The sequence below is a fragment of the Vigna umbellata genome, chromosome 7 (genome assembly GCF_029865625.1).
Source record: "Vigna umbellata cultivar VRB3 chromosome 7, Vumbellata_1.0, whole genome shotgun sequence".
Taxonomy (NCBI): Eukaryota; Viridiplantae; Streptophyta; class Magnoliopsida; order Fabales; family Fabaceae; genus Vigna; species Vigna umbellata.
Genome location: NC_142171.1, coordinates 31519177 through 31663355, shown reverse-complemented (window position 1 = coordinate 31663355; position 144179 = coordinate 31519177). Strand labels below are relative to the sequence as shown.

The 144179-nt window shown below is 35.5% G+C and overlaps 4 protein-coding genes across 4 annotated transcripts in view; 2 read left to right on the top strand and 2 right to left on the bottom strand.

Moving 5' to 3' along the window:
- Positions 1 to 20811, bottom strand: part of LOC124822038 (Glyceraldehyde-3-phosphate dehydrogenase-like family protein) — a 22818-nt gene extending 2007 nt beyond the window's left edge. The window contains exons 1-8 of the mRNA XM_047293995.2: positions 20527 to 20811; positions 20069 to 20219; positions 19906 to 19983; positions 19328 to 19443; positions 18112 to 18165; positions 8355 to 8442; positions 8150 to 8242; positions 2742 to 2782 (exon numbers count right to left, since the gene is read on the bottom strand). Of these exons, the coding sequence (XP_047149951.1) occupies positions 2742 to 2782; positions 8150 to 8242; positions 8355 to 8442; positions 18112 to 18165; positions 19328 to 19443; positions 19906 to 19983; positions 20069 to 20219; positions 20527 to 20622 (717 nt within the window). The 5' untranslated portion in view covers positions 20623 to 20811. The remainder of the gene's footprint in view (positions 1 to 2741; positions 2783 to 8149; positions 8243 to 8354; positions 8443 to 18111; positions 18166 to 19327; positions 19444 to 19905; positions 19984 to 20068; positions 20220 to 20526) is intronic.
- Positions 20812 to 33061: 12250 nt separating this feature from the next.
- LOC124828863 (uncharacterized) lies at positions 33062 to 54263 on the top strand. The gene is made up of 11 exons (XM_047302248.2): positions 33062 to 33270; positions 33382 to 33564; positions 35013 to 35130; positions 35873 to 35969; positions 42609 to 42715; positions 43056 to 43178; positions 43315 to 43468; positions 48869 to 48929; positions 49021 to 49382; positions 51000 to 52845; positions 53705 to 54263. Exons 2-11 carry the CDS (start codon positions 33437 to 33439, stop codon positions 53949 to 53951), a joined length of 3243 nt encoding a protein of 1080 aa, XP_047158204.2. The 5' UTR covers positions 33062 to 33270; positions 33382 to 33436; the 3' UTR covers positions 53952 to 54263.
- Positions 54264 to 65613: 11350 nt separating this feature from the next.
- LOC124847881 (Major facilitator superfamily protein) lies at positions 65614 to 113988 on the top strand. Its single transcript, XM_088094635.1, has 12 exons — positions 65614 to 65734; positions 65798 to 66121; positions 66639 to 66839; positions 84475 to 84574; positions 90535 to 90647; positions 102854 to 102947; positions 103021 to 103177; positions 103455 to 103601; positions 103692 to 103765; positions 104837 to 104925; positions 113334 to 113448; positions 113554 to 113988. The coding sequence occupies exons 2-12, from the start codon at positions 65799 to 65801 to the stop codon at positions 113734 to 113736; spliced, it is 1596 nt and encodes a 531-aa protein (XP_087950761.1). The 5' UTR covers positions 65614 to 65734; position 65798; the 3' UTR covers positions 113737 to 113988.
- Positions 113989 to 129590: 15602 nt separating this feature from the next.
- Positions 129591 to 141775, bottom strand: LOC124838227 (golgin family A protein (DUF1664)). Its single transcript, XM_047313777.2, has 11 exons — positions 141639 to 141775; positions 141434 to 141567; positions 141255 to 141336; positions 139988 to 140058; positions 139781 to 139882; positions 139597 to 139686; positions 130745 to 130819; positions 130609 to 130641; positions 130449 to 130523; positions 130175 to 130231; positions 129591 to 130092 (listed from the first exon to the last, which is right to left on the bottom strand). The coding sequence occupies exons 1-11, from the start codon at positions 141691 to 141693 to the stop codon at positions 129913 to 129915; spliced, it is 954 nt and encodes a 317-aa protein (XP_047169733.2). The 5' UTR covers positions 141694 to 141775; the 3' UTR covers positions 129591 to 129912.
- Between the last annotated feature and the right edge of the window lie 2404 nt (positions 141776 to 144179).

Here is a 144179-nt window from a genome sequence, read left to right as displayed (position 1 = left end):
TATAAAGATATGTTAGCACTTATTGATATACATGAAATTTTTCAGCTTCACCAACAATTGCATGCGGCTGTTCACCTATTAAACCCTTATGTCAACCTAAAATTAAATTACGATTTGGAGGTTATTAATGGATGTCTTGTAGATCCCACATCGATTAGGGATATAGTCAAATTATAGACTTAAGACTAAAAATATGAGAAAAATAGCTTAAGAGGTTGATTATCTCTCAGCTGAACATGTTATTTATAGAAGAAAATTACATAGTGACTATCTAGGTAATTAATGCTAACATCTCTAGGTAATTAATGCTAACAGTCAGTGTTCTCAAATTTCGGCCATGGCAAAAACCGGTAGCGGTTTTCTGACCTGCTGCCATAACAAGGTGGTGGCAAAAAGGATTTCCCCGGTCCATGGCGGAATGGCAATGGCAGAAGAAGCAAGGGTGGAGAAGAAAGACGATAGCTGCATGGAGAAAAGTAACAGCAAAGTGGGAGAAGATAGGGGCTCCACTGCACATGATACGAAACCCTAATTGCACCAACCTTATTTGTTATCTATGTTTAAAACCTAGTTAAAAATTAGGCCAGGCCCAATAAAAATTTAACACCCACTCCAATAAACTTTAAAACATTTTTTCTTTTATTCCACTAGGATTAAGTTAAGCTTAAAGTCCACTTCTTAACAGATAACACTACTAACCATTCAAAAGTACAACTACTAGCCACTTACATTAAATACCTATTTTTACAACTAACTATATTTAATACATATTCTAACACCCCCTCTAGAGTATACAAATTGAATGTACCGAGCATGGAACAAATAGATTCAATCCAAGGTTCCCTTAAGGATTTTGTTAATACATCTATGAGTTGATCATTAGATCCGACAAACTCAATACAAATTTCCTTGGACAACAACTTTTCTTGAACAAAGTATCAATCAATCTTTGTGTTTAGTCCTTTTATCGAAAACTGGATTGGAAATAATGTGGAGAGCAACTTGGTTATCACAATATATCTTCATTGGTTGAATCTCACATAAATCTAATTCTTGGAGGAATTGTTTTACCCATACAAGCTCACAAGTGAGGGATGTCATTGTCTTATACTCAGCTTTAGCAATTGATTGTGCCACAACATTTTGTTCCTTACTCTCCCAACTGATAATATTTCCTCCAAAGAAACACTATCCTATAGTAGAGCATATGTCCATAGGAGAGCTAGCTCAATCAACATCACAATATCCAAAGACTTAGGTATTTCCTTTATTTTCATAAAGTAATCCTTGTCTTGGAGCCTTTTTAAGATATATTAGAAGCTATATGACAGTATTCCGATGATCAATACAAGGATTTTGCATTATTTGACTCACAACTCCCATTGCAAAAGACAAATCTGGTCTAATAATGGTAAGATAAATAAGTTTTCCAACTACTCTTCTATATCTTTCTGGGTCAAAGAAAGCTTCGCCTAGTTTTGCCATTAATTTTTGATTTGGATCCATAGGAAAATCCACTGGTTTACAATCAATCATGCCCTCTCTTAAGATGTCAAGAGCATAATTCTTTTGACAAATTAAAACCCTTTCCTTTGATTAAGCTACTTCTATGCCCAAGAAATATTTGTTACATATTGATAAGATATTGTTATTTACAATATCTTTGAGAGTTACAATACTATGTGTATTTAGGCTTGGCCTATATTTTTCCTATATGATTCTTCATTACAAATACATTGTCCTATGTGTATGTTCTATACAATGGAATTAATCATATACCTAGTTCTTAATTACTTTTGTTGAATATAGTGAAAATTATGTATGAGATTAATCTTCTTTGTGTTGAATATACACATGAGGTTCTCTATTTATAATAGAAGAAATATGGACTAAACCCAAAATACAAATAAGAAATAATAACAAACTAACTAAAGATAAAGATAAGATAAAGATAATATATCTAACACTCCCCCTTAAGCTAGTGCATACAAATCGTATGTACCAAGCTTGTCTAATATAATCCATAAAGACTAAGTGAAAATATATGTTTTTACACTCGAGTGACAACAAATTGTTAATGATTTTTTGACATAGAAGACAAAATACTAACTCAGAAGACTCTCCCGAGGAACAAATCTGGAAGAGTAGTGTGCTAGTCTAGTATCTAGTGTAGCATCTAGGTCTGCACCTAGGTGTATGAGATAAAAACAGAAATTAAAAAATAAAACAGTAAAGAATCCTAGAACGAATAAGTCCCTATAATTATGGAACTTTATTCTTGTTACAATCTCCTAATATTAAATTCAGAATCAAATCTGACCAAACAAACAGAATAAAAGATAAATATAAGTTTTCCTAAATAAAAAGATAAATATAATTTTTCCTAAATAAAACCTAAATTCACGGTGTGCTTCTTGACAAAAATAATATTGTATTTGTTTTTAGCATGCCAATGCCTTCCACCATAATTGGCAATGGCATCTGCTATATTTGTACGGTGTACTTTTTGGCATGCTGCTATAAATCAGCAATCTGATATTGATAACACTGCCTATTAAAAAAGAATGGACATCATTCATTGGAGACCAAAATGGACATTATTTATATGCAGGCTGCAGTAATGTACAGTACCGTTGCGAGTCCCAAAACCATTTTTTGTTGATTGTAAGACATTATAAGCTTTTACACAGATCAGAAATAGCTACAAAATTAATCTTCAAGGTAAAGCAAACTACAAGAACCTTTCTAGCAACATCCATTCCACCAAGGTCATCACGTGGATCTGCAACAAGATAGCATGTATAGATAAATAATTATTAACTATTTAAAACAATGAAAGTCAAATTATTATTAACTAACTATTTTGAAATTACCAAACAGAGCCCAGGAGGGAAGGAGCAAAAACATGAAGATTAATCATGACAATAACCTAAGAATATACTTCATAATGTCGATAGATATTTTCACAAAAACGATGTTAAAAACCTAAAACTTGAAAAGAGAATGGCTTTCATTCATATCAATTACATTCTCTTTATACCTCTATTTGTAGCAATCTAATCTCCTAAAAAAGGAAAATAAGAAAACAATATATTGAAAAATAATCTAAAAGATCCTACAAATATTTTCTCTAATTGAGAAGATTCTATAGATATTTTCTCTAATTAAAAAGATTCTATAGATATTTCCTCTAATTACAATACTCCCCCTCAAGTTAGTAAATGAATATCAATCATTCCCAACTTGCCTACAAGATCTTGAAATCTACCCGGAGGGAGCCCTTTTGTAAAAATACATGCTATCTGAAGTTCTGTAAGAACATAAGTTGTAATCACAATGCCTCTATCTAGATTATCTTTGATGAAATGTCTATCAATCTCAATGTGTTTGGTCATACCATGTTGTACTGGATTATGGGCTATGTGCATGCTAGACTTATTGTCAGTGTGTAGTTGCACAGGGTTGTCCACCGTGACTTTAAGGTCATCCAAAATGGTTTTCATCCAAAGTCTTTCACACATTGCTGTCATCCAAAATGGTTTTCATCCAAAGTCTTTCACACATTCCTTGAGCAAGAGCTTAGAATTCAGCTTCTACACTAGAACAAGATACTCTATCTTGTTTTTTGCTCCTCCATGATACCAGACTATCTCTAAGAAACACACAATACCCAGAAGTAGATTTTTTGTCAGTGATAGAACCTGTATAGTTAGTATCAGTATATATTTTCATAGTTAATGTGTCTTCCCTCTTGAATAATAGCCCTTTCCTGGACGACTTCAAGTATTGGACAATTTTATCAACTACTTGCATGTCTCTCTCTCTTGAATCATGCATAAATTGGCTCACTACACTAATTGTATAAGCAATGTCTGGTCTTGTGTGTGATAGATAAATCAATTTTCATACCAATATGTGATATTGGGCCTTCTCTACAGGAGCACTTTTCTCACTTCCAATTTTGTGATTTTGTTCTATAGGAACGGTTGAGGTTCTACATCCCAGTTTTTCTTGTTTCATTAAGGAGAACAAGTACATATTTCCTTTGGAAGATAGAAATTCCGTTCTTGGAGTAAGAAACCTCTATTCGAAGGAAATATTTGAGTTTTCCTAAATGTTTCATTTCAAATTGGGCTGCCAATTTTCTTTTAATGTCAATTTTTCTATTTCATCATCTCCTACAATAATCATATCATCCACATAAACAAGCAATAAAGTGAGTTTGCATGTAGAAGAGTGCTTTATGAATAGAGTATAATCTCCTTGGCTTTGTCTATATCTCAAGGAAACCATTGCTTTTGTAAACCTTCCAAACCAAGCTCTAAGGGATTACTTAAGACCATACAATGCTTTCTTTAGGAGACATACCTTGTTTCTTTCATTTTTTACTTCAAAACCTAGGAGAATCTCCATGTACACTTCCTCTTCTAGATTTCCACGAAGAAAGGCATTCTTCACATCCAACTGGTGTAAGTCTCATCCAAAATGAGCAGCCAAAGCAAGAACAACTCGAACTGTATTCATCTTTGCCACTGGGGAAAATGTCTCCTCATAGGCAATCTCATAAGTTTAGGCATATCCTTTTGCCACCAATCTAGCTTTATATCTTTCTATTTTTCCATTTGCCTTATCTTTCACCGTGAATATTCATCTACATCCTACTGCCTTCTTGTCTCTTGGCTTATCAACAATCTTCCAAGTTGAATTTTTTTTCTAATGCATTCATCTCTTCTTTCATGGCTTGATTTCAATGTTCAAGTTTTATGGCCTTTAGGATTGAGGTAGGAATTTTTGCGGCATTAATGGCAGCAATAAAGCTTTTGTGCTTATCAAAGAGATTGTTAGTGCAAACATAGTGAGAAATAGGATATTTAGCACATGATCTTCTTTCCTTTCTCAATGCAATGGGTAAATTCTCAATACGTACTTCCTCACTGTTATCTTCAAGGATCCTCGCCTTCGAATTAGACAATTTTTCTTGCTCGAGAGTCGAAGTGGGTTGTTTTATTGTTTCATACTTTTTGCCAAAACATTTGTCTTCTTCCTCTTCTTCCTCACTATGGACTATGATAGCTTCATTGCTCAGATCTTTGGTATCCTGCAAAGATAACATGGTAATGACAAGAAGGAGAGCTCATCCACTTCAAGTGCTTTTTCCCCTAAAGTGGTGGACTGACATAAAAGGATTGTGTTTCATGAAAGGTCACATCCATGGTGATAAAAACGCGACAACTCTGAGGATCATAACATTTGTATCCTTTTTTTATTAAAAGGATACCCAATAAAGAAACATTTAAGAGCTCTAGGATCTAATTTACTATGGTTAAGATGATGAGAGTGAACAAAAACAATACATCAAATGACTCGACTAGGTAGACTCGTTATTAGGGGGGAAGAAGGAACAAAAGACAATAGAGACTCTATAGGACTAATGTAATTTAAGATACGAGTGGAAAAACTGTTGATGAGATATGTGGTGGTTAACATAGCTTCTCCCCAATAATTTTTTGGAACAAACATTTGGAAAAGAAGAGCTCTAGTTACTTCAAGAAGATGACGACTCTTTCCTTCTGCAACCCCATTTTGTTGAGGGGTGTTTACACATGTTAGTTCATGAACAATACCATTATGAGACAAAAAATTGAGAAATTCATTATTCACATATTCAGTACCATTATCAAATGTGATTCTTTTGATATTTTTTCCAAATTGATTTTGGAGAAGACGGAAAAAATTAACAAAGATTTGAAAAACTTCTGACTTATTTTTCATGAGGTATGTCCTCGTGACACAGTTAAAATCGTCAATAAAGGTAACAAACCATTTTGCTTCTGAAATAGATTCTATACAGGTCTCCAAACGTCAAGTGAATTAAATCAAATGAAGAAATACTCTTTTTATTACTAATAGGATAAGATGCACGATGGTGCTTTGACATCTGACAAATATCACAATTAAAAGACTCCAAACACTCCTTGGTAAACAAATGGGAAAGGGAGTCCTATTTTGTATTAAATATCTTGCTTTCAATGTCATAGCATGCAGCAAAATCCTTTTTTAATATAAAAGTACTATGTAAATCATCTCATATCTCTTTGGTAGAAGAATGAAACATATAATTTTGACTTATCTCAAGAATCATGGAATACCACATCTAGCATGGCCTGACAGTAATGGGACAAGCTCCCAAGTTTCACTATTATGAAGAGCACATAATTCATCTAGCATAGCCTGGCGCCAACCAGGATGGGCTAAGGCATCCCTGACAGATTTAGGAATGGACACAGATTAAATAAACGAAAGGCATGTATAAAATGGTGAAGACAATCTATTGTAACTCAAAGCAATACAATGTGGAGAGGGATTCCAAGTAGAACGTATATCTTTACAGAGGGTAATTGGAAGGTCAGACTCAATTGTCAGAGTCAGAGGAAACAAAATAGTTGACAGTTGAATTGAGTCACTTGGTGGTTGTTGGGAACGATGTCTTCGACTATAAACTTCAAGCAGAGGTGGTAGGAAAAACTGGAGGATCACAGACAACAGGAATATTAACTATAGTAGACGAAGACGACATACAAATCCAGAAGACTCCCCCTAAACAACAAATCTGGGAGGTTGCTTCATATAAATTTCTTCCTGCAAATCTCCATTGAGAAAAACATTTTTGACACCGAGTTGACAAAGAGGTCATGGTATCAGAGTCATGGTTAGAGCTTATTCTAGCAAGATTTATAGTTTGTTGGGCATATTGTTCCACTTGCTATTGTGCCGCTATCAAACCATTCATTAATGTCTAGTCTCACGCACGAGATTTATATACCTCGACATGACGGGGTGTGTTGGATGTCTCACATCGACTAAAGGTAAGGTCAATTTAGAATATATAAGTGGGTAAAAACCTCACCTTACAAGATGGTTTTATGGGGTTGAGTTAAGCTTAAAGTTCATATCCCACCGGTCCCAGGATCAGAACCTGGCTTTGATACCATATTAAATATAGTAAAACTAGGTATAGAATTAATCTCTCTTATGTCTAAAACACACATAGGGTAATATATTTATAATGAAGAATGATAAAAGTATATATGGCAACCAAACATAAATATGGTAAATGAAAGATATTGTTAAAAACAATATCAACAATATCTACCAATATTTAACAATAGCAAAAAGTCTATGTTTCCCTAATTAACATAAAACGCAATATATATAACAACTAGTTTCCAAGTATTGTTCTTCTTCAATGCCTCCATTTCTAAATCTTGGCTTTTCCATTTTTTGTCAATTAATGCCTTCAATATAGAAGAAAGAATAGTTGTGGTATCTAGGCTTATGAGAAAGGTTCTATGGGTAGATGAGAATTTTTCATAGATAGTTTGCTAGAGGGTAATGTGGTTTAGTGTAGGTTGTGGTTCCTTTTCTAGTGGCAATTGGGAGATCTAAATTATGATCTACTCGTGCAAATGGTTCTACGGAAGGAATTAGTTCATCTAAATTAGTAGAATCAGAATTTATAGGTCAGACACATTTACCTTGTGTCAAAATATAGGGCTGAACTCTAGAACTTGAGTAGATTTTGGAATGTCCTTTCTTCAGCTGTACACCAGATTTTTCCCAAATTTAGTATCATCATGTGGTCTAATAACAGGTCTAGCATTTATTTTTTGTGTTCATTGACATATTCTAGTAAGTTTCCATTTTCTGTTGAATTTAATATATCAAATACACTCTTTACTCACTATTGGATTTTAGACTTTGGAGATTTAAACCATATGACAATCCTCCCTATGTACTTTTCCACATATTCCCTATGTTCGGGCAGCAAGAAAATTTCTCTAGCTGATGGAAACATGATACATTCAAATGTTATAAAAGCATTGGAATTATAAGATTTAGGTGGGGAAAAAGAAATGTGAGAATAATATTTAGATTGATATGGTGTGTTGATGATTCAATACAAAAAATTCGGACCCAAGTCCTATTTATATTAATAATTTGGTCAAACACTAGTATAGTGTTACAAGTACAAGCCAAAGCAAGTAATAATACTGACAACATCCCCATATTCATATGGTTCACGGGTAGAAATTAACTATTACATAGATTAACCAATTTCACATATCAATGACAATTTCAAAGCACTAACCTGGTTCAGTATACCCCAGACTTTTAGCATCTTTAACAACTTGGCTGAGTGGCTTTCCATCTTCAACCTCACTCATTACATACCCCAATGTCCCTAATAAGAGCAAGTAACATAGAATGTATCAAAAAAGTTAATTTTGTACTAAGAATGCATGTTGGAAAACCAAAAAATAATATGTAACTATAGGATCGTAAAAGATATATACCACTCAAACTACCAATAATTTGATGAACAGGATCACCAGAACAGATTATGCGATTCAAGGATGCTATTACAGGAAGACCAGCTCCTACCTTTAAAAACATAATTACCAGTTTAGTAGTAATTCATCAATATAATTCAATTGCATCAAATAAGAATATGACATGCACCCTCCAAATCTATGTTGTGTCGACTTAAGGGATTAATTTGAAAGAAAGAAGATTCTTATTTTTGTTAATTGATTTGGAACAGTACATCAACTCATATATATATACATATATATATATATATATATATATATATATATATAGAACTCAAACCCTAAAGTAAAAATTACAAGAGATCTAAAGAATCTTCTAACAGCCTGCATAAGAGATCATGAAATAGCTTAGTGGGAAGACCTTTGGTGAACAGGTCTACTAATTGAAGTCCAGATGGAATGTAGGAAGTAGTGATAAGACCCCTATCCAACTTCTTTAAAGCAAAGTGTAGACCTTGCAACAACATTTTGTTTCTTACTACTCAAAGTACAAAATTTCCACCCAGGGACAAGCAACATCCTGAAGTGGATTTCCTATCTATGATAGACACTGCATAATCTGCATCAGTATACACTCCTATTTTTAATTTTTCATTCCTCTTACACAGTAATCCCCTTTCTGGACTTGTCTTCGAATAATAAAAGATCTTGTTTACAGCTTGTAAATGTCTCTCCCTTGGATAAGCATGAATTGACTAACGACACTCACATCATAGGCTATGTTTGGTCTACTGTGAGCTAAGTAGATGAATTTCCCAACAAGATATTGGCCTTTATTTACAGTGGAACTTCAGTGGTCTTGTAACCAATCATACTTGTTTCTTTGAAGAGATCAATAACATACTTTCATTGAGAGATAAAGATGCCTTTCTTCAAGTAAGCTACTTTTATCCCAAGAAAGTAGTTCAATTTTCTTAAATCCTTCAATTCAAATTCAGTAGCAAGCTTTTCTTTCAAGATTTGTTTCTCATGTTCATCATCTCCTACAACAATCATATCATTAACATAGACTAAGTAGTGTAAGTCTACTGTTAGGAGGTTAAGAGTGTATGAAAGAAGAAAGAAACATTAGCTGGCCTAACTGCCTTGGCAGTTAGGAAAGGCGGTAGGGGTAGTATAAATAAACATTGTATGTTGTTTAGAAGGGACGGTTGTTGAGAATTGTTGTTCTATAGGAATTCTTTAATTCCTGTAAGGGGGGAGGTTAAGCTCTCATCACTAGTATACTTTGTATTCTTGATTGTTGATAATACAAAGAGAGATTATACAGCATTATTTGAAGTCTTTTGGGAGTGTGTAGTGTGCGTTTCAATAGGTTTCTACACCAGAAACCTATCATCTACCTTCTAAGCAATGATTGATAAACAGGGTAAGGTCACCTTGACTCTGTCATACCCCATGGAGATCATAGCCTAAGTGAATCTACCAAACCAAGCACGAGGTGACTGCTTGAGCCCATACAAATTTTTCTTCAACCTGCACACTTTGTTCCCTCCTTCAATAGACCCAAAACCTGGAGGAATTTCTATGTATACTTCTTCCTCTAAATGTCCAGACAGAAAAGCATTTTTTACATCAAATAGTTGCAATTCCCCACCAAAATAATCTACCAATTGAGAGAATGATTCTAACTGTATTCATCTTTGCCACAGGAGCAAATGTTTCCTCATAATCAACACCATAAGTCTGAGTATATCCTTTGGCAACTAACCTTGCTTTGTAACGGTCTAATGCGCCATCAGATTTATACTTTAGACTATAAACCCATTTGCATCCTACTGACTTTTTATCTAGTGGCTTGTCAACAATTTACCATGTTCGGTTCTTTTCTAAGGCACTCATCTCTTCATTCATGGCTTGAATCCAATTATCATCCTTCAATGCTTCTTGAACTGATGTAGGGGCTCTAATTGCATCAATGGCAAAGAGTAAACTCCAGTGTTGCACAAAAAGGTGTTTAGCGGTCACAAAATGAGAAAAAGGATACCTAGTACAAGACCGAGTTCCTCTTCTCAAAGCAATGGGTAGGTCATCAAGGTCAGGTTCACAGGTATTATTCAAAGGTTCAAGGGTGTCGATAGAAGGAGTATTGACCTTGGCTCAGATGATTGGAGTTGTTCTTGGATCAAGTTAGGTTGCTTTTGTTATATCATATATGGAAAAAACTCTCTAAACGGCCAGATTTTGTAGTTGACCCTGTGAAGAAATGGACTTTAAGGTGAGGTTTGCACCCACTTATATACTCTAAATTTGCCTTATCTCTAGTCGATGTGAGACTTCCAACACACCCCATCACGCCGAGGTATATACATCTCGAGCGTGAGACTAGACATTAATGGGTGGTCCGATAGCAATCCAATAGCGGGTGGAACAATATGCCCAGCAAACAAGAAATATCGCTAGGATAGGCTCTAACTATAGCTCTGATACCATGTTAAGAAGTGGACTTTAAGCCTAACTCAACCCCACAAAACCGGCTTGTAAGGTGAGGTTTGCACTCACTTATATAATCTAAATTTTACTTATCTCTAGTTGATGTGGGACTTCCAATAGACCCTAACTCAGGATTTTTATGAGCAACTTTAGAGACATCCATACAAGATGTTTCTGGAGAAGTATTAGAAGTGCCAAGAAAAGTATCAAAATGAGATGGTTCCTATATGAAAGGTACAAAACATGACTCAAGAGATTCAAAAGACTCAGCTTCAAAAGAACTCTCCCCTTGAAGCTGAGGCGTGTAAAAAGATTTAGTTTCATCAAAAGTAACATTCATGGAGGTAAAAAACTTTTGACTTGGAGAATGGTAACAATGATATCCCTTTTTATTAGATGCATAACCAATGAATATGCATTTAACAGTTATAGGATCTATATTTCCACGGAATTGACTATAAATATGAACAAACACAACACATCCAAACACCCGACTATGAAGACTAGAAAGAAAAGGAAGGGATGGATAGAAGGAAGAGATGGACCCAGTGGGACTCAGACCATCTATAAACCTATGAGGATAGTTTGTTAATAAGATAGGCAACAGTGAGGACAACCTCTCCCCAATAAGATTTAAGGACATACATTTGCAAAAGAAGTGTCTCTGTGACCTCAAGAAGATACCTATTTTTTCTTTCAACAATATCATTTTGTTGTTGTGTCTCCACACATGTGAATTCATGAACAGCACCATTATTAGAAAGGAATGTACACATGTCATGATTTACATATTCCCTATCATTATCAGAACGCAAACATTTGATCGACTTTCTAAATTGTGTTTCTATCATACGGAAGAATCTATAACTTAGGTACAATCATCAATAAAAGCGACAAGATATACTAGAGCTTGATGCAGGCCCCCAAACATTAGAATGAACCAAATCAAAAGGATGAAAACTCTTTGTATTACTAGAAGGATATGTGGCACGATGGTGCTTTGCAATTTGACATACATCACATTTAAATGACTCAACAAACTCTTTGGTAAACAAGGAAGGGAACATAGACTATAAAACAGAAAAGGATGGATGTCCTAGACAATGATGGAGAAGCCAAATTTGAGACGACTCAAAAGAAGTGCAAGATTGGAAAAAAGAGGTAGTTGTTTTCCTACCGATACTATTTTCAGTTTCCAAGTTGTTAAAGAAATACAACCCTCCCTGTTCCTTAACAACTCCAATCGTCTTCTCTGTGGCAAGATCCTGAAAAACACAATGAGTGCAAAAGAAGGTTATAGAACAATTTAGGTCATGAGTAAGTGTTGTAATTTGAGATAATATCTTTAGAATTTTCCTAATTAGAGGAAATAGATACATAATCTTTTATTTTATTTTATTTTTCCTAGTTTTCCTAGTTTCCCTATTTCCCTATTTCCCTTTTTAGGAGAACTAGATTATTACAAATAGAGGGTATGAGAATGTATTTTTCATGATTTAGAATAATAAAATAAGTCTTATTTTCTACTTGGTATCAAGAGCTTCCGATCTTGGGGCTCCGTTCCGCTGCACAGTCGCGCCACCGCCGCTGTCCGACCACCACTGCTGTCACCATCGCCAGCTGGGGTCGTTGATAGGGCAGAAAGGTGCGCCCAACACCGGTGACCATAAACGCCGCTGCACAGTCGCGCCGCCGCCGCTGTCCTACCACCGCCGTTGCCGCCGTCGTCGGTTGGGGTCGTTGATAAGGCAGAAAGGTGCGCCTAACTCCGACGACCACAACGCCGGAAGTCGCTCCGTGAGAGGAGCCGCCACGCGCCTCCACCGTCACCTACACGCGCCCACCTCCGGCGAGACCCACTCGCCGCCACCGCCACAGAAAGGGTCGCATGAGACTCCTGAGTCTATTCCTAGGGTCGGTGACGACCCGTTTGGCCTATATTTGAGTAGATCTGAGTTTTTAGTTCTGCTCTTTTTTTTCTCAGTGTGACCCACTCGCCGCCGCCGCCACACCTGAGTCTGTTCCTAGGGTTTGTGACGACCCGTTTGACCTTTTCTTGAGTAGATATGAGCTTTTAAGTTCTGCTCCTTTTTTTCTTGGTTAAAAATCATTCCTTGGAAAGCAATGGATGAATCAATGAGTAAGCCCTTTGGATCATGTACTCTGTCCATAAAAGGTAAGATTTGCCTCAATACTGTTGATCATGTGTCTCAAGGTATTTGGATCCTTGATTCGGGTGCAACTGATCATATGACACCTTTCAGTGTGTCCTTTGACTCATGGTAAAAGAAATAAAGAACAACTTATTATAGTTGCGAATGGTCAGGGTATACCTATATGCGGCTCTGGGAATATAATTTTGGACTCATCTATTGTATTGAAGGATGTTTTACATGTTCCTCAATTAGCTAAGAGTCTTATCTCTTTACAAAAACTCACAAAGGATTCAAATTGTTCAGTAACATTTTTTCCAACATATTGTGATTTTAGGACCTTGCCACGGGGAAGACAATTTTAACTGCTAAGGAGCAGAGTGGATTGTATTTTCTAGTGTTTAATGACCAAAGCAACACAAAAATCATGAGTCAACAAGCTACATCTGAGATGTGGGCAAAATCTCAAATATGGTTACATCATCAAAGGCTTGGGCATCCTTCATTTAGTCTTATCAAGTCCTTGTTTCCCCACTTGTTTACCAAAGAGTCTGTTGAGTCTTTTAAATGTGATATTTGTCAATTGTCAAAACATCATCGTGCATCTTATCCTATTAGTCACAAAAGGAGTATTTCTCCATTTGATTTAATTCACTCTGATGTTTGGGATCCTGTCATAGATTCTATTTCTGGAGCCAAATGGTTCGTTACCTTTATTGACGATTGTACCCATGTCACGTGGACATACCTTATGAAAAATAAATCCGAAGTTTTTCAAAATTTTGTTAATTTTTTCCATCCTGTCCAAAATCAATTTGGAAAAAATATCAAAAGAACCACCAGGTCTGAGAATGGTATTGAATATGTGAATCATGAATTTCTCAATTTTTTGTCTCATAATGGTCTTGTTCGGGAACTAACTTGTGTTAACACCCCTCAACAAAATGGGGTTGCAGAAAGAAAGAATCGTCATCTTCTTGAAGTAACTAGTGCTCTTCTTTTTCAAATGTTTGTTCCAAAAAATTACTGGGGAGAAGTTGTGTTAGCTGCCACATATCTCATCAAAAGGTTACCCACTCGTATCTTAAATGGCATTAGTCCTATAGAGTCTCTATTTTCTTTTCTTCCTTCTTGTTCCCTACTAATGAGTCTACCTAGTCGAGTCTTTGGATGTGTTGTTTTTTGTTCACTCTCCTCATCCTAACCGTGGTAAATTGGATCCAGAGCTCTTAAATGTATCTTTATTGGGTATCCTTCTAATAAAAAAGGGCACAAATGTTATCATCCTCAGAGTCGTCGCGTCTTTATCACCATGGATGTCACCTTTCATGAAACACAATCCTTTTATGTCAGTCCACAACTTCAGGGGGAGAAAGCACTTGAAGTGGATGAGCTCTCCTTCTTGTCATTACCATGTTTGTCTTTGCAGGATGCCCAAGACTTGAGCAATGAAGCTACCATAGTCCACGGTGAGGAAGAAGAGGAAGATAGATTTTTTGGCAAAAAATATGAAAGAAGAGAACAACCCACTTCGACTCTCGAGCAAGAAAAATTGTCTAATCCAGAGGTGAGGATCCCTGAAGTTATCAATGAGGAGGAGGTAAGTATTACTGAGGATTTACCCATTGCATTGAGAAAGGGAAGAAGATCATGTGCTAAATATCCTATTTCTCAGTATGTTTGCACTAACAATCTCTCTGATAAGCACAAAAGTTTTATTGCTGCCATTGATGCCACAAAAATTCCTACCGCAATCCAGGAGGCCATGAAACTTGAACATTGGAATCAAGCCATGAAAGAAGAGATGAATGCATTAGAAAGAAATTCAACTTGGGAGATTGTTGATAAGCCAAGAGACAAGAAGGCAGTAGGGTGTAGATGGATATTCACAGTGAAACATAAGGCAGATGGGACAATAGAAAGATATGGGATTGATTATGAGGAGACATTTGCTCCAGTGGCAAAGATGAATACAGTTCGAGTTATTCTCGCTTTGGCTGCCCATTTTGGATGGGACTTACACCAGCTGAATGTGAAGAATGTCTTTCTTCATGGAAATCTAGATGAGGAAGTATACATGGAGATTCCCCTAGGTTTTGAAGTGAAAACTGAAAGAAACAAGGTATACCTCTTGAAGAAAGCATTGTATGGTCTTAAGCAATCCCCTAGAGCATGGTTTGGAAGATTTACAAAAGCAATGGTTTCCTTGGGATATAGACAAAGCCAAGGAGATCATACTCTATTCATAAAGCACTCCAAGAACGGAATTTTCATCTCCCAAAGGAAATATGTACTTGATCTCCTCAAAGAAACAGGAAAGATGGGATGTAGAACCTCAACAGTTCCTATAGAACAGAATCACATAATTGGAAGTGAAGAAAGTGCTCCGATAGAGAAGGCCCAATATCAGAGATTGGTGGGAAAATTGATTTATCTATCACACACAAGACCAGACATTGCTTATGCAGTTAGTGTAGTGAGTCAATTTATGCATGATCCAAGAGAGAGACACATGCAAGCAGTTGACAAAATTCTCCAATACTTGAAGTCAAGTCCAGGAAAGGAGCTATTATTCAAAAGAGAAGACACATTGATTATAAAGATATATACTGATGCTGACTATGCAGGTTCTATTACTGACAGAAAATCTACTTCTGGGTATTGTGTATTTCTTGGAGATAGTCTGGTAACATGGAGAAGCAAAAAGCAAGATAGAGTATCCGTTCTAGTGCAGAAGCTGAATTTTGAGCCCTTGCTCAAGGAATGTGTGAAGGACTCTGGATGAAAATCATTTTGGATGATCTTAGGCTTAATACCCTATTTTGTCCCCAGTTTCGCTCGAAAATGTCAAATTAGTCCATCCTTTAAAAAATGCGTCAATTACGTCCTCACTTAATAAAATTTGCATCAATGAAATCCCTTCCGTTAAATCCGTACAAACGGCGTTACTTAATAAGAGAGAAAAATAATTAACGCCGTTTGTACGGATTTAACGGAAGGATTTCATTGATGCAAATTTTATTAAGTGAGGACGTAATTGACGCATTTTTTAAAGGATGGACTAATTTGACATTTTCGAGCGAAACTGGGGACAAAATAGGGTATTCAGCCATGATCTTAAAGTCAAAGTGGAGAACCTGGTGCAACTACACTGTGACAATAAGTCTGCTATGAGCATAGCCCATAACCCAGTACAGCATGACAGAACCAAACACATTGAAATTGACAAACATTTCATCAAAGATAATCTTGACAGAGGCTTTGTGATTACAACTCATGTTCCTACAGAACTTCAAATAGCAGATATTTTTACAAAAGGGCTTCCTCCAGGTAGATTTCAAGATCTTGTAGGCAAGTTGGGAATGATTGATATTCATTTACCAACTTGAGGGGGAGTGTTGTAATTTGAGATAATATCTTTAGAATCTTCCTACTTAGAGGAAATAGATACATAATCTTTTATTTTATTTTATTTTTCCTATTTTTCCTAGTTTCCCTATTTCCCTTTTTAGGAGAACTAGATTATTACAAATAGAGGGTATGAGAATGTATTTTTCATGATTGAGAATAATAAAATAAGTCTTATTTTCTACTGTAAGCTTTCAAATGGAAATAAGGTTATGAGATAGTTTTGGAACATAAAGAACATCTTTAAGGTTAAGGAATGGCAAAAGAGAAACATTTCCATGTCCATTTATTGGGATATGGCTCCCATTGGCAATAACAATGTGGTTATCAAAAAGAGAAACACATGATGTTAAAAGAGATGAATGAGGGGTCATATGATATGTTGAACCAGAGTCTACAACCCAAGAGTCCTTACATAAAGTCTTAGAAACATTAAAAGAAGAATTAGAGTTCTTAACAATCGTGGTTGTTAGAATACTTACCCTATTTATTATCATTATATTGTGTCTAGGATCACTCTATTTATCATGTACTTTGTATCAAACTTTCATACATATAGAATGAGAGTGAGAGGGATCTTTCAAGCCCTCGAGAATTACTTTACAGTTTCAATCTCAAGTTCGTATCAGAGCAAATACTAGAAGGTGGTTTACATATACACTCCATAAGAGATTTTAGATGTTCAATCTCGACACATAGTGCAGGCATTCCTTCCTCATGTGAAGAGGAAGAAAGTGTTTTTCCAGGATTTTCAAAATCTAAAGATGCCTGATAAGCTTTCATTGAGGGTTGTCCTTTTAATTCAGCTAGACGATTGAGAACTTTCTCCTTTCCATGTAGCTTGAAGCAATTGTCCTGTCACATGGAATAAGTAGTTGCAAGGTCCTCCCAACTTAGTAGAACATATAGTTTCTACTTATTTTTGTAGTCATGGATCCTGATAACCATGTAATGATTCATGAATCATCATTATCCCAAATCTGAAAATTAGGGTCATATGGGGAAATGGCCTTTCCTTCAATATGATTGAGTCTACCCGTACCCTTTAACATTCGTCTAAATAATTGATCCCATTGGAGATAATTCCTACCATTAAGGCAATTGTCATTAGGCAAGTGCAGAAGATCAACATTGCTTAGTGGAGTTGTAATGCCAAGAATAAATCATAAGAATTCCTTAGCCCTCACGTAAATGAAAATGAAAGGTAAGACAGAAACTCTATTGGTGGCAGCAGCACGATGGTAGCGGTGATGCAGCAGTGATGATGACAGAAACTTCAGGCAACCCTATAATTAAAAGAAATGGCAGCAGTTCAGGCAACACTACTACTGGCAACCCAGTTTCCCTTAATATAATGGAGAGGATGAATCGTCAATCTACTGCTAGCAAACACATCATGTGGCTTTTCCCCTGGATTTAATTTTCCTTTCTTATCAAGGTAAATTTTGCTTAAATATGTAGGCAAAGCATCATCCTGTACATTGTTGATCCATACAAGTCATTCAGAACTTCTAAAGGCTTGGATTTGATTACTGTAAGACCAGTGTTCAAAACAATAAAGCATAACCAAGCAAAGAAATTAAAGCAGCAATGCTGCATTTTATATTACACATGGTGGAAAATACACATTTCAGTAAATATTTTCAATGTTGTCACGAATGTCATAATGGTGCTACGTGCTCCTAGAGAGATATGTGTAGTTAAGGAAAGAAATAAGTATCACTTACGGTTGACTCATGCCGAATATGACGTGGACACTTGAAAAGTTTCTTAAAATCCTCCTGTTACATAAAAGAGGTAATTGTTAGATGAAGCATGCACAACTACCATAAATACGTACTACTGAGAAGGAACAAACCAAAATCTTTTGAAACCTTAATATGAAAAAGTAAAATATTGCCCCGTCCAATTAGGATTTTCAGAAACTTTGAACATGCACTAATTAAAACTATAACCTCATACTATTTAAACATTTCTAGTACCATGTTGATTCTGAAAATGTAAATACAGTCGTGAATGATGATAATTGGGACATTTAAGGAGTTATGGGACAAGCTTATAATGGAGTTTCCAAAACCATGTAACCTTGCATTATATTTTTCAAAAGTCACACTTTACCCCAATTTGTTACAAAATTACCATTTGAACCCTAAATTTCAAAAAGTTGTTACACTTTTACCCTTTAAACCAATAATAACCCACAAAATACAAAAGAGACAAAGACCTAATAATGAAATTGAGATGGAGGAAATGAGATGCCAAATTCAACATGTTCAAGCCACTGTTGAACTTCAACAAGCTTTAATAGAACAAACAAAACGTTTGGGTGAAGAATCTGATGAGTAATTCCTCATACAATAGCAATGTTGCTCTGGAAGACAGAAATTTCAAGTAATGATATTATGGTGGAGCTTCCACATTTTGAAGGCAAGTTACAACCTAAAGAATTTGTTGATTGGCTCCAAACTGTAGAAGAAGTGTTCGAATTTAAAGAAATCTATGAAGATCCAAAAGTCAAGATAGTCGCAATTATTCTAAAAAGCATGCTTCCACAAGGTGGAGAACCTAAAGAAGTATGGGAGAAGATGCGATGTGCACATAAATGTAAGTTCTTACTTGAGCATTAGTATCAAGATAAAAAGAAGGTCCATGAGCACTAATGTCCTGAAGGATGAAAAATGTGATTTAAGAATGACAAATTCAGTTCGAATTTGACAGAAACCAAACAAAAGGATAAGAATACAAAAATTATAGTGTTTAAGGATCACATAGAATGTTTATTAAGCTTTATGACCACGTACAAGGCCATAACTGGGAGCCAGTAAACTGGATATTTTCTTTCTTATTATGTGTACATCAGTACCAAGGGTTACATAGAGAAGCAAAAGAAAATCGAAATAAATAGTCTTTCTTGACTTGATAAAATAATGAAGATGATTGTACCAGTGAAGATGTAAGAGGCTTCTTATTTGCCAAAACAGCACAACAACCCATATGCATTGCTTGCTTTAGCACCGCAACAGTGTCAAAGCTAGCAGAGCAATCCACAAGCACCAAACCTATAATCAAAAAAATAGCTGTTCAGTGATTTAATGCATGAAGCTGTGAAGGTTCACTCTCATTTCAAATTTATTTTAAAATCCATAACAGTTAGCAAGCAACGCAGTCCACAATAAAAATTCAAGGCTTAAATATGTTGGGGGTATGGGGCGTTGCAGGATACAACAGCAGAAGAGGTTTCATGGGTACTGCCATAACCAGATAATGGTGGTGAATGATTGCTTACATAGATATAAGTTAATGGCTAAGTGGATGTTCTTCTTTGATGCGGATCAGTGCATATATAGCCCACCAAAGATAACTATTAAGTTTGTTCTTGATTCACTCACCGACTACTCTCAGTTCACCATTGAACAGATGCCAATATGTTCAAGGACTAAAATAATCATTTCAAACAATGTAAAGGTTAAAAACTGAAATTTTTTAAAAGAAAGACAAACAAGACAGTGCCCCGGATATACCTGTTTTTCTACCAAGTTGAGATGCAATCTCTAGAATCTTTCCTTCTGACTCCGGATGCCCAAACGCCCGGCATTCCCCTTTAAATAACACACAACAAGTAAATATTCTAAAAACTACAAATTTTCATATCACCATCAAGACAAATTAGGAATAGATATCAACCAAAATCACAAAGTTTTGATAGAGATTCGCCAGCGCTCTTGACCCGGCAAAGTTGTAACAAAACGGTATCGTCCAACCCCTTATGCAGCAAATCATCCGACACCAACAAAGATGTACTATCACCAACTCCTACAACTCTCAAGCACAGTCCCTGCATAAAAACTCCCAAACAAAATAAATAAATTGAAACATCAATCAACTAAACAGAAAGTGCACATTCTGCTATACCCATTCTCAATCAATGTCAAAAAAAAAATCACGGAGCGCAATCACTGGATTCATTTGGCAGAGAAGCAAAAAGCCCGCACAAATAACCCCAGAAAGAAAAAAAGTTCAAAAAACAAATGGGATGTCAGAAACCCAAATAAGATGCCATTTTTCAGCTTAAAGCCATGACATAAAAATAGGAAACTGAAACACAATTTGAAAACATAAGAATCCATCTAAAGGGACATTACCTGTGTGGAGTGAAGAGAACGGCACGAGACAATGTGTTGGAGAAGTTGACGACCAACTCCTCCACAACCCATTAGAATCAGAGGAATATTCTTCATTTTTCCTTTCAATCTTTCAATTTTTTTTAGAAAAAAGTTGTCAGTTGAATTAATTAGGGTTGTGTGTATGATGGAAGAAGTAGTAGCTTAAGTACGAGGGGACTGTGAAATGTGACCCCTGATTCCAATTCTGCAGCATACAACATAGGCGGAAAGTTAGTCATCAATAGGACAACATACGCTGATAGTACTCATCAAATATGTTAGTCATCAATAGGACAACATACGCTGATAGTACTCATCAAATATGACACAGTTCAACATTATAACTCTATTAAGTACATTAGTACATTGTTATATGAAATTCTAATTCGACTAAAAGATAGCATCAATATATAATTTTATTAAATGCATTATATATTAAAGTAACAACGTGAAGAATCCAATCCTAAATAAGTGCTGTACATGCCTCAATAAAAGTCATTCAATATTGATATAAAATGATTGAAGATATTTATTGGTTATTTATTAAATATTATTAGATCCTACACTATAATATATTTTAATGTCATATATCAAAATAATAGGTTGTTAAGCATGTAAAATATTATATTATTGTTATTATTTTAGTAATTTAATATATAAACGAGAAATTATTATATTTATTGATATTTTATTATAATATTAGTTTTTATTAATAAATTTTATAAGGTTTAGAAATCATATAAACACAAATAATATTTCACCAGTAAATATACTCTCAATTCTCTCTTACAGTTATATACATTTAAGCTCATTTGAACATCAAATAATCTTTTGTAAATTAATTTTTTTTATAGATAACAAGCAATTCAATTCCAACTATTAAGAATCTATGTTTCAGATCGCGATAACAACTTATATAATATAAACAACCATAAGTAATTTTAATTTCTTTCAAAGAAGTAATAACTTATTATGTTTACGACAAACAAACTCTAATAAAATTCATAAGTATTTTGAGTTATAAATATATACAAGTTTATGCAATAAAAGAGACTAATATATTAAAAAAATCTTACATTATACTCTACATGTACAATTGAGTATTGTTTCCCATGAAATTTGATATTTCCCTTTAATAACATGTAATTCACTACATAGAATGATAATTCATTGTTTTTTTTTATGTAAGTAAGCTTACAAAATCAATATTTTCAATTCTTACTAATTCTTCTTTAAGAGAATGTTCATTTCTAATCTTTTGGTTATGTTAAATGTGTTCTCTTAATCTTCTCATTTAAGAAGTGTGTATGGGAAGACATTTTGATGATAAAGTGAATGATATAAATCCCCTGAGTAATAAATGAGTAATGTACAATTAGGAATGTTCACTTAGTTAAAATACTTTTAATGGATCTTTTATGAGTGGTATAAGTTAATTATCCAACTTGTCCTATTATAAACACTTAGATTGTGAAATAAACTATTAATATGAATGTGGACGAAAATAAAAGTTATATTTCTTTGGATGAGGTGTCCTTAGCTTCATTTGTATACTAACCCTTAAGCTCAAGGAGTTTTGTTGATGAAAAGCAAGTAAAGGTGGTACAAATTTTCCATTTCTTTGGTCAAGACTTCCTTGGCTTCATCATATACTAAATTGCCAAACTCGAGGGTGTTTTTATGATAAAGACCTTTAAGGTAAGTGTGAAAATATGGCAAATATACAAGAAGAGGAATTGAATTATGTATAAAAAGATTTTGCAAACGTTCACAATTATCATCTGATTATGCACATTCAGACTATATATTTTGACTTGACAAATGATTTGTCAAAGATCTTAGTTTGAAAAGTCTACTTATTAAGTTAGCACATATTTAATAATGTTCATGTTTAATAGATAAGGAAAGAAAAATGAACTCTCTTATTTTTATATTGGTTTGTCTAATAGTGCATAAGAAGTTTTCAATAAACTAATTGAGTTTCACTATTCTAACTTGATAGAATAATTGGTTGGAGAAGGGGTTGAACAGAGTCTTAGACACTTTTACACATAACACTAAATTAGATAATCTAATACCAAATAAATCAAGAACACAAAAGATTTTTATACTAGTTCACCTTAAACCTTAAGCTACATCTACACTACAAGAAAAATGGTCATTACCTATCGATATTTACATATGGATTTTGATCCATAGATAACATAGGTATTACATATGGATTTTACATACAGATATTGAAAAACGAGTTACATACGGATTTTTCCTACCAATGTTTTTGTATGTAAAATTCGTATGTAATGTTGACGTATTTGGGCGAAAATTTTACCTAAGGATATTTTCAGTATGTAAGAGATTAAAATTTGTATATAATCAAAAAAAACATTATCTACTTATATTACATATGAATATTTATAATTAATTATTAAAAAAATTAAAAAATAAAAGTAAAAGTTCTATTTTCATTTTCTCCCTCCATCACATTTTCATTATCCCGCACTCATATATGCGTTCTGCTAACCTCACATTTTCACAGTCTCAATCCCTGTTGCTTAAGTTTGTTCTCACCGTCAGCTTGTTTTTTGTCGTTTGTCCTTGTCGTTGTCTCGCCGTGAGTCCCTCTAGTTGTCACTCGATACCCTGTTGTTGAAGTTATCAAATAAATACTACTTTTCAAGACATTTTCAGTATTATCAAGTCGTATTCAAGAAAGTAGATAGGGTTAAAGTAACCCTGAGTTGTCTCCCAACGAATACATAATTATTTTTCAATATTTGACTCTTCTGAATGTTATGCAATGCTCAAGAATAATAGTTCGAAACTATGCTAATGGAATTAATGTTTGAAAAATGTTTGAGTTTAAGTGAAGAACGAGTATAAAACTTATAAACAATTATAACGAAATAGGCTAATTCCACTACTTTTCCAAGATAGATTCATCATTGGTTATCCACAAATCATTGTTCAATTGATTATCGTTCGAGTTTCAAATTAATTAAAGTACATTCTCAATTAACTTGAGGGCGATCATACAATCAACCAAAGTATATTCTCAATCAAATGCAAGACATTTCTAGATTATTCACAACAAAATTCAACCAAAGTACATTCTCAATTAAATGATATTGTGTTTAATCATGTTTATTCTTAAATCTCTGAACCAAATTAAAAGTCAATTAATCAAAGTAAATTATCAATTAATTATAGTTGAAATTCTTACCATCAATCAAAGTACATTCTCAATTAGTAGCAAAAATCCACTTAATCATATGAAAGTTCCTAAATTCAATCAAATTATACTCTCAATCAAACTATACTCTCAATCAAACCTAGAAACTTTTAAACTCATATGATTAATATGCATGTAGATTCAAACACCTTATGATGCAAAAATCATTGCTTTTAATATGATTGAGAGATGAAAGACATAAAAGAAGAATAACTAAAATCAATAATCAAAATAAACAAATTCATTAATTCAACTTAACCTTAGAATCCATAATGAAATTACATTGGAATAACCCTATAAGCTTAAGTGTCCATGAATGGAGTGAAACACATAGTAAAATAAAAGTGAGAGAAGTGGTGGATGATGGCTTCTAGTGGAGGAGTCTGAGAATGAATGAGTTCCCTTTTATGCTTCCCCTATGTCTCTTTATATAGGCTTGATCGAGTTTGGACTTTGAACATTCTGTTGATCAAATATTCACTATTGATATATTTCCATATTAAATCAATTACCTTAAAAATATCAATTGAATTATTACTTAAATTCCATTTTATGTCCTTCATAATTTTCAAAAATTACTGAACAACCCCTCAAAGTTTCTCTAATTTCACTTTAGCCCCTTCTGAATTTCTCCAAAATGCACCAGAGCCCCTAACCAGAATTAATTTGTTTGACCAGTTTTGAATTAAGGAGTGATGCAGCCAACGAGTGTTTGCCACGTCGCAACCCTCATTCTCACCCAAAAATTAGGGTTTCCAACCCCTTGCATTCTCCTGCGCTACAACAACAACTAGTGAAACGGAGTTCTAGGTTTGCAATGGTGCCCATGGAGATTGGTTCTAGTTTTTGTGAGTGCAAGTTTGGTTGGAGATGAAGAAAGGGCTTCGCGATTGACGCAGCCTCGTCCATGACTTTCACAGGTTGCGATTTTGGGTTAGTACGAGGATGACATTGTTCGTGCTTTGGTTCGATGCTTGATGACGGTGAGGTGCGGCACATGGTGGCGATTTTGCCCTCTTACTAGCGACGCGATTTAAGGTTTGTTGTGGTTGACGGCTAGGCCGCCATGGTGATGGTCCATTGCGAGAATGGTTGTTGAGGGAGGAGAACTCGCAGTTTTGCGATTTGATCCGAAAAGGGTTTTGTTATGGGTTTTGTCTTGTAGGGTTTCTGTGGAGGCTTCAATGGTGTTTGGATAATCATTGATACGAAGAAGATGATAAAGTGTGTTGTATGTGGCTGCGCGAGGTTGATAGAGGTGTGTCGCGGTAGCGCTCACGAGAGATTTAAACTCACTCGCGACAATGGTGGAGTAAGATAGAGCCCTTGCGGTGGTCATGGTGGCGACCTCTTGTGGAGGAGATGGCGATTTAGGGTTTAAGGCGGCAACGATTTGAGGAAGCGCGACATGGTTCATGGCGGCGACGACCTAAGGCGATTCTGGGTGGTTGCAGAACTTACGAAGATGGTGGCTGGCCGTGGAGTGTGGTTGTGGTGGCGCTAGGGTTAGGTTTATGGTTTCTATTTAAAGAAGATGATGATGATGTGACAACTGATGTGAAAGGGGTGATGATGTATCAGTATTTAACTAGTTCATCATGGTTTATTAGGATATGGGACATGTGGCATAATCTGGTTTAGAATAATTTAGGAGGGCATAGGGGAATTCTAGGGTTGTAGGAGAAAAGGCTAGTGTTTGGGCTTACTTGTTGGGCCTGTGTAGAATCTTTATAAAAACAGGGGTGCATTCAGCCCCTTCTCTTGAATAAACTAATTTTAATTTTGGGCATCATTTTTGCATCTTTGGATCAATAAAATTGTAACTTCAGTTGCACAAATAAACGTAAGAATATCCAAAAATAATTTATGCAACTAAAAATCACTTTTTAAGTTCCTTTTATTCCCAAACCCGATGAATCCAACCATTATAAATTCACTTTAAATAAATTATTTAAGGATAAGAATCTCATTAAAATTTTGAATTTTAAAGCATAAATGCGGGCATAAATATACACTCATCACTTGGTCTCGCCATTAGTCCTTTTGTTCATCAATCTGTCTTGGCATCACTCCCTCTCGACTTGGCATTGTACGCTCACGGTCACAAAGTTGCTTCATCTGGTAAGTAATAGTCTCTCACATCGTTCATTCATAAAACCCTAAAATTGAAAAACCAGAAAACCCTAATTTAATATATATACTTTCTTCTTTCTTGTCATTGGCATGTAAGGATATGTGGTGTGGTTTGGAAGATGTGGTTGCTTTGTTAGCAGATATCAATTGAGGCTATAGTAGTGATAGTAAGATAGTTGGCATAAGTGTTGTTGAATGGATAGACCAAGGGTCTATGTGTGTGATGTTAGTGATGACATCGAGGATCCATGATCGAGTAATTAAAAATAGTATATTCATTTATGTTTAGAGGATTAGGAATCTTATGGATAATACCTTTATGTGTGGGGTAGTTTTGATATGGTTGATATAATTAGTATGTGTTGAAATAGTTAGGCCAATAAACTCAACCAAGAAGGGGGTGAATTGGTTTTCCTCATTAAAAGATTGTTCTTTCAAAAGTTTTTTAAAATCTGAGGTTTTCTTGAAATCAATATAACAATATGAACAATGATAAAAGAGAAGGGATAGAAAGATTAACACATAGATTTATATTGGTTTGGCCAAGCCTACATCCAGTCTTCCTTCAACAACCTTAGTTGAAGGGAACCACTATAATAATAGATTTGACAAGCAAAAATACAAAGACTCCCTCTCAATGCACTCTCCTTCCCCACTCAATATCACTTATAGAAAACAAGAGGTGAACACACTCACACTCTTACAACATAGAGAACAATCACAACTCTCTATACACCTTGAGAGCAATCCCAACCACAATTCTCTCCCCCTGGAACAACCGCACAGGGACTCAATCCACTAATTGAAAATGATCCACCTGATCTTCGCAGCAACCACTCCACTACTGCAGATATGATCAGCAAACTTTAAGCACAATTTTTGATAGAATCTTGATGTATAAACTCAAATTTGATCCTTGATTGTTCAAGATGGTTCTTGGACGCTCCTTTAATCAAAACTCAATCAAAATGTTAGTTATGAAATTGAATGTACAAAAGATTAGTTTGAAACAATGCGCAAGATAGTTATTTATAGGGATTTTAAAATCCTTACGCAATTTAATCGATTATGCAATTTATCTAATCTGTTATGTTTTTCCTTCTAGTTTAACAAATTTTGACAGAATTTCAAATTCGACTTTTAACAGATTATAAGGTGCATGTAATCGATTAAACAATTCTCAATAGCCAACAATAAATGCAATATGTCCGTTATAACTGTATTAAATTGAAAGAAATTGAATTTATCATCTGAAAATGACTTAACCAATTATACAACTTATGTAATCAGTTATGTCCTATAAGCAAAATTTCAATTTCAATCTTCATTCAAATAAGATTTTCACTCTTTTGAAAACATGATTTGGCTAACTTTCTCACTTAATCAGTTATACATATTGTTTAACAGATTATGTTAGAATAGTTGGCCTCCATTAAAGCATACAAGAGTTATGAAACAATTTAACAGATTAAGTTATATCAGAAATACACTTTCAATCTGTTTAAACATGTAAACCTTTTTCCAATCAATAATACATGTATCAAGCACACATATCAATAATATCAAACATTTGTTATGCCATTTTGTACAAGATAGCTATAAAACAGATCCTTAATGTCCATCAACAAAATGTCCATCATACAATGTTCATCCTCATATACATCATCAAAAACAAGATATTCAAAGGAGTCAACGCTCCCTTATCAACAAGAAACTTGTTTTCCAGTTAGTCTCCCCCTTTGGACATTAGCAAAAAATGGCAGAACAAATAACATGGAAATAAAGTACTGAAAGAGTAATTAATGCTTGATTTTGTCATGAAAACAATTTTGATATCAAATTTGTGTTACACTATTCATGTATCATGTGCAATGTGTGTCTAACAAAAAGTATTATGCACTAAGAATAAGATACTATGCAACAAAAAATATGATTCCAGTTTAATCAAAGTAGTATCATAACATTATGGTTCACAAATATGCATAGAAAAGTAATGATGATTTTCAAATCAATTTTGAGCTCTATGCATCCTATGAAGTGAAACTTGTGCTAAACATGTGTATTAAAACATTTGAAACTTGTTTAGCATTTCGGAAATTAGTTGAAAGCAAGTAAAAACATGTAAAACAGGTGTTTCATGCTTTAACAAATTACATTAGAAATATGATAGAAAATGCAAACTGTAGTGAGAATTATCTAATTGATTATGTAATTTGTTTAATCTGTTAAATTTCGCATATTTTGTTTTTAACAGAGTATATAATCTTAGAACCAGTTTTGATTGCTCCAACACCTATAAAAAAACTTTCTCAACATTTCAACATGTAGATATCATAAGAAATTTGATATATGCAGTAATTGAATGTCAAGATGTATGATTTATGGATGATATAATATGATCAATTTATGTGTCAGATTATGGAAACTGCAGTTCAAATTATTAAATAGATTATGTGATTTGTTTTATCTGTTAAAATTCGCAGATATGATCAAGAATCAGAGTTCATGAATATAGACCTGGTTTGCTCAGATACCTGCAAAAACATCTTTCTCAACATTTTGCAATGTTAGTATCCAATAATCATGATAAGAACACACAGTTTTATAATGTATGAGCAATGAAAGACTATGATCATTAAATTATGTCACCAAGTGAAATATTAGTTTTAACAATTGGAACATGATCAATACAATCATTCAATGTGCCCATCCAATCACAAATCATTTTATCCAATCATTCAAGATAGTCATTGTTAATTGCTTTCAAGCATTTGACATACGTGAATAACAGTTTCAGACAATCAAAGAAAGCAATGAGAAAAATCCAACATATTAGATTACTAACATAATTTGTTAAAACACGCAGAAATGGATATTTTGCAGATTTTCACCCAATGTTTTCATGCCAAGCAACAAACATACATCACACACATTCAAATGATTACGTAGAACACAAATGATGCACATCTTATTAAATTTACAACTTGTTACCACTTTTGATGACTCTCAAGATGACATGATCACTTTAAATTATGAGATTTGCTTCAGCTTTATGCATCATCTTGAGTCTAGTCCTTTTCCATTTCTCTCAATGTCCTGCAAAACAATTTAAGGGTTTTGATGCAGGTACCCATTTGAATTTGGTTCCTTTCTTGTAAGGAGATTTCAATGGTTCCTTAGGAATCCATTTAAATTTACCTTTAGGAACTCCAAAATATTTGTAATAACATGAATTTGATGCATGACCTAACTGTTTACAGTAAAGACAAACAATTGAAGAGGGTTTGTTGATTTCAATAAACCTTTTGGTTCTTAATCTATTATTTTTACCAACATACCCTATTCCTTCTCTATTCATCACAATCCTTTGTGAACCAAGAAGAGCATCATGATTTGAACTGCCTAGTGTGAATTTTGATAGAGTTTTCATAAGATATTTGATTCTTTCCAACTGTCTTGGGCAATTTTCACGCTCTTGATCACATTTCTTGTTCACATGCATAGTGTTTTGACATATGTTCTCTAGAGATTCTAGTTTTGATTTCAAAGTTTCATTTTCATTATCAAGAACCTTTATTCTATTTTCCAGCCTCTTGTTTTCACTTTTAAACTTGTTGATTAAGTGCTGGAGTTTCATAGCTCCCTCATACAATTCTTGAAAAGCATCGAGTAGTTGATAGTACCTATTTTCGGTGCTTTTAGATTCAACAAAACTCACACTACTTACGGATGTTGTAGATCTTGCCATTAAGCATAAGTTTGTTTCCTCGTGCTCTCCTTCTTTTTCTTCACTGCAATCATCTCCATTTTCTTCTTCCTTAACCTCATCATCTACTGCTACTCTTTCATCATCCATATTTTGATTCCCCGTTAGCTTCTGGAGTGCAACAATCTCTTGATCCAGTTTGTCAAGCCTAGAGGTGTAGGTGGAATGATGGTTACCAGTTTTTTCATTTTCTTGACCATATGTCTTTCAAAGTCATTCTTTGTTGCGATAAACATTTCCAAATTTAATGGGTTGACATCTTTTCCTTGAGTGGGCTGATGTTCATCTCTGCCTTCATCTTCTTTTTCCAGTCTTTGCTTCAATTTTAGTGAAGGACATTTCAGTTTGGTGTCTCCTTCTCTTTCATATACAATATTGGAAGAAGCAACACATTCATCTTGCTTTCTAGAATGCTCTTTATTCCCTGCAAAATTCAAGTTAGTTTTTCTTTTATATAACAAGAATTTAGAAAACCTTTCAGCCATTAGATCAATTTCTCCATCTTCTAGGCTTTCTGCAGTTTCAGCAGTAGGTTTCAAGATGTTGATGACTCTTTCCTCCTCTTGAGATGATCTCCTTGATATTCTTGTCTCAATAAGCTCATGAGAGTTTTTAATCACATAATACCATATATCTTTGTCTATTGAATTCAAGAAACCATCATCAATTACATCTTTGCTCATGGTCTAAGACATGTTGGCCATCCATATCGATTTAACATGTTAATCAAATAACCTAACAGATTAAAATTCGAGTAACTTTCGAAAAATCAGCTCTAGTGCCAATTGTTGAAAATGTTAGGCCAATAAACTTAACCAAGAGGGGGGTGAATTAGTTTTCCTCTTTAAAAGATTGTCCTGTCAAAAGCTTTTTAAAATCTTTGACTTGAAAGAAATTGAATCTATCATTTGAAAATGACTTAATCGATGATACTACTTATGTAATTGGTTATGTCCTATACTTAAGCAAAATTTCTATCTCAATCTTCACTCAAATCAGATTTTCACTCTTTTGAAAACATGATTTGGCTAACTTTTTTACTTAATCCATTATAGACATTGTTTAACAAATTATGTTAGAATAGTTTACCTCCATTAAAGCATACAAGAGTTCTGAAACAATTTAACAGATTAAATAGATTGTTTAATAGATTAAATTATACTAGAAATACATTTTCAATCTGTTTAAACATGTAAACCTTTTTCCAATCAATAATACATGTATCAAGTGCACATATCAATAATATCAAACATTTGTTATGCCATTTTGTGTAAGATAATTATAAAAAAGATCCTTAATGTCCATCATACAATGTTCATCATCATGTACATCATCAAAAACATGATATTCAAAGGAGTAAAGGCTCCCCTTATCAACAATATGTATGTATTTTGTTGTTATGGTTTGTCTTATCGGTAGCTTACCCCATACGTGTGTTTATGAATGAAATTATCAGTTATGATCGTATAATTTGTTATACTTAAGCAAATGATGTTACAGATGTTCCATAAGCATGATAAACTCGAGAGATGACGGGGATAAATTTGGGATTTCTTTGAAAGTTCTTGTATTTAGACTTTTGAGACAATGTAATTGGAGTTGTTTTATTTCCTTAGTCATTTTCATATATTATAATTAGACAAGGCTTTTGGAACTATTAAGTTTTAAATTAATTATACATGTTTAAATATTGAGGTTTTCGAGAAATACGTTTTTGCGTTATAAGAAAAATTTGAAATATACAGTTTTCTTAATAACTCGTAATACACTGATTTTTGGGCCGTTACATTTTGATATTAGAGCCAGATTTTCGAAAAATTTTTGGAGTCTTGGAGAGTGAGCTTGTCAAGCTTTTTGTTGCGTGATTGTAATGCATGCATATGTGTATGATTGTGTGGATTGCATGTGTATGTATGACTGTGTAGATTACATGCGCATGTGTGTGAATGTGTGGATTGTTGTTCAGTCTTTTGTGAAGGAGTCTAATGTTTCTATTGGTATAGGGTTTGATAATCTATGTGTAAATTGTTCTATAGTTGATTTAGTTTTTATAATGAATCTTTGTAGTTTATCGTTTGCATGATGGAAATATATGTAGAGTCTTTCTTGCTATTTATAGTTGTGAATAAATTGTGGTTTTTGTTTTGTATGATTTAGAATACATTAAGCAGTTTGTTGTGATGTTCTTTTGATTTGTTTGAGAATTGTTGTTGTTATTGTATTATGAAAATTTATGTGTTTATGGTTTATGTAATTTTTGGGGGAGTATATGAAATTATGCATGGGTATACTTCCTTATGAGTTAAGTTAATTTTTTGATATTATTTATATTTTTGTTTAGAGGTAAAAAGGTTCTTTACCTTTTATTAATTAGGTGTAAAAATTAAAATAATGAGTGTGGAAAGAAAAAGCATGAAAAATAATAGATTACATGAATCTTGTAGAGGATTGGGATGCTATCATTTTAAAAGTTTGTTAGAAAAGATGTAAGATATAATTTTAGTGGATTTAAAGATTAAAATAAATATTATTATTAAAAAAAATATTATTAAATATTGTTAAATATTTTAAAAGATATATTAAGACATTGTTAATTAAAAGATATATTGAAATATTATTATATATTTAAATATTATTATTAAATAATAATAATAAAATATAATGCAGTATTTAGGACTTATCAATACATTATTATACATTTTATTAACGGACATAAATTTACAATAAAATAATCTATATAAATTAAACTTTTTTTAATAAATTTTAAAATTATAATAATATTTATGATAAATTTTATACCATTTTGTAAGTTTTAAATCTCTCATAAATTTATATATTTTCAGTTAAATTATTATTTTTTTTTTGTTGACTTAACTTTTTTATACTTTTTAATTTAGTTCATATGATTTAATTTTAATTTTATCCTTGAATGAGTGATTATATATTTTTTTTTATCTCCACACATATTAAACAGTATGAAATTTTATAATAATAATTTTTTTTAATAAAAGTCATTTATTGTATACAAAAACAATATTGTATATACAAAATCTCATATTTCTTAAAAAATAAAAATAAAAAATTAACATAATGAAACCTGATAATCCAATTCACAAAAAGATTAAATAACAAATATTCAATTAAAAGATATAAAAAAATTGAATATGCAACTGAAACTTAATTAAAAATATATAAATTCACGAAAAATTTGAAATTTAATTAAACCACATTTTTATCATAAAATATAAATATTTTTATAAAATAAAAACTATAAATTATAAATTATGTAATAAATTTATATTTCAGTAAAGTAGTTTTAAATCTAATTAAAAAATATAAAAAAAGCGGTATTTTCTTTTATGCAATAATGTATTTTCCCAAACTTGTCGAGTAGGTCAGAAACTCAATGGAATGTAGTAATTGTCATGATGGTTAAGGAAAACCATGATATCTGTCTAAATACTCTCAATTTCCAGCAAATTAACAAATGACTTCTCTTGTGTCCGATCTCGCGCAAAAGAAAAAAAAAAAAAAACTCAACGGTGTCTGCCCGAGAACTTCAATTAACTAAACGCACTTGCATTCAATCATTCAGGTTCTGATCATTCGCTTTGGCTTTCACAGTAAACCTGAATACTCGTTTCGGATCTTGTTTGATCTTTGTTTTGTGTTGAATGATTTGCTTTAATTGGTCTCAATTTTGCAGTTTCACCCGTCTGTGCGTGTTCTGTTGACTTTTGTGGCGTCTGGGAAGTGAAAAAATGCAGCGTGCTCCCGTGACAGTTGAGGAACAATTATTGCAAAAAGCGATTAAGGAAGAGTGTACGTGGGAGAACCTTCCAAAGAGGATTCAAGCTATTCTTTCTTCTAAAGAAGAATGGCACAGAAGGTTAGAATGACTTTTCTTGTGATTCCCGGAGTTGGTCATTATATTTTAAAGCAGTTTAAAGGCTTAGAAAACACACATAGTAATCGTGAAGCTAAATTGCACACTTTCTGTAATAATTTACTAGAAATAACTACGACCTTGTATTACACAGTATTTTCTGCAAGCTTGTTAAATAGAAATACATGATTCAAACTGTACGGTTAATTATTTGATTCTTTTCATCCTTTATACGCCATGTGTGAGGTGGGGCTACTCATTCGAAGTTGCATCGTTATAGTGAATGTATTGAGCTAACCTCTCTATAAAACTTTTGTATGTATACCATTCTGTTGAGTTAGTATGCTATTCAGGACCCTTTAATTTTCAAGTATATCTTATGCCCTTTTAGATAATGAGGACTTAGTTGTTTGAGCGGGATAATCAATCTGTTGAAGGACATCATTATATCAACCCAGTACATCTTAAATAACTGTAGAGTAGAATAAAATAAGTATTTTTTCGTTGTAATGAGGGGCATTTTATTTTGTTTGGCTAGTGTGCCTTTAGTGTTAAAACCATGATCTATGCTTAACGATAAATTTTGAGGGTTAAAATTCTCATTTAGAAATAGTATTTTTAGTAGATAAACATATGCTAAACTCTATTTATTTCAAGGGTCATGTCTCCATTGAAATACATAATCTTTGTGGAGAGGAAAACAAATAAGGCTATGTTGTTAGTACTAAAATTATACACAAGGATATACAATTATCCTAGTGACATAATACTATATAACAACAAAGAAAGTCTTATACTCATCAAACTAGGTGAGAATGATTGGTTTGAATGCAATATTGATGGGGTGACTAAAGGTTTCCTGATGTTTTTGGTTTTGGGGTATTTATCATGCTTCCATTGTGGGTTGTTTCTCTTCATATCTTGGTGCTTATTATGCCTTATATACTGAGGAGTGGGTGTGATTCTGGCTATAGAAGTTGCTGTCTCCAAAGATTTGACTAATCTTTGGATTGTGAGACTTGCAGTTTGTTATTCAAGCTTGATCCCATACTTCTATTATTCCTTGGAATTTTGTAGTAGATGGCTGAATTGTTTTTGTAAACAGTAATACTATGTTTATTCATTTTTCCATATTTTTTAGAGAGGGTAATCAATGTGCTGATAAACTTGTTATGTTTGGCACTGGATCCCAAGATTATGCCTGGTGGGACATGTTCCTAACTTCATTTGTTAACTTCAAGATTCTTTTTAACAGTGTTCTCCTATACCATTTTTGGTCTCCTTCTACCTCTTTTACAGCTTTAAAAATCTCCTCACTGGTGTTATTGGTGGTCTTCTTTGTGCATGTCCAAACCACAAGGATAGTAGTGTATAAGTAATTATTTGTTTTCAATATGACAATTATAATATTGCCTTTTCTATTTTTTGTTGGCCATCCAAATTTTGTGCAGGATAATCGAAAGTTGCATAAAGAAGAGAATCCAATGGAATAGTTGTTTTGCTCGTAAAGTTTGTAAAGAAAGCGAATATTATGAAGAGATGATGCGATACTTGCGGAAGAATCTTGCTGTATGTCTTGCACTAAATGCTGCCTGATTCTGATACTGTCTATCAAATACTACCGTGTTTACATGATCAATGATCAGAAAACTTTGTTGTTAAGATGTTGATGAGAGAAAATTGAAATTTTAGTACTTTAAAATAAAAATTGTGACATTTTAATTAAAAACTGGATTTTGTTTCTCTTTTGTTTTAGAATCAATTTTTTTTTTACAATAATAAATAGTTTAATCATACTTGTCCTTTTGTAAACAAAAGATCTCATCTGTATAGTTGGATTCCAGATATAACTACTACATACCACTTCTTGGATGTTGGGCATTTGTTTTATAAGCAAGTTTTTTTAAAATAGAGTAAAAGGGGTAATAACCGTACACAAACAAGACAAGAAATTCATAACCTGGATATTAAGCATTGAGCTCATGCTTACTTTCTTTTTTTGCAATGTATTGTAGTTCTTTTAGGTTGTTTCTTTTTGTTTACTCTTTGTACAAGAATAGTATAGTAGCTGTTTCCATATCATCTGTAGTTTACACTTAAACAGCAGTAGACTCTAACTAATTCTCAGTTAGTTCGAGCTTGACAGCTGTGGACTCTAATTCCCACTTGGTTAGACTACAGTGTATGAACATGCATGTATAACTGATTTCAGTTGGATTGAAAAATAATTTCTGAATAGAAATTCTCTCTCAACTATTCTCTATCTTACACTATTCATCTGCATATAATATTCTTGGTTTTCCACTTGCAGCTATTTCCGTATCATCTGGCAGAATATATTTGCCGTGTAATGAGACTATCACCTTTCAGATATTATTGTGATATGATTTTTGAAGTTATGAGAAATGGTAACTTTATACTTATTTCCATTCTCTAATGCATCATCTTTTAAAATGAGACCTGATTAATATTTACTGCATGTAGCTTGCAATTGAGTGTTTTGTTTTGGAAGTCACGCCATCTTAACCAAATTCTTGACTACCATATGAATAGTATCTTTAAGAATGTTTTTTTACAGTGGGTTCTTCTGTAACTTGAATGGTTGGAACTGGAAGAGTTGTGCATTTACTTTTATCTTTGTTAGGATATAAGGAGGAGAGATTAGTTAGAATCTTAATTAGTTAGGATATTTAGAATATTAATCAGCTAATTAGAGGTTGTTGATAAGATATAAATAGGGAAAGAAGGATAGGAAAGGCCCTTTGTAAGGGAAACCCTTGGTGGAGTGTTTTCTCATCCTCCGTGTGCTCCTACCCTTGTGGTGGCAGATCTATAGGAGTTCATTTGGTGGTTTGATCTATTTTTCCATCGTAGTTTTTTTTTTTCTCATCAACTTTCTCCTAGCTTTCCAAAAAACAAATATTTTCCAATACCACATCTACCATCTTATCTAGCCATATTGTTAGTATTGAGATGGGTGAGTCTAACTATTTCACTTGGACTTCGAAAATATGGTTATGGTTAAGTGGGTGGAGCTGTAAATCCCGTCACACTACTACTTCTAAATCTTTTCCTCCAACACACCATTAACAATGGATAAAGATTGATGCTCAACTGTGTAGTGTTATTAAATCCACTATTCACACCTCACTCAAACCTATTTTCCAAATGAGTAATAAAAAATGAAGGATAAATTATGGGTGTATGTTAATAATTGGTGTTCGAACAAATACAAAATTAGACCCAAAAGATTATGGATTAGAGATGGATGATGTGTATGTGGACAATTGAGTCTATGATTAATACCATGACTGGCCAAAAAATTTGTAAAAGGTCAATATTCTCCACCCCAATCTGACTAGACATTTTCTATTTTTGAATGAAGTTGTAATTCAACTAATGATTTAATCGTTTGAAAACATGCAATGTTTCAACTTTAGACTTTATAGGAAATATCCAAGTGAACCGTGAATAGGCATCAATGAAAGACACCTAATATGTGTATCCTACATAAGAGATAATGTGAGGAGATCCCCAAAGATCATTGAAAATCAATTCTAAAGGAGAATAGACAGAATCAGAGACATAAGAAGAACAAAATAAACATTGCAATGATTCATGGCAATTTTCATTACATGAGTGTTTTAATGACCCAACCTAGTGTACTGGCATTACTAGATTTTATCGGAATAGAACAAGAATTTACAATATTAGCTTTATTTCATTAGCTCTAACTACAAAGAGCTATGGGTGGCTGAACCGTAAGAGGATTTGGAAGATTACAATAACACAAAGGAGTTATGTTGAAGCTTGAGATTATGAAATGAATAAAGTTCATCAACACAACAATTCCTTGAAGAAGGCCTTTATATGTTGTCCCTTGAGATTTTATACAACACACATCAGGATGAAATTCGAAGAACACAAAGTTGTTTGTGGCAAATTAACTAACATTTGACAAATTTTTAGCAATTGATGGAAGCCAAATATTTGTGTTGTTGGCACACCAAGCAAGTTGCCACAAACTCTATCATGTTGTTCTTCATACCAATCCAGTATAAGGATTGGCCAATCCTCCTATACGTTCGAAAGACACTGGAATGTCCCCCTGTAGGAGTTGTATGATATTGTGCTAGCAATTTCAGGAATCCAGGGATATGTTGCTGAAGTTACTATCCTGCCTTTATGGTGTAGTCCACCATGCTCCAGGGTATAATGGCCATGAGATCCTGGGTTATCCATTAAGTCTGTAACAATCTTCTACAAAAGAATCGCATCATTGTTGACCTCCTCTATATTGAATGAAATCCTGCCACGAAGGTTTTGATAAGACACATAACTCCTTGTCCTCCTTAGATATATCCTCCCACCTTTTGGATAGTGCATTAGCCATCTTGTTGGATGACCTTGCCTTGTAGACACTATCAAACTTCTATCCCAGCAATTTGGCCATCTAGTTTTGTTGGTTTTGCTTCGTTATCCGCTGCTCCAAGAGATACCTTAGGCCTTTTTTATTTGTACAAACTGTAAATATTTTCCCTAGCAAGTATGACCACCAATGTTGTATGGCCAAAACCAAAGCCACAGACTCCTTCTTATAGATGGATTTCATGGAAGAGGATTCAGACAAACCGTTGCTATAAAATGCGATAGGCTTCCTGTTTGGGATAACACAACCCCTATCCCATTCCTTGGTGCGTCACATTCAATAGGAAAAGGTTGGATGAAATTCGGCAACACTAGCATAGGCATAGTTGTCACTTCCTTCTTTAGGTTTTCTAAGGCCTCACCACTCTCCTTATTCTACTAAAAGTTTCCCTTCTTTAGTAACTTTGTTAGGGGTCTACCTATCTTCACATAATTCTGTATGAAACGCCTACAGTATCCCATAAGGGCAAGAAAACCTTTTAAGGCCTTGATTGTTTTAGGCGTGGGCCACTGTTATATTACTACCAGCTTCTTAGGGTCCATCTCAACTCCTTTGAGCGAAATCACATGTCCTAAGTACCTCACTTCCTGCTACAAAGGTGGGTAATTCCACCCTCTTCATCCAATGCCTTTGCACCTCTTCCTCTTCTTCTTCAAAGTCATCATTTTGTTCAATGCCTCCTTTTCTCCCTCCATTGATAGAATTTTCACACTTCTCTGAACTTCTTTCGCCCCACTTGATTGTCCTTAATATATTTTTTTTCTTGAGTGTTGTCTTTGACTTCGGCATTCACCTTCTCCTGATCGCTAGCCCACTTCTCAGTTCATGTCTCTGACGCTCCTATTAAACCTTCATGTCTCCTCCTTGTATCTGGCAGGTTGGACCAATCAAGAGAAACCTGGTTATCATAATTCACACACCTCCAAGAACTTAGAATGCATCAGTTCATACACTGAATACACCTCGTTTATTGCGTACAATCACACGATTACAAGACTTGTACTTGGCAAAGCCAATGTTCTTCTCCATCACAGGACAAACTTGGTCCTGTCTACCTTCTCTATAAATTTTCAACAATCCCCCAAATGAGCCTCAACCACCTATCTATAGCCTTCCTTTTAGAAAGGTTGTACTCCTCCTAACCTCCTAAGGAACAAGTAGTTTCTTTATTCTTCCTTAAGCACCGATGAAAGGAAATGAAGTGACGAGTTTGAATAGAACAAAAGTAGTCAAGCTCGAATCAACGCAAGTGAAGAAACCGTGACTAACAAAGACAAGCGAAGACAAATGCGAACAAACCGAATGAACAAGACGAACGCAGTTGGTGAACGCAATCAACAAAGGCAATCAAACTGAACTAGTGAACTAATTCAACAAACTCAAACAAACGAAACTAGTTAATGGAATCGAACTGAGTTGGTGAACTGATTTGATGAACTGAATCAAATTGAACTGTCGAACATAAACGAAGTGAACTTGCAAACGCAATCAACGAACTGAAACAACGAATGCAAATAATGAACAACTTCTCATCATACTGATGAACTCGAACGACGAACACAATTGATGAATGAAACTCGTGCACAAAACAAATGCAGAAGCAGAATAAGCAAATCAATAATCATCAAGGATTTAGGATCGACGAAGGCAAAGCTCTAGATACCATCTTAGATAATTGGAGTAGAGAGAGAAGATGAACAATGAATATTGATTTATTGATCTCAAAATGGTTTAAGTCTAGTACAAAGAAACTATTTATTGGAGACTGGTTTCTGTTAGTAATAACAAAATCTTACAACTGTCACTTATGAAACTATACATGACAGTAGAGAAAATACAATGCTGTACATAATACAAACAACTATCAACTCTAGTACTCTAACACATAACCATAGTTTTCACCATACTATATGTTCAAAAATATTTTTCAATAAAAATCATAAACTTAAACAACATACCATGCAAATACATACAAAACAGGTTGTCTCTCACATCAGTTAAAAGAAAACATATTATCATATCAACAATCCAACCACTAGTGATCTCAACGTCAAGAAGCTGAGTTGTAACTCTTGCATGCAGCTTACCAATAACCGATCCACTTGCCCTGCTTCATAGGAGTCTTATGGGAGAAGCTTGTTGGTGCCACTTCCTACCACTCTCCCCAAGAGTGACCCAGGTGAAGTTCACCTCCGTTACAACTATGCAGAGTTACTGATAGATTTCTTTCGTCAAGAAATCAGTCTAACTCTCCCCATAGTACTCACTCACACAAAAGAGAGAAAAAGTATGTATATTCCTTCTGTAAACAAGTATACAATGTACACAATCAACACTCACAAGGGAGCATTCTCCCTCCACAGGATATAGAAGTCCTGTCTATACAAAGGAATTAACAAACGCTACTCTTTTTCTAGAGTCCCCCATCCTTCTTATAAATTCTCCCCTACTACTAACCAAATGTTAACATAATTGCTAACAGTTACAACCATTACAACACCCCCTAACCTCCTAACTACTTTATAAATTCCTTTTTCTCCTCCCATAGACTCTTAATATCCTATCAGTTACCCTTCACCACCTTTCGCTGAGTCATTGCACACACAAACATGTCGGCAATCATCCCATGCCCATACAAGTTTCTCACACTACATCAATTCACGACCAAAACTCATTATATATTCACAAATAAGATAGAAAAACAAGTTTAAACAAGTTAAAACATGTTGAAACAATTAAATCAGCTAAAGAAGTTAGCTCCTTCACTTAGATACTACAAAGTTTAATCTTACCCTTTTTAATCTACAACTGACTCACTTCCCTCCTTCAAAGAACTCCTCACGTTTCACTTTCTAAACCACTTGAAAATTCTAGATTTGAATATTGAATTATTTAAATGCTTCAACTCCAAGTGTCATACTCGAGAGTTTACGTAAACTCATGAGAGTCCAATAAACTCGTAAGAGTTTACTTTACATGAAAAAAAAATTTAATTTATATAAATAACATTTGAATTCAAATAAGTCCACAAATTTATATAACTTAAAAGTACTTTAAATAAATAAGTTCTTACAAATATTCCAAAACATAAATTCAAAGGTCAAGTGTATGTTTCTTGGAACATTTTTACTTCTACTTTTAATAGATGAAGATGCACTTAGGTTCCTTTCAAGTGAATTTGAACGATCCCCAAACATCCTGTTTCAATTTCAGTTCACTGTAAAATTCCCTAATAAAAAATTATCTAATTGTCAAGACCCTTATTTGTCACAAGGGGAGAAAAGGGCTTAAAAATTTAGTCATGGTACTAATAAAATTTAAACCAAGGGTGGATATAAAATTAGAACTAGCACACATGAGGTGTTAGCTTTGCAAAAGGAAAAACAAAACAGAGCGAGGAGCTGCAAAGTCAGAGCTAATCCGACCCACGATAAGCAACAACGACCTCGGCGAGCGACAATGAGCAATTACGACTTTGGCCACAAGGACCATGACTGTGATGGCGGCTAATAGCGATGGCGAGCAAGTTACGTGAAATTGAGAGACAAAGCACAAGAGCGAGAGTTGGAAGAAGATGGGCTTAAGTCTGAAAGATGATCACAAAACCTTAATCTGGTGAGTCACCCCTAAAATTTACTTTGTTTTACCTAAAAAAAGAAATTTTGTCGAACTCGTCAAATTGGAAGCACACTCGTGAGTTTGACCAAGCCTACCATTATGTGATTCTACTCCAAAATCGAGTTTGCTTCGGAGTTAACTCGAAAGCTATGAGTAAACACGTAAACTCATCTGAGGTAACGAGTTAACTTGCGAGTTTGATAACCATGTTCAACTCTCATCCAATTCACTCTACTTATGTGTAACATTTAACCTAGGAAACCAATTTTACCTCATACGAGATTTAAGGCACAAAATGCTACGTTAACTAATTAAGATTTTAGTATAAAATCTTATCCCATATCTCACCCAAATAAGTCATCAGAAACTTCATTATATTATATCTATATAAATATATATTTATATTATCAATATATTATATATATTATCTCTATTATATATTATATTTTAAAATATTCTACTAAATATTATTTTAACTATGCATATCACAAAATATTCCATTATCCATTATAATATTCTAATAAATCTTTTAAATTATAAATAATAAATTGTTTTATCTTTTACTTAAAATATTTAACCATATTTGTATATTTTTCTAATTATTATAATTTATAGGATCTCACTTTAGATACCATGTAAAATGAACTGAACAAGAGGAGCTGTTTAGCAAACTGAATGGTATTCATTTTATCAATATATTGAATATAGAAGCATACATTAGTATTTTTAGCTAACTTCTTACAACATAAGAGATAACTAACAGCCTTTACTCGAAAGGTTGCAAGAGGTAACTGTTACGAATAGCTAACTGCTCTGACTACGTAGTACAATTTTTACATTTTGCAGTGTAGCTAAGTACATACTCTAATAATCAAAGAACTCCATCTGGTATTGTTCACTTTTTTGATTGTGCTATAGCTTAATTAATGTGCAAAATAATAAATATTTGCTTGCAAGTGAGCTGACATAAAAGTTTCCTGCATGTTTTAATTATGTGCAGAGCAACCTTATGACAGCATCCCGAATTTTAGTGCCGCTGATGCTTTAAGGCTTACAGGAATTGGGAGGAATGAATTTATTGATATAATGAACAAGTGCAGATCTAAGGTACTAGATAGATTTTTCAATATGGTATACAGAAATATACTTTTGATTCTTGTATCAAATTGTATGCATTCTGTGATTACTTTAGTACCTGTTTCAATAGCGGTGCTGATATTAGCTTTAAAGACTTGGTGTAAGCAGGGAAGGTGTTGATTCTAGAGATGTCAAACTGAATAATATACCTTATCCTCATCTGACACTTCTCACTTATATGCCTTTGATTAGAGACTTTAAATTTTTTCCTCATGTCATATCCAAGATCTTGTTGCCCCTTGCCTTAAACTGGATAATGATTTCATTACATTCTTTCCTTACTTGTTAATGCCTCTTTTGGGGTATTCAGAAAATCATGTGGAAGCTGAACAAGTCAATTGCCAAAGAACTTTTACCTACACAGCCTGTGGATTTTCCTATTGAACCTTGGTGGGGAGTTTGTTTGGTGAACTTTACTTTGGAAGAATTTAAGGTACGGTCTGCATTTTCACCCTTGTTAATGGAGGAGGGTTCATTTGCAATAATGTTGTCCATTGAGTTTATTGGAAATAACACGTAGTTTAGGTATTCACTTTATTTTTTTCATGTGTTTTCTTTTGTCTTCATAGAAACTTTCAGAAGAGGAAATGGCCATGATAGATAAACTTTGTAAGGAGGAAGCAAATTCATTTATCTTGTTTGATCCTGATGTTGTAAAAGGTCTTTATGGTCGAGGATTGATCTATTTTGATGTTCCTGTGTATCCTGATGATCGCTTTAAAGGTCTGTCTTGAGTTCAAGTTTGATTCTATTTTTATTTTTTGCTTTCTAGGCTTTTCATATTGTGAAAATAGAGAAAAACTAGATATAGGATTAATTCCTTTGTGTAGAACATACATATAGGGCAATATATTTATACTAAAGAATCGTACTGGAAAATTTGGACTAAGCCTATATACACATAATATTGTAACTAACACAAGATATTGTAACTGTTAGATATATTATCTTTATCTTTTATCTTTTGTTAGTTTGTTATTATTTTTTATTTGTATTTTGGGCTTAGTCCATATTTCTTCTATTATAAATAGAGGACCCTGTGTGTATATTCAACACAAGGGAGATTAATCCCTGTTAGGAACCCAAAATTGAAGAGACAAAAGTGTAATATTCTTTCTTGTGTAGACTTTATAGAACACAAAGAATAGGAGAGCACTCTCTCCTCCAAAGGTCTCCCCTTCACAAAGAGCCAAAGCTCAATCTACAAGATTTTCCAAAAGTTAACCCCCATTCCAAGACCCTCTAACTATATAAAGGAAACCAACCTCACTCACCCTAACAACCTAACTAACACTATTTCTTAATCTGTCTCCTTCTATTAGACCCACATTATATCCTAACATTACACCCTACTGCAAAACAACCTTGTCCTCAAGGTTGGAACCGTGAAGCTTGATCTCATGGCTCCTCTTCATCATCATGTTATCATATGAAGCGAACCCACTGGCTACTGGCCTCCAATTCAGGTCTGGAGGCTTGGGTAGTGGCAAATCCTCCTCCAATGACTTCCACTCTTCCTGGATTCTTTTAGCCCAATTTTGTGAAATCCTCAAAATCTCATCTCTGTCCTCATCGGCTCTTGTAGCAACAACACTTTCAGTAGTCGCTCCATCTACTTGCAAACTCTCATGTAAAATTTCCACACTCCCAATATGTGTTACTGCTGCCCAACTCTCACATAGCATGCTTCTCATGTTCCCTTCAACTCTCTTTTGTAGATTTTTCCAAGAAAGGTTCTTGGATTTTTGGTGCCAGGTCTTGAACCCTTGGACTACATTTTCTTTGCTGTTTGGGTGTCCTTTTGTTGATCCTTTGGTGTTCTGAACTTCAGAAGCATTTGCTGCCCCTGTTGTTTGACCTTGGGTGTCAGTCCCTTCATTAGTGGTCAACTCTTCTCTTTTCACCCACGGAAAACAGGTTTTTCCTCACCCTTCCTAGCTCCAATATTGTCAATGGCATCCTCTTCTCCTTTTTTTTCCCAATTGATTGAATTGTCTCCTTCACCTGAGTGTTTCTTTGCTTTCTTGATGTCTTGCAGAAGTTCCTCTCTTCTTTCCTCTCTTGCATTGTAATCAAACTCAACTAGGTTGCTCCCTGACATCACTGTTTTAACCCCAGGCCTCAACAATTTTCCCCCCTTCTTCACTGTTTTGACATACACACCACAACCTACCACACTATCTCCACTAAAAACAACAGTTTTTGCAACTTTCTCAGCAGCAGCCACACCAATGTCTCCATCACATTTTCGTCATTGCCTTCCTCTTCACATATATTTTCTTCTCTCCTATCCTGCCCTCTAATTTTTGCAAAACCATCAACACTAAAAACAACAGCTTCTGTTTCTCTTTTCCTCTCCCTATTGGTTGAATATTCTTCTCCATATGAGGGTTTCTTGGCTTTCTTGATGTCTAGGAGACTATCTTTCAGAACATACCTACTCGTTTTTCCCTCGTTCTTTCCTTTCATGACAAATTTCTCACTTCTTTCTAAGTACTTTATGAGAATCCTGATTTCTTGCTGCATTTCTTGCATATTTCTTCTCCATTCTGCCATGCTCATTTTTGGTTCTGCCCTGCTCATTTTCTGTTCACTGGTCCTCCTCTCCAAGGTATTGTCTCTTCCTTCCATGCTTCCACCCTTTATTGATCACTTCTTGATCTGCAACCTTTGATCCGGCGGGTCAGACCAATAGTTAGGAACCCAAAATTGAAAAGAGACAAAAGGGTAATATTCTTTCTTGTATAGACTGTATAGAACACAGAGAATAGGAGAACACTCTCTCCTCCAATAGTCTCCCCTTCACAAAGACCCAAAGCTCAATCTTCAAGATTTTCCAAAAGTTAACCCTCATTCCAGGACCCTCTAACTATGTAAAGGAAACCAACCTCACTCACCCTAACAACCTAACTAACACTATTTCTTAATTTGTTTCCTTCTATTATAGCCACATTATATCCTAACAATCCCATACATAGTCTACAAAAGACACCTGGCTCTAGATACCACTTGTTAGGTTTATCAAGAAGGAGGTTCATTGGAGAATACAACACCAAGGAGATCTGAGCCTAACCACATAAGGAATTGACACCACTATCTACACAAAACCTTAAGATAATGGGTTAATGGATATTCAACCTTATATGGTGGTCTATTTTCTCATTTCTATCCAATGTGGGACTTAGAATCACACTTGGAAACAATGAATATGTTCAAAAATCATCCAAGGAACCAACCTCCATTCACACAGAATGTAACAAATCTTGTTAGCTATCATAGATACAAAACAATGTGTCTGTCTCAGGACACCTTCCCCCTTTATATAGCTAATCCCCCAAGGGACACTACACAACCTGACAACCCCCGCCTAACAACCCCTACACCTCTTAACAAACTCTATTTTGTGTTTTATTTCTTTTTCTCCTAATGTAGACCCTCATGGTCCTACCAGCATACTTCCCTTGAGATAATACTTCCCTTGAGATATAACAATACCATTGTTGGATTATCCTATCTCAATCCTCAAGAAATATTGAGTTTTCCAAGATCTTTGGTCTAAAAGTGGTGACAAAGGTGTTGTTTCATTTAGGAGATGCCATGTTGGTCACTGCCTGTGAGAACGATATCATGAACAGATATTGTTAAATAGATACACCAAACACTTGAGTGATGGTAAAAGACTAAGTGATTTTCCTCATTGTGAGTCATACTAAATTGTTGAACAAGATTGCTAAAACTTCCAAACCATGCCCTAGGAGACTGTTTCAGGCCATATAAAGTTTTGTAGAGATAAAATACCAATCCAAAAAACTCGCTTTAAGCAACAAAACCTGGTGGTTGCTCCATTTAAATTTCTTACTTTAAATCTCTAGTTGGTAAAGAAGCCATTGTTGAAAATAAGCCATAGTTATAAATAAGTGAACAAAAGATTATTCAAACAAAATTTTTTTGTAACCTTTCGCCACAAGGTGAGCATTGAGATGACAAATAGTAACATTAAGACCAACTTTGATAGCAAAAATCCACCTAAACCCAACAACCAATTTCCTAGATGGTAATGGGACGAGCTTCCAAGTTTCACTATTCTTAAGAGCATTGCTTTCATGAAGCATGGTTTGATGCCAATCAAGATGGGCTTAAGCATCATCTATAGATTTTGGAATTGACACAAAAGAAATAGACTAAAGGCAAGTATAAAAAGATGGAGTAATCTAGGGTAACTCAAAGCAGTGTGTTAAGAAATGAACTTTAAGCCTAATTTAACATTACAAAATTGACTTGTAAAGTGAGATTTGCACCTACTTATATACTCTAAACTAGCCTTATCACTAGTGATTCGAAACTTCCAACACCCCTCCTCACGCCGAGGTATATACATATTGTGCATGGGACTAGACACTAACGAGTGGTCTGATAGCAACCTAATAGCGGGTGGAACAATATGCCTAACAAACAACAAATTTTGCTATGATAAGCTCTAAACTATGAGTCTGATACCATGTTAAGAAATGAACTTTAAGCCTAACACAACCCTACAAAACAGACTTATAAGGTGAGGTTTCCACCTACTTATATACCCTAAACTAGCCTTATTAGTAGTCAATGTGAAACTTCCAACACAATGTAATGAGGAGAGATATTACGTGTATAGCGTATACCTTTATGAAGGACAATTAGAAGTGTAGACACTTCATCAAAGATAATCTTGGCAAGATGTTTTCACAAAAAGCTTCCTCAAGGTAGATTTGAGGATCTTGTAGGCAAGTTGAGAATGATTGATATTCATTTACCAACTTGAAAGCAAATTATTTGGATAAAATTTTTCATAATATTTCCATATTGATTAGGAAAAATGTCTTTATAATCATCCTATTCATTTCGGCATATTTTTATTTTCTTATTTTAAAGGTTTTGATTATTACAAAATAGAGATTATGAGAATGTAATTTGTGTGATTGTTATCAATAAATAATTCTCATTTATTTCTTCTAAAATAACTCCTTACCTCATTAGTGTAGCCAATATATCCAAAGTTGCATTCTAAGGAATCAGTCAAGTTCCTTTTTCTTTAAATCTTAATTTTGTGTTATAATTTAATCTCCAAACTTTTAAATTTTTCTGTAGTCTTTGATGGTAATACTTGAACTGTGTAAGGAAATAAAAAATCATTTTATTTATTAACAATCTCACATAAGGAAATCAGACTTACTTTCATTTATTTTGAGATATGATCAAGATGATTTTAAATATTTTATTGTACTCTGACATAGTCAATAATTTGGAAGGATGAGGCTTGAAAGTTAAATTTGAGGTATGGATTAGTGGCTTATTGGTTTTCTTCTCTTACTTTTTTTTTTGTTGTGGTGGGTGAGTCATAAAGGTACAGTATAAACATAATGATTTTTATTTAGACATACAAAAGACATGTGGCCAAATGTAAGTCAAAAAGTTGTGATCACCAGAAATATTCCGAAATCCCACTAAACTAGGAACAATAACTAAAACTAAGTAATTGACTACACCCCTATGTAATCAGAGTGCCTTGTATCTTATGATTGTGGGGACTGTTTTTTCTCTCCTTTATTTGATTGTTAGAATTATGAGATGTATCCGATTTCATCTTTAGAATAGTTTACAGTTAGATGATCTATTAAGATTTATTCTTTTATATTTCATTATTTGTTTCATTATTTAATTTGAATTTTTATAATTATATGTATATCTTATTAGAATCAGATATATTAGAATGATTTATTGGTGTATATCATATCATGTGTTAGGATTCTAAGTGTGAGTTTGGTCTCACATTGAGTAGGAATAAGTCAAAAGAGTAGTGTATAAGAAAGAAAACCGACACACTCATTGTCTTAAGGTTTTGAGTTGGATGTGATATCTTGGTTATATAGTATGCTCACGGCTCATTGGTGCCAAATCTCCCTAGTGTTTCCCCTTGGAAGAACCCTACATCATGCATATAGAATAAAATATCCATTAATTCTTTTTATTGTAATAAACTTATGTAAAACAGACTCTATAGTGTAGTCCATACAAACAGTTTTCAACTGTTGCATCCATCTATTTTTCTCTCTTTCAACAATTTTTATACTTTTGGCGGTGATTCAGTTTCCAGGCTCGAAGGTTTCGTTTCCAACAGGGAGCAGTCTTATGAAGATCCTATAGAAGAGTAATGCCTTCTTTCCTGTCTTGCCATCCTTTTGTTTTTAGGTGATGTTTCCATAAAGTGGAATAAGTAACACCATATCCTTTTCATCTAGGCTACTATATGCAGTGTTTGTTGTTTCAAATGAAAATGCATCTGTTGCTGAATTGGCAGCAACCCTACAGGCTGACTTGTCACAACTGCAGGCTGCTGCGTCTTTTGTATGTAGATTGGGATGGGCAACGAAAGTAATTGATCCAGCATCTATTCTCCAGGATGCAAACATACCTGGGTCTCCTAAAAGTGCAGGCAGTGATGAAGATGCTTCTATGGGTAGTCATGGTTTTCATAATATGCTCACTGATAGTAATAACAATCAAGGTGATGCTTATGGTCCTCATTCTTCCTATACACGTGTTGCTTTCATAGTTGATGCTACTATAACATCATATCTTATGATGGGTTCTGTTTCGCCAGGTATATTCCTTCATCATTTTCTAAAGCTTAAATTCATTTAATGGAACTTTTTGAATTGTTTTTCTTATTGTTATTGTCCTACTGATGTTTGTTAGAGTGTATGCACAGGCTGTTATTCTGAGCATTGTTATATTATATACTTTTTCCTCGGGTTAGTTTGTCTGCTAGTTTAAGTTAGTTTTCAGTTACAAGTTGCTGTAACTTCCATATCTACTTATATAAATATCATGTATATTTGCAGCTGATTAAGGAAATAATTATACAAATTACTTCTATTTTTTACTCAAACTCATTACTTTTGGTGGTTTTTGGGACTGATGGGGAACAAAAGAAGATACATATATAGGCAGCATTGTTCAGTTACATAATACATGCAGAAAGGAAAGTAAATAGAGGGTGATCAAATCAAATTAGAGAGATTTGGTTTGCACACAAAACAGCAATCAAATAGGATAAAATCAGAATATTTTGATCTTGAAAAGTAATTCCAAAGTAAACATACAACTGTCAAGTCCCCACTCCCAAAGTTGGTGCATAGATAATAAATTATCAATTTAATGAGCTAAGATATTCTAAAGGATAATAATACAAAATATCTTGAACATAATATATAATATAATAAGCTAACTAATTTTTCTTTTTGAGCGGGAAAGTATAACTATTTATATATATATATATATATATATATATATTGGAGCACTTGGGGTGTCCCAACCATATACAAAAGTTGTGAAGGGGAAACCATTGGAGGAGAGAGTGTTCTCCTAATTTTGTGTTCTTTTTAGTAGTTTCTACAAAGAAATATTACTCTTCTTTCTTTTGTCAGTTCTGAGTTCCTAACAATTGGTCCGACCAGTGAGCGAGGTAGAGCCATAGTCAAATTAAGGGAGGAAAGCAGGGAAGGTTTCCAAGAATTGAAAGAAATGATACGGGAATACCATAATCAAGAAAGGAACTCAAAAGGAAGGGAGAAATATGTTGATAGAGCAAGAAAGGGAGGGAGCAAGGAATTTCTTCATGACATCATGCAAAGAAGGAAAGAGGTAAAGAAGGGTATGGTTGTTGGGAAAGATAGTTTGCAAAACATCAAGAAAGCAAAGAAACCCTTAGATGGAGGAGAAAATTCAATCAATTGGGAGAAGAAAAGAGAAAAGAATATGTGTGAAGAGGAAGGCAAAGACGAAAACTATGATGGAGACATTGTTGTTGTGGCTACAGAGAAAGTTATAGAAGTTGCTGCTGTAAACGTGGATAATGTGATCAATGTTGGGGAAAATACATCAAGTGAAGACTATGATGGGAATGTTGTGACTCTTGCCTCTAATTACAACATAATCTTTATTTTTGAGAAAACAAAATATCCTTTGTTCATGCATAATAAATATAATGAGTCCATATAAACTTAGATCCGTTGTATTCAAACACAGTATTCCGTGCAATGTTTCTGTGTTCTCTAATTTAAGAATGTGATAACAATCCATGTGTTCAGTTTATCTCTAAGATGTGAATTTTTTTTAGTCTATTCATTTTTAGCATGTTTGGCTTGTCTCCTGTGGCTGAGAATTTTATTTTTGTATATTGCTATTAACCAAAATCATTCTTCCTGAACTGTATCAGGCCTGAAATCTCATGCTGTTACACTCTATGAAGCGGGGAAATTGGATCACGCCGTCATTGCTGACCTTTGCAAGGATCTTAGCACTCTGGAAGGTGCCAAATTTGAGGGAGAGCTACAGGAATTTGCAAATCATGCATTTAGCTTGCGTTGTGTGTTAGAATGTCTACAATCTGGTGGAGTTGCTTGTGATGCAAAAGTTGGTGAAGATAAGATGAACCCGGCTACATTAGAAAATAATAAGTCTAGTTCTCCATTATCGGAAATATCTCCGACTAACAAATATGGAGACTCTGGTATTACGGAAGCTGGGAAGAATGATTGTGATATATTGAGTTCAGTTTTAGAGAATTCAGTACAGCCTGCTTCCACTGAAGCTACTCCTAGTAATATGGTTAGTGAAACCTGTTCTATTGCTTTTGATGATGATGATAGTCATGTACAGGACGAAGCCACGTTAGAAAATGATGAGTCTAGTTCTCCATTATCAGATATATCTCCGACTAACAAATATGGAGACTCTGGTATTACGGAAGCTGGGAAGGATGATTGTGATATATTGAGTTCAGTTTTAGAGAATTCAGTGCAGCCTACTTCCACTGAAGCTACTCCTAGTAATATGGTTAGTGAAACCTGTTCTATTCCTTTTGATGATGATGATGATGATAGTCATGTACAGGACGAAGCCAGTAAAGATGGAAATCTTCGGAATGATGAGAAACTAATGGTTGAAGAGGCCGATGTTGGAAAAGAAATGTCGAAAAAAATTAAGAAATATCGTGTAGACATTCTCCGTTGTGAAAGCTTGGCTTCACTTGCTCCAGCAACCCTTGATCGATTGTTTGTTCGTGACTATGATGTAGTTGTGTCCATAGTGCCTCTTCCTCATTCGTCAGTTCTTCCTGGATCCACGGGTCTAGTTCATTTTGGTCCCCTCTCGTATTCTTTTATGACTCCTTGGATGAAATTGGTATTATATTCAACTGTAGCTAGTGGCCCTATATCAGTTGTTCTGATGAAAGGACAATGTTTGCGCTTTCTTCCTGCTCCATTGGCTGGTTGTGAGAAAGCTCTCATATGGTCTTGGGATGGCTCCACAATAGGAGGGTTGGGAGGGAAGCATGAAGGAAATTTAGTAAAGGGAAGTATACTACTCCATTGTTTAAATTCACTTCTTAAACATTCAGCTGTGCTGGTACAGCCTCTAAGTAGGTTTGACCTTGATGAATTTGGAAAGATGACTACAATGGATATCCCTCTGCCCTTAAAGAACGTTGATGGATCAATTACGTCTGTTGGAAAAGAGGTAGGAATATGTGAAGGGGAATGTTCAAAACTGAATTCTCTCTTGACTGATTTGGCTGAAAAGATGGAACTATGGACAATTGGGTATATTCGCCTGCTGAAATTATTTATTGGACAAGAATCAGGCCAGCTCACGCCTGAAGAAGAGAAATATGAATGGGTCCCATTGAGTGTTGAATTTGGGATTCCGTTATTCAGTCCAAAGTTGTGTAGTAATATATGTCAAAGGGTTGTTTCATCTGAATTACTTCAATGTGACTCATTTGAAGAACACCATCATGCAATGCAAAGCTTAAGGAAAAACCTGCTTGACATGTGTGCTGAGTACGAAGCAACAGGTCCTGCTGCGGAAGTTCTTTACCAGAAGCAGAAAGCCAAGGGATCCCCACGGAAACTAATGAATTATGCTAGTGGAAAGTGGAATCCACTCATGGACCCTTCTTCTCCAATTTCAGGGGCCTCGAGTCAGCATCAAAGGCTAAAACTGGCTAATCGACAACGCTGCCGAACTGAAGTTTTAAGCTTTGATGGCAGTATTCTTAGGTTTGTTAACTTCTAAAACATTGAGTTCTTTCTAAACCCTAAATGACAAATATGAGATTAAAAAACATGGTTTACCAAAAAACCTTTTTCAAGAATAAGAATGCTAAAGCATCACTCTATAACGCTATCCTACCAAATCGTTTGATGGCATGGCTAGTCATTGAACTGCCAATGTTGTTATTGCTTGACAGTATGGACTAAAAGTATTATAGGAGAAAAACTTTGGGACTTTGAGCAGTTAAAATTTAGATTAGAGAATAAATGTAGGAATCCTAGAAAGTTTATGAACCAAAAGACAGCCTTTCTTATTAGATTAATGAATGAATTTTTCTATCCTTTTTGGATTGAAATAAAATCAGTTTTTTCATCATAAATAATCATCAAGCTTTTAATCTAGCGCAATGACTGTAAAATTTTGTTGATATATTCTAAATTAAAAACACAAATTTTCAGCTGTGGTGGTGTGTATGAAGGTGAATAAAGTATCTTAGATGTTTGTGTACATGCATTGCAATGGTAGGGACTATATACAATTTTATCCCTAATCTGAGACCGTTCTCACTTTTTCTACCATGCTAACCAATATACGTTTTTGTATTTATAACTCTTCAGTGGCATTATGTTGCATTGGTATCCGCTAGTTTTCTATCTCTATCTTTTTAGTATGTGTAGTGTGTGAGGGTATACGGCCGGAATAGTTTAAAATTAGAATGATGAAGTTTTATAAAATCCTCCCCAAGACACTGAGATACTAAGAAAGCTGGTATAATCTCCCTTCCATCTGTTGATCTTTGTCATAATTTCGGTTCCCTTATGATTCAAATTCTCAGAAACTAGTGTTTTTGGATGGTGCTTGCAGATCTTATGCCTTAGCTCCTGTTTACGAAGCTGCCACAAGGCCCTTTGAAGATGGTACTCAAGCCAACCCATTAAAAGCTGAAACAGATGAAAGTGATAGTAAAGAAGCAATCCTTCCTGGAGTAAATCTTATTTTTGATGGTTCTGAGTTGCTTCCATTTGATATAGGTGCCTGCCTCGGGGCACGTCAACCTATTTCCTTAATAGCAGAAGCAGCAGCTGCCTCGGCATCTTTACCTATCAAATAGTTCTGCAGTTAACATAGATTACAGTGCATTGAAAAGCATGACCGCTGGCCAATCATGTTGTTACCATCTTCGACATTGTTGACTATCCACGTAGTTGGGTTCAGATTGAAGCCAAGTTTCATATTTTCTTGTTGTAAAACTATAGTTGTTAAAAACTATATTCAATGCTCGACCTCTGTGGCAGTACCAGCAGCCTTAAGTTTTACTGACCTGGTTTTCTATTTGAAACAAGGATGTATAAAACGATGCGAAACAGATTTTGAAACTTGTAGACTGATTGTTCTTTCTAAAACATTTCTCCTCGTGTCCCAACTTTTTTTCCATGTTTTCATGTATACCTTTCTACTTGCTCAACCTTTTAGTCTTTGTTATTAAGGTAATCAACAAAATCAAAATCTTACTCAAGATCGGAAATGGAAGTATGGGAAATATGGATCGTTCATTGGTAGATCGTTACCAGGATTGTAAGATCCTATAAAATTTATGAAATTCATATACGCGAATACAAAATCGTTATATATCTTGCTTGAAACACATAATTTCACTGCAATTCAAAATGACTAACAAAATATAATATAATATATAAATAGCTACATATGAACAATTCCTTCTTGTAATGTCAGAACTGGTTCATGAAAGCTTCCTCTTCATTTTAATCTGAGTTGCTTGTTGTTCATCTTTTTCTCAGCTCGATTATTCTTGTAATAGCCATTCTATCGTGCGTTTCTGATTTACGAAGTTCATCTTGCTTAAGCTGGTATTAATTCAACTGTACATCAACGTATTTTTGCTGGTTCGTTCTCGCTTCAGTGTTTTTCTCCTTCGCGTGGCGATTTTCATTTGTTGGCTTACTATGGGTTCTACTTCATTTCCTACATCATTGCTGAAAAATTGGATGATTCTAATTACTTACATTGGCCTCAATATGTAGAACTAGTGATTAAGTCACAAGCTGCGCTTTGTTGTCAATTCTGTCGTTCCACCTAGATATCTTAATGACACTGACTGTGCTAATGGTATAGTTAATCATAAGTATGAGACTTGGAGGTTCAAGATCAAACTCTATTGGTATGGCTTCAATCTATTCTGTCCAAATCTGTTTTATCCATATCTCTTGGATGTAGTCGCTCTTATGATGTTTGGGAGAAGATTCTTAAGTATTTTAGCCTTCAAACTAAGCCTGGTGCTAAACAATTGATAGCAACTTCCTTAGTTTGGTTGGGCCAAAGCTAGGAAATGTGTATGGAGGGATGTTTCCTTGGATGGATGGTGAGAAAATATGGTGGTAAATGGTCCAAGGATGATGAGCTAAGGTGTGGAAAGTGTAATAGCTCATGGCCTCTAGGAGATACGATGATGATGGTATAGTGTTTGGTGGCTCCAAGAGAGGTGAGGTCAACTCAAGGAGGAAGGTGACTAGAAGGACCTTCTTGATCTAGGAAATGTATGGCCAAATTTGGGCAGCATAACATTAATAAACTTCCAAGATTATTACTAGAGAGAAGACACCTCTATATATAAGCAAAGGTGTCTCCTAAAAACCCTAAAAGCATGATCTCCCACCTTTTCACTCATTGGCCAAAAATATTATCCTTCTAGGATGGAGACAAGTGTCACAAATCCTCTGCAATGGTGGAGGGACATGTGGTCACTACCAAAAAGAAAACCTCTTCAATCCTAGAGTGTCATGTGACCACTACAAAAGGCAAATCATCTCCAATAGAAGCATGAAACATGGCACACACATTTCACTTGGTTTGGATGTCTAACTTAAAGAAAATCTTATGCTAATTAGGCCTTAATACAAGCCTTAAGCAAACATACACTACATGGTCTAATACAATGGCCTAAACAACCTACACTACTCTTCAAGTTATGCTCCATGATGGTTCCAAAGGTGGTTCATAAGATAGAGTTGATACCATCTTCAAGGATGACTTTCACTCTTCTTGAAAGTGTTTGACCATGGGTAGAGGATTTGCCATCATTATCTCCCTATTGAAAAGATTTGCCCTCAAATCTTCAACATGGGCTAAAGCAACTTCCTCTTCTTCATTATCTTCAATTCTTCCTTACTTTTCTGTCGGGGTCAAATACCCATTTTATAACACAAGTTAGAACAAGTGTTATAATAGTGAGTATGTGAAGGATATAACTCCCAAGAAGGATACACCTTAAATCAGATGAATGATTAAGGTCTAGGAAAGTAGGAGCATGATTCTTGAAGATTTTATTTCCGACACAAGAATCCTTTGGGTCTTTTCTTACCATGATTCTATAGAAAGATGGTAAGGAGACCTTTTCGTATTTACATAAACCTTTGGCCCTTAACATCATAATTTTCTTGTTGGGGCATTCTTGAGACTTGTGCATCATGCTTTAACACTTAGAACAAAATGTGTCTTTGACACTAACACAACATACGATCGCTTGACCGAACCGTTGGTTCCCAACAATGGTGCCAAATTTGATCGAGGTTGTACCCAAATAAAATTAAAGTGCAGTATATACTAGGAAATGACTCTTAGGTCGTTTCTCAAGGATCAACATTTGGTTCACTCATTAGATGAAACACGTAGTAGGGCGAAGTTTGGACAAATTTTTGTGAACAAAAATTAACTAATTAAAACACGAATTCAAATAATTATCCTAGAGTATTTTTACTGGAAACAATGCGTTTTGATGAAGAATGAACATGGATCAAGCTTGAGGAGCTGTGGAATGTGATGATAATCAGAGAATAAGATTAGTGGTTATGTTTCAGGTCAGTTTTGACTTGTGGTTGAGATTGGAGCATGAGTGAGTGTTAGGGTGTACTTGAATATGTGGTTGATGAGCATAAGAGTGGAGAATAAGTCTACTAGTTGTACCTAGTAAATCCTGGTTCTATCTATAAATAGGTGCTTCCTTTTTCCTTATGTGCAAAGGAAGGGTTGTTCGGGTATTGAACCTTCCTTGTCTGGGGGTGATGGTGTCTTCCTTGCCCTTGTGTGGCAGAATTACATATTCATTAGCTGGATTGCGGGACTACTCGAGTGTATCTATAGGGGAAGCTACAAATTGGTCAGTACGATCGGCTACATGCGGGTGAGATAGGGTATAAGAGTGTGACCGATTCTTTTCACTATGGTGTACATGGTACGGTGATGCTCATGATGTTGTTCATGACTGAGGTAGTCACGATAGTGGTGTATCCATGATGATGATCATGGTATTGTGGATGCTCCATGTGATGTTATGTTGATAGTGGGGTTACTATAATGGTTATAGTAAGTAGTTGGCGTAGGTGCTAATGAATGGATAGACAATGGTCTATGCGTGAGATGTTAGTGGTGACATCAAGTTTCAAGGGTCAAGGATAAGATAAAGGATCAAAAATTGAGTAATTCATTATGATTAAGTTGATATGCTAGAGGATTAGGAATCTTATTGTTATTACCATTGGGCATGGGGTGGTTTATGGTTGATATATTCAATGTGTTTATATCTTATTATTATTATGATTGTTTTATCAGTAGCTTACCCCATACGTATTTGTGTTTGTGTGTTGTGAATGATATTATCGATAATGATCGTATAATATATAATACGTAAACAAATGATGTTGCACATGGTGCTGAGGCATGATAGATTCGAAAGATAATGGGGGATAGACTTGGGATTTTATCTAAAATTATTTCGTTTAAATTCGAAGAGAATTTAATTGGAGTTGTTTTATTTACTTCGTTATTTTCATTAAACAAGTGTTTTGAAACTATTATGTTTGAATAGATTATGCACATTAAATGTTGAAGTTTTGAAAATATGTTTTCACGCTATGATAAAGTTTTGAAATTTCTCGATTTTTGAATAACTCGTGACACCCTGAAAAAGTGAGGCATTAGAAACTCTAAATCAAAGAGAGAAGCAAAGGAGAAAGACGTTTGGGAGAGAAGAGAAAAAGCAACAGAAACCTTTATAGCAAAGGGAAGATTTGTGGTGTTTTCGAGTTGTAGATGAAGTCCTAACATCGGCCAAGATGTCTCGTAGATCACAATCCCCTAACAATACCGTTGAGGATATTGCTCATGCTCTCGAGCAGATGGTGCACGCACTCTACGGACAACAAGCAGGACATATCCCTAGGTACCGTGCCCGTATGAATAATTATCTACGTCATAATCCATTAAAGTTCAATTGGGAAAGATTCTAATTAGGGTTCTTGAATTCTATTGTAATGTACCCTTTGGGATATGGAACTAAAAAAAAGAATTTACTTAAGGGAAAATATGGGAATTTAATTTGGGTCCAATTAATTAGAAATTGATATTTAATAAAAGGAAACCTCAACCCCAATCATTTCTTAATTATAATTAGAAGAAAAACCTAATCTCTAATATAATTCTAATTATAATTAAATTGAAATCTCTAGTGCTACGGTTATGTTCTCTCACAATTTCCTCTTTTCATATTTGATTAAAGTTAATCCATTGAATACATTGTCACATTGAATCCACCAAAATTCTCATTTATTCTTACGACTTATTAACATTCCATTAAATCGACGTCCAACTAGTCAGGGAGAGGGAGCAGTTGGAAGCCTTAATAGCAGTGCACTTACCAAGGATGGTTTGATGTTGAAAATAGTGCTATGCTCGACGTCTTATTGTTGTTTACTAATACTATTCCACTTCCATACTTTGATTCAGAACTGTTTCGTTATTGAAAATATTATGATCCATTTTTATGTTGTCATGAAGATCTTTCTTTCCTTCAGATTTCAAAACATTTGTCATCTTCAAATACTTATTTGATGTCTGGAATTTCAAAGTGCATATGCATTCAGAACTCATTTATGTATCAATGAAGGTGCACTTTGAAATCCGAAGATAGGAAAATGCATTTTGGGAGATGCAAATGTGATGAAATCTTACTGAGAAAATTTAAACCATGGTTTAAAATATGTTTAAAAGTGAAACAATTTTAAGAAATATTAGTATCATATTTGGATGATTCATTTTTTAAGTTTTCTTGGAGTTGTTTTTTATGATTAGATTTCAGAGTAAACTCATTCATTATGTGAAAAATAACTTCATAAAACTTAAAAAATGAATAATCCAAATATACAAAATGTCATTGAATGTTGGCACTGGCCGACGTCAATATCTAATATGACGTTGAATGTTGGCATAGGTCGACGTCATGTACTTTAGAGGATTTCAAAAAGAAGTCCACTTTTTCAAAACATAGGGTAAAAAATGAAAACCAAACCACCAAAAGAACCACAGGTTATGTAAAATGGAGAAGGTTTTTTAAATCCATAAATGATAACTTTTTTCTCTAGATTTCTATCATACCTTCAAGTTCCACAAAAAATTTTCATAATGATGATGAAACAACAACAAAGAGATTCCTTGATTTTGTGAACTTGAAAGAGTTAATAGAAATCCAAAGAAAAAAGGTTAACACAATGATGGTTGGTTACGAAAGCTCTGTAGGAAAGAAAAGTTTGGTGAATGGAGGTGTAGGGTTTTCAAAGGATTTGAAACTCTATTTAAAGTGAAATTGTGGTGAAGCAAAGGAGCATTTCATATTCATTTATTCTAGTATGGACATCTGTTGTTGCCTAAGCAGACATTATATGTTTACTCAAAATGCAATTTAACGCCATTTATGGGTATGGTCAGACATCATTAATTAATTAACGTTGAATGGTAGTCCTAACAGAAGTTTAGGTTATTGCATTTATTTATAACAATGTCACTAATCATTTTTAACGTTGGCTATTCAGTGATTGGACATTGAACGCGTGACGTTATATGTTGTTTTTGTACTAGTGACAATTAATTCCATGTATGCTCGAAAACAAGAAACCATTTAGAACAATACTTTATGGTTACAAATACTTCTAAAATTCATGAATCACCCAAATAAAACACAAACATCCAACCATCTTTCAAGGCATTCAAAATTACGACTACAAAGATAAATAATTAAATAAGGTTAGCTTCCAATACCTTGGCTAATTCTAAGACTTTATCTAACACAAGGTCACAACCAAACCAAAGTCTCCCACGTTTCTATTATCTATGTAGGAATTCTTTTCTCCCCTTTAAAATTTCAGCCTCTTTGCTTCACAGGGCTCTCTTTCTACTTTTTTTTTTAATTTCTAATTCAATAAAATCCCTTCATATTTTTTAAAATTAAAATCTATTATAACTAAAAGAAACCACAAAGATAATGCTTCCCATAATATCTCAATTATTTTTATTTTAACATAACTACTAGATTCCACATTCTATTTTTATAATTTTTAGCTTATATTATTTAAAGTGCATGCCTTTACTTCTCCATCTAGGATTTGAACTCACATCCATTCCATCATAAAATATCATCTCTACCAACAAGCCAACACATTGCATTGGAATATTAAACATCACAAATTTAACAACTATACACTAACATACACTAACATGTGTTGTGTTGCACTTATATCAATAAAATAAATAACATAAAAATTTATGTTCTAAATAAAACTTGAACACGTGATCACTTAGTCCATAAAAAAACTTTTACCAACTAAACTACAAAACACCCCGTGAACTCATGCAAATTTTAATAAAACATACTCAAGTCATTACAATATTATATATAAGTTCTATGCTCGGATTTTACAATGAATATTATTCATTCTTCTTAGGATTGTAAATCAATCAAACAAATGGACAAATTTACATTCAAAAGACAAAGTATGTAAAGGAGTTGTTGAAAAGGTTGAAGCTACATGTCACAAAGGAGAAGAATACATCTGCATCCAATATCATCTTTTGGTATAGAAAAAAGAGTCGAATCTAGTGGACAACACAATGTCTAGGTTTGATATCCTTTTGTATCTCATAACGTCTAAGTTTGATATCATGTACAATTATTACTTTTGTGTGCTCAACCTGATCCAAAGGAAGTTCACTTAAGTGTTGTTAAACAAATTTTTAAATATTTAAAGTGCACTGCTAACTTTGGTCTATGTTTCAAAAATTAAGAATGTTTTAATTTATTTATGGAAAATGGTATGTCGACAACGATTTTTTGCCAACAATTTGACAACGCCAGGTGGCGTCTTTGCATTGGCCAAATTTAATAAAAAGAAAATAGAGAGAAGTTATCAGACTAAGGACAAAATTGGAAGAAAAGTTTACAAGTTTAACATTTTTGGTTTCGCGATTTTTGTTTTCGTTTTTTCGCTCTCACCTCTACACTTCTTTCATCCCTTTTATCTTCTCTCTTGATCTAACCTCTATCTTCTCTGTCGTTCTAACCCTATTCTTGTATCTTTTTTCTGATTCGAAGTCTGGTGGCGGTTTGGGTGTCATGAATTTAATTCTTTTTACGTTGTATGTGTTATAATGAATAAAGGTGTTATATTGAAAAAAGAACGCAAAATATTAATAAGTATTTAAAATGTAGGCAATGGTTTCAGAAATGAATATAAGTTGTGGAATTTGTTGACCAAAAAACCATACAAGTGAATTTAAGGGTCATTACCGGTTGGGAGGTTATGTTTGGTGACTCCAAGAAGTGGGAAAGAAGCCATTCTTACTGAGGGGACCAAGTTGGACAAATGCAGAGCTAATCTGCAGAAAAAACATTGTCGTAATCGTTTATAGTGGCCTCGTAAACGATTACACGAGAGAAATCACTGTTTTGTACAGAAAGTTGAACTGAAGTAGTTAGTTGTGGTGTCCTGGGTGATCATTGGCAAAAACTGTTAATTTAAAGCACAAGTCCACTTGTATTTACTTGGTGTTGGTGTTTGACTGGTGGTAGAGGGTGGTAGGTGATGGGAGGTGACCCCAAGAAGTGGGGAAGAAGCCATTCTTACTGAAGGGACCAAGTTGGAGAAGTGCATGGATAATCTACAGAAAAAACACTGTGGTAATCGTTTACAGTGGCCTGGTAAACGATTACACGAGAAAAATCACTATTTTGTACAAAAAGTTGAACTGAAGTAGTCAGCTGTGGTGTCATGGGTGATCATTGGCAAAAATTGTTACTTTCAGGCACAAGTCCACTTGTATTTACTTGGTGTTGGTGTTTCAGTGGTGGTAGAGAGTGGTAAGTGATGGGAGGTGACCCCAAGAAGTGGAGAAGAAGCCATTCTTACTTAGGGGACCAAGTTGGACAAGTGCAGAGCTAATCTGCAGAAAAAACACTGTGGTAATCGTTTGCAGGGTCCTTGTAATCGATTACAATGGCAAAAAAGGCCTAAACTTGATTACCATGACATAATTTGAAAGGTCTTTGAGTATAGATTCCAAGAAAACAAGAATCAACTCATTTGGAGTTCGGTGGAGAAAGTTATGAGCAAAAGAACAAGCAAAGGTCAGAGTTGGCAAGAATATATGAAACACTAACTTGAAAGAATAAACTGTACCAACTCAGATGTCCAAAAATTACAAATTAGTAGTCATTGGAAAGCTTTTTGAGTCTAGTTTCTAATAAAGAAAGAATCACATCATTTAGAGGTCGGTGAGAAAAGTTATCATTAAAATAGCCAGCAAAGGTCAAAGTTGACAACATGTTATCTAACTCAAATTGCCTTTGGCTACTTATGTGCGCACAGGTGGCTCCTGCAGCACAAGTTTTTGTACAAAACTAGACTTTTGTTCGTGTAATCATTTACAAGGCTCTTGTAATCGATTACAAGACACAAAAATGGCCTGCACTTGTTTCAGCACTTGAACCAACTTGGCCTTGACACCAACATTGGGTCTTTCCTTCACCATGGACTGCCCAAACCCTAGTTTCCTCCCTCTACTCACACTTAAACACTAAAACAAACTCTCATCAACTGAAGAAATATGGAAAAATAACGTAAAATGTCTTTGGCTACTTGTGTGCCCACAACTAGCTCCTACCGCACAAGTTTTTGTACAAAACCAGATTTTTTTTCGTGTAATCGTTTACAGTGTCCTTGTAATCGATTACAGTGTCAAAAAAGGTGTAAACTTGATTTCAAGGGCATAATTTGAAAGGTCTTTGAGTCTAGATTCCAACAAAACAAGAATCAACTCATTTGGAGTTAAGTGAAGAAAGTTATGAGCAAAAGAACAAACAAAGGTTAGAGTTGGCAAGAGTATATGAAACGCTAACTTGAAAGAATAAACTGTACCAACTCAGATGTCCAACAATTACAAATTAGTAGTCATTGGAAATATTTTTGAGTCTAGTTTCTCATAAAAAAAGAATCACATCATTTGGAGGTCGGTGGGAAAAGTTATCAGTAAAATAGCTAGCAAAGGTTAAAGTTGACAGCATGTTATCTCACCCAAGTTGCTCATCTCATAAACATTGTTTCTTTCCTCCATCATGGGGTGCCAAAACATGACTTTTGAACAAAAAAATCGACTATAAAACATTATTACTTTTGTGAATACTGGGTGCCCAAACATGACTTTCCAGCCTATACTCACACTCAAACACTAAAATCAAGTGAAAACCAGTTGATTTATGCCAAAAAATTAAAAACTTTGACTATGGTCACCTAGGTTACCACAACTGACTCCTCCAGTACAAGTTTTTGTACAAATCCTGGATTTTGTTCGTGTAATCGTTTACCAAGCATCTGTAAACGATTACAAGTGTATTTTTTGGTGCAGAAGTTTCAAGACTTCATCTAAGTTGTTCATCTCATAAACATTGTTCATTTCCTCAATCATGGGGTGCCCAAACAGGACTTTCCAGCCTATACTCACACTCAAACACTAAAATCAAGTGAAAACCAGTTGATTTATGCCAAAAAATTAAAAACTTTGACTATGGTCACCTAGGTTACCACAACTGACTCCTCTAGTACAAGTTTCTGTACAAATCCTGGATTTTGTTCGTGTAATCGTTTACCAAGCATCTGTAAACGATTACAAGTGTATTTTTTGGCGCAGAAGTTTCAAGACTTCATCTAAGTTGTTCATCTCATAAACATTGTTCATTTCCTCAATCATGGGGTGCCCAAACATGACTTTCCAGCCTATACTCACACGCAAACACTAAAATCAAGTGAAAACCAGTTGATTTATGCCAAAAAATTAAAAATTTTGACTATGGTCACCTAGGTTACCACAGCTGACTCCTCCAGTACAAGTTTCTGTACAAATCCTGGATTTTGTTCGTGTAATCGTTTACCAAGCATATGTAAACGATTACAAGTGTATTTTTTGGTGCAGAAGTTTCAAGACTTCATCTAAGTTGTTCATGTCACAAGCATTGTTTCATTCCTCCATCAAATATATCAGTACTAATCAAAGTGGCCACTTTATTCATTAACAATTCAATCAAAACCATATTTCACAATGACAATAACAAAGGAAATTCAATTAACATTAATAATATGTACAATTTTGTATTACTTTCTCTTAACATTGAACAAAATATATTCCAAATTACAAACATTTGTTCATCTATGTACAATTTTGTATTACTTTCTCTTAAGAAATCTATGCAAATATCACTCATATTTTATTCTAAGAAATCGAGTGTAAGGAATCCTAAGCACTCTGCTCTTGTAACGCCTTCGTGACCCTATCCTCACGTAAGTCTTCATTGGAGGTGGATTGGTGGACATGCCTCCCGGGGGAAAAAAATCCAATGTTCATGGATGGTTCTTCACATAAAACACTTTGTCCACCATCTCCGCAATCAGTGACCAGTGCTCCTCTGTCAAATGCTCGTTCAAAGTAGAAATATACTTTGTTAAAAAGGAGTGACTAACCCTCAACTGCATCAACAACAAACAAAATAACCAAAACATAAAAGCCCTAAAACAAAAACAACAAAAAATTTAACAAGGAAAACCCAAAATCCAAACCAAAAACGCAATGTACAAAATGAAGGAAGAATGCATTTACCTTACTCGTCGAAGGACCATGGTTACCGAAACTTGCCATTTTGCACAATACACTCAACAAAGAGGACGACATTGACCAAAACGAAGAGATGTACCAAAAACGTAGAAGGAGAACGACAAGGAAGAGCGACAACCACAAGGAAGAGGGAGACCGAAAACCAAAAGAGAGAGCTAGAACGAAGATGATGAACGAGAAGGAAGAAAGAGAATGGTGATTTCTAATGAAATAGGACAAAGGGTATATTTGGAATTCCAAATTTTCTGAAGCTCTCATCAATTTCGATGTCACAATTTCAGAAATAAAAGTAAAAAAATTGGACCAATGCACTACTGACACCTAGCGCTGTTAAAAATATGTTAAAATTTTGTTGTTGGAATATCACGTTCCTTTATTTATATACTGTGATTTATACTACACTAGTGATAAAGTAGAAAGAAAGAGCATTAGTGAAGACTATCATTTTCATATGTGGGAATTTAGTCTCTTTGGACAACTTTTTTTTTCCATTGAATATTGCAAGAAAGTTTAAATCATTATAATTGTTTTTTTTTGTACAGCTGAGAATCATATCATTCTCCTCCTACCTTTTTCAATCCGAGTAATTAGACTAATGATTTCTCTTCACTCAGATCTTCTCTTCCTCAACGTCTCCAAAGAGGACTTTCATTCTTACTTTAGGTTTTGAGAGTACCTAATAATTTTTCATTTGTTGAGTTTTCACTGTACTACTTCTCACTAAAAGTAAAAAAACAATGAAAAAGTTCATGTATATACAAATCGTGGATGTACCTGTATCACCCATATTTATAAAGAGGAGTAGTATGATATTTTCCTACAACTACAGGTGTATGAAAAAAACTATTCGTGTATAAAGAAGCATAAACCTTACAATATATAATCGAGGTAAAGAGTTCCTTCGCGTCCTTTCAATTTATATAATTATTAACTTTTCATTTCAATTTGAAGGATGAATTCCCTTCGTTCGGTTTCAGCAGCGATTGTCTATACACAATGCGACCCAATTCGCAAACCCCTTTCCTTCTACAAAGCCAAAACCAAACCTCACAATCTCAGTTGCTCCTTTCGCCACCCTTCTAATAAGCTCAGAGTTTCAGCCCTCAAAAGCGACCCCCCCGAGTCGCATCACACTCGTAACTTTGCCGATGACGAAAGAGCAGAGAAACTCCCATTGCGTCAAAAAGATGCAAATTTTGATTCGGGATGGTTGCCTGCTTTTCCCCACGTTCTTGTTGCTTCCATGTCCAATTTTATATTTGGGTATCACATTGGGTCAGTTTTTGCTTCTATTTTTCTCTCATTTTTTTTTGTTTAACTACCGCCTTACTGCAACTTCACCTTTCATTCTGTGCTGGGAGGATTGATAAATACCTAACATCTGTGCTGTGATGAGAATGTAACTGGTGTGATTTCTATCAACAAAATAATTCTTTATTTCCTTACATAGTTCAATTGTTTTTAAACATAGTCATGTGAGATAAAAAAATCTTACGGTGAAGTTACAAGACATGATTTGATGAGCAAAGAGCGGAGTGTGGATTTGAACTAAATAGTTCAGTAGTTATAATCAAAATTCAAAAAAGCTGGTTGAATGTGTTTCATTGAGGTTGTGAAAGTAAAAGCCAGGATGATATTCATTCTTTTATCATTGTGGATTTGAACTTATCATCTTTTATGTGATAAGTTCAGAATAGCATGATTAGTTTTTAAAACTACATGGTGACTGGATTTGAGTTTCTAGCTTCTTGTAAAGTTTGAATCATTTCAAACTTGATTGCATATTTTGCAGAGTCATGAATGGTCCTATTGTTTCCATTGCTCGGGAGCTTGGTTTTGAAGGAAACTCTTTGATCGAGGGACTCGTGGTCAGTATATTTATTGCTGGTGCATTTATAGGGAGCATAAGTTCTGGTTCGTTGGTGGATAGACTTGGTTGTCGGCTCACATTTCAGATTGATAGCATACCCTTAATCCTTGGGGCAATAATAAGGTAGTGTACATGGTTGATGATATCTTTAATAACTTCATTTCTTCTTGTGGATCTTGACATTGTCCTGCTTTTATATAAAGATTTTGAGAATGAATCCTTTTAACTGAGTAACACTCTAGACAACAAAAGCATCTTATAATTTTCAAAACTAATTAATTATTTGCATGGTTTTAAGATGCATAGTTGTTTTTACGTAGATGTCCTGTGCTTCATAAAGTAACGACTGTTGTTTAATAGGATTTAAACTATTTTCCCAAACTATCAAAAGTCCTACTTAGTGCTTGGTAAGGGCCAGTTTTATAGGGATATAATTGCATTTTCATTTTATGTTTCAAAAGCTGTCTCCCTTAGCTTTTGATTACAAGGTTGTTGTCCCCAAAACAAGTTATTTTAAGCATTAACTTACAACATTGTTGTGGCACCTTCTGTTTTGTATATTCGATCAAATTCAAAAATTTTCATGTGCAGAAGTATGTGACTAAACAACATTGCTAGCTTTATAGAAAATTAAAATAAATTTGTTGGCATGTTTGAAAAAGATTTAGAGTTCCAAATCAATCTCTTCTCATTTTTTGTAATTTCCTACTAAATTTTAACCACTTTTGTTAGATTTCTCCTAACAGAGCTGCTATTTCTTGGTTTAATTCATCTCAATGAAAGTGGTAGACTTTAGTTGTTTGACAATCACTATCTTGTTGGTTGTTGGCTTTATGCATTTCTAAAATTTCTCATAATTAAACTTTCTTCAGCTATCTTAAATGGGGAAAGATTGAAATTTACTTAATGCGACACAAGCTTTTTTTTTTTTCCAAATCCAATGTATTGATAAGTTAAATGAGTACACTGCTTCTTTTTATCTATTTTAATTATAGAAACAAGGAGCGTTCCTATCTAATAAAGAATATCTAAATTATATATGAATTATTAGAAACATTTTTATTTATTCCTGTACCTATCTTTATTATTATAGGAAATCAAATCTCCTATATTGATTGTATTGATTCAATTATCTCGTATAAATAAAACATGTGTTGTCTTAGAAGTACAAGGTTTCAGCTCAATGTCTTTCTCTTCCCTACAGTTTAACATGGTAGATTTTTCAAAAGTGTCTTGGCCAGGTAGATCCACTGTCTTTTGAAGGACTTTTTTTCTCTGTTTTTTTGGTGAAGTTTTCTCAGGTTCACATTGTTCTAGTGCTGCCTCTGGCAAGAGGTTTTGGCAGGGTTTGGATCACGCTGCACTAATATATCCAACCATCAAATGCTGACATGAAAAACCCATCCACGTGCCTTCACATGCATCTTCTGTCCCGTTCCAAATGTAACTCTGATCAGTGTGTAGCTGTGCGTGCAACACTTGACAACTGACCAACCTACATTCGGGCCGCCTCCTCCATGCGTTTCTACCCATTTCATGGTGGCTCCATAAGAGTTTGTTTGACAGTCTGATATGCTTTTCTCTCTCGGATTATTTTGTTAATATTATTTTTCTAGATCTAAAAAAACTGTCTTCCAACATTATATTAATATCTTGAACAAAGTAAGGTCACATCACTCAAGATATCAAGCAAACCATGAAATCACATATAAAGGGGTATTATTGCTAATGATCACACATCATGCAACAATCATATTCTTTGAAGTCTATACATGAACCAAAGTACCAAAGCTCATCATTGAAATATACAACGAAATAAAGATTTGAAAAAGATAAAACTGTATGAGAGTATGAGAAATAGAGAAGATTGGGAGAGAATATCCCTTGTGTGTGTTGCATACACATAGGGTAATTTATTTATATTGTAAGATATGGGCCAATGCCCTTAATACATAATAGACTAAGCCCAAATAACAGAAACACACATCTTAACATCTAACACTCCCCCTCAAGCTGGAGCATATAAATCATATGTTCCAAGCTTGTTACAAAGATAATCAATTCTAGGTCCTCGTAAGGACTTAGTGAATATGTCTGCCAACTGGTTGCTTGAGTTAACAAACTCAGTCTTGATATCTCCGGATATGATTTTTTCTCGAATGAAATGACAATCAACTTCAATGTGTTTGGTTCTCTCATGGAAGACAGGGTTAGAGCTAATATGGAGAGCAGCTTGATTATCACATATAAGTATCATGTGAGTGACATCTCCAAATTTCAATTCACTAAGCAATTGTTTAAGCCACACAAGCTCGCAAGTAGCTGATGCCATAGCTCTATATTCTGCTTCTGCACTAGACCTTGCCACAACACTTTGCTTCTTACTTTTCCAAGATATCAGGTTGCTACCAATAGAGACACAATATCCAGAAGTAGACCTCCTATCAGAAGGGGAACCAGCCCAATCAGCATCTGAATAACAAACAATTTTTGTATCGTTGTTAGGGCCATATAGCAAACCTTTTCCAGGTGATCTTTTAATATACTTCAGTATGCGAACAACTGCATCCCAATGGTCTTCACATGGGGAGTTTAGAAATTGACTCACCACACTAACTGCGAAAGAAATGTCAGGACGCGTAACAGTAAGATAGTTTAATTTACCAACTAGTCTTTTGTACTGTTCAGGATCTGAGAAAGGCTCCCCCTGATTTGGTAGGAGTTTGATGTTAGGGTCCATAGGTGTCTCAACAGATTTACAGTTCATTAACCCTGTTTCCTCCAAGATGTCTAACGCATACTTCCTCTGAGATATGACAATACCATCATTGGATTGTGCTACTTCAATACCCAAAAAGTACCGGAGTTTGCCAAGATCTTTGGTTTGAAAATGATGACAAAGGTGTTGTTTCATCTGAGAGATGCCAAGATAGTCGCTTCCTGTGAGAACAATATCATCAACATACACTATTAAGTAGATACATCCAGCACTCGAGTGGCGATAGAACACTGAATGATCCGCTTCACTGCGAGACATACCAAATTGTTGAACAACACAACTGAATTTACCAAACCAAGCCCGAGGAGACTGTTCTAGGCCATATAAGGATTTGCGAAGACGACATACCAATCCAGATGACTCCCCCTGAGCAACAAAGCCAGGCGGTTGCTCCATATAAATTTCTTCATGCAAATCACCATTGAGGAAAGCATTTTTGACATCAAGTTGGTAAAGAGGCCATTGGCGAAGAGCGGCCATGGCAATGAAGAGGCGAACAGAGGTCATTTTTGCCACTGGAGAAAAAGTATCACCATAATCCAAACCAAAAATCTGTGTGTAGCCTTTGGCAACCAGTCGAGCTTTCAGACGATCAATCGTGCCATCAGGACCAACCTTGATAGCATACACCCACCTGCAACCAACAACAGACTTTCCAGATGGTAATTGGACCAGCTCCCAAGTTCCACTTTCCTGTAAAGCACTTAATTCATCCATCATAGCTTGACGCCAACCAAGATGAGCTAAGGCATCACTCACAGATTTGGGAATTGACACAGAAGAAATGGATGAGAGACAAGTATAAAAAGATGGAGATAATCTGTTGTAATTAAGAACAGTATAATGGGGTGAAGGGTTACGGGTAGAGCGTATACCTTTACGGAGGGCAAAAGGCAAGTCAGACTCAGTTGCTGGAGCCGGAGGAGACACATGAGGCGGCACCGGAAGTGAGTCATGAGGGAGACGATTACGGCGACTATAAACCTGAAGGGGTGGAGGTGAAGGATGATCCTGTGGTGAAGGAGGGTCTAAAGAAGGAGAAGACAAAATGGGTGGAGCATCACCAGGAGGATCACATATAAGAGGAATATCAACAGTAACAGGGAGAGGTACAGAACTAGAAGATAGATGTGAAAAGTAAAAAGAAGACTCATCAAAAGTGACATCAGCAGAGATAAAATGACGATTGAGGGAAGGGGAAAAACACTTATAGCCCTTTTGTGACCGTGGAAATCCTAAGAAGACACATTTGTGAGACCTAGGAGATAACTTATCAAGACCAGGACTAAAATCATGAACAAAACATGTAGACCCAAAAACTCGAAGAGGTAATGGATGCAGAGGGTCTTGAGGAAATAAGATAGAATGAGGGATTTTGTTATCTAGGACGGAAGATGGCATGCGGTTGATAAGATAACATGCTGTGAGAAGTGCATCACCCCAAAAACGGGAGGGTACTTGACCATGAATAAGAAGTGTACGAGTTGTTTCAATAAGGTGTCTATTCTTGCGCTCAGCCACCCCATTTTGTTGAGGGGTATAAGCACATGAGGTTTGGTGAAGAATGCCATGAGAAGCCATAAACTGTTTAAGCGGTTGAGAAAGGTATTCACGGCCATTATCACTACGTAAATTTCGAATAGAAACCCCAAATTGTGTTTTTATTTCATTGAAAAAAGATTGAAAAATAGAAAACAACTCAGAACGATTCTTCATTAAAAACAACCAAGTACATCTGGAATAGTCATCAATAAAGGTAACAAAATACTGAAAACCTAAAATGGACTTAACACGACTAGGTCCCCAAATGTCAGAATGAACCAATGAAAAAGGAGACGACGCCCGTTGTGAGACACTACGAGGAAAGGAACTACGAATATGCTTCCCTAACTGACAAGACTCACACGACAAACTTGATAATGTGGACAACCTCGGGACAAGTTGTTGTAGTTTGGCAAGACTGGGATGACCGAACTGAGCATGAAGAAGGGATGGTGACTCCATGACAACGCCAACATGTGGAGAAGGGCGGAGATGATAAAGGCCATGAGACTCACATCCTGTGCCAATCATGTGTTTCGAACTCCGGTCCTGCAACCAAACAGAATCTTTAGTAAATGAAATAACACAATTAAGAGTACGAGTTAAACGACTAATGGACAATAAGTTGAAGGGAGACCCAGGGACATAAAGTACATGATCAATGGATATGGATGGAAAAATATTAACAGTACCAATACCATGAGATGAGACTCTAGACCCATCAGCCATTGTTACTGAGGGTAAATTATTCGGACATGACAAGGAAGAAAACAAGGACTTGTTACCAGTAATATGATCGGTGGCGCCTGAGTCAAGGACCCAAGGTCCAAGGGAGTGAGTTAGACCAACAAAAGGTGTACCTGTACGTGCAACAGATGCAGATGTAGTGGAACCAGAGTGCTGATGATCCTCATACCATTTGAGAAATTCGTTAAAGATTGCAGGTTTGTCTACGATATTAGATGAAGTAGGATGGTCTGCAGACGGTGATCGGGGAGGTGGATCAGAATTTGCCATTGCTACAGGTCGAGGAGGACGTCCATGGAGAGCATAACATCTATCAATTTTGTGGCCTAACTTGCCACAATGGTCACATTTTGGACGTCCTTTACTTGGCTTGCGAGACCGACTTCGATCATCACGTTGAGCAGCCATAACAGAGGAATCATCAGTATGAGGGGATGTCTCAGTGACTGGTTTGCTCGGTATACGCAAAAGAGCAGAACAAGTAGAAGTAAAGTTGGGTATGACAGGAGAACCCAAAATCTGATCACGGACATGAGAAACATCATCAGAGAGTCCGTATAATGCCAACAACATGAAGAACTTTGATCGCTGTTCCAATTCTTCAGCAGGAGTGGAAGCAGGAGGTAATATATCATTAAAGTCATGAAGAAGGGCATGAATTTTACCCAAATATTCTGCCATAGGACCAGGATTGCGCGGACCAATAACAGTTAATAGGTCCTGACAAACACCATAAAGACGCTGAGTGTCATTGGTGTATAACAACTTCGCTTGTGCCCATACTTCTGAACATGTTTCATAGGATCGAAACATTTGTTTCAGTGAGGAGTGAATGGTGGACTTTATAACAATGCACAACTGAGCATCAATTTTCATCCAGCGGGAAGTGTCATCTATGGGAGCAGTAGTCACATTTTGAGTAAGATGATCTAAGTACCCTTGACTCTTCAACCAAAGTTTGATGTCGGACGCCCATGTTGCATAATTTGTGCCATCTAACTTGTCAATGGACAAGTGTACATTCACATAATTGGTATATATTGAAGGATCAGAAGATGAGCCACCAATAGAGGTGTTTGTAGACGAGGAAGACGCCATAGGGAAGGAGAAACCCTAAAAATTCAAAGTGCTCCGATTGACGCAACGACCACAGATCCAGAAAGAGGGCGAGGAGGCGATCACGGCGGTGCTGATCGGCGGCGGAAAGCTCCGGCGACGCGCCGGCACACGCGGCGGCAGCGGCGACTCTTGCGGCGGCGCGTGGAGGCGCGTGGGAGGTCCGTTCGCCGCGATCTTCGTACGACGGTGGTCGCCCGGCCGAGACGATTCCGATGGTGTGGTCGCCGGTCGATTCTGGAACTCCGGCGACGGCGGCGGCGGCGGCGGCGACGGCGGCGGCGGCAGCGGCGACAGCGACGGCGGCAGCGACAGCGGCAGTGAGGGGTGCCGGAGACCGTGGAGTTGACTGGAACTATTCCTGTGCTCTAGATACCATATGAGAAATAGAGAAGATTGGGAGAGAATATCCCTTGTGTGTGTTGCATACACATAGGGTAATTTATTTATATTGTAAGATATGGGCCAATGCCCTTAATACATAATAGACTAAGCCCAAATAACAGAAACACACATCTTAACATCTAACAGAGAGAAAAAAGTTTTATTGAATTATTCATTGAAAAAGAACTTAAACCTCCATATATAGAGAACTCTAACCCTAAAGTAATGAGTACAGAGGGATCTTTAGAATCTTCCAACAACATAATTGTAATTATAACAATGCCTTATTGTAATCTATCAAAATATTTTCTACTGAATCAACATATAGTATTCTAATCTTGAGTATGATTTGTTCTTTGCGGGAAGTGTGAAAACTCTGTGCTCTTCATTATGTGAAGTTACCCACCTGGGAGAAATATTACTATATCCTCCCTTTGAGAGTAGTCTTATTTATCATCTATCATTTACTCAAGTTCTTAGTCTCAAGTGGAGATTGAGAAGAGATAACAAGGAGTGGTCTATGTACTCAATTTTAATCAAGTTTTTATTAGTGGAATCCTTTGAGCAGTTTCTTATAGGAGAGCAGGCGTAGCATAAAGTAGTATAATCTGTTGTTTTGCTTCTGTTTATCTGTTAGATGTTTCACTAGCACGTGAAAAGGAGTATCAAACTTTATTCAAGCTCCCTTTTAGAGCTAACTTGTCTTCACATGGAGGCGTATACTTTGTCTGCAAGGAAAAAAAAAATACTACTTTTTCATCATATAGTAATAACTCAAGATGCTTTCGCATAGGTAGTTCTAAAAGTCGTCCAAAATGCGAACATTGCCATTGTATTTGACATATCATTGATGGGTGTTGGAAGCTGCATGGGAAACCCCTTTGTTCACCATATTGCCCAAACATCTACTGTTGGAACAAATGGTGTGCGACATGCCTATCTACTAGTGACACTACTTTGGTGGCACACATTGGTCATTTATTTGTTTGTCTCTCTCAATCCACTTCTCTTGGACCTTGGGTCATTGACTTTGGTGCTGATAAGTGTTTATGTGTGCATTAAGTTGAAATCCTCTAAGAACTTCATAAGTGTTTACGTGTGCATTAACTTGAAATCCTCTAAGAACTTAATAAGTGTTTATGTGTGCTGATTAGTTTGAGGAATTAAAAAAGACAAAGAAACTCAAAGATTCTCACCACTAAACATGAATTTTATCCATGAGATTATGAAGAACAAAAAAACTTGAAGACAAGAAAGTAAAAGATATTGGCAGAAATAGAAATGAGAAAACAGAAAGAAAAGATGAGAAGACTTAGGAGATGGAAAACGGTGCACAGCTTGAAGAAGAGGAAGATGACTCCATGCTTCTCCAACATAAGCTCCAAGTGAATAATCACCACTTGACTTCTCAGAATCAAGATAAGATCCAACAGAACTTCCTTTACACTCAACGTGATGAGAATTCTCTCTCAAAATTCAATGTCAAAAGTATTTTATAGGAGAGGAAGCATGGCTAATTATAGGAAAAGACATCTTCTATTGCAAATGTGAATGTAAGAAATTAAATGCAAATCTTAGTCTAATGATCCTTGGATGAAATGGAAGGAGGGAAATTTGAATTTTAAAAATTCAAACTCCTTTGGTTTAATATATCTCTCCATCACCATTAGTATGTGCATCAATGGTGTTCCTATGTTGATGATTCATACACAACTAAGAAATCCTGTTTTGCAAAATTGAAGAATATAGTACTACATTTAAAACATTTGTGTAGTTTAAAGTGAGTTAGGAAAACATATTCGTTAGTGTTTCCTAATACGCTTAATAAACAAGCTTTGACTCTTTGGTTCACTTTGATATTTGGGATCCTCCCTCCATTATTATTCTTTGTTTCAAATATTTGTTACCGTTATTGATGATTATATTATATTACCTTAATGTAACTTGTTTTGAAATCACCTTTGTAGTAAGTGTAGTAAGTTAAGTTTTAAACATCCCTTGTCAAGACCATTTGGATATAGTTGTATGAATCTTAAAGTATACTATTAAGAATGCTCTTGGCAAAGACATTATTTAGGAGGATAAGACTTGAAAAAGAGAATGACTTCATTATTTTGATTCATATCAATTACATTCTCCTTACCTCTGTGTGTAGCAATCCAATCTTCTAAAAAAGGGAAATAAGGAAACAATATACTGAAAAATAATCTAGAAGATCCTACAAATATTTTCTCTGATTAGGAAAATTCTATAGATATTTTCTCTAATTAAGAAAATTCTATTGATATTTTCTCTAATTACAACACTCCCCCTCAAGTTGGTACATGAACATCAATCATTCTCAACTTTTCTACAAGATCTTGAATCTACCTAGAGGGGACCCTTTCATAAAAATAGCTGCTATCTGAAGTTCTGTAGGAACATGAGTTGTAATTACAAAGCTTCTATCTAGATTATCTTTGATGAAATGTCTGTCAATCTCAACGTGTTTGGTCCTGTCATGTTGTACTGGATTATGGGCAATGTTCATGGCAGACTTGTTGTACAATGTAGTTGCACAGGGTTTTCCACCTTGACTTTGAGGTCATCCAAAATGATTTTCATCTAGAGTTTTTCACAGATTCCTTGAGCAAGAGCTCGGAATTCAGCTTCTGCACTAGAACGAGATACTCTATCTTGCTTTTTGGTCCTTTACGTTACTAGACTATCTCCAAGAAACACACAATACCCAGAAGTAGATTTTGTGTTAGTAATAGAACCTGCATTGTCAACATCAGTATATATTTTCATAGTCAATGTATCTTCCCTTTTGAATAATAGCCCATTTCCTGGACTTGACTTCAAGTATTGGTGAATTTTGTCAACTGCATAAATTGGATCATGTATAAATTGGCTCACTACACTAACTGCATAAGCAATGTTTAGTCTTGTGTGAGATAGATAAATCAATTTTCCTACGAATCTTTTTTTCCTAAAACTCTAAAACACACCTATATATACAAGCTTCCCAACAACATAACTACTTACAAATTTTACAGATGTTTTAATTAAAACAATTAGCTCTATTTTCCTTTTCCTTTGTTTTTTCTTTAATAGACCTTCATAATATGAGGTTGTCCTAACAATACCCGACCCATGAAGATTGACCTTGTTCTCAAGGTAGAATTATGGGAAAAGTTCAGCAATTACAAAAAGTTCCTCCATTTTTGTGCTCGTTTTCTTCCTCATGCCCTTCTATTAACATCAGTTAGTTGAGTTGTTTGTTCTTGCAAAGAAGATTCTGCTATATTTTTAATCACAGAGAAAACATCCTCTTTTTTTGATCTTTTCTTGAAGCTCTGATTGTGTCAACCTTTTAAAGTTGCCTTTGTTGTGGCCATCACTGGTAGCCTTTACCTCATTACTGCCCTAGCTGGACCAGATTGAGAAAAAGAATTTGCTTCTGCTACTATATTGGTTGTGCTGAATTAGCCTCTGCCATTGATCTTGGAGGTTCTTGTTAAGAAGTGGACTTTAAGCCTAACTCAACCCCACAAAACCGGCTTGTATGGTGAGGTTTGCACCCCACTTATATATTATAATTTGGTCTTATCTCTAGTCGATGTGGGACTTCCAACACACCCCCTTCACGCCGAGGTATAGACATCTCGAGCGTGAGAGTAGAATTAATGGGTGGTTCAATAGTAGCCCGACAACGGGTGGCATAGAATGCCCACATAGATCTCGCTAGGAAAGGCTCCAACCTGGCTCTGATACCATGTTAAAAAGTGGATTTTAAGCCTAACTCAACCCCACAAAACCGGCATGTATGGTGAGGTTTGCACCCCACTTATATATTATAATTTGACCTTATCTTTAGTCGATGTGGGACTTCCAACACACCCCTTTTACGCCGAGGTATAGACATCTCGAGCGTGATAGTAGAATTAATGGGTGGTCCGATAGTGTCCCGACAACGGGTGGAACAGAAGAAACAGAATGCCCACACAGATCTCCCTAGGATAGGCTCTAAACATGGCTCTGATACCATGTTAAGAAGTGGACTTTAAGCCTAACTTAACCCCACAGAACTGACTTGTAAAGTGAGGTTTGCACCCACTTATATACTTTAAATTGACCTTATCTCTAGTCGATGTGGGACTTCCAACACACCCCCCTCACGCTGAGGTATATACATCTTGAATGTGAGACTAGACATTAATGGGTGGTCCGATAACGGCCCGATAGTGGGTAGAACAATATGTCTAACAAACAACAAATATCACTTGGATAAGCTCTTAACCATAGCTCTGATACCATTTTAAGAAGTGGACTTCAAGCCCAACTCAACCCCACAAAACCGGCTTGTATGGTGAGGTTTGCACCCTACTTATATATTATAATTTGGCCTTATCTCTAGTCGATGTGGGACTTCCAACACATCCCCTTCACGCCGAGGTATAGACATCTCGAGCGTGAGAGTAGAATTAATGGGTGGTCCGATAGTAGCCCGAGAACGGGTGGAATAGAATACCCACGTAGATCTCGCTAGGAAAGGCTCACACCTGACTCTGATACCATGTTAAGAAGTGGATTTTAAGCCTAACTCAACCCCACAAAACCGACTTGTATGGTGAGGGTTGCACCCCACTTATATATTATAATTTGGCCTTGTCTCTAGTCGATGTGGGACTTCCAACGGTTTTGTTATCCATTCCTTTGTTCCTCTTTGAATAAGAAAGATCCTACCCACTCTTATGTCTCTATAATCTCCTACTGCCTTTGCTACAACTATATTCTTCCCTTCAATAGTGTAGGATTTGTTCATCATTTCCAAGAGATGTTTAGTTTTGTACAACCTCAGTTCTCCTCTAATCTCTTTTCATAACCCTGTTGAAATATATTGTATTGTATAATGGGCTTTTAGGGCTGGTCCATTGTTCCTTATATAGGACTTTTTTGTGTAATAGAAACTTTAACACAGTAATAATATTTTTACCATCTTTCAAACTTTCACATGGTATCTAGAGCTGGTTAGGGTTCGCCGCTGCTCACTGCCCGCGCCGTCGTTCTCCGTCGCTTTCCGCGCCGCTGTCGCCGTCCGCCACCGCCGTCCGCCGCCGTCCGCCGCCGCCGTCGCTGCCTTTTCTCCGGCGAAGTTAAGGGTTCGGTTCGCCTCGACGAGCGCGACCCATCCCTGGTGGTCGCCGCCTCATTCTTCTCTCGACGCGCCGTCACGCGCCGTTTCTCTCTGACCACTCTCGGGCGCGTGGGCTTCACGCGCCGCCTCTCCCGTGCCGGATCTTCACCGCGCCACTGCCGGTCGTTTCGCCGCCGTCTCCTGAGTGTATTGTGGTCTCTGATTTGCTGTTCCGTTGAGGGTTGCTCCGTTTAGGGTTTCTTCCCACACCTTTTTCCCCTCTTTTCTTGTTTGGCTTTATAATGGCTGGTCTTGGAACACCGTCTCTCTCTGCTACTCCGACCATTACTTCTGCAAAACTCAATTGGAAAAACTATCTATCTTGGTCTTCTTCCGTGGAGTTATGGTTTCTTGGTCAAGGACACCATGATCATCTTGAACAAGATGTTTCCACCGTTCCTGAAGAAGAGAAATCTCAATGGCAAAAACTTGATTTTCAACTATGTGCTGTCCTATGGCAATCTGTTGAACCAGAAGTGTTAGAAATTTTAAGACCTTACAAATCGTGCTCTTCATTTTGGAGAAAAGCTCAAGATATCTTTGCTAACGATGTGCAACGTCTCTTTGATGCAACTCAAAGAGTGACTTCCCTTAAACAAAACAATCATGATATGGTTACTTACATAGGAACGGCCCGTGCTGCTGTAGAAGAATTGAAGAATTTCTTTGTGGCTGATTCTTTAGAAGGCCTAAACAAGAAGCTTGATAAGTTTTATATGGTCTTAATTTTGAGAGGTCTACATTCAGATTTTGACCATGTTCGTGATCAAATGTTAGCTGGTGATCAAGTTCCATCAATGGACAGCTTAGTTACTCGACTTCTTCGGGTACCTTCATTAGTTAAAGACGAAAGTTCAATTGGTGGTATTGAAACATCAGCTATGGTAGCACCACAAGGAAGAGGAGGAGGCAGAGGCAACCGAGGAGGACGTGGTGGCCGTGGTATGCGTCCTCAGTGCACATATTGTAAGAGGATAGGCCATACTCGAGAGAAATGTTATGCCTTACATGGATATCCTGACAAAGTCGCTCATGTTTCGAAATCTGATGATCTCGAACCCAAAATTTCAAATGAAGAATACCAAGAATTTTTGAAGTATAAGTCTGGAAAATCTTCTCATCCTGACCAATCCTCTTCCATGTCCAATGTGTCAACTGCCTGCATATCTCAATCTATGGAAGGTCACAATCCATGGATCCTTGACTCAGGTGCCTCAGACCATATCTCTGGTACTATTTCTTCATTTTCTTCCATGTCCTCTCAGAAAATTCCTCATTTAATTACTGTTGCCAATGGATCCAAAGTTGCATCTCAGGGAATTGGCAGAATTTCCTTATCTCCTTCACTAAATTTAAATTCTGTTTTGTATATTCCTCATTGTCCTTACAATTTAATCTCCTTGAGCCAATTGACTCGTTCCTTAAATTGTTCTGTAACCTTTACTGCTAATTCCTTTGTTATACAGGAACATGGTACGGGTCGCCTGATTGGAGAAGGACATGAGTCTCGAGGACTTTATTTTTTGAAACATAGCTCTTCAGTTTCCTGTTTTACCACTTCATCTCCAAAACTTTTGCATGATCGGTTGGGCCATCCAAGTTTATCCAAGTTGAAGATGATGGTTCCAAGTCTCAAGAACATTCAAGTCTTAGATTGTGAGTCGTGTCAATTAGGAAAACATGTTAGATCTTCTCATCCTAAAAAGTCTGAGACACTATGTAATTCTCCTTTCTCAACTATTCACTCTGATATTTGGGGACCAAGTCGTGTTACTTCTTTTGGTTTTAATTATTTTGTAACCTTCATTGATGAATTCTCTCGATGTACTTGGGTTTATTTAATGAAAGAGAGATCTGAACTTTTGTCCATATTTGTGTCTTTTATTAGTGAAATTAAGAACCAATTTGGGAAGACAATTAAAATCCTTCGTAGTGATAATGCTAAGGAATATTTTTCTTTAGCGTTTTCTTCATTTTTATCTTCCCAAGGAATTTTACATCAGTCAACATGTCCTCACACTCCACAACAAAATGGTATTGCAGAGAGGAAGAATAGACATCTCATTGAAACTGCACGCTCCTTGATGTTGAATACTAATATCCCTGTACATCACTGGGGCGATGCAGTCCTCACTGCCTGTTTTCTAATCAATAGGATGCCTTCTTCCTCTCTTGAAAATAAAATTCCTCATTCTGTCATTTTTCCAAATGACACTCTATATCATATCTCCCCACGTGTATTTGGGTGTACATGTTTTGTCCATAATGTTTCTCCAGGTCTTGATAAGCTATCCGCAAAGGCTATTAAGTGTGTCTTCTTGGGATATTCTCGTCTTCAGAAAGGGTATAAATGTTATTCTCCCTCCACCAAGAGATATTATATGTCTGCTGATGTCACATTCTTTGAGGATACACCGTTTTTCTCGTCCTCTGTGGAGGATCGTTCATCTGTTCAACAAATGTTTCCTCTACCATCGTGTGATCCCTTGGTTATTCCTGCTTCTATACCTCAAACTCAAAATGTGAATGACATTGTTCCTCCACCTCTTATCACATATCAGCGTCGGAGACAATCTCAAGCTCAGAACAATGAAGATCCTCTCGACTCATCTCCTCCTCCCTCAGCTCACCAGACCATGGATCCTTCATCTTCCTCGTCTTCTACTGACTCAGATGATAATTTGCCCATTGCCCTTCGAAAAGGTATTCGTTCTACTCGTAATCCATATCCTGTTTATAATTTTTTGAGTTATCATCGTTTGTCTTCTACCTATTTCTCTTTTGTTTCTTCCTTATCCTCCCTTAAGACTCCTAATAATATTTATGAGGCACTTGATCATCCTGGATGGCGTCAAGCCATGATTGATGAAATGCAGGCCCTTGACCACAATGGTACTTGGGACCTTGTTCCTCTTCCTCCTGGTAAGAAGCCTGTTGGTTGCCGATGGGTTTATGCTATTAAGGTTGGTCCTACTGGTGAAATTGATCGTCTAAAAGCTCGTCTAGTAGCTAAGGGATATACTCAAGTTTATGGCATTGATTATTGTGATACTTTTTCTCCTGTGGCTAAAACCAGTACAGTTCGTATTTTACTTGCTATGGCTGCCATTCGTCATTGGCCACTTTACCAGTTGGACATTAAAAATGCCTTTCTTCATGGTGATCTGGAAGAGGAGATATACATGGAGCAACCTCCTGGGTTTGTTGCTCAGGGGGAGTCTGGGTTAGTTTGTAAATTACATCGTTCCCTCTATGGCTTGAAACAATCACCCCGTGCTTGGTTTGGTAAATTTAGTCGGGTTGTGCAAAATTTTGGATTGAAACGATGTGAGGCGGATCACTCAGTGTTTTATGGTCATTTTTCTCCTGACAAATGTGTTTATCTCATGGTGTATGTTGATGATATTGTTATTACAGGGAATGACAACACTAAAATTACTCAATTAAAGAATCATTTGTTCAACCACTTTCAGACTAAAGATCTGGGTCGTCTAAAATACTTCCTTGGTATTGAAGTAGCACAGTCAAAAGAAGGTGTCATCATTTCACAAAGGAAATATGCTCTTGATATTTTAGAGGAAACAGGCTTGACAAATTGCAAGCCTATTGATAGTCCTATGGACTCAAATCAAAAGCTAATGAGAGATCAAGGTGAACCTTTCTCAGATCCAGAGAGATATAGAAGGCTGGTTGGAAAACTCATATATCTTACAATAACAAGACCTGATCTTTCTTATCCAGTGGGAGTTGTGAGTCAATTTATGCAAAATCCACATGTTGACCATTGGAATGCAGTGATTCGAATTCTCAGATACATAAAAGGAAATCCAGGACAGGGATTGTTGTATGAGGACAAGGGAAGCACTCAGATTGAAGGATATTGTGATGCAGATTGGGCTGGTTCTCCAATTGATCGAAGATCTACTACAGGATATTGTGTTCTACTTGGAGGGAACCTTATATCTTGGAGAAGTAAGAAACAAAGTGTTGTTGCTAGATCTAGTGCTGAAGCTGAATACCGATCTATGGCTTTGACTACATGCGAACTTGTGTGGATCAAGCAACTTCTCCAAGAGTTGAAATTTTGTGGAAATGAGTCTTTGAAACTGTACTGTGACAACCAAGCAGCCCTTCATATTGCCTCCAATCCAGTGTTTCATGAGAGAACAAAACATATAGAAATTGATTGTCATTTTATTAGAGAGAAGTTGTTGACTAAGGAACTTGTTACTGAGTTTGTCAATTCTAATGAACAACTCGGAGACATTATGACCAAATCTCTAAGGGGGCCTAGGATTCAATGTATATGTTCCAAGCTTGGTGCATATGATCTATATGCTCCAGCTTGAGGGGGAGTGTTGAAATATATTGTATTGTATAATGGGCTTTTAGGGCTGGTCCATTGTTCCTTATATAGGACTTTTTTGTGTAATAGAAACTTTAACACAGTAATAATATTTTTACCATCTTTCAAACTTTCACAAACCCATTGGAAAAAGCCTCACCAAATATTGTTCATTCAACCCTTTAATAACTCTAGCGAATCTTTCAAACTGGGTGATAAATTCGGTCATTGAATTCTTTTGCTTTTGGGCCAACAACTATTTGAAACGGTTTCCCATAAAAACAGGTTGGAACCTTTTAATAAGAGCATTATTGAGACCAAACCAAGACTGATTTGGTTGCATGCTTTCCATCATTGAAACCAAGATAGTGCGTTACCCTCCATAACCACTTCCATTTTCACCTCTTTGTGTACCTCTCTCAAGCGGAAATAGTGCTAATTCTTCTTGTGTAGCTTCTTCATTGACTCTGATTCATAAAATTTGCTTCACTAGAACCTTTCCCATAATCCTTTCCAACCGTGGCATGTGTGAATTCTGTTACGCAAGATGGGATTCCAAATTCACTTCCATTTGGGTCAACCATGCATCTAATCTTGCTTTAAAACCCTATGGTAACCAAAGCCCATTTGCGAAAGACTTCTTCGGTGCTTCCACTCGTGATTCCATCATTCTTGAAGTCACCACGTGTAACAAACCACCTCTAATACCAGGATTGTTACAGAAATACCACTAGCACTTCGAGGGTCCAAAATCCTCCCACTGCTCACTTATTTTCCAATCCTTTTTTGTTCCAGAACCCCAAAAGACACATATATACAAGCTTCCCAACAACATAACTACTAACATATTTTACAGCTGGGTTAATGAAAACAATAAGCTGTACTTTCCTTTTCCTTTGTTTTTTCTTTAATAGACCTTCATAATAAGAGGTCATGCCCTAACATAAATATTCTAGTCCTGGTCTTTCATGTGATGACCGATCATATGGAGGTGGATTGTTATCAGCACTAAATTTGTCAACTTTAACAAACAATTGACTGATATATTCACCAAGTCTCTAAGATAACCAAGAATCGATAATACCTGTATCAAGTTTGGCATATGACTTATATGCTGCAACTTGAGGGGAGTGTTATAATTATAGAAATGAGGAGCATATGTTATATAATGAAATACATCTAGATCATACATGTATTGTTAGGACGATTTTATTTATTCTCGTATTATATCTTTATTATTAGAGGATATTAAATCCTTCCTATTTTTTTATTGTTTCCATTTTCTTAATATAAATAAAGCCTTCATGATGTCTCAAAAATACATGGTATTTGCCCATTGGCATATGGGGTCAATGCCTTTTCAATATCAAACATGTTTCTCATAATTAAACTTTCTCGAGCTAACTTAAATGCCAAACTTATTTCTCGTGTTGAAAAACAGCTAGTGTATAAAATTACTCTACTATAGCATTGTTAGCTTCTATTTTTAACTGCTTGTTCAAAAACATGATTTATTAAGTATATGTAATTTATGATTATAACATGATTGACTTTTCCAATATTTTCATCATCAATGCATATTGCCCACAAATTGCAAGCTTTTTGATGTGAAGTTGTAGGTCCTTTGCTATAAGTCATATTGTTAACATGTTCTAATTTTTTACAGTGCACAAGCTCACTCCTTGAATGAGATAATTGGGGGAAGACTTCTTGTTGGTTTTGGTATAGGTGTTAATACGGTTCTTGTTCCAATATATATCTCCGAGGTACATGCTAATATCAAATTTAGCTTTGTACATAATCATTTTCTTGTCCGACTTACCTCATCTGTACAGTTTACACTTTACTCCTAATACCTTGATGTTACTCATAATGGAAGAGCTATTATTCAACTGTCTCTTACGGGAATTAGTTCTTAACAAAGTAGTAAGTCAGTTACATACATGACTATATGTTGTCAATATTTTCAGTTATACAACCGTCACTATGATAGTTGTACTGAGACTATAAATACTTCAGGGTAAACTTTGATCTGATTGTTAAGAAATAAGAATAGATTACTTTTCTTCCTCAAATCTCTCTTTATTTATTTTTAAATAAAACTCATACTAGGCATCAATATGTACTTTGGCATCTTAGTTATGATGACACCCAAAAGGGCATCTGATAGGATATAATGTGTGTAGGATGGAAGGAAACATATTAGGAATTAGTTGCTTGTTGAGTAGTTAGAAGTTGGTTAGCTGATTGGGTTGCCTTTATAAGAAGGCAGGAGTGTCACGTGGCAAGAGAGCTTTTGTTAATTCTTTTGTGTAGACAGTACCTTGTATCCTGTGGAGGGAAAGTGTTGCCTTGAGAGTTTTGGACGTGTACATTGTATTCTTTGATTGCAAGAATAATATACAGTGTTTTTTCCAGTAATCTGGGTGTGTTTGAGTGTTGTGTTTCAAGATTGATTTCTTACCTAAAGAAATCTATCAAATTGGTCCGACGTGCCGGATACTTGGGAGAGGAGTGTGATGGAAGGAATAGTCAATGCCTTGGAGGGGAGAGTGAATTCACTGGAGACCACCATGGAGGCACTGAAGTCGGAAATCAGGGAGATGCACAAAGAACTTAAAGAAATCTATCAGCATCTCATTTGCTATCAATAGAAATAATATTTTTAGTAAAAATTAAGAAATCTCTCTTTGTTACCGTGAAAATAGGAAAAACTAGGTATATGATTAATTCCCTTGTGTAGAAAATACACATAGGGTAATGTATTTATAATGAATAATAATACTGTAACAAACATAAGATATTGTAACTAACATTATCTTCATAAAGACTTAGTGAAAATATTTGTAAACTGATAACTTGAGTGAACAAATTTAGTCTTGATGTATCTGGATACAATCTTTTATCGAATAAAGTAATAGTCAATCTCAACTTGCCTTGTGTAACATCCCATTTTTAGTAGCTTACAACTCACAAAATAAGACATTATAAGAATGATAAAACAAAGCAAATTGTTTCAAAATATATATAGTATTAATGCAGTTTTATAAAAGTTAAATAAATAACTGTAGTAATAAAATATATGAAATGGCTAAGGATAACTTAGAGTTTTTGAAAACTCCTATATAGGATAACTACTAGAAACCAAAGAAGACTACTTTGCATCCGTACCATCGCCGCCTTCAACCAAACGCTGATCAAAACCTACCTTTCATCTGCATACCAATAAAGTGATCATCGCAAAAGAAACAAACAAAACACAAGAAACACAAAAGAAACAATAGGGTAATTTAGTGTGCACAACGATTATGCTAAGATATTTAAATTATATCAATTATAAACTAAGCATGTATAAAATACAATAAATCCATATATATATATATATATATATATATATATATATATATATATATATATATATATATATTAAAACAAATAGTTGACACTAGATTTAATTATCTGGATACATGCCTTTGACAATGAGCTTCACTGTAGGCATGCACTTGTAGTAGTATTTATATTTTACAGCGTCATAAACAAAGGGGTTATCACCCTACTACTCACAAAGTTGGTCCCCTTCATGCCTAGGACCAAATGGTTTAGTGGCTAGGACCTCTTGCTATTCTCCCCCCTCAACCATTTCTCTTTATATGAGTTGAATAACCATTTCTCTTTATATTAGTTGAATGGTTAGTAGAATATTAAGAGGTATGAGACTCCCATATGTCAATGCATACACTAAGATCATCACCACAGAATTCTCCTTGAAATTATTTCAACACCATCACCATACATGTGCATAACCATATCATCACCTCAATTAATAATAAACAATATTATAAACATACATCAGTTCCATCACAAATCTATTTCAACCAAAGAAGAAAACAAATACAATCATACAAATTGGCGCTTAGCACCAAATCTTTCGCAAAGAGTGGTGCTCAGCAACAATTCTGACACTCAGCATCCTGAATTTATATTGCTCCAGCCTTATAGTACAAAGAAGACGGTCAAGGGTGCCCTGCTGCTGCTTAGCACTACAACATTAGCAAAAGATGGTGCTCAGTGGTTCAGTCTGTCGCTTAGTGCTTTGGAGTAAAATACGTCCAGACCTTCGACAAAAACTGCCTCTCAACGTCACTCTAATATCACTTAGTGCCATAACGATTGACAACAAATGGATTTTGTGATTTTAAGTGAACTTTGACATGAACAATTGCTTAAATTGGTACTTTTTTCTCAGTGCAGTGATTCAAAATAGTTTTAAACATGAAAACACATAATAATCTGCTCAATTGCTCATATTCTAAATTCTCTATCACACAAACCCAAACCCAAACAAACTCAAAAATCATGAACCAATCATTGAATTTAAAGCAATCATACACACCAATCAAATCCATCAACCTGCAAAACATTAAATTATCAAACTCACTCACACCAAAACAACTAACTTCTCTTACCTGACCAACAACTGACAAGATCCTAACCAGCGAAACTCTTCCCAAGTTGCAGGATGCTCTATCTAGACATAGAAACATCACAAGAATGATGAGGATATATCGTTATAATCATTGATCAGCAGAGACTCATATAGTTGACTAAAAAGACACATGCAAGGATCAATCCTACAGTCTCGGTTTTTAAATCAAACGAGCGGTGAGAAAGAACTGTTAGAGAGAAGTCAGAGAACTCCAGAAAAATTGTTTCTAGAGAAATAGTGTGTTTTAAAATAACGAAACTCATTCATAACAAAACTATTTATATTAAAATAATTGAGTTTTACTATTTTTGAACCACTATGACTTCTAAAAAGTCATTTTCTTGGTCTTTACACCTTGTCCTTTCATGAAAGATAGGATTAGAGCTAATATGAAGAGTAGCATTATTATCAACATATAAGTATCATTTGAGTGACATCTGCAAATTGAAATTCACTTAGTAATTGTTTAAGCCAAACAAATTCACAAGTTTAAGCCATAGTTATAGATTCTTCTTTTGCACAAGATTTTGTCCTAACACTTTGTTTCTTACTCTTCCAAGAAATCAAGTTATCTCCCATGGAAACACAATATCCGAAAGTAGATCTAGATCTGATCCTGTCTAGGGAAGAATACAATCGCTTCTGAATTTGGATCCTCAAGAGACACGACGAACACAAATCAAAAAAGAATGCAAAATAAGTCAAGTGAAGATTCGCCACAAAGATGTTAATCTTTGATAAGAATCAAAGTTCTAATCCAAAAACTAAGAATTCTCTCTCAATGAATGCAAATGCATATTATATGACTTAAAAGTGTTTACATAAACTTTTGGTACCTCTATATATAGGTACATAAGTTAAAGAAAACATAGAAACCGTAAAATAAAGCCCAAAACAAAACAAAACAAAAAAAGAAAACGAAAATTATAGATCCGGTTTTTATCCTAGCGAGGCCCGCTCACCCAAAAAGCACAAATTGGCTCTTCGATCAAATTTAACATTCTGTAAAATTGAAATAAATTACAATTTGTTTAATTTCCTAAATTATTCTTCAATTGTGCTCATGATCTTTGTGTTCTTTAAGTTCCCTTCTTCATAGAAAATTATAAGATTTAAGGAGACATGTTTTTATCTTTGACTTTGTCATAAATCCTTTGAATTGCAATTGCTCTTCCTCAAGTTCTTGTATATATTTAGGAGATAGTCCTCTATCAGATCTTTTACCAGAAGGAGGTCCTGCCTAGTCAGCATCTGAATAATAGACGACTTTAGTATGGTTATTATGACCATATAGCAAACTCTTTCCAGGGACCCTTTAATGTACTTTAAGATACTACATTTCAATGATCTCCACATAGGGAATTAAGAAATTGACTCAGCGCATTGACTACAAAGGAAAGTTTAGGACGAGAAATAGTTAGATAGTTCATTTTTTCAACTAATCTTCTGTACTTCTTAGGATCTGAGAAAGACACCCCCTGATTATGTAGGTGTCGGTAGATTTTGAGTTAGAATAAAGGAAAACATGGGTTAAGCCCAAATACCCATAATATTGCAACTAACATATGATATGGTAACTAATTTTTAAAATGTAATCAATTGTTATAGATTTGTAGGAAATTAACAGTTACATAATTTAGGACATAGAAGGATTGATTCCTAATTATTAGGTGGTTATTATAATTAATTCTATAAAATAGTATAAATGCATATTGTGTGGTCTGCATTAGACACACATTACATTCAAAACATAATTCTATGTAGTATTAGAACTTGGTTAGAGCCTCTTCCTGATGCGTTGGTCTCCGATGCCTGTCTCCACGTACTTTTTTCTTTTTGTCTCGGCACAACCCATTTGCCGGTTCACCTATGGCCTCCTTCATCATACCCAAGCACCCCTTTTTTAGACCATTTCAGGTACTTTTCCTATGGCTTCCAAAAGCTTATACACAAGTCCCCCCGCTTTAGTTATTTTTACTACTGTTTTGCTGATTCCATGTGAAAAATTGACTGGGATGAGCAATTGTAACTCTTGGGCTGCTGCTGTCCAGATATGGTTTCAAGGTCAAGGACGTGCCAACCACTTGACCAAACAGGCCAAAGATATTCCTCGTAATGATCAAGCCCAATGGATGCAAATTGATGCCTCCTTGTGTAGCGTTCTTTGGTTCAACGTTGATGTCAAATTGTAGCCTAGATGCCTCACTTTTACTACTTGTTATGATGTGTGGAACAAAGCCAAGAGACTATACTCCAATAATGTTCATTGCCTTTATAATGTTGTCTCCAACCTTATAACTGTGAAGCTGGAAAATCATGATATACAAACATATCTTGGTAAGCTCGATCACTTAGTAGTTGATTTTGAGTCACTCATGCTTTTCACTAATGTGCATACAAACATGTTGAACGTAACAAGTTTTTATGGTTCTTACACTTGTTGGACTTCCTCTTAACTTTGACTCTATCCGCAATCAAATCTTATTTGACACGGTCATTCCATCTTATGACACTGTTAGTGAACAATTACTTCGCTACTCAATTCCTCACATGTTTGGTCATTCTCCTGTACCTCTAACTAATTCCTTTGCTTTTTACTTCCAATCTTCTTACCGAGGTGGACGAAGTGGAAATCATGGTGGATATCATGGTCAACACCCTTGTTACATTTTTTGTAAGCAATACGGCCATATCGAGGCAAAATTCCATAGAAAGGAACGACAACAACACAAGACAACTAATCTTGCTCAAGTCAATTCTCCTAAATCATCAAATGAGGTTTCAATTTCTGTTGATGCCTATAGTGAGTTTCTCCACACGAGATATATATACCTTAGTGTGATGCAGGTGTGTTGGAAGTCTCACATCAACGTGAGACGGGTGTGTTACAAACCTTCCTTTACAAACTGATTTTATGAGGTTGAGTTAGGTTTAAAGTCTCATTCTTAATAATTTGTTTAAATTATGCTTTTTATTTTTCTAGGCACACTGTAATAAACATTATTTATTTGTTATAATGAAAATAAAGCAAGCCAATTTCTAATTGTTATTATTTATTTCTATTGTGGTAATACTTTACAGTTCCCCTTCCATGTTGAAGGTATATTCATATTTCTAATGAAGATGGTCTGTACTTATTTTTTTTCTATCCTTTTGTTTATGTTATGTGGAGGAAAGATATTCTAAAATAGAAATAACAAGCCTTTCTCACTCATGTCTCTTTGCTGTGATGTGGTGTAGGTAGCTCCAACAAAATATAGGGGTGCCTTGGGGTCTTTATGTCAAATTGGCACTTGCCTTGGCATTATTACTTCACTAATTCTTGGAATACCCTCTAAGAATGATCCACACTGGTGAGTTTCTTTGTATGTTTCCTCATAGATTCATGTGTTTGGCGTTTAAATCACAATTTTGACTTGCATTTTTCACATAGATAAGACTATTGGCTAATTGTGGAACATGTAAAACATCCTTTAATATAATAGATGAGTCTAAAGTTATATTCTCAGAGTGACATATAGGTATACTCTAACCATTTGCAACTATAGTAAGTTGTTCTCTATTTGTTTTACCATGAGTCGAAGGACACATGAAAATATGTCATATCTTTAGTTGCTCCTGAATCAAGAATCCAGATACCTTGAGACACATGACCATTAATATTGAGACAAATCTTACCTTTCATGGACAAAGTACATGATCTAAAAGGCTTACTCATTGATTCAACCATTGCTTTCAAGCGCTCGAGTTCCTCCTTATAAGCTTTCATATCAAGAGTTATAAATGATAGGATATTGGATAGCAGTGACGGTGAGTACTATTGTAGCGGAAACGGAGCTCCCAAGATAGGGAGCTCTGATATCAACTTGAAAAAGAGTGACTTTATTATTTTCATTCATATCAATTACATTCTCCTTACTTCTATTTGTAGCAATCTAATATTCTAAAAAGGGGAAATAAGGAAACAATATACTGAAAAATAATCTAGAAAATCCTAAAAATATTTTCTCTAATTAGGAAGATTCTATAGATATTTTCTCTAATTAAGAAGATTCTATAGACATTTTTTCTCTAATTACAACACTAGGCCATAGGAGATTATTTTAGGCGTTATAAAGATTTGTAAAGACGACATATCAATCTAGAAAGATACCCTTTAAGCAACAAATCCGCAAGGTTACTCCTTATAAATTTCTTCCTGAAATCTTCATTGTGGAAAGCAATTTTGACATCTAGTTGATAAAAAGGTGATTGCTAAAGAGCAACCATGACTAAAAATAAAGAAGGTTTAAACCCTCAGATCACCCTCATATTTGTTGGAGAATCTCAAGTGGGTCCTCTAGTTTTCAATTGTCTCAATTGGGTCCAAATTTTTGAAAAATTGAGCCAATTAAGCCCTGTTCGTTAATTTTTCACAGACGGCGTTAACAGATGTTGACGTGGTGCACACTTAATATGTTGATGTGTATTGTTTGATTACGTGGAATTTTTATTTAAATTAAGAGATTATGACATGACAAAATTTAATTGGTTTATGTTAAAATTTAGGGATTATTTTTTCTGAGTTAGGAGAGCCGTATCGGGGGAGTGACAAACAAGTGGTGCGAAAGAGGGAAAGGTTCCCTAGAGCAGGTTGAGGCGGGACTAACCGGCGATTTTTGTTGCATCGGGTATTGCTTGCTACTATGGGTTAGTGAAACGAAACCCTATCTTCCAAATCGCAAGAATCAAATATCGAAACAAAAAACCCCTAAGAACCCAATCGCAACCAGAAGAGGAGAAGGAGAAAGGAAGCTTGCGCCGCGAATCAGAATGTAGGAACCTTCATTGCGCTGTCGCTGCCATCACGACATTGTTCGCACTCAACTCGCGTCCACCTTCGCGAGTTGCTTCGAGAGCCGCTACGAGAACCTCCACGAGACCGCGGAGAGCCACCAACACAGCACACACCTCCACGAAGGGAACGCCGTGCCTGGTTCATTGGACCTGAGCCCCTCCTCCTTGTGACCACCGCACCAGAACCCAAGAAAGAGAAAGGGAAAACAGAGCCTTCTCTTGCGAAACGAAGCAAGGCCAATACGATTGGGGAAGAAGAGAACTCCACTGTTACTTGCGCGAAGGAAGAACCTTTCCCTACAATTGGGGTTGTCTGCGAAACCGAAAGAGATATGGGGAAGAAGATAGGTGCTCCCCTAGAAGTCCTCTTGCACGAGATCAAAGATCCCTCAAGCTAGGTTTTATTTTTCGAGAATTAGGAGCACAAGTCTTATCCTTTGTTCAGAGTTCACAGGATAGATTAAAACAAAATCCCTAACGTATTTAGAAGAGGAAGAGGGACTTCCTAGATTGGGTTTTCAAATTAAAGAGAGGAAAGCAATATTTGGAGTTTAATTTAGGTTTTCTGGGTTCAATTAGGATTAAATTGGTTTAATTACAATCCCTATTTCTTCCATTTCACAAGGAAGGTTGAGGGTCAATGTAGTTTTTAATTTTCTTTGTAATTTTTATCTTTTTAATTAGCCAAGCAATGGTATGCTCTACTAATGACTAGTGTCGACGAAGCTCAACGATCGGCGATAGGCGACAAGGTCCATGGGGAAGTGAGCTGAGAGGAGTGGGTGGTGGAGGGAGTCCGACCAGATCTGGATGAGCCTTTGTAAGGTTCGATTAGGAACAAATTTTTTGGTTTGATTAGGAATAAATTTTGCCACGTCAAAAACTCTTAATTTTAAAAGAAATTCTACATAATAAAACACTTTTATATCAGCGTGCACCACGTCAGCATCTGTTAACGCCGTATGTGAAAACATAACGCAGAGAGGGCTTAATGGGCTCAATTTTGCTAGAGAATGCAACAAGAAGCGATAAATTGTTTAAAAGAATATGAAAGTTATTCAAGGCCATTATCACTTTGCAATGTTCGAATAAAAATACCAAATTGAGTTTTAATTTCATTATAAAAGGTTTGAAAGATATAAAATAAATCAGAACGATTTTCATTAAAATTAACCTAGTACATCTAGAATAATCATTAATAAAAGTAACAAAATATTGAAAACATAAATTAAACTTAACACGATTAGGTCCCCAAACAAAGTGAACTAAGTGAAACGCGGACGAAACACGTGAGATACTACGACAAAAGGATCTACGACTATGTTTTCCTCGTTGACACGATTCACACCAAAGTAGACAACTTGGACAAGTTGGGAACAAGCTATAGTAATTTGGCTAGATTGGGATGACCTAGTTGAGCATGAAGGAGAGATGGAGACTCCATAACTATGCCAATATGTGTAGAAGGATGGAGATGATAAAGACCATAAGACTCCCATCCAGTGCCAATCAGTTGTCTCAAACTTTGGTCTTGTAAACAAACATAATTTTTGGTAAAAGAAAGAACACAGTCAAGACAATAGGTTAGACAACTAATGGATAATAAGTTAAAAGGAGACCTAGGGATATAAAAAACATTATCAATGGATAAAAAAGGAAAAACGATTAAAAGTCCCAACACCATGAGCTAAAACCCTAGACCCATTAGCCATTGTACCAGAAGGTAAATGATTCGAAAAGGATAAAGAAGAAAACAAAGATTTGTTACCAGTAATTTGATTTGTTGCTCCTGAGTTGAGAAACTAAGGACCAATAGAAGAAGATTCAGTTAGACCAACAAAATATGTACATGTGCGTGCAATAAAAGCATTGAGACTAGAGGTCTAACGATTCTCCCACCATTTAAAAAATTTATTGAAGAGAGCAAATTTGTTGGCGTTATCAGATGAAGGAGGATTCACAGTAGATGATTGTGAGGGAGGATCAGTTTATGCAACAATAGATCGAGGATGACAACCATGTAATGCATAACACTTGTCAAACTTGTGGCCTAGTTTGTGTTAGGGATGGAGAGTTTACGAGTGAAGGAATAAAACATTAAATGCCTAACTGCCTTAACAGTTAGGAAGAGCGGGGTTATTGGTTGTATAAATAGCAAATAATCAATTGTAGTGGGGTGGTCGATTGTTTTGATTATAGTCTAACAGGGTTTGTCATCCTGAGGAGGGAGGTTAGGCTCTCTAGAGGGAGGTTATGCTCCCAAACTCAGTCCTTGTAAAGAGATTCGTTTACGGTGAATAATAGCTGTTAGATATATTATATCTTTTAGTTAGTTAGTTATTATTTCTCATTTGTATTTTGGGCTTAGCCCATATTTCTTCTATTATAAATAGATAACCCTATGTGTGTATTTAACACAAGGGGATATTCTCTCCCAATCTTCTCTATTTCTCATATGGTATCTAGAGCACAGGAATAGTTCCAGTCAACTCCACGGTCTCCGGCACCCATCACTGCCGCTGTCGCTGCCGTTGCCGCTGCCACTGCCACTGCCGCCGCCGCCGTCGCCGCCGCCGCCGCCGCCGTCGCCGGAGTTCCAGAATCGACCGGCGACCACACCATCGGAATCGTCTCGGCCGGGTGACCACCGTCGTACGAAGATCGCGGCGAACGGACCTCCCACGCGCCTCCACGCGCCGCCGCAAGAGTCGCCGCTGCCGCCGCGCGTGCCGGCGCGTCGCCGGAGCTTTCCGCCGCTGATCAGCACCGCCGTGATCGCCTCCTCGCCCTCTTTCTGGATCTGTGGTCGTTGCGTCAATCGGAGCACTTTGAATTTTTAGGGTTTCTCTTTCTCTATGGCGTCTTCCTCGTCTACAAACACTTCTATTGGTGGCTCATCTTCTGATCCTTCAATATATACCAATTATGTGAATGTACACTTGTCCATTGACAAGTTAGATGGCACAAATTATGCAACATGGGCGTCCGACATCAAACTTTGGTTGAAGAGTCAAGGGTACTTAGATCATCTTACTCAAAATGTGACTACTGCTCCATAGATGACACTTCCCGCTGGATGAAAATTGATGCTCAGTTATGCATTGTTATAAAGTCCACCATTCACTCCTCACTGAAACAAATGTTTCGATCCTATGAAACATGTTCAGAAGTATGGGCACAAGCGAAGTTGTTATACACAAATGACACTCAGCGTCTTTATGGTGTTTGTCAGGACCTATTAACTGTTATTGGTCCGCGCAATCCTGGTCCTATGGCAGAATATTTGGGTAAAATTCATGCCCTTCTTCATGACTTTAATGATATATTACCTCCTGCTTCCACTCCTGCTGAAGAATTGGAACAACGATCAAAGTTCTTCATGTTGTTGGCATTATACGGACTCTCTGATGATGTTTCTCATGTCCGTGATCAGATTTTGGGTTCTCCTGTCATACCCAACTTTACTTCTACTTGTTCTGCTCTTTTGCGTATACCGAGCAAACCCGTCACTGAGACATCCCTTCATACTGATGATTCCTCTGTTATGGCTGCTCAACGTGATGATCGAAGTCGGTCTCGCAAGCCAAGTAAAGGACGTCCAAAATATGACCATTGTGGCAAGTTAGGCCACAAAATTGATAGATGTTATGCTCTCCATGGACGTCCTCCTCGACCTGTAGCAATGGCAAATTCTGATCCACCTCCCCGATCACCGTCTACAGACCATCCTTCTTCATCTAATATCGTAGACAAACCTGCAATCTTCAACGAATTTCTCAAATGGTATGAGGATCATCAGCACTCTGGTTCCACTACATCTGCATCTGTTGCACGTACAGGTACACCTTTTGTTGGTCTAACTCACTCCCTCGGACCTTGGGTCCTTGACTCAGGCGCCACCGATCATATCACTGGTAACAAGTCCTTGTTTTCTTCCTTGTCATGTCCGAATAATTTACCCTCAGTAACAATGGCTGATGGGTCTAGAGTCTCATCTCATGGTATTGGTACTGTTAATATTTTTCCATCCATATCCATTGATCATGTACTTTATGTCCCTGGGTCTCCCTTCAACTTATTGTCCATTAGTCGTTTAACTCGTACTCTTAATTGTGTTATTTCATTTACTAAAGATTCTGTTTGGTTGCAGGACCGGAGTTCGAAACACATGATTGGCACAGGATGTGAGTCTCATGGCCTTTATCATCTCAGCCCTTCTCCACATGTTGGCGTTGTCATGGAGTCACCATCCCTTCTTCATGCTCAGTTCGGTCATCCTAGTCTTGCCAAACTACAACAACTTGTCCCGAGGTTGTCCACATTATCAAGTTTGTCGTGTGAGTCTTGTCAGTTAGGGAAGCATACTCGTAGTTCCTTTCCTCGTAGTGTCTCACAACGGGCGTCGTCTCCTTTTTCATTGGTTCATTCTGACATTTGGGGACCTAGTCGTGTTAAGTCCATTTTAGGTTTTCAGTATTTTGTTACCTTTATTGATGACTATTCCAGATGTACTTGGTTGTTTTTAATGAAGAATCGTTCTGAGTTGTTTTCTATTTTTCAATCTTTTTTCAATGAAATAAAAACACAGTTTGGGGTTTCTATTAGAAATTTACGTAGTGATAATGGCCGTGAATACCTTTCTCAACCGTTTAAACAGTTTATGACTTCTCATGGCATTCTTCACCAAACCTCATGTGCTTATACCCCTCAACAAAAAGGGGTGGCTGAGCGCAAGAATAGACACCTTATTGAAACAACTCGTACACTTCTTATTCATGGTCAAGTACCCTCTCGTTTTTGGGGTGATGCAGTTCTCACAGCATGTTATCTTATCAACCGCATGCCATCTTCCGTCCTAGATAACAAAATCCCTCATTCTATCTTATTTCCTCAAGATCCTCTGCATCCATTACCTCTTCGAGTTTTTGGGTCTACATGTTTTGTTCATGATTTTAGTCCTGGTCTTGATAAGTTATCTCCTAGGTCTCACAAATGTGTCTTCTTAGGATTTCCACGGTCACAAAAGGGCTATAAGTGTTTTTCCCCTTCCCTCAATCGTCATTTTATCTCTGCTGATGTCACTTTTGATGAGTCTTCTTTTTACTTTTCACATCTATCTTCTAGTTCTGTACCTCTCCCTGTTACTGTTGATATTTCTCTTATATGTGATCCTCCTGGTGATGCTCCACCCATTTTGTCTTCTCCTTCTTTAGACTCTCATTCACCACAGGATCATCCTTCACCTCCACCCCTTCAGGTTTATAGTCGCCGTAAGCGTCTCCCTCATGACTCACTTCCGGTGCCGCCTCATGTGTCTCCTCCGGCTCCAGCAACTGATTCTGACTTGCCTATTGCCCTCCGTAAAGGTATACGCTCTACCCGTAACCCTTCCCCCCATTATACTGTTCTTAATTACCACAGATTATCTCCATCTTTTTATACTTGTCTCTCATCCATTTCTTCTGTGTCAATTCCCAAATCTGTGAGTGATGCCTTAACTCATCCTGGTTGGCGTCAAGCTATGCTGGATGAATTAAGTGCTTTACAGGAAAATGGAACTTGGGAGCTGGTCCAATTACCATCTGGAAAGTCTGTTGTTGGTTGCAGGTGGGTGTATGCTATCAAGGTTGGTCCTGATGGCACGATTGATCGTCTGAAAGCTCGACTGGTTGCCAAAGGCTACACACAGATTTTTGGTTTGGATTATGGTGACACTTTTTCTCCAGTGGCAAAAATGACCTCTATTCACCTCTTCATTGCCATGGCCGCTCTTCGACAATGGCCTCTTTACCAACTTGATGTCAAAAATGCTTTCCTCAATGGTGATTTGCATGAAGAAATTTATATGGAGTAACCGCCTGGCTTTGTTGCTCAGGGGGAGTCATCTGGATTGGTATGTCGTCCTCGCAAATCCTTATATGGCCTAAAACAGTCTCCTCGGGCCTGGTTTGGTAAATTCAGTGGTGTTGTTCAACAATTTGGTATGTCTCGCAGTGAAGCGGATCATTCAGTGTTCTATCGCCACTCGAGTGCTGGATGTATCTACTTAATAGTGTATTTCGATGATATTGTTCTCACAGGAAGCGACTATCTTGGCATCTCTCAGATGAAACAACACCTTTGTCATCATTTTCAAACCAAAGATCTTGGCAAACTCAGGTATTTTTTGGGTATTGAAGTAGCACAATCCAATGATGGTATTGTCATATCTCAGAGGAAGTATGCGTTAGACATCTTGGAGGAAACAGGGTTAATGAATTGTAAATCTGTTGAGACACCTATGGACCCTAACATCAAACTCCTACCAAATCAGGGGGAGCCTTTCTCAGATCCTGAACGGTACAGAAGACTAGTTGGTAAATTAAACTATCTTACTGTTACGCGTCCTGACATTTCCTTCACAGTTAGTGTGGTGAGTCAATTTCTAAACTCCCCATGTGAAGACCATTGGGATGCAGTTGTTCGCATACTGAAGTATATTAAAAGATCACCTGGAAAAGGTTTGCTATATGGCCCTAACAACGATACAAAAATTGTTTGTTATTCAGATGCTGATTGGGTTGGTTCCCCTTCTGATAGGAGGTCTACTTCTGGATATTGTGTCTCTATTGGTAGCAACCTGATATCTTGGAAAAGTAAGAAGCAAAGTGTTGTGGCAAGGTCCAGTGCAGAAGCAGAATATAGAGCTATGGCATCAGCTACTTGCGAGCTTGTGTGGCTTAAACAATTGCTTAGTGAATTGAAATTTGGAGATGTCACTCACATGATACTTATATGTGATAATCAAGCTGCTCTCCATATTAGCTCTAACCCTGTCTTCCATGAGAGAACCAAACACATTGAAGTTGATTGTCATTTCATTCGAGAAAAAATCATATCAGGAGATATCAAGACTGAATTTGTTAACTCAAGCAACCAGTTGGCAGACATATTCACTAAGTCCTTACGAGGACCTAGAATTGATTATCTTTGTAACAAGCTTGGAACATATGATTTATATGCTCCAGCTTGAGGGGGAGTGTTAGATATATTATATCTTTTAGTTAGTTAGTTATTATTTCTCATTTGTATTTTGGGCTTAGCCCATATTTCTTCGATTATAAATAGATAACCCTATGTGTGTATTTAACACAAGGGGATATTCTCTCCCAATCTTCTCTATTTCTCATAATAGCAAAACTCATTCTTTCATTTCTGTTTCTATCTTTTGAGTGTTTTCTTGTTAGGTTCCAAACCCAGGAACCTAACAATTGGTCCGACCTGCCGGATATCCTTAGGAAAGGGGTCAAGAACGGATCAAGAAGTGGTCAAGAAAGGGGAGAAGCATGGAAGGAAGAGACAATTCTTGGGAAAGGAGGATCAGCGAACAGAAAAGGGAGCTAGCAGAATGGAGAAGAAATATGCAAGAAATGCAGCAGGAAACCAGAGAACTCTTGCGAGTTCTTGGAGGAAGGGTGTGGAACCAGGAAAAGGGATTAGAAGGCAGTCCAGGGTTTGTAGATGAAGATCAACATACTGTTAACGAGAATCAGAGAAGGAGAAGGGAATGCTCGGGGGAGGAACGAGAGTGAAGACAAAGGGGGGAAAAATTAAACGCACTAGAAGGAAGAATGGAGGAACGAATGGCGGCAATGGATGGACGAAAGGCGGAGATGGAGTCGTCAAGGGAGGAAATGAAAGTGAAAACGGCGGCAATTCGACAAGACTCGACAGCCACACGCCAGGATCTTCAAGAAGTGAGGCGATTACCGGGGGGACGACACCGCATTCAAGGGGAACTGTATGACGACAGTCAGGCGCCTGTGAACACCAGTAGGAGTACGAGACGCAAGGACGAAATTGGGGGTGGAGAAGGTGAGCGGTTCAATTGGAGGAAGAGGGTGGAGTTACCCGTGTTCAAAGGATTAGATCCATTGAACTGGATCAATTGGGCGGAGCGATTCTTCGAATTTCAAGGAGTAGCAGAAGAGGAGAAGGTACGATTAGCTTATGTGAGCATGGAGGGGAGCGCTGGCTACTGGTTCAAAGCTTGGAAGGAGAAAGCCAAGTATCGTTCATGGGATGATTTGAAGGAAGCCCTGGTGATAAGATTTGGAACCATTGTTGAGCAGTTGACAACATTGAGACAGACGGGGACGGTGGACGAGTATGTACAATACTTCAAGGATTTGTTTATTGGTTGTATCTTGGTTGTATTACTAGTATTGAATTTGATAGGTTCAAGGGAAATGTTTATATTAGGAGAAATAAAAGGGACAGACAGTATCTGTGGGTAAGTTTTATTGTCTCAAACTTTTATAAAGTTTGTGTAGGCAGTTGTTTTTAACAGTTTCTTATCTAGTTTTTGGAAGTTCTGTAAATCTAGGGAAGTGGAGAGTCTGGTTCTCTCGAATAACCAGAAGTTGTATGTTTGTTTCAGTTTTTATATTTGGAGAAAATCTAGTGTATTGTTGGAATGAAAATATACTGTTTTAAGGTTGTTTCGTATAGGACTTTAATTACGGAAGACAAAAAAATCCGCTAACACGGGTATCCGCGGGTAAAATCTGTGACGGGTAGTTACTATCCGCGGATATTTACTACCCACGAGTAACTGGTAGCGGGTATTTTAATACCTGCATCTAAGTGGGTCGGGTACGGGTAGTATACTACCCACCCGCGGGTACCAGTTACCTGCAAAAATAATTTCTATATATTTTAATTAAATTTAATTAAAAATAAAATAAAATTATATTTTATTAGGTTAAATTTAATTAAAATTAAATTTTATTTTATATTTAATTTAATTTATATTATATTATATATATAATTTTTGCAATTTTATTTAAATTTCACCTTGAGGATAAGGTGCACCTTCATGGAGGAGACGTTGATAGGTTTGATACAGTTTACAAAATAAGGAAAAAAGGTCGTTTAGTTGAAAACACCTCTCACCTATTGAAAACCACTAGGAAGATGCTATTACCATCAATAAGGAGTTTCTTGCTTTTCACCTCGAGGACAAGGTGAAACTTCATGGAGGGGGTATTGATAGGTTCAAGGGAAATGTTTATATTAGGAGAAATAAAAGGGTAGGTTTTATTGTCTCAGACTTTTATAAAGTCTGTGTAGGCAGTTGTTTTTAGTAGTTTTTCATTGTTTTTGTACATTCTGAAAAGAATAGGAAGAGTGGAGAGTCTGGTTCTCTCGAATAACCAGAAATTGTGTGTTTTATTTCTCCACATTGGAGGAAACCTAGTATGTTGTTGGAATAAAGATCTGCAGTTTCTAAAACATCTCATTATAGGTCTTGATAGGATACGGTTATTCTAGGGAAATATTTTATTCTAGGAAAATATTTTATTTAGGAAATAATTAATATAAATAAAGGGAGAGTCTATGGTTAAAGGTATGTTTTTGATTATTAAGTTGTTGACAGGCGGCTACCGTCTTGTGAGGAAGGTTATGCTCTCAAAGTAATTGAAGGAGGTTATGCTCCCAATTATTGTTTACTTTTGTTTATTCAACTATTACCATCAATTAAAGAGATTCATTTGTTCATTATCATTCATTCTTTAGCTTTATTGCCTATTGTGTTCGTGGATCCTTACGAATCAACCTCAGGTACGTAACAGGTCTGAAAACCTATCAGAATTCCACAATCTCAAGGGTTTGTTTCCCAGAATAGGTTGTGCTTGTTTCCTAAATTATCCAATCAATGTAAATGATATAGATTTGAAAGACTCACTCCCTGATACGTACCCAGGTGTTATGGAAGTCAATGAACCCTTAATAAAAATAGGTGGGGAAGAGTTTATAAGAGGAGAGAAAAGGGTAACGTGGCTTCGTGAGTGGAATGTGTTAGTTAGAAGAGAGAAAAAAAGATTATGGGTTGTTATATATTCTGAGGTGTAGGATGTGAGGGGGGACACGTTTTTGTTTTTGGTGAATTGGGAGGGGAAGAATTATTACTATTCTTCTCAGGAGCTTGGTTGTGGGCAGAGGGTCCTGGAACCTTCTGAGTTTTCTGTTTTAACATAATAGTGAATTTGCACCACTCCATTTTCTATCATTCATATATTCGATTATTCCGTTTATTAGAAAAATCTGATTTCTAACACTCTGCCTTTAAGCCGACACATTTTAAAAGATTTAGATTCATGAAAAATGACATCCATAGAGTTAAAAAACTTTACTGACTATGAAGATTGACAAACACAATACATCTCAATACCCGCCTATGAAGGCTAGAGAGAAAATGAATAGATGGAAAAATGAAAGATAGAGATCCAATAGGACTAAGTCCATCTAGAAACCAAGAGGATAATCTGTTGATAAGATAGACAATAGTTGGGACAATCTCTTCCTAATAAGATTTAGAAACAGACATTTGAAAGACAAGATCTGTTAGTTCAAGAAGTTGTTTATTTTTTCTTTTAATAATGTTATTTTGTTATTTTGTTATTTTGTTATTGTGTACCCACACATTAGCTCAGAAACAATACCATTTTCAGAAAGGAATTTAGACGTGTCATGCTGTGCATATTTCCTCCCATTATCAAAATGTAAAAGTTTATTTGACTTTCCAAATTGTGTTTATAATGCGGACGAATTATAAACATTCAATTTGAAATCATGTCTGCTCTTGCAAATTCATGGTGATTCTTCCATCAATTATATGTTTTTAGTCTTCAAAATTGTTTTCCAAATAATGTATATTTTGAACCAACAAAACATATTTCAGGTGGAGGACAATGCTTTATATTGCTAGCATCCCAGGTATTCTGGTTGCTATCGGTATGCAGTTTACCGTTGATAGTCCACGGTGGCTTTGCAAGGTAGTAGCTTATTATTTAATTGATTGGTAAATATAATGTTACACTTTATACAGTTTTTTACATTTCTTCTTAGGCTGGGAGAATAAATGATGCTAAAACAATAATACGTGAGCTTTGGGGGGAGTCCAAAATTGATAGCGCAATTGAGGAATTTCAATCAGTCTGCAACAATGATGGTTGCGATTCGGATAGCAGATGGTCAGAGATCTTGGAGGAGCCACATTCTAGAGGTTGTGTAGAGGTGGTTTTGGCTATTACTATTAGATACTAGGCAGCATTCACCGCTTGGAAAATTATTCTTTACCTTGTCCAAGTAGCGTAATTGATTGATTAACAAGTCAAGCACTTAAAAGTAACAATTACAATTGAAGAGGGGAATGAATTTAGCTCCATAAAACAGAACTTTTTCCTTTTATAAACAAGTACATGTTTATCATCATTACTTATGCATGCTACTTGAAACTTGGATGTATAAAATTTGCTGTGGGTTTTCTTGTATGATTGCAGTTGCCTTTATTGGAGGTGCGCTTTTTGTACTGCAGCAGTTTGCAGGCATTAATGGAGTTCTTTATTTTTCATCGTTGACCTTTCAAGAAGTTGGAGTTGAAAGTAGTGCTGTAGCAAGCTTGTTTGTTGGGCTTACTAATTTTGCCGGTTTGCACTCTTCTCCACTTATCATATTTATGAATATAAATTTCTTCTGGAAATCTGATTCTGATTTCTCTTATCTTTTTTTCTCTTCAGGTGCAGTTTGTGCATTATACTTAATTGATAGGGAAGGGAGACAGAAACTTCTAATAGGAAGCTACCTAGGAATGGTGAGTGTTTACAGGATTTTCATAACTTCATGAGTTGTAATCATCTGTGAACAAAAGAAGAAACCTGTTACAAACTAAGAATCAAGAATATGAAAGAAGAGATGAATTTTATTCAATAAATATGGTTCTGAGAGAAAATTCTCCTCCAAGTGTTTCCCCTTCAATTCTTGTAAGTTCGACAGATGATGATTAGCCCCTTACCATTACCCACTTATAGAAGGAGGCCCTGTGAGCCCACAATAAATAATAAAGGTCTAATAGTGCACAAGAGAAAGAAGGGAAACAATTTGGTTGAGGAGGAGAAAACTTACAATGACAACAGGTGGCAATGAGGATTGGAGGAAGGTGAAACTAAGAGAAATTAAGGGAATATTCATACAGAGGAGCACTACTGAAAGTTAATATGGCAATGAGTCGAGGGACTTTCTTGTTAGTTAGGCAAATAAAATGTTAGGAAAGAATTTAGGAACATCTAAAATGGAAAAATACTCTATAGGTTTACTATAGAAAGAAAAAAAGGGGAAAGGTTCAAATTGTAAATAATAGTTGACTGGGTCAAGAGGTTAGTTATTTTCGTTAAGTAGGACTTCTTTCTCTTTAGTGAGTGGGGATTGGTGTGATTTTTTGTTTTAATAATTTTCCATTGAGAAAGGGAGAGTGCTTGTTTAGGGGTATATTTTGTATACCTTTGTTGAAACAGTGTGGTTGATAATCAATACAGAAGTTGCACAACTTTTTACTCTCTTGTTGTGTCATTGTGCTGTTCTTTGTTAGGATTCTATTATCTTTTTCTTTTTGTTTCAAGATATTCCTAACATAAAATGTGATGGTGGAGATAGTTGCTCCTTTTGTTTCTGTTATTCAAATTTTCTGAGTGTATCTTCTACTCTCTACTCTGATCTCTCCTCGTCAGTAAGAGATGTAAAGATGATCTGTTTAATCATTAAAATGGGGTTATGATTACAAGTTCCTATCACAGGCACACACTGAACTCTTCCATATATTTCTCCAAAGAGTCTATATTTTCTCTGAAGACTATTACAGATGACTTTGACTTGTGTATCTTTGTAGGCAATTTCAATGTTTCTTGTGTCCTCTGCTATCTTCTGTCCATTGGACGAGCAACTCAGCAACAACTTATCAATACTGGGAACTATTTTGTGAGCATTTACTTGTCATTGCTAAACCTAGCTTTTCTATCCACAATAAAACTTAGACAACAATTACTTGATGCTTGTTCAAATTTATTTGCTTCTTTCTCTATTTTTCTATCTTGAAATACTTATTTTTCATATTCATTGATTAATAGTGTAAGAATGAGGCTATAAATAGGTATGTTAAACTATCGTGTGATTGAGAGACAACACAGTTGCTTTATCTCTACTCAGAAAACAAATCAATACAATAAACAAAGGAGATATGAATTAATTTTATTCCATTTTGTTGATCTCTTTCCTGTTTCTAGATTTGGGTTTTATTTGAGCAAATAAGATGGATAAAAAATAGTGTATTCAACCTACACTGTTGTGCTTTTTATTGATATATATATATATATATATATATATATATATATATATATATATATATATATATATATATTTATATAACCCTACTAGGCCGCAAATTCTTGGGAAGGAAAGAATTCCTTCTCTTTCTGAAGTCTTGTTTATTGTCCGAGGTGAGGAGGCTTGTCGAATGGTCATGATGAATGAGCCCTCCATTGAAGGAATGCCATGTTCTCCAGACAGCCTTCCAAATCTAGGACTTCAAATCTTGCAAATACGAAACTACTTAAAAGGTAAGGAAGAGCATTGGAGCTCTCATTGTAAGAAATTTGGCCACACCAAGGACACTTGCTTCAATGGTCTAGCAGAACTAAAAGGACAGCCCTCAAGGAAAGCTTATCAGGCATCTTCTGAAAATCTTGGCAAAAACACCTTCTTCCTCTTCACTTGAGCAAGGAATACCTAAATTACTTGCCAAAGTTGAACGTCTAAAATCTCCTATGGAGTCTATAAGTAAGTCACCTTGTCGTACTAACCATGACTACTAAGAACTCTAATTCTTTTTTAATTTTTCTAAAACTTTATGTAAGGACTCTTGGGTTCTAGACTGTGGTGCAACAGACCATATGACCCCTCATTCATCTCTTTTAAAATCATATATTTCTCGGTTTAATAACAACATAACTGTTGCCAATGGGACTCGTATCCCAATAAGTGGTCGTGTTTGCCACACTTAAAACACTCCACTCCTGACCGATCTCCTCGACCTTTCCCTTGTCCTCGATCATGTCAATTCTGTTGATCGGTTTGTTGTTCACTATCATTCTCAAAATTACCTCAGCCACGTCCACCTCATCCTCAGCTTCCTCGTCATCTGCCTCCTCGTCCTCGGCTCTGAGTAATCCAAGTTTCATTCGAGTCTATGAGAAATAGAGAAGATTGGGAGAGAATATCCCCTTGTGTTAAATACACACATAGGGTTATCTATTTATAATAAAAGAAATATGGGCTAAGCCCAAAATACAAATGAGAAATAATAACTAACTAACTAAAAGATATAATATATCTAACACTCCCCCTCAAGTTGGAGCATATAAATCATATGTTCCAAGCTTGTTACAAAGATAATCAATTCTAGGTCCTCGTAAGGACTTAGTGAATATGTCTGCCAACTGGTTGCTTGAGTTAACAAACTCAGTCTTGATATCTCCGGATATGATTTTTTCTCGAATGAAATGACAATCAACTTCAATGTGTTTGGTTCTCTCATGGAAGACAGGGTTAGAGCTAATATGGAGAGCAGCTTGATTATCACATATAAGTATCATGTGAGTGACATCTCCAAATTTCAATTCACTAAGCAATTGTTTAAGCCACACAAGCTCGCAAGTAGCTGATGCCATAGCTCTATATTCTGCTTCTGCACTGGACCTTGCCACAACACTTTGCTTCTTACTTTTCCAAGATATCAGGTTGCTACCAATAGAGACACAGTATCCAGAAGTAGACCTCCTATCAGAAGGGGAACCAGCCCAATCAGCATCTGAATAACAAACAATTTTTGTATCTTTGTTAGGGCCATATAGCAAACCTTTTCCAGGTGATCTTTTAATATACTTCAGTATGCGAACAACTGCATCCCAATGGTCTTCACATGGGGAGTTTAGAAATTGACTCACCACACTAACTGCGAAGGAAATGTCAGGACGCGTAACAGTAAGATAGTTTAATTTACCAACTAGTCTTCTGTACCGTTCAGGATCTGAGAAAGGCTCCCCCTGATTTGGTAGGAGTTTGATGTTAGGGTCCATAGGTGTCTCAACAGATTTACAATTCATTAACCCTGTTTCCTCCAAGATGTCTAACGCATACTTCCTCTGAGATATGACAATGCCATCATTGGATTGTGCTACTTCAATATCCAAAAAGTACCTGAGTTTGCCAAGATCTTTGGTTTGAAAATGATGACAAAGGTGTTGTTTCATCTGAGAGATGCCAAGATAGTCGCTTCCTGTGAGAACAATATCATCGACATACACTATTAAGTAGATACATCCAGCACTCGAGTGGCGATAGAACACTGAATGATCCGCTTCACTGCGAGACATACCAAATTGTTGAACAACACCGCTGAATTTACCAAACCAGGCCCGAGGAGACTGTTTTAGGCCATATAAGGATTTGCGAAGACGACATACCAATCCAGATGACTCCCCCTGAGCAACAAAGCCAGGCGGTTGCTCCATATAAATTTCTTCATGCAAATCACCATTGAGGAAAGCATTTTTGACATCAAGTTGGTAAAGAGGCCATTGTCGAAGAGCGGCCATGGCAATGAAGAGGCGAACAGAGGTCATTTTTGCCACTGGAGAAAAAGTGTCACCATAATCCAAACCAAAAATCTGTGTGTAGCCTTTGGCAACCAGTCGAGCTTTCAGACGACCAATCGTGCCATCAGGACCAACCTTGATAGCATACACCCACCTGCAACCAACAACAGACTTTCCAGATGGTAATTGGACCAGCTCCCAAGTTCCATTTTCCTGTAAAGCACTTAATTCATCCAGCATAGCTTGACGCCAACCAGGATGAGTTAAGGCATCACTCACAGATTTGGGAATTGACACAGAAGAAATGGATGAGAGACAAGTATAAAAAGATGGAGATAATCTGTGGTAATTAAGAACAGTATAATGGGGGGAAGGGTTACGGGTAGAGCGTATACCTTTACGGAGGGCAATAGGCAAGTCAGACTCAGTTGCTGGAGCCGGAGGAGACACATGAGGCGGCACCGGAAGTGAGTCATGAGGGAGACGATTACGGCGACTATAAACCTGAAGGGGTGGAGGTGAAGGATGATCCTGTGGTGAATGAGAGTCTAAAGAAGGAGAAGACAAAATGGGTGGAGCATCACCAGGAGGATCACATATAAGAGGAATATCAACAGTAGCAGGGAGAGGTACAGAACTAGAAGATAGATGTGAAAAGTAAAAAGAAGACTCATCAAAAGTGACATCAGCAGAGATAAAATGACGATTGAGGGAAGGGGAAAAACACTTATAGCCCTTTTGTGACCGTGGAAATCCTAAGAAGACACATTTGTGAGACCTAGGAGATAACTTATCAAGACCAGGGCTAAAATCATGAACAAAACATGTAGACCCAAAAACTCGAAGAGGTAATGGATGCAGAGGATCTTGAGGAAATAAGATAGAATGAGGGATTTTGTTATCTAGGACGAAAGATGGCATGCGGTTGATAAGATAACATGCTGTGAGAACTGCATCACCCCAAAAACGTGAGGGTACTTGACCATGAATAAGAAGTGTACGAGTTGTTTCAATAAGGTGTCTATTCTTGCGCTGAGCCACCCCATTTTGTTGAGGGGTATAAGCACATGAGGTTTGGTGAAGAATGCCATGAGAAGCCATAAACTGTTTAAACGGTTGAGAAAGGTATTCACGGCCATTATCACTACGTAAATTTCGAATAGAAACCCCAAACTGTGTTTTTATTTCATTGAAAAAAGATTGAAAAATAGAAAACAACTCAGAACGATTCTTCATTAAAAACAACCAAGTACATCTGGAATAGTCATCAATAAAGGTAACAAAATACTGAAAACCTAAAATGGACTTAACACGACTAGGTCCCCAAATGTCAGAATGAACCAATGAAAAAGGAGACCCAGGGACATAAAGTACATGATCAATGGATATGGATGGAAAAATATTAACAGTACCAATACCATGAGATGAGACTCTAGACCCATCAGCCATTGTTACTGAGGGTAAATTATTCGAACATGACAAGGAAGAAAACAAGGACTTGTTACCAGTGATATGATCGGTGGCGCCTGAGTCAAGGACCCAAGGTCCGAGGGAGTGAGTTAGACCAACAAAAGGTGTACCTGTACGTGCAACAGATGCAGATGTAGTGGAACCAGAGTGCTGATGATCCTCATACCATTTGAGAAATTCGTTGAAGATTGCAGGTTTGTCTACGATATTAGATGAAGTAGGATGGTCTGCAGACGGTGATCGGGGAGGTGGATCAGAATTTGCCATTGCTACAGGTCGAGGAGGACGTCCATGGAGAGCATAACATCTATCAATTTTGTGGCCTAACTTGCCACAATGGTCACATTTTAGACGTCCTTTACTTGGCTTGCGAGACCGACTTCGATCATCACGTTGAGTAGCCATAACAGAGGAATCATCAGTATGAGGGGATGTCTCAATGACGGGTTTGCTCGGTATACGCAAAAGAGCAGAACAAGTAGAAGTAAAGTTGGGTATAACAGGAGAACCCAAAATCTGATCACGGACATGAGAAACATCATCAGAGAGTCCGTATAATGCCAGCAACATGAAGAACTTTGATCGTTGTTCCAATTCTTCAGCAGGAGTGGAAGCAGGGGGTAATATATCATTAAAGTCATGAAGAAGGGCATGAATTTTACCCAAATATTCTGCCATAGGACCAGGATTGCGCGGACCAATAACAATTAATAGGTCCTGACAAACACCATACAGACGCTGAGTGTCATTTGTGTATAACAACTTCGCTTGTGCCCATACTTCTGAACATGTTTCATAGGATCGAAACATTTGTTTCAGTGAGGAGTGAATGGTGGACTTTATAACAATGCATAACTGAGCATCAATTTTCATCCAGCGGGAAGTGTCATCTATGGGAGCAGTAGTCACATTTTGAGTAAGATGATCTAAGTACCCTTGACTCTTCAACCAAAGTTTGATGTCGGACGCCCATGTTGCATAATTTGTGCCATCTAACTTGTCAATGGACAAGTGTACATTCACATAATTGGTATATATTGAAGGATCAGAAGATGAGCCACCAACAGAGGTGTTTGAAGACGCCATAGAGAAGGAGAAACCCTAAAAATCCAAAGTGCTCCGATTGACGCAACGACCACAGATCCAGAAAGAGGGCGAGGAGGCGATCACGGCGGTGCTGATCGGCGGCGGAAAGCTCCGGCGACGCGCCGGCACGCGCGGCGGCAGCGGCGACTCTTGCGGCGGCGCGTGGAGGCGCGTGGGAGGTCCGTTCGCCGCGATCTTCGTACGACGGTGGTCGCCCGGCCGAGACGATTCCGATGGTGTGGTCGCCGGTCGATTCTGGAACTCCGGCGGCGGCGGCGGCGGCAGCGGCAACGGCGATGGCAGCGACAGCGGCAGTGATGGGTGCCGGAGACCGTGGAGTTGACTGGAACTATTCCTGTGCTCTAGATACCATATGAGAAATAGAGAAGATTGGGAGAGAATATCCCCTTGTGTTAAATACACACATAGGGTTATCTATTTATAATAAAAGAAATATGGGCTAAGCCCAAAATACAAATGAGAAATAATAACTAACTAACTAAAAGATATAATATATCTAACAGAGTCAAACTGTGTTTGTAGTGCTTGATCGTCGGGTTCCCTCTTCTTTCTCAATTCGTGTGCCTTTAATGACCCAGCTAACTCCTCCACAGTGAGAATTGACAAATTCTTTGTCTCTTCAATAGTGACCACGATACTTTCAAAATCATTCGTCAAATTTCTCATTGTTAGGTTTCTTAGGAACAAGAAACCAGATTTTCAGATTCAGTAAAGAAATAAGCACTCAAATCTTACTGCACAATGTATTTAACAATCTAATTCTGAAAAACATAATACAAGAAAACATCCAACAGCTTCCAAGGGAAGAAATTCCCTTCTACACAGGACAAACCCTGTTCTGAAACAAAATACACTCCACCCACAGAACTAGAACGCCCCCCTCCTTAAAAGACAAAAACTGCCTAACTACTAATTAAAACTTCACCTAACTGGTGTTTAAACTCCTCCTAACTACCCCTAACTACTTCATACTAACTTCTATGTTTTATTTTTTCCAAACTATCTAACAATTGTTTACAAACTGTCAAATACATTACATATCCTATCATTTCTCAAGATCTTTTCCGCAATCTGGTTATGAGGAACCTCTTCTCCGTTCATTCCGAGTTGGTTCGCCATGTACTGCACTCGAGCTATAAACTCGACAACTCCCTCTTTTTCATCCATCTCCATATGTTCAAACTCTCTTCTGATAGTTTGTACTCAAACCTGCTTCACGAGGGTATCTCCTTTGTATGCCACCTTCAGAATTTCCCATGCTTCTTTTGTTGACTTTGCATTAGCTATTTTCTTGAATCCCAATCATCCATTGCATTATACAGAAGGTACAAAGTCAATCTGTCTTTCATCCGTGTCTTTTTTAGTGCAGCAATCTGGTTCACTATCTGATGCTCATCATCTGTGGGTTCATTGTACATGTCCTCCACTATGTCCCATATATCTTGGGATCCAAGAAGAACCTTCATCTGCAAAGACCAATTATCGTAATTGATCTTTTCCAACAATTGCGGCACACTCATTCCGTTGACTACCTTTTCATCTCTCAAAAAAAAACTCAAGCATTCATTTTTTCCCTCACAGTGTCTCCTCTCTCTCTCTTTTTCTCTTGGTACTCAGAGCATAAAGCTTTGATACCACTTTGTTAAAAAAGAACGTGACCCACACTATGATAATACTCTCCAATTCACTCTGGTTGATTTTCATTGAACCTTGGAAACCTTTAAATTGGTGCAAATAGGGCATTAGACCAAGTACAAATAATAAAAACTGACAATAAAATATTAACTAAAAATAAAATCTACTTAATATATCTATATCTTATATCAATAAAATAAAATAATATTACTCCTAAATAAATGGAAAATCAAAACTACCTATCCTTATTTTATCTCTATCAAAATCAAACTAAATATTATTAGACCCAAAACTAATAAAATAAGATTCAAACAAAATTATTAATAAACCTCTAAATTTTAAGTTTATTCCAACAGGACTCTTACTTACCAGCTTGAGGAGTGTCAAAATCGTGAAGCTCGTTATATATTTTAGGAAGCCTTTTATTTTATCCTTGCTATAATTTTAATATTTATTATAGGTGTATCTTGCTATTAAAACTAGGATTATGTATTTAAAAACTGTTAGATGTTAAGATGTGTGTTTCTGTTATTTGGGCTTAGTCTATTATGTATTAAGGGCATTGGCCCATATCTTACAATATAAATAAACTACCCTATGTGTATGCTAAACACACAAGGGATATTTTCTCCCAATCTTCTCTATTTCTCATAAAAACAATCCACTATTACAAGGATTTGTTTCCTTAGATCTACCTCTCTATTTTCTAAAATAAAGAACCGGGTCATGTATTTATAGGTCTAATAGCCTCATTATTGAAATATAGAAAAAAATGTTTTTCTTAAATTTGAGATCTTAATAAGTGGGTTTATGCTTAATTCAATCTCTCAAAACCGGATTGTAAGATATGTTTTGCACCTCACTTATATATTATAATCTAACCTTATTTCTAGTCCATCTAGGATCTCTAACACGCCCATCACGACGAGGAATGAACATCTTGAGCATGGGAGGATATATTTACATGTGGTCTAACAAGAGTTCGATAAGAGTGGCATAACAGCCCCAAAGAACTTGACTACGATAGGCTCTGAATAGTTTTGTTACCATCTTAATAAGTGGATTTATGCTTAACTCAATATCCGTTTTATCTGAATAGTATTGTTACCATCTTAATAAGTGGATTTATGCTTAACTCAATATCTCAAAACGGACTTGTAAAGTGAGGATTATACTTCACTTATAAATTATAATCTAGCATTATTCTTAGTCAATGTGGGATCTGCATTAGTAACAGAAAACTAATAACCAAGGAGTCAGTTTTTCAACTGCTTTATATACAATATTCACACATATAGCATTGCAACATTAAGCAGTGGCCACTATTAGGCAATGAAATACCATGACGTTTTCCCTAATTCATTAATCACATTTAAAATGTATTTTCTTTAAAATTTAGCATAATTCCTTTATTATTTATTAACATGAACATAGATGATAACTTGAAGATTTTCCTCGTTTTTATATTTTCTACAAGATTCAGACTAGGAAGGCCTACTTTTCCTTTATATTATTCCACAGGTATATATTCTCTTTTGCAATTGGAGCTGGACCCGTAACTGGCATCATTATATCAGAGCTTAGCAGTACCAGGACACGAGGGAAGATCATGGGATTAAGTTTTTCTACCCATTGGGTGTGTGTTGAAACCTTTCCTCTATTGAAAGCTTTTTCATGTCAATTTAGTTGGTAAATGTGATAGAATTTTTTGGGCTTATTTTAATTTGTCCTTTATATCTAGGTGTGCAATTTTATTGTGGGATTATTTTTCCTTGATTTGGTGGAGAAATTTGGAGTGGCACCTATATATGCCAGCTTTGGAGCAGTTTCCCTATCAGCTGCAACATTTGCCTATTACTTCATAGTCGAAACCAAGGGTCGCTCTTTAGAAGAAATTGAACGATCCTTAAATGTGAAAGCTTGAACCACTGAATTTCATGGTGTACCAATCCATGTATTTTGTAAAGTTTTGTTTTGGCGTTAAGCATCAATGAGATTAACTGATAGCAAATCCGGATGTCTGAAGATTGATTTTATTATGTAATCTAAGCAACATAATTTGCCATTACCACAACTTTGATATATTGAATCAGTTTGTGGTTTGTAATATTAAATATATTAAAATGTGATATATTTACTTTACTAATCGTCAAAATTAAGGTATCAGTTGGTAAGATGTCTAGGTATGATTTTGCATGTTACAACTATTTGTGTAATGAACTTTTATTTATTAAGCTAAGATTTGTGTGTTGATAAAAAGTGCTAGAATGAATGAGGGGATGGTCTTTACTGGGACATACTTCATACAAGTATTTTAAAAGTGTATATTTGTTACGTTGTTTCCATTAGAGTTGAGATTTTAAGACCAAAATTGCTTAACAATGGATCTGATATGAATTTATATTATCTAAAAATTATTGATAGCTTACCTGTCTTGTGTTTTCTACGTGGCTGTTTTGTTGTCATCGTACCGGGTATGTGAGAGATGATGTTGTTGTGGTTATAGAGAAGGATGCTTCTCGTACTTCACCTTTCTTCCAGACTTCCAAACGTTAACTTTACATAATGTTTCATTATACCTTTCATTATTTTGTTTTTAAAATAATTTATAATAAATATATTCTTCTTGGAACGACTAATCTGATGTATGATAAGTCCGGTGACATTCCGGATTGCTCATTTCGGTAAGCACATCTCATTTTATATTTAGGATTAATGGGTTCAAATTGCTTTGGAAAGATTGGTCATTGTACAATTTAACATTAATCGATAGTATAAAAATCAAGTTTAGAAGTTTTAACTCAAATTGTAAGAAGAATTTTATGAAAATTTATTTTATATTAAAATTTTTGTAATTTAGCAGTTTTATGTCTAGAATATTATTTATCTTTGATTACATATGTTATGTGTTTAAAAGTTTTTTAAAAACTCATTTTGTCTTCCGATTACTAATTTATGATAATCGATTATAATTATCATAATCAATTATAATTATCATAATCGATTATAATTATCATAATCGATTATCATAAGCAACTTTTGACTGTTGTGCATACATTAAATACATAATTGATTACCTCATTTAGATAATTGATTATCACACATTAAATAGTTGATAATTGATTTTTGGAGATATCTTTGAGTGAGATCTCTATATATTGGATTAAAACTCTCATTCTAACATATGAAATACGTAAATTTTGAAAAGCTGATCTGTTTTGTTGTATTGTGATAAGTGAATTCTAAGGTTTGTCTAACCCTTGTGCTTGTGGCTTTGGGAACTTGGTGTTGGCATAGAGTGAGAACTTTCACTAGAGTTGCGATTGAGTGTTGTTTTTGTTGCTGAGTTAAAGTCTGTCATCCTTTGTAAAGATTCAAAGAAGATGTTCATCCTTCGTGAAGCATTCGGAGGAGGTGTTCATCCCTTGTAGGTTTAAGGGAAAGTGGGTTTCATCTTTTGGGGTAACAAGAGAAGTGTTCTAACCTTGTTTATTTTCTTTGTGATTGAAATAGTTTGTTGGTTTATGATAGTAGATCGTTAATTCTCATTTGAGATTAACAAATGGACGTAGGATCCTTGTGATCTGAACCAGTATAAAATCACATGTGCAATTTTTTCTCTTCCTTACTCTCTTATTTGTTTTAATTTATCGTTAAGGAATTTAAATTACAGGAGAAAATATTTAAAGGCACAATTGCGATTAGAAACCAATTCACCCCCCTCTTGGTTTGTGAACACGCTAACCATTATGTTGCACCGCTCTGAAAATTGGTATCAGAGTTTGCTTTAATAGTAATTCAAAATGATAGGGCAACATCATTGAGGGTACATCTTTCAATAGATCTTTATTGTTTACAGGAGAAAATTATGTTTTTTGGAAATTTATAATGCAATTTTTTATGGAACTTGTGACCAATGCAATGTTGATGATAGAAGAAGATCCCAACAGGATGTAAGGGATCGTAATATAATATCATTTGTTTTAACTGTTGATGAGTTTTATAAGGTCTCTACCTATAAGAATGCTCAAGAGATGTGGGAGATGCTGAGGGTCACTTACAAAGGAACATATGATGTTAGGAGAACGAGAAGGAATACTCTAGTCCAAGAGTATGAGATGTTCTGCATGAAGCAAGGAGAAACTATCACAGATGTTCACAAACACTTCACTCATATTGTGAATTATCTCATTGGTTTAGGTAAGTCTTTAGAAAATGTTGACTTAAATATTAAAATTCATAAATCGCTGGACAGAACTTCCAACCAAAGGTAATCACTATAAGTGAGTCACAAAATCTCAATACCCTATCAATGGCTGCAATGTTTGGTAAGTTAAGAGAGCATGAAATGGATCTCGGAAGATTGAATGAAGACGAAGAGAAAGGAAGAAAAAGACACTTGCGTCTAAATCTAAGATTGAAAAAAGTAAAAATATTAAGGAAGAAGAAAACATAGGTCTCTTCATCAAAAAGTTTAACAAGCTCATGAAGTCCAAGGGAAGAAGAAGATTTAAAAGCAAAAAGAAGGAGAATCAAGAATCCTCCTCAAACTACTGTTGTTATGGTTGCAGAGAAAAAAGACATATGAAGATAGATTGCCTAAATCAAAAGAATGGTGAAGAAAGAGGCCAAAAGAAATTATTCAAGAAAAAAAAAGGCATATATTGCTTAGGATGAGGATAATGAATCTATATCAAGCTCGAGTGACTTTGATGAGTTGGCCAACATATGTTTGATGACTGACAACAATATTTCTGAGAAAGTAATTTTCTAGTGACTCCAAAAATTCATATTGTAGTGATAGTGAATTACTTGAACTTATAAAGAATTATTATTTGAATCAGAAAAATTGGATAATGCTCACAAGAAGTAAAAGAAAGATTTTAAAGAATTAAATTCAAAATATGAAAATATTCTTCAAGAAAATAAAAATTTTAAAAATAAAATTTTATATTTTGAGAAAGATAAATATGCTAATAGTGATGAATGTATCTAATGTATAAATAAAAAGAAGCCTCTGGACAAAACAACACATGCTGAAAGTAGTAAAAATAATTCAAAAATTAAAAAGGTCGTTAAAAACATTCCTAAATGTAATTATAATTATTATGATTATAATTATAAAAGTACAATTAAGTTTGTTCCTAAATATGATCAAAATTATTATGATTATAATTATAAAACTAAAAATAAAAATAATTATAAAAGAACCTGTAAAATTTGGGTAAAAGAAGAAACAACTCATAGAAAACCAAATGTTGTTACTTGTTTTTATTGCATGAAAAATGGTCATACCTTATATAAATGCAAAATAAAACATTATGGTGTTTCTTATGGAAAATATATTTGAGTAATAAAATAATTTAAAATATTTCGTTTAACTAACCTAAAGGGCCCATACAAAATTGTTGGGTACCTAAAGTAGCTTGTTCTCTTTTTATTTTGCAGATAAGTTCAAAATCTAGGAAGTTCATGTGATACGTTGACAGTGGTTGTTCAAGGCACATGACAGGATATAGAAAGAAATTTTCAAACTTCTGGAAAAAGGAACAAGGTTATGTCATATATGGTCAGAACAACAAGGGGAAGATCCTTGGAATAGGGGACATAGGAAGTGCAGATACCTTGATAATAAAGGATATATTTTTTGTAGAATGATTGAAGCACAATCTTCTCAATATTAGTCAATTATGTGACAAAGGTTTCAAGGTAACATTTGAACCCAATTACAACACTATCCATGAAAAAGATTCTTTTGAAATTTCTTTGAAAGGTATTAGGCATGCAAATATTTATTTAATTGATGTAGAAAATACATCAAATAAAAATATTTCATGTTTAGTAGTAAAAGAAAAAAATTCATGGTTATGGCATAAAAGAGCTACTCATATTTATATGCAACAACTGAATAGGCTTATATCTAAAGATTTAGTTATTGGTCTACCAAAACTAAATTTTGTTAAGGACAAATTATGTGTTGCTGCCAAAAGGGTAAACAAATTAAATCATCTTTTAATTCGAAAAATATTGTTCCAAGTGAAAAATCCTAAGAACTCTTGCACATGGATTTATTTAGTCCTTCAAGGATAAAAAGTTTGGGGGAAATTATTATGCTTTAGATTATTATGCTTTAGTTATAGTTGATGACTATTGAAGATTTACATGGACATTCTTTATTGCTCTAAAAAGTGAAACTTTCAAAGTTTTCAAAAAGTTTGTAAAACAAGTTCAAAATGAATAGGATTTGAAAAATAAATATATTCGTAGTGATCATGGAGGGGAATTTTAAAATGAATCATTTGAAAAATTTTGTGAAGAACTTGAAATTTCTCATAACTTTTGTGCGCCTAGAACTCCACAATAAAATGGAGTAGCAGAAAGAAAGAATGGATATTTAGAAGAACTTGCAAGAACTTTATTAAATGAATCAAAAATTCCAAAACATTTTTGGGCTAATGCTGTAAGTATTGTATGTTATTTTTTAAATATAATGCTTACTAGACCTATTCTGAAATGTACTCCTTATGAATCTTTTAAAGGAAGAAAGTCTAATGTTTTTCATTTGAAAATATTTGGATGTAAATGTTTTGTTTTAGATAATATAAAACAAAATTTGGGAAAATTTGATTCTAATTTCGATGAAACTATATTTCTTGGTTATTCTCTAACAACCAAAGCATATAGAGTTTTTAATCAGAGAACTTTTGCAATAGAAGAATTTATGCATTTTGTCTTTAATGAAATTGTGGACCTTAAGGAAAAACCTCTTGGGTTAGATGAATCAGATGCAGGTGAAGAAGAAGACTTGTAGGAGATAACAAATGAAAAGACAAATAATCCTCAAATTAAAGATTTAGCTAAGACATGGCAACAACCTTGAGGATTATCATTATTGTGGCTTTTGTTTCACAGTTAGAGCCAGAACATCAAGGAAGCTCTTCAAGACGATCAATGGTGTATAATAATGCAAGAAGAACCTAAGAAATATTTGGATAAGTTAAGTCAAATGTTGTAATCTGATTATGAACCTAAGAAACTTCGCAAATTATTTCATGAATGTGGCTTTTGTTTCACAATTAGAACCTAAGAACGTCAAGGAAGCTCTTCAAGACGATCAATGGTGTATAGCAATGCAAGAAGAACTTAACCAATATCCGGATGAGTCAAATCAAATGTTGTGATATGATTATGATGTGCATTTATTATGTGTGTAATACAATGTATAATGAAATTTTTATTGTATTATGATGAACTGTTTTACCACTAGCTTACCCTTTCTTTTGCATTGTTTATCTTTGTGTATGTTTTCTCTTTTGCGACGATCACCTAAATGGTGTGAGTTTAGGGAGGACATCTTTTAGGGGATTCAGCATTTGGTTGAGAGGGAAAGCAACAGGATAGATAGTCTTTGGTCCGTCAAGGATAGGATCTCTTGTTCTAGTAGCCTCAAGTTTGTTGTAAGTTCTCATTTATGTACGTCTTATTTTTTTAGTAGTTTTATACTACTGAATTGGGATGTTACATTAATGGTGAAAGAAATCAAGTGTGGGAATTAATCCCTAAAGAAAGCACTCATCAAGTGATAGGAACCAAATGAGTGTTCAGAAACAAACTGGATGAAGATGGAAACATCACCAAGAAAAAAGCTAGGCTTGTTGCACAAGGCTATAGTCAAGATGAAGGTATTGATTATGATGAAACATATGCTCTTGTTGCAAGGTTAGAGGCAATACGTCTCCTTCTTGCTTATGCATCTATAATGAAATTCAAATTATATCAAATGGATGATAAAAGTGTTTTCTTAAATTGTTTTCTAAAAGAAGATGTATTTATTGAACAACCACCTGGTTTTGAAGATTATAAATATCCAAATCACATATTTAAATTAAAGAAAGCTCTTTATGGTTTAAAACAAGTTCCTAGATCTTGGTATGAAAGACTTTTAGAAATTTTCTATTAGAAAATATATTTAATCGAGGTAAAATTGATTCCACCTTATTTATTAAAAGAGTAGGAAAACATATTTTGATTACTCAGGTATATGTTAATGATATTATATTTGGATCAACTAATAAATCTCTTTGCGAGGATTTAGTTAAGACTATGAAGGGTGAGTTTGAAATGTCAATGATGGGTGAGTTGACATTCTTCCTTGGTTTACAAATAAAGCAAACGAAAGAAGGTACGTTTCTTTCTCAAACCAAATATTGTAGAGAAATCCTGAAGAAATTTGAAATGGATAAAGCTAAGGAGGCATCCACTCCTATGGCAACATCATGTTATCTTGACAAGGATGAATCAAGTACGCTCGTAAGCCAAACTCTGTATAGAGGCATGATAGGATCTTTATTATATCTTACTGTCAGTAGGCTAGATATCATGCAAAGTGTTTGCGTATGTGTTAGGTACCAAGCTAGTCCTAGAGAGTCTCACCTCACCGTAGTTAAGTGTATCCTTAAGTTCCTTACGGAACTGTGTCTTTTGGGTTGTGGTATCCTTATGGGCCTGAACCTAGTCTTGTAAGGTTCTCAGATGCAGATTATGAAGGTTGTAAGATAGATAGAAAAAACACTAGTGGTACATGTCACTTCTTAGTTAGTTCCTTAATTTCCTGGCATTGTAAGAAACAAGCATGTGTAGCCCTTTTCACCACTAAGGTTGAGTGATAACTCTTAGTTTTTGCACTTTTTCTAGGTTTAGAAGTCTTTCTTAGTTCATTTTAGTTTCTTATTGTTTAGAATTAGGTTAATTTTAGGTTTTTCTTTTAAATCTTTAGAATTGTAAAATTGTAGTTAAAATTAGGTTTTTAGGAGTATTTTTTTTTAGTTTTTTTTAATAATTAGAAAATTAATACTTTTTAGAAAATCTTTTGATAAAAATTCTTTTCTCTACTTTTGCTTAACTAGGTTTTTAATTTCTGCAATTGCTTAAATACTCTATTTTTGCTGTTTAGCCTTTTAGTCTTAATTGATTTTTTTATTTGCAGACTGGCCTGATTAATTGGGCTGGTTATTTTTGGTCAAGGCTAGAAGATTGGAAGGGCTAAGGGTGTTGCTCCCTCTACCACCACACTTTTCTCCCTCCACCTCCCCAATTTTTTTTAATTCCAATTATATCCTCAGATTAAAATTTTTTATTTTTACTATTTTAATTTATTTCAAACCTAATTCTCCTACTTTACTCTATGCACCCAATCTTTCCATCTCTCATTTCCGTTTAACAATTTGTCTTCCGTTTTACTCTGCAACCCCATTTGTCTTCTCTGTTTCACTTCTCCTCCTCCGTTTCTTTCTTCTTCATTTTCCTTACATTATTAAAATACATTAAAAATATATTCAAAAATAATAAATCAAAACATTTAAATTAAATTATTAAAATATTTCCAAAATAAAGAATAAACTAATAAAACAAACCCTAAAATAAAAAATGTAACCTTTAAACGGAGGTGACATCCTTCAACGGATGTCAACATCCGTTTAAGGAAAAACGGATGTCGACATCCGTTTTAACTTAAACGGATGTTGACATCCGTTGAAGGATGTCACTTCCGTTTCAAGGTTATGTTTTTTATTTTAGGGTTTTATTTGAAGGTTTATTCGAATACGCACCTGAAGGAAGCAACACACGCACTGCACCATGAGAGCGACACTGCACCACGAAAGGGAGACTGCTTGATAATTCTTTCCACCACCACCAACCTTTGCAACTTGTAGTATCTCACAGTAACGAAAGAAAGAGAGGAAGAAATATAATGTTAAAATGAAAGAAAAATATTTTACTCATGTACGGGGGACTAGAGACTAGAATAGGTTATTAGTGGAATAGGTTGTGAATGGGTAAAATTAAAAAATAATAACCCTAAAAATAAAATTTTACTTAGGGGAAAATAGTAAATGAGAGGTGGAGGGAGAAAGGTATGGTGGTGGAGGGAGCAACACCCAAGGGCTGAATCTATTGAAGCAAATTGGGCCACTGCTGGAATTGAACCTGTAGCAGGATTAGTGGGCCTACAGTAATTGAAGTTGTGCATTTTTGGTGGCTACCATGCTTTGGATTGGGCTCGCCATTAATGAAACGCAGCATTTGGCATTGTTGCAGCCTTTGGGGGTCATTTGAGTAGCAACTCATTTGGAGAAAACACAATCTTGCATAAACATTCACTCTGGAGAAAGAGGAACCCGCAAGCTAGGGCAAAGAGCAAAGCGAAAGGCGAGAGGAAAGCTCCCATTGTTCAAGCTAGGCACCTCCCCGGAGAAGCTGACCGGATGTCGAATCGGTGAGAGTACTGAAGTGATCAAAGGGTGCAGAAGCGACCTAGTTAGCAAATTGAAGATAGTCGTTGGATGAAGAAGAAGATACGATGAAGGTTCTATTTTTTTTCTTCTTTCTTTCTCTATTATATTTTCTTCAACCCTGTAAAAGGGGGTTCTTTAGCCATGTAAATATAGAGACTTTCACGAAGACGAGACACATATATTTTTCAGTTTACGTTTTTAGAGTTAGGAATAGATAGAGCAAACGTGAGAGCTTAGGGTTTTATCGCGCTTTCGGCTTCGAGTTTCTTGCATTCTCGCTCGCGTTTTGTTCGGTACATTTTCGTGTATTCCTTGTTCTTTGTTAATAAAATTTCTTCTGTGATGTTTCTATGTGTTGTACGTTCGGTGATTTTGTCATTTTGATTTTTTCATTTACTTTGTGTTCTTGTTTGATGATGTGAGAGTCTTTCTTGTGTTGTTTCGATTTGAGAAAAATTTGATTTGGACTCTGTGACTCCACACAGTTATAATTCCTTACATGACTCCACAGTGAGCATGACTTATCGAGATCTCTTCTCGAGATGAGTCAAATGAAAGAAAAATATTGTAATTCATATTTTGTTTCTGTTAGATCATTTTAATTAGGATTTTATATTTTTTTTAGAGTAGATGGCATGTTTCAATTACATTTAGATTAGGTTTTGCATCTGGTGATGATTAGAAACATGAATTAGGAGATGAATTTGCTGAGATTTCGTATAGTGAGTAGACCTTTACATACTTTCAGTTCTGATTTGAACTTAAATACCATACAGTGGGTATGACTGAACAAGATGTCTTCCTGAGTTGTAAATGATTACTTTTCTACACTAACTTTGGCACTTTTGATTCTGATCGATGGTTATAATCAACCAATCTGTTTCTACTCATTACTTTAGGTGTTTGCTCATCTGATTTCAGTTTTAGTTGAGAGTATTGGCATGGTTGTTCTTAATTACTTCTATTTAGAGTAGGATTTGATGATTCATTTTAGGTTTTATGTTTTACATTCTAATTCAGATTTGATGCTTAGTTTAGGAATATCTCTTGACTGTTAATGCATTCTTTTAGACTTAGGTTTTGCTTCTGTTCTGCATTTCTGTTTCAAATATTTTCTTTCCTTATTTTTTTAGCATTTGAGTTTTGTTTAGATTGTATCATATATGTTATGTTTGAGTTGTAGGAAGTTATAGTAGATTGGTTTTATTTCTGTTTTGAGTAGTTTAGACTGTTATTTTCTTTTCTTTTATTACATTTCAATTTCTTTATTCTTTTAAATAGATTTTAGTTTAGACTAGTTTCAATTCTTTTATTTTAGTTTCATTCATTTTAAATGTCCCCACCTGTTTAGTAGTTAGTAAGTAAATAAACACAAGACCTTAACCCTACACTCTAATCTTAATTAGCTTAGTCCTAGGATTGATATTCTGGTTACCCTATGCTACATTAGCGGGGACCATATTTGTTCTGCCTTAGGTGACTAAAAGGTAGTTTAACATTGAGTATATTGTTGCGGGTAATTATTGTGCTCAAATCTTATGGATGAAACAACAATTAGAGGATTTTGATATATACCTTGAACATATACCTCTTAAGTGTGATAACACTAGTGTCATAAATCTTACTAAGAATTCCATTATGCACTCTAGAATCAAACATATAGAGATTATACACCACTTTCTTAGAGACCATATCCTAAAGGAAGATTGTGAGATAGAATATATTGACACCAAGCACTAATTAGCAGACATTTTCACCGAAGCACTGCCCAAAGATAGGTTTTATGAGCTTAGGAGGGACTTGGGGATCCTATAAATTGCTTGAGGGTCTTGCTTGGTGCATTTTTCATGTTTCCAAAAATCAGCATGAAATAATCGATTATCCCGTACTAATAATCGATTATCTCCCCCTTTAGAAAATGTCATAAGTTCGACAATAATCGATTACCAAGAAGCCATAATCTATTATTTCAAGTTCTGGGCTTCTGGTTTTGAAGCGATAGTCGATTATCAGTTACAAATAATTGATTATCACGAGTTCTGATTGTTAGAAGTCAAAAAATAGTCATTGTAACGACTATAAATGGCCATATTTTGCATTAATGTTGCGTCAAGCGTCCATTTACTATATATTAGGGGTCCATAATCGATTGTTTTCTCATACTTTAAGTCTTGTATGTATACTTGATCATATCTTTGCAATCATAATCATTCTTATGCATTTTAGCTACCCACCCCTTCATTTTCCTTACTCTTACCTTCTACCATGGCTGATAGAAGAAAGTTACCTACCAAAAAGAGCTCTCGCCCATCCTCCTCTACCAATCCAAGAATTCGTGGCAATAATGTCAATGGTTGGATCTCAATGAAGAAAAGCACCGTGAGTTCACCTTGTTTTGGAAAGAAAGAAAGTTGATATCCCCAAAGTACTTTGATCTCAATTGGTTTCACATTTATGGGCTTCAGTTTCCGCCACTTATCTTCCACCAAGGCATTCAGTCCCTACTAGAGATGCAAGGTAAGTTCTATTCGGATTTGGTTAGAGTTTTCTACTTTAACTTGAAGGTACGAGACGAGGTCTACTCCACCAGAGTCAAGGGAGTAGATATTGTTTTGGACGATGATATTTGGACAACAATGGCCCAGATTCAGTTGAATGAAGATGTAGTGATGTTGATCTAGGGTATTGAAGGCTTCAACAAGATTTTGGCCTTCTCTTTTCTAAAGAACCCTGAGGTTCATGTCAACAGGAAGCAATTGCTCGTAGGTAGTCTTGAGAAGGATGAAAGGCTAATTCACTTCTTGATTGTGTTGATGCTTTGTCCTCATGCTTTTAATCATGTGCAGTATTGCTCCAAGGCGAATTTGATGATTATTTATGGGACAGTAAATGAGATTATGATTTATTGGCCCAACCTCATTTGTGACACCATGATGAAGGCTAAGAGGTTCACTCATATGCTCTTTTGGTATTTGTATGAAAAGAAAAGCCTTATATCTCAAGCCAAGAGGGGGATTCAATTGGATAAACCCTTATTTAAGATCTTTTTGAAATCTTTATGAGTTCTTGGCTTCTTGAAATCAATAAACAAAGAATAATGAATCAACAAGTAGAGAGAGATCAACACACAAACAATCTATACTAGTTCGGCTATCACGAGCCTACATCCAGTCCTCTTTCAACAATCTTAGTTAAAGGGAATCCACTATAATGATTGAGTATACAAGAATACAGACACAACCCTCTCAATGCACTCCTCTTACCACTTAAAATCAAAATAACAACACAAGAGATGAACACCCTCAATCTCTTACAAATACCAAGAGCAATCCCAGCTCTTAAACCTTGGCTATCCCCGCACAAATACACAATACAAATTGTTTGAAGAACCTGATCTTGAACACACTCTTCAAAGTGCATAATTAATCAGAACCAATGTAGTCTCATTGCCTTGAATGAATCCTTGTAGTTTGATCACCAAGAAAGCTTTGATTCCTCCAAGAACGTGTGTTTGAGAACACATGTACACAAACTCAAAAGATTTGTCAGTATTTGAAAATGTTAACGTTATGGAAATAGGTCTCAAGTCACATATATATAGGTCTTTCAAATCTTGTTGCAGTATAATCAATTATGTTATTTATGTAATCTGTTATGCTTTCCTTTTTGTTTGAACAGATTATCATATGTGTGTAATCGATCATTTAACCACTTAAGCCTATTATTACTTTATTTAACTGTCTTAACATACTAGGCTATTTATGTAATGGATTAGACTATCATTTCTGTTTTAATCGATTATCAAACTTATGTAATCGATTATTTCAACACTTAACCATATTAGTCATCCATTTGCCAACCTTAACAAATTATCTCACTTATATAATAGATTATGACTTTCTCTCTGTTTTAATCGGTTATGTACCCTGTATAATCGATTATAACATAGCATTTTGCCCCTATTAGCTTTCTAAGTGATCTGGCTAGATCTAACAGATTATATACTGTATTTAATCGATTATTTATACCAGAAATGAGATTTTTCAACTAATTTAAACTTGAATCATTCAACATTAATGGATTCAATCATCTAGCACACACATCTTAAAGATATAAACAATTGTAATGTCATTTTGTTGTGCAAGAAACCATTATTAATCTTTTAACCATTCATCATCAAACATAAAGATATAAAGAGACAAAGCTCCCCCTATCAACAATCTCTCCCTTTTTTTATGATGACCAACAAAAAACATGTTTTCCATTTACTCTCCCCTTTGGGCATTAGCAAAAATGGCAGATCAAACAAGTAACATGGAATTCATTTGTGCTAAAAACATCAAAATCGCTTACAAACCATTGAAGAATGTGATGTTCCCCAAGCACTATGAAAGTGTGTGAGCAATAGATGAATAATATCAACATAAAGATCAACTCAATATAACTAATTCAAAATAGTATATCAGAGTACTTTGACTTGTATCAGATCTAGTATATTGATTTCACATGATATAACAATTGATATCGAGATCATTGTACAATACTCATATATAGTATAGAATGTAGATGTAAGCAATGAGTATTATAATATAAATGACATCTATTATGTAGTAGAAATATGATAGATGTATTAGCATAGCTGCAACAGAGATAAACACATGATTTATCTTAAGATGATGCATATTTCATAAAGCAACATATAACATGAATTTTACTCAAAACAGGTATTTCATGGCATTTTAAACTTGTTCAGCATATCGGACATGCAGTTATATGCTTATAAAACCAGTTTCAGTAACTTAATTGATTACACTATCAGTGTGACAAATTAAAATCTGCAGTAATGATTATTTAACAGATTATACCATCTATTTAATCCTTTAAAATGTGCAGAACTGCTTAAAAACATAGTACATGAGTACAAAACCTGTTTTTCACACATTAAAACCTGCAAAAGTATCTTTCTCAACATTGCACAATGTTACTACTTCCATAATATGATATGTACATAAGTTTTATGCCAAAATGTATAAGCATTGAATGATAATGAGCATTGAAGTACATCACCAAGTGCTAAACAATATATTGACCATTTAGACTAGAATTAACTTAATAATTCAATATGTTCAAGCATACAGATCAATTCACCAAATCATTCATGATAGACATTATCAAATTCAGTTGGTACAACTCTTAAGAATTAAACATATATGCATATAATCACCAAAAAAAATTAACATTCAAAGCATTATTTCAAAGACAGAGTAGTTCCAGTCAAAAGGCTTATCCTAATTGGTAATGATAGTAGAATTAAAGTGTTTAATCAATAAGCCTTGGGAACATTCTAAGAGTGTCTTCTTATCTTTGAACGTCTTTTTGTCCTTTATGCAGCACTTCTGAATAAAGCCTAGTATTCACATTACCTACACAAATAACAAGAATAAAACATGCAAGTAGAGAGACACTTTTTTGTACAACATTAAATATTTTAAACGTTGATGATCATATAACATGTTGCATGCTTAAAACATTTTGTAACATGTCAGTGTGTTTTGATAAAAGCATTGTTTGAGGGCAAAGTGTTTGTATGTTACATGTAACACCCCAATTTGGGGATGCCGATTACGAGTAACATTTTAAAATCTTTAAAATCATAACAATATTAGGAAAATCAAATTTAATAAGTCTTTACAATTAAAGAAAAATAAACCATAATTTCAATTTAATTACAAAATAAATTTTCAAATAATATAGTTTATTAATATTCAATTTATGCTTTCTCTCTTTTCTTCTCTTCTTTTCAATATGCTTTCAACTTCATTTCATTTCAACCTCAATTGTTTCAACCTCTCTTCTTTTTCTTTTTTTCTTTCTTACGTCCCACCTTGGGCCTTATAATTAATTCTTCTCTTTGCCATTATAGTTACTTCATTAGTCTTCTCTCTTCTTCAGATCTTCTTTATATAGCCTTCTACAAAGATGTTCCATTGGATATAGAGTTGACCCCTGTGTAGGCTACTTAGTGCTTTTTGGTAGATGGTCACACTCACTTGTCTTGTCATGCAGAGATACAATGTTTTATCATATCTTGACTGAAACACAACTTATACAACATGTCAGAGTAGGACTTTATACTTAGATCATTCTCATAATATTCTTTTCTTCTCTTAATGTCTTTATCCAAATATGTAGGTTTTCTGATTAACTCGTTGTATAATTTTGATATTCACATTAAACAAGGACAAAACATACAAGAAAAATAGCACTTTTACCGTACATACAATAAATGACATTAAATGTGTTGATTATTTATGGATGTTATCTTGTGCTATATGTTCAAAACATCGTGTCATACATGGTGTCAATAATAAATATATTGATTGATCCTAACATTCAAATAATATTAGACAATATAGAGCATATTGTTATTGGTTGTGAAAAGTTAGACACTTATAAATAAAAGTAATTTGATACATAGAGATTGACATGTTTTTTCATCAAAGATATTATTTATATTTTTCATTGATTACAAGTTTGAGATCACGTCTTTATTGTTTGGAGCTAATATTCATTAGACTATTTTTTTGCTTTAACTATTCTTCTATTAATACTAATATAATATAATAAGCTTTAGTGTTTTATCTTTTTCAAGGATAGATATGTTAATTTTAGTGCTTATCCTTAAGTTTTGTACATGTTAAGACATGACGCTTATCATAAATAATCTTTGTAAAACATGTTTCTACCTTAGAAGAGATTTTCACACTCACTGTTTTACAAAAGTAATTCAGACACTTTGTGTGTAGGTATCTTAAGCATGTGTCTTACTAAGTTTGTGTAGGTTTCTCCTACTGATCAGACGTCTTTGCCTAAAACACATTGTGTTGTTTAATTCATCTTTTTCTTCTTAGATAGCATATTTGAAAGTGTAGCTTGATAGACACTGGTTGCAAGATTTCTTGTGATAAGACTTTTAGATTTGTATCTTAAACGCTTTTGAGCACAGGTCTTCCAAGTTTCTATTTTTGATTAACCAAGCATCTAGATGATTCATTTGATAGATGCTTTGATGAGTTTATATTATCCGTTATCTAGTGTTCAGATGTTCTTTCTTATGACCACTCGAGAATGTGATTATTATCAACATGATATATCTATGTTTTTTCCTTTTTCTTTTATTCTCTATGTGATATATTTATGTTCTTTCTTTTTCTTAAATATTTGATTACCCAAAATTATTTCGTTTAATATTATTTGATAAACTTTAAAATTAAAGATACTTTAAACAATTCAATCTCTTTCTAGACAATCTTGTCTCGACAAAATAGAGACGACGCTCAAACCTTGTGCCTAAGTGACAATATGCAACTGGTTTAGACAGAAATATTGTAATAATTACAAATAGAGGATATTTAATTTTTGTAACTTTGACATTCAAACATTCCTAATCAATCTACATTAAATATATGATATTTATTCCTGATTCTCAACAGAATTAATTTTGGCATTAGCCTGCGTTAACCAGGCACTATTAGCATTACACATTTTAACAAATATATGAAGGAATATTGCAGAACCATTTTAAACACACATGACAAAAGAAGATACAAGATCTTATCATATCACTGTATGCTGTCTTGAAATTTTCGTATACGAGATATACAAAAAAGGTTAATTTTGAGATGAGGGTGTGTCGGACAAACTTTGGTCAACGTAAAAAATATATTGCAATCACCATCTGCTCTCCATGTGAGAAGTAATGGTACTGAATCAATTGGGATCGAGCTGGTTCATCAGAAAAAATATTAATCGCTCGCCAATCCGGTAAGGCCATTGCTCACAGAAATGCCCAGAGGAAATGACCTCCTGTGTATTCTTTGTTTCGAAGCAGGTTCTTTGTCATTTGAAGAAATGAGACCAACTTTCTTTGTTATTATGGTCGATTTCTCAGCTGTGTCACTAGTTGTAGCAATGAATTGTAAACCCTGAAACATGTACTAAAAATAAGTAGGCAAGTATGACTAGAAGTGGAAAAACTTGAACTTAAAAATGCCGTAACTGATTAACCTTGAGTGATTTTTTCTCAAGTGTCGTTACTGTACAAGTTGTCGGTTCTGCAATATCCTATCAAATCAGTCAAAATCAAGGATCAGATATTTGCACAAGAAATCACAAAAAAATTCCTTGTTACAGAACTCTTACTCACTTGACAGAAGAATTGTGTATTAATCAGAAACTAGAAGTCTTATATCATAAAAACCATTCTGCTTTCCTCACAATTTTATACACTGGATAAGGCAATAAATGGGATAAAAACACAAGTGAAGATGAAAAATATAACCTTGTCACCATTTGGTCTGTCGTTAAATCCATCAGCAAATTGGCACAAATACCAGAGACCTGAATTGGTCATTTCCTGCACGATAACAAGGGAAATATATAAATATTTCTGAGAAAACTTGCTAGAATGTAACCTATGCCTGCAATAATAAATTTATAACCTGCTTGCCCTCAACAAGTTCGAGTTTCCCTTCCTATCAAGTTGATTGATTAAGTCAAGTTAGAACATCAACAAGACGACAATTTCAGTCGATTGGATGCTTAAAAAAAGGAGAAAAGAAAGGGACTCCAATTTACCAGCCCAGAAATCATGTTGTGTATAACTTCAATATCAAATCCAATCTGAGAAAGGTTTGACTTCACTTCATTCACCTGCGTGCAAAAAGAAAAAAAAAATTGGAATGCTTCTGAACACATTAAAAAGAATTTTACCAAAGGACAACTGCAAAACTCACAGCAAATACAACATATGAAGGACCAAATAAATTTTTCTTTTCATTAAGGCAACTCCTTATTAAAAATACAAAACTATAAATCTCATCCAATTAACTTGGAAGAAAGGCATTTAATATATAACCAGTGGAAAGGTCAATAGTGAATAACAACCATAGTAAGAAAGAGGCAAACTAAAGTAATTTTGGCAACAAGAGAAAAATCTATAGCTATAATCAAGGCTATATAATGGGTGTATCACTTTTCCACTAGCCTAGCTTTAAGACAATCAACTTAACTGTTAGGGTAAACTTTTATGGCATAAACATGCTTGCAGCGTGTCATTGCTACAGTGGTACCAGAAAGGAAAGGCCAAGAGGAAAGAATGGACTTTATTAGAATGAACGTAGTACTTATTGTTGTAATTTGAGATAATATCTTTAGAATCTTCCTAATTAGAGGAAATAGATACATAATCTTTTATTTTATTTTACTTTTCCTAGTTTTCCTAGTTTCCTTATTTCCTTTTTTAGGAGACCTAGATTATTACAAATAGAGGGTATGAGAATGTATTTTTTATGATTTGAGAATAATAAAATAAGTCTTATTTTCAACTTGGTGTCAGAGCTCCTGATCTTGGGGCTCGATTCCGCTGCAACAAGTCTCACCGCTGCCGCTGTCCGACCACCGCCGCTGCCGCCGTCGCCGGTTGGGGTCGTTGATAGGGCAGAAAGGTGCGCCCGACACCCGCGATCACAACCCCGGAAGTCGCTCCATGAGAGGAGCCGCAACGCGCCGCCACATGCCGCCACCGTCGCCGGCGCGTATAGTCCACGCGCCCACCTCCGGCGAGACCCACTCGCCGTCGCCGCCACAGACAGGGTTGCCGGAGCCCCCTGAGTCTATTCCTAGGGTCGGTGACGACTCGTTTTGGCTGTATTTGAGTAGATCTAAATTTTAAGTTTTGCTCTTTTTTTTCTCGATGTGACCCACTCGTCGTCGCCTCCGCATAAGAGTCGCCGGAGCCTCCTGAGTCTGTTTTTAGGGTTGGTGACAACCCGTTTGGCCTATATTTGAGTAGATCTGAGTTTTAAGTTCTGCTCCTTTTTTCTCGGTGTGACTCATACGCCGTCATTGTCTTGGAGACTCCTGGTTGCGTTCTATGGGATGTCTGAAGTAAAAATTATTCCTTTGAAAGCAATGGATGAATCAATGAGTAAGCCCTTTGGATCATGTACTTTGTCCATAAAAGGTAAGATTTGTCTCAATACTGTTGATCATGTGTCTCAAGGTATTTGGATCCTTGATTCGGGTGCAACTGATCATATGACACCTTTCAGCGTGTCCTTCGACTCATATGGTAAAAGAAATAAAGAACAACTTATTACAGTTGCGAATGGTCAGGGTATACCTATATGCGGCTCTGGGAATATAATTTTGGACTCATCTATTGTATTAAAGGATGTTTTACATGTTCCTCAATTAGCTAATAGTCTTATCTCTGTATAAAAACTCACAAAGGATTTAAATTGTTCAGTAACATTTTTTCCAACTTATTGTGCTTTTCAGGACCTTGCTACAGAGAAGACAATTTTAACTGCTAAGGAGCAGAGTGGGTTGTATTTTTTAGTGTTTAATGACCAAAGCAACACAAAAATCATGAGTCAACAAGCTACATCTGAGTCGTGGGTAAAATCTCAAATCATTAGTCTTATCATGTCCTTGTTTCCCCACTCACTTGTTTACCAAAGAGTCTGTTGAGTCTTTTAAATGTGATATTTGTCAATTGTCAAAACATCATCGTGCATCTTATCCTATTAGTCACAAAAAGAGTATTTCTCCATTTGATTTAATTCACTCTGATGTTTTGGGTCCTGTCATAGATTCTATTTCCGGAGCCAAATGGTTTGTTACCTTTATTGACGATTGTATCTGTGTCACGTGGACATACCTTATGAAAAATAAATCCGAAGTTTTTCAAATTTTTGTTAATTTTTTCTATCTTATCCAAAATCAATTTGGAAAAAATATCAAAAGAATCAGGTCTGATAATGGTACTGAATATGTGAATCATGAATTTCTCAATTTTTTGTCTCATAATGGTATTGTTCAGAAACTAACTTGTGTTAACACCCCTCAACAAAATGGAGTTGCAGAAAGAAAGAATCGTCATCTTCTTGAAGTAACTAGAGCTTTTCTTTTTCAAATATCTGTTCCAAAAAATTACTGGGGAGAAGTTGTGTTAACTGTCACATATCTCATCAACAGGTTACCCACTTGTATCTTAAATGGCATTAGTCCTATAGAGTCTCTATTGTCTTTTCTTCCTTCTTGTTCCCTACTAACGAGTCTACCTAGTCGAGTCTTTGGATGTGTTGTTTTTGTTCACTCTCATCATCCTAACCGTGGTAAATTAGATCCCAGAGCTCTTAAATGTGTCTTTATTGGGTATCCTTCTAATAAAAAAGGGTACAAATGTTATCATCCTCAGAGTCGTCGCATCTTTATCACCATAGATGTCACCTTTCATGAAAAACAATCTTTTTATGTCAGTCCACCACTTCAGGGAAGAAAGCACTTGAAGTGGATGAACTTTCCTTCTTGTCATTACTATGTTTGTCTTTGCAGGATGCCCAAGACTTGAGCAATGAAGCTACCATAGTCCACAGTGAGGAAGAAGACAGATTTTTTGGCAAAATATATGAAAGAAGAGAACAACCCACTTCGACTCTCGAGCAAGAAAAATTGTCTACTCCGGAGGTGAGGATCCCTGAGGATATCAATGAGGAGGAGGTAAGTATTACTGAGGATTTACCCGTAAGTATTACTGATGATTTACCCATTGCATTGAGAAAGGGAAGAAGATCATGTGCTAAATATCCTATTTCTCAGTATGTTTGCACTAACAATCTCTCTGATCAGCACAGAAGTTTTATTGTTGCCATTGATGCCAAAAAAATTCCTACCTCAATCCAAGAGGCCATGAAACTTGAACATTGGAATCAAGCCATGAAAGAAGAGATGAATGCATTAGAAAGAAATTCAACTTGGGAGATTGTTGATAAGCCAAGAGACAAGAAGGCAGTAGGGTGTAGATGGATATTCACACTGAAACATAAGGAAGATGGGACAATAGAAAGATATAAAGCTAGATTGGTGGCAAAAGGATATACCCAAACATATGGGATTGATTATGAGGAGACATTTGCCCCAGTGGCAAAGATGAATACAGTTCGAGTTATTCTCGCTTTGGCTGCCCATTTTGGATCGGACTTACACCAGCTGGATGTGAAGAATGTCTTTCTTCATGGAAATCTAGATGAGGAAGTGTACATGGAGATTCCCCCAGGTTTTGAAGTGAAAAATGAAAGAAACAAGGTATGCCTCTTGGAGAAAGCATTGTATGGTCTTAAGCAATCCCCTAAAGCATGGTTTGGAAGATTTACAAAAGCAATGGTTTCCTTGGGATACAGACAAAGCCAAGGAGACCATACTCTATTCATAAAGCACTCTTCTACATGTAAACTCCCTCTATTGCTTGTCTATGTGGATGATATGATTATTGCAGGAGATGATGAAGCAGAAAAATTGGCATTAAAAGAAAAATTGGCAGCTCTATTTGAAATGAAAGACCTCGGAAAACTCAAATATTTTCTTGGCATAGAGGTTGCCTACTCCAAGAACAGAATTTTCATCTCCCAAAGGAAATATGTACTTGATCTCCTCAAAGAAACAGGAAAGCTAGGATGTAGAACCTCAACAGTTCCTATAGAACAGAATCACAGAATTGGAATTAATGAAAGTGCTCCTGTAGAGAAGGCCCAATATCAGAGATTGGTGGGGAAATTGATTTATCCATCACACACAAGACCAGACATTGCTTATGTAGTTAGTGTAGTGAGACAATTTATGTATGATCCAAGAGAGAGACACATGCAAGCAGTTGACAAAATTCTCCAATACTTGAAGTCAAGTCCAGGAAAGGGGCTATTATTCAAAAGAAAAGACACCTTGCCTACGAAGATATATACTGATGCTGACTATGCAGGTTCTATTTCGAGCCCTTGCTCAAGGAATGTGTGAAGGACTCTGGATGAAAATCATTTTGGATGATCTTAAAGTTAAAGTGGAGAATCCGGTGCAACTACACTGTGACAATAAGTCTGCTATGAGCATAGCCCATAATCCAGTACAGCATGACAGAACCAAACACATTGAAATTGACAGACAATTCATCAAAGATAATCTTGACAAAGGCTTTGTGATTACAACTCATGTTCCTACGGGTAGATTTCAAGATCTTGTAGGAAAGTTGGGAATGATTGATATTCATTTACCAACTTGAGGGGAGTGTTGTAATTTGAGATAATATCTTTAGAATCTTCCTGATTAGAGGAAATAGATACATAATCTTTTATTTTATTTTATTTTATTTTTCCTAGTTTTCCTATTTCCCTTTTTAGGAGAACTAGATTATTACAAATAGAGGGTATGAGAATGTATTTTTTATGATTTGAGAATAATAAAATAAGTCTTATTTTCAACTCTTATCCACTGGTTTCTTACAGAACCGGACTCTCCACATGTCAGAATATATTTTAGGAAGTTTTAGATATTATTCCTTATATACTTTAATTCCGTATATTTGTTGTATCTTGCTTTTATTAATAGCACAACAATCTACAAACTCAGGGATTTGTTTCTTAGAATAGGTCATTCTTATTTCCAAAAATATCCAACAAATGTATGTACACATATATATATATAGGATGTATGTAAGGAGATATAATAAGAAAGAAATTACTTCTTCTAAACTTGAGATGGTATCAATACTCCTAATCCTTGGTAACCTATGATCATGTGACCTAATCACAGCCTTCATTGTTGTGTAAATCTAATCGCAACAGATTCCATTGCTGTATGATCTCAAACTCTCATCACAGCCTCCATCGTTGTGTTTCCCTTCTATTTCTACATTTGATCAATTTACTTCTATGTGTCTTAATTGCACGTAATAGTAATAGCTAAAATAGAAAATGAAGACAAGTTCTAGAATGCAAGAGAATTGCATAATGTTACTTAAGATTAAAACTGATAAAATATATTCTTGAGGGCTTAACATATCCCTCTCATTATCTTCTATATATAAGGAAAACACAAGAGTACATGGAACACCAAGAGTTTGCACTAGACCTCTAGGTACAGAACTAGGTACTAATCATTATTGGTCTAGCAGACTAGCCTAAATGGTGATATGTAACAGTAATTATTCTAACAATGTTCATACAATCTATCAGTTGAAAGGAAAAAATTATCTCAAATGGTCTTAACTTATTAAGACCATCCTGAAATGGAAAGAAAAGCTTAGCCATCTAACTAATGATTCCCCTACAGAAGATGATGTCAAATTCAAGTCATGGGATGAAGACTCCATAATCATGGCATGGTTATGGAACTCAATGGTTCCAGAAACTAGTGATACATGTATGTTTCTCAATTCACCAAAAGCAATACAGAGTTCAATAGAGCAAACCTACTCTAAGGCAAAGGATGTTGCACATATTTATGATGTGAAAGTAAAAAGAATGGCAGCGAAACAAGGTACTAAAAGTATTATGAGTATGCTAATCAGCTTAAATCTTTGTGGCCAAATGTTTTAGGATTCAACAATTTTGAGATAATACATTGAACAAGGTCCGTAGCTTCCGAGGGAGCTGCTCTAGTATCCCAACTATCCTCCGATCATCCTTAAACAATATGTCTTTCAACTACTCCTTATACCTAAGCGGATTATCAGTCCAATAAAAGGGAAATTTTGGATTGTCGTTTTCATCATAAAAATGTGAGCGGTTAGCTGGGTTCACCACTACCCTAAAGAACCCATTCTTGAACTTCTTAAAAGATTGGGGAAAGGTACCTAGCAAACGTGTACTGAGCCTGCTCACCAAAGATAGCCAGGTAAGTGGATCCCTTGATCGCATTAGGTAAAAATGAAGAAAGTATTCAGGCGAAGGGGATAAACAAAGAACCTATCATACTAATCTAAAGGCTTTAAGGCAACCTCAACTATTTGGATGAAGTTGTGTTGGTGCAACATTTAGAAGTCTGAGCATACCCATTGTAAACTCATCGAAGGGTAACCAGACGTGAAGTTGAAGGAAAACGTTATGTACACATAAAAGAACTCCTCCTCATACCCTTATCGACCATGACAAACATTGTCAACGGCAGTCACCCTCCTAAGCGACACTATGTCCTTCGACACTCCACTCTCAAACACATAAATGCTATTCAACCAAGAATTCAATATTCTTGACCACCTAAATTTGGAAAACTAACTTCTCACTAAGAGATCTATCCACTTGTACCCCTCCTTTCTAGGTAGTTGGGACTTGGCATGCTCTTCAGCAGGATCTTCCCTATTCTCAATAATAACCTCCAGCTCCACCCCTATGGTTATGGATGATGATGCGTCCAGTGACACTAACTACTACTACTACTACAATTTGATTCCTCCCCATAATCCTTTGAGTAGTCAGCTCTTGAAATGATTCACTCTCTTCACGAGATATCAGCAACAGAGTAATTTTTCAGAACTTGGTGCTCAAATGTGGAAAATGAGACCCTATTTATATGAAAACTTGTGACCTTTCACCTTCCCACTGCTCTCCCTTAACCATTAGATCTCTTTAGATCTGAAGGCCAAGGTTGGTGACTCTGTCCCTTCTAAGCATTGCATCATTTCTTGTGTAAAACAGGCATATCATGCCTCTTCATCCCCCTTACAACATCATATCTTATCTAATACTTCATCATCACAAGCTCTTCATCGCTAAGCTTCTCAAGGCCGGGGGCTACTATACCTATAAGGTTAAATAGCCAAAGATACAATTTTTCTTTGCAAGATGCCTACCGAGTACCAACATTATGATCAACAAGCCAGAGACTAAAGACCACCTGATATGTCGAAGTTCTTTGTATGCCTTTTACATTGAGCATGTAAAAAGATCCGTATAGGACCGGTTGACCGAATACATGTTGAACTACTAAATCAACATGTACTCAACCCATCCCTATTCGGCCAAAATAACATCATTCAAGACACTTAATCGCAATGGCCCATGGTTGACTGCGATAATTCAATTCTAACATGTATTTGGGAAAATGGGTCAAGGCCCATCCAATTAAAAGCCATAAACAGTAGTATAAATAGAATATCTTACAAGGTATATTAATTACGTTCATTATTTACTGCATTTATTGTTTGTTGACGCATTAGGATGACTTGAGCATCAGAATGTTTTCTAAAGGAGGACGAATACCTTAGAGATTGAAGGTTGGAAGTGTTTGAAGAGTCTTTGGAAGTCTTTGCAAGATACACATTTGACTCTGTATGAACGATATATAAAGCATTTATTATAATATAAACAAGTTATATATGATGGTTATTTCTTAAATAGATTTATGAAAAAGATATAAGATTTATTATGTGTGCAATTTTCATTATTTACAAGAGATTTAAAGAGATTTTCTAAGAAACAAAAACATATAGGTAGGAAAATATATATAATATTTTATGGATATTAGAAGGATCACCTAAAATCTTTTAAGAATATCTAGGGCATGTTTAAAGGAGAAGTGACGAGTAAGAGGTAAGGGGAGCTTACATTCATTTATTCTTGTTTTTCTTGTTTTCTTTTCTTGCCTTTTTGTTTGTATGAGATGTAATATTTTGAGTCTGATGATCTTACAGGTGTTGAGGAAGATGCACAACACTAGGGAGAGTGGTCAATATCGACAGATGTTTGGGACAGTCTTTTAGTCAATAAAGCTTATGGTTGTAAAACAATATTGTTTTTTGTTTACTGAGATTTTCAATAAAATAGGAGTTAAGTTTTATTTTAAGTTGTGTAATTCGTGTTAATTATAGATTTTAGTAAGCAAAAAAATTGAGGTGTTACAAATAGTATTATTGATCTATGCCGATTATTATATTTTTACTGGGAATGACGAAAGGGAACAACAAAGGTTGAGTCAATGTCTTGTCCAAGAATTTAGGAAACCTAAAATATTTTCTCAGAATTGAAGTAACCCATTTCAAAAAAGGGATCTACATATCTCAACAAAAATATATTATTGACTTGCAATGCAAACCAACAGTACACATGTTGATCCAAATATAAAGTTGGGATGTGCAAAGGATATATTGTTATGGATAAAAAGAAGTACCAAAGACTAGCTGAAAGACTTATTTATCTATCTCACACTAAGCCAAATATTGCTTTAGTTGTTAGCCTAGTCGGTCAATTTATTCACCACCCAAAGGAAACGCAAACACATTTACAAGTTGCTCTTGGAATTGTCCAGTATTTGAAAGGGAAGCTAGGAAGATGAATTTTGTTCAAACCATACAAGAATGCTAGTCTTGAGGCATATACAAATGCAGATTATGCACAGATTCAGATGTAAGTTGTATGGCCTATGTTTCTTATATTTATACACCAAAACAAACATATTGAATCAGTCATAACTATTCATGATTTTCTTTAACTGAAGCATTTAGTCTTAATGCTTGATGCACACAAGAAGACAAATCAAGAGTGGTCATTTGATCCTATTTTATTGAGCTAGGAATTTCTTTTGATTAAACATTTCTTTAATGAATTACCTTAACACCTTTAATTATCTAGGAAAAAAGAAAATCCATTTTCCCTTACATCATTTGATATAAGTTGACCCAACTCATTATGCTCTTCCAACTTCAAGTCAAGACCTTCCAACCTCTTTGTAAGATGCCGTTTTGTTGACTGCGCAAATTAAATAACAAAAATTCATCGACAACACTCAAAAGATGAAAAATGTTCATGTAGGAAAATAGGAATGCCAACACAAATTACTTACTGCCAATGTTTCATGTACATTTTCTAATTGTTTTGACACAATTGCTACAGCATTAACCATATTCCTCTTTGTCACAAACATTACATCAGAAAATGACCATCCCTACAAGCGGCAAGAAATATATGGGTTTAGTCAACATCATCACATTATATGTTGATTCCTAAATAAATGTACCTGTTATGGAAATGTGATACGATTATCACTTACCCTCCACCACATATAACAATATCCCATAGCTCCTATTGCAGCAGCAGGTAGTAAGTAAGAGCCAATACCCCCTATGTTCAAACATTAACATCAACATATATAGTGAACAAGAACTTGTATTTATAAAGAAAGGAAAAAAAATACGTGATAGTAAAATCATGATTACACAAATTGCTTGCACAAGGGCAGAAGATTGAGAATGTCCAAAACCACATCAATATGTAACAAAGGAAATGAATATCAATCACCGAGGTCTTTCTATGGTTATCTATCTCGCCAAAGACCCAAACTCATTCACTCCATTTTTCTTTGTCTCTATGATTTGTCCTTGTATCCTTCTCAATAAGTTACTATTTACTTGTATAACATTTTAGTCATGATTATGAACATGTAAATATTTTTTAGCATTTTTGTTGAGTGTTTATACGTATATAGTATGAAAAAAAAAAATCAAAATAGAAGTCATCTCACTGAGTGCTATACTGTTGTAGCATTATTTGGGTCAGCCATGCGCCACTACCAAGGAATGATAAATATGGTGTAAACATGTTAACATCAACTGTTAGCAAACAAGGAAATTTGAATTAATAAGTACTGCATAAGGGATGATTGATAATTCTTTAAGAAATAAGTAGATAGACTTAACTGGTAAATTTGCATTTGGTTGAGTGAAGCTATCTTGGAAAACCCCAAAAGCATGCATTTTATAACTTAAAGTTAGCAGTTTCCTTGAAAAAGGGTTAAAAGAAATAGATTTTAAAAGGTTAAGGCCCTATTTAGGTAAACTCTTCAATAAGCACTTGTAAAAATAAGAAGGAAAAATAAATTAAGCTTCTCCCATAAGTTTAAAAACTAATTTAAAGTCCAAAAGCTATTTACCTTAAGCATACACTTTTGTTTACTTATAGCAGAAGATGAATTAAGTTTACAATCTTATTTTCATTTTCTATTAAACACTTGAATTGTATCTAATTAAGGCCTAAGTCTATATTAGTAACTTCATTAAGCCTAAGACAATTATCCTTAATAATTCTTATACAATGTAAAGTGAGAAGAAAATCTATAAAGAAAATGAGCATTGGTTGGTCAACTTAGCATCATAATCACGAAGCCGATCAGGAAACATGTTTACATAAAACGTTACTCAGTAGCATTCTATCGTAGATTCATCGAGGTCTAAAATGTAAATTATTATATCCTCTGATGTTTAATATCACCACTGAAGAAAGAAAATAAAAAAATTTGCAACAGAATCCAGTGTAAGTACCAGAAGAAGAAGAAGAATTCGCATTGAAGATCACAGGGCGAGACAACGTCAACTCCCTAATCTCATGTGCTAGCTGTCGAATCTGAGCTTAAAATACACGGTTAAACAAACAATTCAATAAGGTGTGTGGCATAGAAACAGAAAAGAATTACGAGTATCATGACATGACAAATACGCACCTGTGCAGCAATAAGCGCAGCGTCGTATCTGCCGGGTAAAATCTCAGCATCGTCGACGCCCTTGAGTAACTCCTGAAGCTGTGCGATGAGACCAGATAACTGGCCACTCCTCAGCAAAACAGAACCACTCAAACCTAACGAAGAAGCAAAAGCAAAACAAGTTAATTGATAAAGGAGTTGATAATAAACCCAAACACTCCCTTACCGGCTCCAACCAGAATGAGAACCTTGGAGGTGTTCACGCCTGCTTGCAACGCCATGCTATTCTCCAACCCTCTTCGTCTCAAATTGTGTACGACCGACCAATTCTGACTTTTGCCTTGGCCTACCCTTTCTGTTACCAAATCTTCAAAAGAAAAACACAAATATTTTATTCACTTAAATGTATTAAATTATTCACGTCACAAATTAAAAAAATTTAGTTTCAAATTCACTTTTCCTTATATTCAAAATTCAATCAAATTTAAATTTATTCAATCACTCTCCTCCAAATTTATTAAAGTGAACAAAGTGTAAATTTCCATTCGATTTTCTTAATACGAACATATTAATAAAGTCTACGTCAATTTAAAAATAAATATTAAGTACAAAAATAAATAAGAAAAATATGATTATTGGTTTAAACCTTCATATCGTCCTTCTCGTATTTGTTGGAGAATCTCAAGTGGGTCTTCGTTTTTTCAACTATCAAAATTAGGTTCATATTCTTGTAAAATGTCTCAATTGGGTCCAAATATTTGAAAAATTGAATCAATCTAACCTTGTCCGTTAAGTTGTCGTTATGTATTTGAAAAGAAAATGTGTCATTATGTATTAAATTTAATGGATGATGTGTTTTATAATCATATTTCCACGTGTTCCCTCCAACCAATCATCACCTTTCACCACTTCACTAAACCTTTCCTCAATTCTGTTCTTTTTTTTCTTGGTGGGTTTCGAATCCCAATCACCAACCCAAATATCCTAAAAATTTGAAATCCCCTTTCCACACTGATGTAAGTGTTTCTAGCAAAATGAGTTTTGGTAGAGCGAGTAAGGTTTCTTGATTCTGGAACACCTCCAACTATATTACCGACACAATTTTATGATCGTGTGGTGGTTGAAGTGAAGAACCAGGTTGCCATGAAACCTGTCGGGGATGATCCTAATTTGGGTACCCAACTTTGCTATCGAACAAAGAATAATCTTCTTGGTCTTATGCTAACTGCACATTTTGAAGGTGTAGATGTAAAATTGGAACCATTTCAAACCTTCGTTTAGACACCCATTATCAAGACTAATATCGCAAATCCTATTTAGAACTTGGTTTATGATTAAGAATTGTGACAACGGTGCAATTTTAGTAGAGGTTTGAGACCCTGTTTGCAATTTGAGTCAATTTGTACCTTTTTGTTGTTCCAGTTTTATTGTGACTTCTTGAATTTTGTTATGCATAACCTCTCTTTTTTCATTCTATATCTCTTTAGTTTGATTTCGGTTTTGCTCTGTTTTTTTTTTTTTACTTTTTTGGTTTAGTTGTGTAATTAAATATGGACAGTGAGAAGAATGACTATGTGCCTTCTGTTATTCTTGGAGTTATGTAATAGAATAAATTGAAAGGTAATGTGGGATTATGTTGATGGAACTCTTGTTTGGTTGTTTGAGGTGCAGTATTTAGAGAAACCTGAGAGCTAAACAATTCCAAAATCATTACGTAAATTAATAATTTTTCTGTTCACAATGAATAGGATGCAACTAGCAATGTGTATTGTATAGTCGTCCAATAAACTAATTTTTCACATGATCGATTGGTTGTCATTTCCATAAATGATCATTCGATATTACATATCAAAACAATCAGCATAAACCGAACATAGTTAACAAAGTTAAACATACTTATAGGCTATTGGATCAACCTTAATATAAATACATGGGTAAGGTAAGTGATTGTATTTATTGTGAAATTAATATTGTAAGCAGGATCGGTCAGGAGGTAAGCAAGATCGGTCAAGAGATTAGTAAGATCGGGCAGGAAGTGAATAGTACAATGACTAAAACAACCCCCTTAGTTCAAACGATACAGGCCAAGGGCCTGTTACCCTTTACCACGATCGTCATGGAAGCACTGATGTCCGAGAAGTCTACACCACCGGCATTCGAGAAATATGACAAGTTTACTGACTAGAACGAGCATATTCACTCGTTTGTGAACACAATGGCATTCTACTCATTAAGTGATCTAGTACGGTGTCGAGCATTTTCTCTATCGCTAAAGGAGAGGTGCTAGCGTGGTACAACACTCTGCCCCCGAACAAAGTGGAGTATTTCTCTACTGTCCGATCCCTTTTCGGCAAGTAGTGCCCTTTCAATCGCATCTAGAGTCTGACACACCTTGCGTTGATCAATATTAAACATAGGAAGGATTATCATTAAAAGACTATATGGAACGATATAATATGATCACTCGGTAGGTAAGGGATGTTAGTTAAGAGTTCATCCTCAACAACTTGTCAACTGCCTTGAAGGCAATGTTGTTCGCGGAAAGCTTATGCACCCCGCCTTTGAGGACCATGGACGAGTTTCAAGAGAGAGCAGATGAGTTTGTACACATAGAGAAAATTTGCATGTTTTGCAAAAAAGCAGTAGGAGGAGGCTACAACATCGTCCATCGGTAGGGAGCGAAAGTAAGGAAAGAAGTCGGTCGGGGCAGGTGAAAGAGGGGGCGAGTCTATACCTAAAGACCTCCCCCGCCCACCCATGTTCAACC

Coding starts and splice junctions, on each gene's coding strand:
- LOC124847881 (XM_088094635.1), top strand. CDS start 65,799: ATGAATTCCCTTCGTTCGGTTTCAGCAGCGATTGTCTATACACAATGC. Junction 66,122..66,638: donor ATATTTGGGTATCACATTGG/GTCAGTTTTTGC, acceptor CATATTTTGCAG/AGTCATGAATGGTCCTATTG. Junction 103,602..103,691: donor TGGGCTTACTAATTTTGCCG/GTTTGCACTCTT, acceptor TTTTCTCTTCAG/GTGCAGTTTGTGCATTATAC.
- LOC124838227 (XM_047313777.2), bottom strand. CDS start 141,693: ATGGCGTTGCAAGCAGGCGTGAACACCTCCAAGGTTCTCATTCTGGTT. Junction 141,337..141,433: donor CTGCGCTTATTGCTGCACAG/GTGCGTATTTGT, acceptor TTTTAAGCTCAG/ATTCGACAGCTAGCACATGA. Junction 130,232..130,448: donor ACAGACCAAATGGTGACAAG/GTTATATTTTTC, acceptor CTGATTTGATAG/GATATTGCAGAACCGACAAC.
- LOC124828863 (XM_047302248.2), top strand. CDS start 33,437: ATGCAGCGTGCTCCCGTGACAGTTGAGGAACAATTATTGCAAAAAGCG. Junction 42,716..43,055: donor TGAACAAGTGCAGATCTAAG/GTACTAGATAGA, acceptor TGGGGTATTCAG/AAAATCATGTGGAAGCTGAA. Junction 52,846..53,704: donor TTTGATGGCAGTATTCTTAG/GTTTGTTAACTT, acceptor TGGTGCTTGCAG/ATCTTATGCCTTAGCTCCTG.